At 45.7% G+C, this 144179-nt stretch overlaps 2 protein-coding genes and 3 pseudogenes across 4 annotated transcripts; 4 read left to right on the plus strand and 1 right to left on the minus strand.

The window, feature by feature from the left end:
- The first annotated feature begins 9799 nt into the window (after positions 1-9799).
- On the plus strand, positions 9800-22514 carry TMEM128 (transmembrane protein 128). 3 transcript variants are annotated; one of them, XR_002005697.4, is made up of 6 exons: positions 9800-9944; positions 11715-11856; positions 17573-17731; positions 17996-18139; positions 20119-20227; positions 21800-22514. XR_002005697.4 is itself a non-coding variant. In XM_063705192.1 (5 exons), the coding sequence occupies exons 1-4, from the start codon at positions 9848-9850 to the stop codon at positions 20216-20218; spliced, it is 498 nt and encodes a 165-aa protein (XP_063561262.1). In that variant the 5' UTR covers positions 9800-9847; the 3' UTR covers positions 20219-20227; positions 21800-22514. The 3 variants fall into 3 exon arrangements, 2 of the variants coding, with proteins under 2 accessions (XP_063561262.1, XP_055241828.1); XM_063705192.1 differs by lacking the exon at positions 17996-18139; XM_055385853.2 differs by lacking the exons at positions 17996-18139; positions 20119-20227.
- Positions 22515-31123: 8609 nt separating this feature from the next.
- Positions 31124-70445, plus strand: OTOP1 (otopetrin 1). The gene is made up of 6 exons (XM_055385854.2): positions 31124-31591; positions 45006-45142; positions 51884-51942; positions 55415-55545; positions 59914-60851; positions 69087-70445. The coding sequence occupies exons 1-6, from the start codon at positions 31189-31191 to the stop codon at positions 69255-69257; spliced, it is 1839 nt and encodes a 612-aa protein (XP_055241829.2). The 5' UTR covers positions 31124-31188; the 3' UTR covers positions 69258-70445.
- Positions 70446-82703: 12258 nt separating this feature from the next.
- LOC101130473 (olfactory receptor 7E24-like) lies at positions 82704-83746 on the plus strand (annotated as a pseudogene).
- A 10638-nt stretch (positions 83747-94384) lies between these two features.
- Positions 94385-95548, plus strand: LOC115932929 (putative gustatory receptor clone PTE01; annotated as a pseudogene).
- Positions 95549-134875: 39327 nt separating this feature from the next.
- LOC115934315 (small ribosomal subunit protein eS24-like) lies at positions 134876-135288 on the minus strand (annotated as a pseudogene).
- Between the last annotated feature and the right edge of the window lie 8891 nt (positions 135289-144179).

The following is a 144179-nucleotide window of genomic DNA, read 5'->3' on the forward strand; positions in this document are numbered from 1 at the left end:
CTCCAATAGGCCCCAGTGTGTGTTGTTCCCCTCTCTGTGTCCATGTGTTCTCATTGTTCAGCTCCCACTTATAAGTGAGAACATGTGGTGTTTGGTTTTCTGTTTCTGCATTAGTTTGCTGAGGATAATGGCTTTCAGCTTCATCCATGTCCCTGCAGAGGGTATTCTCTTGTTCCTTTTGATGGCTGCATGGTATTCCATGGTGTATATGTACCACATTTTCTTTTTCCAGTCTATCATTGATGGGCATTTGGGTTGATTCCATGTCTTTGCTATTTTGAATAATGCTGCAATGAACATATGTGTGCATGTATCTTTATAATAGAATGATTTATATTCCTGAGTATATACCCAGTAATGGGATTGCTGGGTCAAATGGTATGATTTTCCTTTTTACATTAAAAAAAATTTCTTTCATTCCTTTCTCGTTTGTGAGAAATCATACCTGGATGTGATTTTCACTACTTCTTGATGAGGAGGTGTGGAGTCTCTCAAGGGGATGACATGCAGATTCTTACTGGCATAAAAGTGACCCTCAGTTGGCGAATACCTTATTGAATTTCTGTACTATTATTGGGCATGTCCTAAGCCCTCAAGCAAGGGATGGCAAATAGATTCTATCTGACACTACAACTAACTCTAGTCAACTGGCAGTGATTTTCCGGTGCTCTTCAGGATTCTGAGGCTTCCACCTGGCTGTCAAAGGGAAATAAATGCTGCATTTGATCAGCAACATCTGCCACGGGTCTGGGTGGGAAGGGGGCACCCAGGTTGCCACATCTTCCCTCCTGGCTTCTCATCTATGGAGATGGCCAGCACCATGGAGCCAGCATTCAGCAAGAATGACCCCAGGGAAGGGAAAAGGAAATGGCTGCGCTGCCATCAAGAGTAGGCCGAGGTAAATATCCGGTGCAGCATGACGCAGTGGGATTGGAGTGCAGGTGCACAATCCCGTGCAGCATATAATCAGTTATGTAACTATGTTACGTGTGGGCTCGTCCCCTGGCTCTGAGCCGCTATTGTCTGTGAAGTGCATAAATGTATCACAAACACTGTGAGAAGGCATGCATAATGGAGTTGGCTGCCTTGCAGGTGGGGGTGGGTGGGTGGAGCCAGGAAATGGTGAGCACACTGGGGAGTGCAGCTGCAGACTGTGGAGCTGGCAGTGAGTGGGGTTGCTGAGCAGGCAGCCAAGACAAAGGCTGACACAGAGAAAAAAGCCATATCCCACCTGCATAAGATCCCTCGAGTGTTCTTTCAGCTACCCACCACCTGTCCACCTACTCCCCTCGGACCCCAGCTTGGGCTGGAAGCTGACGCTGACTTTCTTTCTTTTCTGTGAGGTGGAGTCTAGCTCTGTTGCCCAGGCTGGAGTGCAGTGGTGCGATCTTGGCTCACTGCAACCTCCGCTTCCCGGGTTCAAGCGATTCTCCTGCCTCAGCCTCCAGAGTAGCTGGGACTACAGGTGTGCACCAGCACACCTGGCTAATTTTTGTATTTTTAGTAGAGATGGGGTTTCACCATGTTGGCCAGGCTGGTCTCAAACTCCTGAACTCAGGTGATCTGCCCACCTCGGCCTCCCAGAGTGCCGTGATAACAGGTGTGAGCCACCGCACCCGGCTTCTGACACTGACAAATAGCTTATGTCCTGAGGTGCTTTGAGTCATGAGACGCAGTTTAGCCTGGCAGCCGAAAGCTTGGGTTAGTATCCTAGCTCCCCCACTTTCCTAGCTTTGAGACTATGGAGCAAAGACCTGAGGGATGACTGACTTTTGAACTCCGACAAAGTAGGTATTTTCTCAGTAATTGTAATTAAACTACCAAAGGGAGAGTTTAATCATTTATAGCAAAGGAATACTTGAAAGAATCTCCTTTGAATCTCATAACAAAAAAGCCTGGTGCCTCCATTTTCTCATGTATGAAATAGGAATTATAACAGTAACTGCCTCATCCAGCTGCTGTGAGGATGGCATAGTCAACACGTGAGGGGCATGGTAAATGATGGCCACTTTGCACCACAGTCATCCTTTCTTCCACTGCTTCCTGCCCTCTTTCTCCTGGCATGGCCACCAGCCTCACCGCTTCAAGGCCGCATTGCAATGACCTGCTGCTGCTTCCCTGGGAGTGACCATGAGGCCTTCGTGGGCAGCCTTTCCCCACTGCCTGGATTCCACTTTAATATGAATTGTTCCCTTTCATGGGTACTTCCTATATGCCAGGCATAGTGATAAGCCCTTTACATGTATCATTAAGCCTTTCAAAATCTCTAGGAGGGAGGCGTTATTGCTCCCCCTTCACAGATGAGCAGGTGCCGAGAGCTTACGTGACTTGTCCCAGGCCACATGGTAAGTAGCAGAATCAGGACTTATTTGAACTCAGGTGCTGTATGGTAAATGCATCTGATAGCAATAACTTAAGCAGACCCTGGGAATGACCTGTATGGCAGATGCACCTGAATGTGTGTTCCAGATTAGGGAATCCGGGAGTGGCCAACCAGAGATTCTTTCCTTGTCATCTGAGCCCCTGTCCTGTCCTGTCCTATGAAACACGAGCTGTACAGGGGATATTGAAGCCCTGAGTTTTGGGTTGCATGAAGGTTGCTAGGGATAGCGTGGAGGTTGTTAGGGGTGGGTGTTAAAAGAAGATGCTATATAAGCTGCATGCCTTTCGAAAGCAGTTGCAGTTATCCAGGCCAGCCCTCCGCCAGTAGACTCTCTCTTGTATGTAACACTCCATGTCTCGTTTGCTCTGGCTCTGGGTCTCTTCTTTAGCTTGTTGAACCTGGCGGTATCTACATTGGAGTCAATAGGGTTTTGGCACAACAGGTGTCTCCTTGATTTCTTTGTATTCTCCTGGCCAGCATTTTCCGTTGGTCAGGACGCCCTTCTTGTTTCCCCCTTCCCTTTCTCAGTACTGATTAGATCACTATTATAAAGATCTTGCAGGTAGGGTTTTAATCAAAAACAACAGGGTTTTCTAAGCGGGTTCCATGATGGGCCATGTGATCAGAAAGTCTTTATCATGGTTTTATGGATGTTAATATCAGGCACGGCCATCATTCAAATATACAGGGTTTTTTTTTGAAAGAGAAAAAAATGAGTCTGCTTTATTTGATCATCTGCAAACCAGTAACAGACCAAGTTCCAGGCACCGAACAATCAGCCAGTGACAAGACTGACAAGGCTGCAGGGTTCGCCTGGGAAGGGCAGTCGGCCAGGACCCACCTCCATTCTCCTCTAGGTTTGCCAGCCTGGTAGTGGCCCTCAACCTGAATGGCAGCAATTTAATAAAAGAAATTGTCCTCCCACAGAACTGGAACCCAAATGTTGCCGCACAGCCAGAAATTTCAGGAGTGCTTGGGGACACTTACATAGTCAAGGGTCCTGCCCACCAATCAAGGCCAGCTCCCTCCTACCCCTCCCCTCTTCTTTCTGGTTATAGGAACTGTCCTTTTCCCTGTTTCTGATATTTTGGTTGAGACCAGCATCTCTATTCTCTGTTCTTCTCCCCAACATCCTATTTCAGAAAACAACACACTGTCTGTCCTTAGAGGCTCACTCGCGGCCCTTTTCTGCCAGTGCAGCAGACAGCTGTTGTGCTCACGTTGACTTCGCTTCTGTGAGAAACCCCTCCATCTCGCTGCTTAAATAGAATGCATCCAGAGAAAACCCCAGGCAAAGCGGCGCAGGTGCTGAGAGTCAGAAGTAGGGCTGGCAGGCACTGAAGTGGTGAGTTCCACAGGGATGATGGCAGGCACACCATATGTGACAGATGCACAGTGTCCTCAAAGCTGCATCATGAGCTTCCTGGGCTTCACGCTCACTCAGGCTTGATGGAAATCCTGTTTTTCTTTCAATCTTATGAAACAGTTCAGAGGAATTCTAATAGGTTTCTTTCTAAAAAACTGTACATGTATTTTATGATGATAATGATTATTACTGTCATTATTATTATTATTATAGATAGAGACAAGGTCTTATTATATTGCCCAGGCTGGTGTCCAACTCCTGGGCTCAAGCGATCCTCCCGCCTCAGCCTCCTGAAGTGTTGGTATTACAGGTGTGAGCCACTGTGCACAGCCCATTATTACTGTTGTCATTACTGTTACTATTTTGCTTAGGCTGTGTATTAGAGTTCTCTAGAGGGACAGAACTAACAGGATATATATATATATATACACACACATATATACAAATAAAGGAGAGTTTATTATTAATTCACACGATCACAAGGTTACACAATAGGCCATCTGCAGGCTGAGGAGCAAGGAGAGCCAGTCCGAGTCCCAAAACTAAAGAATTTGAGTCCGATGTTCAAGGGCAGGAAGCATCCTGCACAGGGGAAAGATGTAGGCTGGGAGGCTAAGCCAGTCTAGCCTTTTCACATTTTTCTGCCTGCTTTATATTCTAGCTGCGCTGGCAGCTGATTAGATGGTGCCCACCCAGATTGAGGGTGGGTCTGCCTTTCCCAGCCCACTGGCTCAAATGTTAATCTCCTTTGGCCACACCCTCGCAGACACACCCAGGATTAATGCTTTGCATCCTTCAATCCCATCAAGTTGACACTCGATATTAACCATCACAGGCTGGTTAAAGTTGGTTTCTGTCGTGGGTAGAACCTCTCACAGTACAGCTAGTTTGAGTGATGAATGGGTGAGGAATAACTAGGCTCACTTGAAGATGATTCAAGTGATTTTTACCACATAGTATGTCCCCTAAGTGAAAGACACTAACGTCGACTGAACACTTTCCATGAAACATGCTTTTCCATTTAGATCCTACAGGGCAAGCCTATTCCAACTCTCTTCATCACATGGTATGAGAAGTAAGAAACAAAACATAGGTATGAACGTATATTGAACATGATCAAACTTAAAAGGTAAACAAATTGGAAAAAAAGTAGACTTGCCACATATTTGAGGTTCAAAGACAGACAGCCTTGATCTATCAAAATATGCAAAAATGAAAATTCCAAAAGGAAAAAGACATATGCATAGTCGATTAACATAAAAAAATCTGTTAGCAAAGAAAAGCAAATTAAAATGGCAGTTCGCCCCGGCCAACAACTGTCACTTGGGAAAAATTTATCAAAATGATAAAGCTCACTGCTGGTGCAAACATTGAAGATGGCCTCTCCTGCCCTCTGCTGGTGGGAATTTAAACTACAGTAGTATGGTAAGTCCTTTCTGGACCTTCTTTGAAAATATCAATCAAAAGTCTTTAAAATGGCCAGGCGCCGTGGTTCACTCCTGTAATCCCAGCACTTTGGGAGGCCGAGGCGGGCGGATCACGAGGTCAGGAGATGGAGATCATCCTGGCTAACATGGTGAAACCCCGTCTCTACTAAAAATGTAAAAAATTAGCCGGGCGTGGTGGCGGGCGCCTGTAGTCCCAGCTACTCAGGAGGCTGAGGCAGGAGAATGGCGTGAACTCGGGAGGCGGAGCTTGCAGTGAGCAGAGATCGCGCCACTGCACTCCAGCCTGGGCAACAGAGCGAGACTCCGTCTCCAAAAAAAAAAAAAAATCCCGTCTCTACTAAAAATACAAAAATTAGCCGAAATTAGCCGGGCATGGTGGCATGCGCCTGTAGTCCCAGCTACTCGGCAGGCTGAGGTAGGAGAATTGCTTGAACCCAGGAGACAGAGGTTGCAGTGAGCTGAGATCATGCCACTGCACTCCAGCCTGGTGACAGAGCAAGACTCCAGCTAAAAAAAAAAAAAAAAAAAAAAGTCTTTAAAACGTTTGTATCTTTTGATCTAGGGATTCCAATGCTATAGCTTTTACAGGGGAATAATCACAGCTGTGTAGAAATAGGCACACATTTTATTGTGTTTTTATACAATCAATGGAAGAACTTTTTAAAACTAGCTTTCTTCTTGGAATGAAGAACAGTATCCTAAAATGATAGATATTAACATTCACTGAGCACTTTCCATATGCCACGTACTTTTCTAAGAGCTTTACCTGTATTCTCATTCCTGGAGGCGCTCACAGAATACCTGGGGACCAACGGGGCAGCTACACAGCACAGTGAGAGAACAGAGTGGTACTGGTCTGGCCTCAGAGTTTCAAGTAACACAAAACAACTGAAATTAAAATTAATTTTAAAAAAGGGAAAATTTAACCATCTGTAAAGTCTCAGCAATGGATAATAACAGCTAAGATTTACTGAGAGTTTTCTATGGGCTGCTCTAAAGACTTTGCATGTATTAATACTTTTAATCTTTACCCAATCCTGTGAGGTGGGTATTATTCTTAACCCCATTTTGTAAGTGAGGAAACTAAGGCAAAGAATGGATAACATGCTTTCTCAAGGTTCAAAGAGTCAGTAATGACAGGACCGGCAATGACAGCCAGGCAGGCAGCTAGCTCCAGAGCTCAGTTCCTTAACAGGGTTAACTAAGGCTTGGCTAGATCTGGGAGGTGGCACAATGCTACCAAGACCTCTTAGCTTGCCTCTCAGTGCTTCCTTCCCACGTGGGCTCCCATTTCCAGAACAGCAGCCCCAAGCCCAAACTGACCTCACAGCTCACCATATCAAAGCAACCGTGAACATCTTCCTAGCCTAAGACGTGGAGGATGAGAGGTCTGTTTTGGGTCTTGTGCCCTCCCCTAGGACGGGGTCAGTCTCTGGGATCTGAGCAGGACCACTATAGAAAGCAGCAGTGGTTTCTCAGAGGTAGGCAGACACATGTATGTCCGTATTGAAGACCAGTTAGCTGTGCTCAAGGACCAAAGTAAGCACGGGTAATGGAGTTCCTGCCGTGTGCTCGGTGTTTGCAAGGTACTGGGGGATACCAAGACATGGTTGTTTCTCCCAATCAACTGGGGGAAACACAGGCAAAAGGAAAAAAATAACAATAAAGCTTGGTAATTCTTGGAAGAGAGACATGAATAAAGAGTCACTGGAACCCAGGGACAAGGGAACACTGATCAATGGGCGAACAGGTGCCGGATCTTGAAGTCCTGGCAAGCCAAATTACTAAGAATAGTAACTACTGCTGTTTGGAGGCAAACTATATATGCCAGGCACTAAGCTAAACAATCTGTATACATGTATCTTCACTCCAATACCCGATGTTTCACAGATGAGCAAACTGATACTTAGAACAATAAAATAACTTGCCCAAAGACCCACAGTGATGGAGGCAGGATTTGACAGTCTATACACACCTTGGATTTAACTATGTTGCTGAGTGGGGGGCCAGTAAAGGTCACAATGAAATTCATTTGTTCCCCACAAGTAATCCACATTGAAAATGAAAATTTCTTAATTGGTAGCAAATCTGGTATCACATATCTATCTATAATTAGGGTGCCATAGTACACACATTGAAGGGTTTGTTTTCTTTTCTTTCTTTTTTTTTGAGACAGAGTTTCACTCTTGCTGCCCAGGCTGGAGTGCAATGGGTGGTCTTGGCTTACTGCAACCTCCACCTCCTGGGTTCAAGCCATTCTCTTGCCTCAGCCTCCCAGGCAGCTGGGATTACAGGCGCTTGCTACCATGCCCAGCTAATTTTTTTTTTTTTTTTTTGTAATTTTAGTAGAGACGGGGTTTCACCTTGTTGGCCAGGCTGGTCTCAAACTGTTGAGCTGAGGTGATCCACCTGCCTCAGCCTCCCAAAGTGCTGGGATTATAGGCATGAGCCACTGCACCTGCCCAAAGGGCTTCTTTAATGGACCTCAGAAATGAAGATGTGGTCATTAAATACTGGAATTTTTCCAACCTGCTTTTAAGTATCATCAATATGCTGTGCAAGTAGTGCCATTTAAAATTGCAGAGAAAAATACTCTGGAAGGATTTCAGATCCAAATTCAAAGGCCCCGAAACCACAAAAGGAGAAACCTGATCTGACCTGAACATACCATGTATGGGAACCTGGGATAGCGGCGATGCTCTTGGGAGTATTCAGTTACCACGGAGGCCCTGCACTGACCCTTTTTCGAGGAGAAAATCAACAGAAGATTGTATTTGATGGGACAAATTCACTTCCTGTTAACAAGGCTTCTAACCCTGTACGAGAGAGAAGAAGAGAGGGCAAAGACTTCAGCTGGCTTTGAATAAATGAATCCAGTTCTTTAGGAATCTTGAAAGAAAAAAAAAAAAAGAAAAAAAAAACAGGATAAAGGAGGTATTGTTTAGAAAGGCCATATGATCCACTCAGCTGTTAAATCCTGTGCTCCGAAGGGGGAAGAAAGGCTGAAGAAATGATAAATCAGTAGAGATTTGGTATTTCTCTTTTTTTAAAAAAATTTTATTTTTATTTTTGACAGGGAATCTCACTCTGTTGCCCAAGCTGGAGTGCAGTGGCAGGATCACTGCAGCCTCCTTCTCCCAGGTTCAAGTGATTGTCTTGCCTCAGCCTCCAGAGTAGCTGGGATTACAGGTGCCGGCCACCATTCCCGGCTAACTTTTGTATTTTTAGTAGAGACAGGGTTTCGCCATGTTGGCCAGGCTGGTCTGGAACGCCTGACCTTGTGATCCGCCCGCCTCGGCCTCCCAAAGTGTTGGGATTACAGGCGTGAGCCATCGCGCGCGGCTGGCACTCTTTTCTTGAGTATTTATTACATTCCTTTTACAAACACCCCAACACATCGAAGATATTAAACAGTGCCTACTAATTCAAATTTTACTTCCTATGTAGCTGGCTCTCCACCCCTGTATTCAACTCACCTGAAACCACTCTCCCTGCTCTCCCACAATGCAGCAGAATAAACTGCCCTTTATATGTACAGTGTTTCTATTATGCCCCATGTACAGTGTTTTTATTATGTCACTGTATTGAAGCTGCTTCCTCTACTAGATTCTTCTGTCCTCACCATTTTATCACATGCAGCTGCTCAGAAAATGTTGGCTGCATTGATGAAATGCTTTCATACATTTACAAATAGAGTTTTCTTGTAATATACCTCTGTGGTTTTCTTTGGACAAGGAGCTCCTCACGTGCAAGGCCATGTCTTACTCATCTTTATCTCCACTGCTAGCATGGTGCCTAACAGCTCCTACCAAACAGTAGATGCTCAGTAAACGTTTGCGTCGCTAAGCCCACCATTTTTCAGCACATGACTCGCTGGGAAACGGCTGGGAGAGTAATACGCGGGATTACTGACGAAGAAAAAGTTGTGAACTCCTAACACACAGTTTGTGGGCGTGAGCAGTGTGGAAAACAGCAGTTTGCTGGGAAAGCAATTTAGTTCCCTCGGTTCAGGCTGGGAGGATTTTTCACAAGTGGCGAGGAGGAGGCTCACATGAACCACATACAGGTACTTCTCACTGAAACGCAAAACAAATCTAGAGCCAAGTGTAATAACGAAACGGGCCCCAAGAAGTTTATTTAATGCCCAGGGGCCCCCAAGTGGTCACTGCCAGGCTCTAGCAACCTGTCCAGCAGGCCTTTCTCCTCCTTTCAAGTCTTGCTGGACGACTCCCGAAAAGCAAAAGTAGGAAAAAAACTGGCGGCTGAGAGTGGAGGGCTGGACAGAGGGTATGTCTCCTGCTCTAGCACCCGGAAGCCTGCGAGGGCTTCGGAAGCGCAGCGTCTCACGGTCGCGCATCCCGGCCCTGGACGCATCCAGCGGAAGCGGTAATCCTGGTCCTCCTGGGCTTCCGTAGGTCGGAATAAACTTAGGAACTCTTCCACCGGGAAAGCTCAGTGTTTTAAAATTCAAATCACACTTGCCGACATGAGAGCGGAACCTTTGAGGCCGACTCCACCCTAGCTGCTCGCTAACTAAACAGCGAAGAGAACACAGTCTCCAATCCAAACGCCAGGAGGTCCAGACCAGGAGCCGACGCCGGAAGCGCTGTGTCTGACGTCACTTCCGTCGCATTTCGGGGCGGTACCAAGATGGACTCTTCGCGGGCCCGGCAGCAGCTCCGACGGCGATTCCTCCTCCTGCCGGACGCCGAGGCCCAGCTGGACCGCGAGGGTGACACCGGGCCGGGTGAGGCGCGCACCAAGCCGCCCCGAGGTTCTCAGAGGCGAGGCGTCGGAAAACGGCCGGCCTCCGGCAGCCCTGGCCCAGTCTGGAAGGACTGAGTTTCGGCTTTGCAAGTCGAATATTTAATGTCAGGGAAGATCCTTAGAATCGCGTAGTGCTGTGCATGGTCATCTCAGCTGCGCTTCAGAATTCTCTGGAGAGCTGATTTGACACCTGTTTGGAAATAGCGATTAAAATTAAAAATACCCACCAGTTTTAAGTCTTAAGGATTTACCAGAGACATGCCTGTACCGCAGTGTACAATGATGTGCGCAGTGTTTCACTTCAGGATTGCTTGTAATAGCGAATTACTAGAAATATCTGTCTTGCCCGTCAGCAGAAAGCGGTTAAGTAAATTTGGGTATATGTATACCTGACACGCCAGGTCGACTCGTATGTACGAATGGGGATGATTTTCAAAGGGAAGTGTGGAACACTATGGTATGCCGCCATTTGGGTACAAAACAGGTAACTTGTGATGTATGTTCACCTGTGGATGCATAGAATATGGAAGAATTCAGTAGAAATTGTAAGTGGTGGTTGCTTCTGGGGATTAGATCTGAGGTTAAGGATAGGAGACAGATACTTCATTTTGGATATTTTTTATCTCATATGTTTTAAAACCGTGTCCATTTATTACCTTTTCAAAATAAACACGAATAACCTCATGCCCAGGCATGATGATGTATACATTTTGAGGATATCCCAGAATATTATGAACATGCTTCCCAGGGTTTCCGATGGTCATCTAAAGGCCCAAAACCTCAGATGTGGACTATTGATTCTCACGTGAACGTAGAGGGCATGTCAGAATCCCCGGAAAACTTAATAGAAATCATCCATCTGACCCAACCCCCATCCACCCGTTCTTTCAGATTGCGTTCCAGACAGGAAAAATGTCTTTTCCATCACCTGTCTAGACAGTGCTGTGCTGGAACTAGAGCTCTGGTGTGCCGTTTCCACTTTTGAGCTGTGTTTAAAGTAACTAAAATATTTAGTTATAGGCTGGGCAGGGTAGCTCACGCCTGTAATCCCAGCACTTTGAGAGGCTGAGGCGGGCTGATCACGAGGTCAGGAGTTCGAGACCAACCTGGCCAAATAGACCAGCCTGGCCAAGATGGTGAAACCCCGTCTCTACTAAAAATACAAAAATTAGCCCGGCGTGGTGGCAGGCGCCTGTAATCCCAGGTACTCGGGAGGCTGAGGCAGGAGAATTGCTTGAACCCGGGAGGCGGTGGTTGCAGTGAGCCGAGATCAAACCATTCCACTCCAACCCGGGCGACAGAGGAAGACTCCGACTCAAAAAAAAAAAAAAAATTTTTTTTAGTTATAAAAGTGTTCTTGGAAGACCACAAGTCCAGTTCATGCGCTAATGTTTGCCTTTGGCATTTTTCCTAATTAACAAGACTAATTACTTTCCTAGAAGAAATGTGAAACAGAATATTAAAATTCTTACATTTCCAGGTGACATTGTTATTTCCAAAAGACGGTGAAAGTGTAAATTTGATGTCACAATGTATTTAGAGGAAATAAATTGACTGTATTGACCGTATTTTATAGTGGGCTCTTATTTTTTGTAAATATAAACCTATCTCAAGGGTTTTACAGAAGGATTTGTTATCATGGGAGAGACTCTGTTTCTTAGCTCTAGGAAATGATTTTATTTGGCTTAAGTGTAATTTTTCCTCGCAAAATTGTGGTAACTTAATAAGTTGAAATCTCCCTTATTTGCAGAAACCTCTGGAGCTGTTGAGAAAAAGGAGAAACCTCTTCCAAGACTTAATATCCATTCTGGATTCTGGATTTTGGCATCCATTGTTGTGACCTATTATGTTGACTTCTTTAAAACCCTTAAAGAAAACTTCCACACTAGCAGGTAAGAAAATTTTATTGCTTTTTAAATTAAACCCAAGTCTGATTTTTCGTGTTTTATTTTGTTAGTTGAATTCTTCAAACAGTAAGCACCTACTACTCTCTGCCAGGCCCTGTGTTGGAGGTGCTGGTGATATGAAGATGAATATGAGATGGGGGTCAAAGGGTACATATTTTTAGTTATAAGATGAATAAGGTCTGGAGATCTAATGTACATACAGTATAGTGACTATAGTTAGTAATGCTGTATTGTATACTTGAAATTTTCTAAGAGTAGGTCTTGTGTCCTCCCCCTGTTCCCCTACCAGTGGTAACTATGTGAGGTGATGAGTGTGATAATTAACTTGATTGTGGTAATCCTTTCACAATGTGTGTGTGTGTGTGTATACACGTATATATATATTCATATATATGTATATATTCACGTGTGTGTGTATATATATATATCAAGTCATCACACTGTATACCTTGAGTATATAAAATTTTAATTTGTCAATTATACTTCAATAAAGCTGGAAAAAATAAAACCAATGAGAGGGTGTGTGCTCTGGGCATATACAGTAGAGTGGAATAGAACTGGAAGTTATTTGTGTGCAAATAAATGTGTTGTAGGATGAGGAAGGTAGTAAATTTAAGAAGAACCTAATCCATTTGGGGAAAAGAGGGAGAAAGACTGACTGAAGGTCTTCAAAGACCAAGTACAAGAGTACTGGGAGGAAGAGTCGAGAACTGTGGCCAGTGGGAATTGGGTCTCAGGGTTGGTTTCAGAGGGTAGTTACAGCTGACAAGGTAACTACAGGGTGTGACTGCGTTAGAGTGGAGGTGAAGGTCCACAGTGGGAGGAGTGAGAGCTTTGTGGCCAGACCAGATGTCCAGTAGTTCCTCATTCACAGGGACTGAGATCCTTTCAGTATAGTCTCCAGAGTTGACATGGAGGACAGGGTTGGAATCATATCCTAGGGTCCTTACCGCACATTGGAGAGTGATGTGGAGACCCTTGGATAATAAATGGAAGGGAGAGGTATGTTGGTGAGCATCATGGCATTGGGAGGGCTGGTGTGCTTAGGGTCAAGAGTAATAATTTGGAAGTACCAGTGGGGGTAGGAAGATGCAGACAGGACTGTGGTCACCTCGTATCATGGCAGGACACGTAATTTCTCCTCAAGGGCCTTCAGGAGGAGCAGTGACTTCTGGCGGAGGAGACTGTCGAGCCACAAGGAAAAAGCCCACAGGGGAAAGTAGGCAGAGGGGAGTTTATTTAAACTGTCCTCTACTTTCTAGGGGAGAAACTTTCCCTAAACACTCCCATCTTCTGCCCTTCCATGTCACTCACTCCTTTGTGGGAGGTGGCGTGACTGATTGAGTGTGTGATGAAGAACTGGACGAAGGTAGCTCAGCACCTTCTGCTGCTGCAAGTCGGCTGCCCATAGGAAGCGCAGAGTCTGGTCTGCCTTCCCATGGTGTCATTCCACGGGGGCAGTCCCCACAGGAAAAGGTCTCTAGGTTTTCATTTTGACCTGGAACCCAGTGGGTAAGGCTGTTTCTGGGTGTCAGAGACCCAGTATTAGGAAGTGCTTTGTCATCACTCACCAAAGCCATATTCTTCCCACGGCTGCATCAGTATAACAGACATTTAATCTTCATCAGCTTGACTCAGTCATCTCTCTTAGAACTTGGGCTGGGAAAAGAGGGATGGATACTTTATTTTTATTTTTATTTTGAGACAGGGTCTCGCTGCACTCTGTCACCCAGGCTGGAGTGTAGTGGTGCGATCATGGCTTGCTGCCTTGACTTCCCAGGCTCAAGTGATCCTCCCATCTCAGCCTCCCAAGTAGCTAGGACTATAGGCGCACACCACCATGCCTGGCTAATTTGGTTTATTTTTTGTAGAGACGAGGTCTCTTCATGTTGCCCAGGCTGGTCTCAAACTTCTGGGCTGGAGTGATCCTCCCACCTTGACTTCCTAAAGTACTGCGATTACAGGTGTGAGCCACTGCACCTGGCTGGAGGGGATGGGTACTTTAACCACCACCAATAGCAGCTGCTCTTTCCTTCATCAGATACTTTATGGAGGCTGAGATGTGTTTGGCTGTCGGTGCCAAACACGTGGAAGGTGCATTTCTAGCTCTCCAACAGCTCATTCTAGGCTGCAGCAGACAAGTTACCAGGCCGCGTGGTATGTGCTCTGTAAGTGTAGGCGCAGGGTATTATGGGAGCATCTAGGAGGGATATCTAGTCCAGGTCAACCTCAGGACTGAGACCTTTTTGAGGTTTTAGGAGATGTGAGAGAACTTATCTATTTGTGTCCTTATATTGGGTATTTTTAGTAGTTTAAAGAAATGGCAGAGTAAGAAATGATCACACATAAGATATTTGGGGGCAACTGCAGTGAAGTGGAGTGCCCAGGACCACGTAGCTGCTGTGTGACAAAGCCGGGACGCAGACACTGGGACCAGGGCTGTGGGGGTTGGAAAGAAAGTAGAAGTCATAGATCTGTCCTCAACAAGGTGTCATCTTAGAGAGAAAAAGGCAGAAATGCATTCTCAAAGGCTGAGGATTTTGAGTCGCATTGTTTTCTTGGGAAGGACTCATTAAGGGGGGTTGGGGGGTGTTGAACAGCCATGAAATGAGAGGGCTGCACAAAAGACACTGCCGGCTGAGTTCTGCTTTTGGAAAATGGCTAAAATGGCTCGTTCTTCTGATGCCTGAGGTGATTTCTTTTTCCTCTGGCTCTAGCCTAAGTTTAGAAGCTTGAGGCCTTAAGGTTCTTTATATTGTTCAAAGATGGGAGAGCAGGTCCATATTAAAAACAAAACAGGCCAGGCGCGGTGGCTCACGCCTGTAATCACAGCGCTTTGGGAGGCCGAGGCGGGCGGATCACGAGGTCAGGAGATCGAGACCATCCTGGCTAACACGGTGAAACCCCGTCTCTACTAAAAATACAAAAAACAATTAGCTGGGCATGGTGGCGGGCGCCTGTAGTCCCAGCTACTTGGGAGGCTGAGGCAGAAGAATGGCGTGAACCCAGCAGGCGGAGCTTGCAGTGAGCCGAGATCGCGCCACTGCACTCCAGCCTGGGCGACAGAGCAAGACTCCATCTCAAAAAAATTAAATAAGTAAATAAATAATAACAAAACAACACTGTGATGCTTTAGAAATCACAGTTTAAAATACTCGGCTTGTGTGCATCAAAATCAACAGTGGAGTTAAAGACAGAAAGTAAAATTAAAATCCTAGATGCTCAGGCCCAGAATTTTGGAAACTGGGGACTAGGTAGTTTCTCTTAGAAAGGTGCAAGGTGACTGTGATATAAAGCCAGGGCCGAGGACCACTGACTGGTAGTATTATATTTTGTTCAGGCAGTTTAAAAAATTTTCTTAGGCCGGGCATGGTGGCTCATGCCTGTAATCCGAGCACTTTGGGAGGCCAAGGTGGATGGATCACCTGAGGTTAGGAGTTCAAGACCATCCTGGCCAACATGGTGAGACCCCATCTCTACTAAAAATACAAAAATTAGCTGGGTGTGGTGTTGGGCACCTGTAATATCAGCTACTCAGGAGGCTGAGGCAGGAGGATAGCTTGAACCTGGGAGGTGGAGGTTGCAGTGAGCCGAGATCGTGCCACTGCACTCCAGCCTGGGCAACAACAGCGAGACTCTGTCTCAAAAAAAAAAAAATTTTTTTTTTTCTTATATCCATATGTTGGCAAAGGAAAAAATGTCTAAAAAGACTCCTTAGGGGTAATGATAAAAGGCCTTTTTAGACATTTTTTTCCTAATCATTCCTGTGGAATGTGGAATTAGATAAACTATATATTCAGTTATATACTGCATGCATATCTATGCTTTATACATAGAATTAGAGCCAGATTTTTTTCTTCACTTTGGGGGCGATACTCCCCCCAGTGAGATTGCATGCTCTAGCAGAAGAGAGGTCTTTGAAGACTCCTAAAGATGAACATGGAAATTTTTTCCTCATGGATATAACTTGAGTGATATCTGCACACGGCGGCTGACCCCTGTAATCCCAGCACTTTGGAAGGCTGAGACAGGTGGATCACTTGAGGTCAGGAATTCGAGACCAGCCTGGCCAACATGGACATGGTGAAACCCCATCTCTACTAAAAATACAAAAATTAGCTGGGCATGGTGGCCGGTGCCTGTAATTCCAGCTACTCGGGAGGCTGAGGCAGGAGAATTGGTGAACCTGGGAGGCGGAGGTTGCAGTGAGCTGAGATTGCAGCACTGCACTCCAGTCTCGACAGAGCAAGACTCCGGCTCAAAAATAAATAAATGAAAATAAAAATAACTTGAGTGGAATAATAATGATTATGATTGAGAGTCAGCTGTGAGGAGCACTTTGCTGACCGCTTGATTTAATTCTCACAGCTATTCTGAGTTAAGTACTGTCAATATTTCTGAAACACACGGAGGTTAGGTAATTTGCCTAGAGTCACAAAACTAGTCTTGCTCAAGTTAAGATTCAAACCCATACAGACAGATTTCAGAGGCTGTGCTCTTAACCCCTTCCCTCTACAGCCTCTCATGACTCCGAATCTCAGAATTGCATCATCGTAAAAAGCCTTCATGGAATCCGGAACCTTGCCATTATTGGAAGTTCACTTTGTGCCTTTGTAACTTATCTGTTGTAGCCATCTGTTCTCCCTCTCTCTTCCACATGGATTGTCAGGCTTTTCCCATAGAGAAGCAGATGATGATGGGATATTGGATTGAGTTGGGAGAATGGGAAAGGGACTTCAGTCCCCAAGTCCAGCTGGGGTGGAGGGAAGGGATTGTGCAGGTTGCCTCACACTTGCTGAATCAGGTCACAGGTGGAATTGGAAGGGAGTAAAAAGGCATTGGCATTGAGGGTGAGGTGGTGAGTAGAAGATATTTTGAAAATGGGAAGATTTCATTTAGAAATCTTTTATGAGAGAAAATTTGAATTATTGATCTTCCTAATTGTCTTTCAGTATTCCAAGAAAGTCCACTTAACTTGGAGGAATGAAGTTTCCCACTGATAAACTTCTTTAATCCTGTCACACTCAAAACTTCAGAAACAACCAGAAAGCCACTATCTTCCTTGTATTTTTGTTTTTATTTATTTTATTTTTTGAGACAGAGTTTCACTCTTGTTGCCCAGGCACTCCAGGCTGGAGTGCAATGGCGCCATCTCAGCTCATTGCAACCTCTGCCTCCTGGGTTCAGGCAATTCTCCTGCCTCATTCTCCCAAGAAGGTGGGATTACAGGTGTGCGCCACCACGCCTGGCTAATTTTGTATTTTTAGTAGAGACAGGGTTTCTCTGTGTTGGTCAGGCTGGTCTCGAACTCCTGACCTCAGGTGATCCACCTGCCTCGGCTTTCCAAAGTGTTGGGATTATAGGCGTGAGCCACTGCGCCCGGCCTCTTCCTTGTATTTTTAAAGAAAATGCATTGTCATGACCAGAATTTTCCCTTGGTTGGTTGGCTGATGAGAGTGTGTATATAAATGCATGTATTTCAAGTCTTACTTTTCATTCTTTCCTGAGTTGTGTATCTCTTTTTCTCACCCCCATCTCCCATAGATTGAGACTTTCTGAAAGCATGGATTGTTTAAGTATGGCTCCCTCTGCAACACTTGATATTCTTAGAAGCAGATTTTTAAGCTATCAGTAAAAACTTTTAAGATATCTGATGATTCATTAAGTGCTGTCAGACCTCTTACTGTTTTTATCTCCACAGCTGGTTTCTCTGTGGCAGTGCCTTGTTGCTTGTCAGTTTATCAATTGCATTTTACTGCATAGTCTACCTGGAATGGTATTGTGGAATTGGAGAATATGATGTCAAGTATCCAGCCTTGATACCCATTACCACTGCCTCCTTTATTGCAGCAGGAATTTGGTAAGTTAACTTTGAAATGACTAACAGGAATGAACAACAAATTTTTTTTTTTTGATCAGATAGTGATATGCTTGGTCCAAACTTCGAAAGAAAAAAAGTTAAAACAGAAAAATAGTCTCCTGGTCATTCATGCTCTCTGGTTCCCTTTTGATTAGTATCTCTTTCTCCTTCTATTTATGGATCTAGTTATTTAAAGCACAGATGGTGACATTCTGTACATATTCTGCATTTTGCTTTTTAAATCTATTTTATTATGACATACAGTACATATAGAAAAGTGGAAAAAACTGAAATGAATGAATTGGTGAATGAATTCTCATGAAGTGAGCATTGGTGTAAGCTGAGCCAGCACACTGGGAACCCCCTTCATTCTCCCTCCCAGTTACTACACCTTCCCTCCTGCCACAGGTAAATACTGCCCTGACCTTCATGGTAACTACTTGCTTTGCTTCCATTAGATATTCTATTTTTGTTTCAGCTACGCTTTTGAACTTTATAGAAATGGATTTGTACAGGGTGTATTCCTTCACGTTGAGCTGGCTGTGTGCAGCATTGTGTGCAGTTCTTTCATATTGTCGCCAGGAACAGTGACTCATCTTCATTGCTCTTTAGCATTCCATTGTTTAATTGAATCCCAGTTTTCTTTTCCCTTGTTGATTGTGTTTAGATTTTTTTCAGTTTGGGGTTACTATGAAGGATGCTATAAAGAGCATTCTTGTACATGGCTCTTGTAGCACAGTGAACACATTTCTGTTGGGTGTAGAGATGTGTGTATATATGTATATATATGTACCCCAAGGGATAAAATTGTTGGATGTACGTACCTTTGACTTCAGTAAATCATGCCAAACTGCTTTCCAAAGTGGTTGTTTGTCCTTTTTTCCTTTTGTTTTTCCGTGGATCCTTATAGTTTGGGATTCTTCCATAATGGTACATATAGATGTGTCTCATTTTTTTAAACAGTTGCATAGTTTTCACAGCATGGACATAACATGATTTATTTAACCTGTCTTCTGTTGTTGGACTTCGTTATATTTACACCCAAACAATGCCACAATGAATAACCTTCTTCATAAGTTAATTAAATACTCAATGAAAAATACAGGGTTTTTTGGGTTTATAAAAGTAATACTTGCTCACTGAGGAAAAAAAAACTGTAAATTACATAAAAACACAAAGGAAATATATCCTATGATGCAACCAGAAAGAAAACTACTTTTCCTATGTTGTGTGTAGCTCTCTAGTTTTTTCTTTCTTTCTATCAATTGGATTTTTTTTTCTTTTTGGAGATAGGGTCTCACTGTGTCACCCAAGCCGGAGTGCAGTGGCATGATCACAGCTCACTGCAGCCTCGACTTCGCAGGCTTAAGTGATCCTCCTCCCTCACTCAGCCTCCCGAGTAGTTGGGACCACAGGCATGTGCCACCACATCTGGCTATTTTTTGTATTTTTTGTAGAGATGGGGTTTTGCTGTGCTGCTCAGGCAGGTCTCAAACTCCTGGCCTCAAGCCATCTGCTTGTGTTGGCCTCCCAAAGTGCTGGATTACAGGCGTGCACCACCACCTCCGGCCTAATTGAATTTTTATTTTGGAAGAACCATATACCTTTATACATATTCTTTCTATGACTTATTTTCTGTAGTTGAAGTTTAAGGTTGTTTGACAGTGTGATGTGGTTATTGTTAACCTGTATGTGGGGGCATGCAGATATGTTGTTTTACTTTTTCCCATGAGGCTAAGATCATGTCCAGAAATGTTAATTTTTTAGACAGTGTGATCTGTGATTATAGTTATTTAATACTCATACTTATCAAACTATTATATATTAAAACCAATAACCATCTGAACTTATTTGAATATAGTTTTCCCTATTCTGTTCTTAGAAATTTCAGTCATTAAAAATCTTTATACTTAGTGTTTTAATTTTACTTTGATGACAGGAATAGTGTTTTTCTCAATGAAAGATATAATAGCAGCTTATAAGTGATAACTGTTTTCATTCTGTTTTTAAGAGACAATACTTTGGTCTTTTTTACCATGATAGTTTAGTGTGTGATGTCATAAAAATGGGCTGTAGCCATTTAAATTCTTGTTCAAGTGCAGAAACTAAGAGACTTCAGTTTCTATTAAGCCATGTCAACTCCTATTAGGAGACCTTTAGTGGTTCCAGTTCCAGGGCCTTCTTGAAGAAATTGTGATACTTGTTTAAGTATATCTAGAGTTTTCCTTTCCAGCATTGGCTAAGTCACATACCTGAGAAATATGATACATAGAGAAAGTTGCTGACTGGATGAACTTTTCTACATTGAATTCTTTAAATCTAGATTCTAGAATAAAATTATTGATGCATATTGGAGTTGTCAACTGTTTATGTCTTGTTGTTTTCAGCTTCAACATTGCTTTATGGCATGTGTGGTCGTTTTTCACTCCATTGTTGTTGTTTACCCAGTTTATGGGGGTTGTCATGTTTATCACACTCCTTGGATGATTTCCGAAGGTAAGATATCTGGAGTGGTTTTTCTAAAAATGAACTCGTTTGAAAAATGTCTTTTATGACAATCTTCAGTGGATGGAGCTGTAACAGACTATTTGTGAATTATTTTCAGTCATGTTTACACCAGAGTTGTCCACACTAGAATTATCCATTCATTGAACTCTGAGATAGACTCCTTTTTGTTTTGAGACAGCGTCTCACTCTGTTGTCCAGGCTGGAGTACGGTGGCATGATCACAGCTCACTGCAGCCTTGACCACCTGGGGGCTCAAGCAATCCTCCCACCTCAGTTTCCCAGGTAGCTGGTATTATAAACATGTGCTACCATGCTTGGCTAATTTTTAAAAATTTTTTTGTAGAAACAGAGTCTCCTTATGTTGCCCAGGCTGGCGGGGGTTGGGGGCTGAGACTCTTTCTTTTGTAAAAGTTGGTTCTAAGTGACTACTGTTTAGAGAAGGTACCCTGCCTTTCAAAGACCTCATAAAGACAGGATTTGTACCTTCCAATATAGTTAAATTCACACATTAGACCATTTTATGTTGAAATTATATTAATTTGTGTCAGCTTATATTCAATGACTGTTGGCTAGATCATTCTTAAGAAATGGGAATACAGGAAGAATGAACAATTTTACCCAATTGGGAAAAAAAATTCTGCCATCTTCTAATTATTCTGACTTCCTCATAAAAATGTGTTGGATGACACAATCAGCTTTTGTTTGGTGTTATTTATAGAATTTCTGCCTCCCTACAGATCACCCCATCCTGAGATCTGCTGCCTTACACAGTGGAGGCTGTTTTCTGAGTGTCGGATAACTCTGTTATTAAATAAGTGTATATTGAGAATACTCACTCCAGATGCTTAGGGGCATGGTGAGAAGGACAAAGATAGTGCCTCCTGTCAGGTCACTTACATCAGAACTTGCAGGAAACCTGCTTTATACAGCAGTTGACAGGTGTGGAAACTGAAGCTCATGGAAATAAAAGTTAATACGCTAAATTTTCAAGGAGTTAATGAAAACTGACATTTCTGCTAAAAACAGCATGTTCTCCCTGTGGGATTTTAAAGGAAGGTCAGTGGTAACTGTGTAAAGAAGAAATGGACATACTCTCATTGTTAGCAGTCTGAAAATAGTTGCTAGCACCTCCATGCCCACGCCAATGTCTCTAGCCTCCTTCAGGCACCTTGCTGTGTCTTGGGACCACTGGGAGCCCTCACAGGAGGCCCTTCATTCCTGTACACATGTGGTGCCACAAGCAGCTTTGGGCCCGGAGGAATCCTACACATCTCAGAACACTTCCTCACCTGACCCTGTCACCCACCTCCCCTTCTCATGTTCTCAGCCCCTTCTTTGACTCTTGAATTTTGAGTTTTTACAGATGTTTGGGAGCTCTTACTCTGACATGAAGTTATAATTGGTAATGGAGACACAGACAATGTTGTAGATTACAGAGTGAACTATGCTTTTTGGTGTTAAATGCAATAGCTTGAGATAGAATGTTTTACTTGGTACATAAATGCTGGTTTTCTTTCAGATTTAAGGACATATACTTTTTTTTTTTTTTTTTTTTTTAAGAGACAGGGTCTTCTATGTTGCCCAGGCTGTCTTTGAACTCCTGGGATCAAGTGATCCTCCTGCCTCAGCCTTCGAAGTAGTTGGGACTACAGGCCCACGCCACCGTGCCTGGCTGGACATGTAAATTTGAAGTGAGTGGTTAAACATCCAGGTAGCTGAAAGCATGGCAGACCCTAACAGAAAAGCTACAGTGTGTTTTTGCAACTACGAAGTGAATGGTTTCCTGGGAAAAATTGTGACTTTGTATAACTGTTGTTGAAACCAGAATAAATTATATTTCACTTGCATATGCTTAAATTATTAAAATTATCAGAAGTCAGTGATACAGAAATACTATTTTGCAATGTTAATCTGTTTGAGTCTTTGGAGAAAGTGGTTTCATTATAGGTACATAGTGCACTGTTAATATTTTAAACAAATAGTTCACTCTTCCATTTAAGGGATAGCAGTTCCTTGTATAAAATGACTTGATGTGTATAAAGGAATTATGTTGTCATGTGCCTTTAACCAGCTTTAGTAGTTACTATAATCTCATATTTATGATAGTTTTGTTAGGTGACAGGACCAAATGAAAATATTTTATGTTTTCTCATCACTTTAGATTTTATCATTATGTACATTCCTGGGTTTTTAGCATTTCCTAATGTGAAGTTTTAATCACTTTTAAGCATACATTTTTTTCTGTATCATTTAAATAAAATATTTTTATAACTTTCTTGTGAGTTTTGTTCATGCAAACTTTGGAATAACTTCTGGTTTTTAGCTATTAGCACTTTGAATTAACTGTAGCAATAACAAGGGCTAACTCTGTTCTTCAAAGACTTTATAAAGACAGTATTTGCACTTTCAAATGCCAATATGTCTGCATTAAATCTAAGCAGCATAAGCATTGTGACAGAATGTATCTCATGTTGATTGTTTTCTCTGTAAGGTGACTTCTAATAATGACCTGACTTAATCACCACTTGTGTCTGGTTCAGATCATACCCTGCCATTTACTAGCTGCAAGACCTTCAGTAGTACAGGTTTAGTATCCCTAATTTCAAAATCTGAAACTTTTTGATTACTGACGTGACACTCAAAGGAAATGCTCATTGGAGCATTTTGGGTTTTGGAATATACTGCAAATATTCCAAAATCCAAAACACTTCTGGTCCCAAGCATTTCAGAGAAGGGGTAGTCAGACTGTAATCTTTTTTCAGCTGTGAAGTGGGAACAATATCTGTCTTGTAGGGTTGTGCGTAATAGTAATAATGTTTGTAAAACACCAATTACAGTGCCTGACACAGTAGGTGTCCACTCAATAAATGGTAATGGAGAGGGAAAGAAAGGGAAAGCAGAATCTAGGATCAGGAATATCACATCCGGTCATGATGTCTGCAAAGGGGAAAGTCAGGCATGATGAGTAGACAGAAGCAAACCCAGTTTGTGGTCATGGGTATGTGAAGGTGTGGCGAGAGTGTCATTTAAAATAGGGAGCAAGGCCAGGCAAAGGCCACAATCAGGCAGCCGAGTCAGGCAGTGATTAATCAGGCAGTGATGTGAGGGTCTGGTACAACTGAGGCTGCAGCCCGGGAAGGGAGGGCATTTGGATCAGACTCCCTGGAGGGAGCTTGGGTGGAGAGTGCCCCAGTGTCAGCCTTCACACATTTTATATCTTTTTTTTTTTTCTTGAAGAGTATGTTTACAACATGGATACAAATCTAAGGCTGGGATGTGTTTAAAACAATTAGTTAAAACCCAGTTTCCCAAGAGCTAATAACTGGCCAATTAGGATGGTATGAAGATTATCCTATTACTTAAAAAAAGACTTTGAGACAGAGTCTTTAACTTGTCATACCATGTCTGAACAGGATCTAGTTTGAGACACTAAGAAGGATAAGACATCAGTTTGAAAAGAGACCACATCAGTGCAACATGAATTCTGCTAAAATCGAAGCAAGAACAAACATCAATTTATTGTGAAGCTTGGGTGAAAAAATGGTGAAATCACTAATGCTTCATGAAAAGTTTATAGGAACAATGCCCCAAAGAAATCAACAGCTTACAAATGAATAACTTGTTTTGAGAAGGTATGAGATGATGTTGAAGAGGAAGCCCTCAGTGAGAGACCCTACACATGAATCTTTGAGGAAAAAATTAATCTTGTTTATGCCCTAACCAAAGAGGACTGATGATTAACAGCAGTTAGCAATAGCAGAAACAATAGACAGTGTCAGAGACGTCTCAATTGGTTCAGGTTACACAATTCTGACTGAAAGCAAACTTTCCACTTGACGGGCGCCAAAACTGTTGTGCCCAGATCAGTTGCAAACAACAGCAGGGCTTTCAATGGAAATTTAAACAAGTGGGATCAAGATCCTGAAGCATTTGTTCAAAAAGTTGCAACAAGATACGAAACATGGATTTCCTAGTACTATCCTGAAGACAAAGCACAATCAAAGTAATGGCTACCAAGAAGTGGAAGTGGGTCAGTCAAAGCAAAAGGAGACCAGTCAAGAGCACAGGTCATGGCAACAGTATTTTGGGGCTCAAGGCACTTTGCTTGTTGACTTTCAGGAGGACCAAAGAATGGTAACATCTGCTTATTATGAGAGGGTTTTGAGAAAGCCAAAGCTTTAGCAAAAAATTCTTGGGAAAGCTTCAGGAGAGTCCTCCACCATGACAAGGCTTCTGCTTATTCCTCTCATCAAGGGCAATTTTGGGAGAATTTTGATGGGAAATCATTACAGTCCTGATTTGGCTCCTCCTAACTTCTTTTTGTTTCCTAATTTTAAAAAGATCTATAGAGGGTACCCTTTTATCTTCAGTTAATGTGCAAAAGACTGCATTGATATGGTTAAATTCTCAGGACCTTCAGTTCCTTAGGGGTGGGCTCAATGGCTGTAGCATGACTTATAGAAGTGTCTTGAACTTGATGGAGCTTATGTTGAGACATAAAGTTTATATTTGCCATTCATTTTTTCCAAGTTTTGAAGTCCAAGGGTACATGTGGAATGGCTAGATTGAGTTCATTAATCAATGCATTACTTTGCATACTTATTTTTTGTGGTGAGATTTCTTAAAATCTATTCTTCACAATTTTCAAAATGCTATAAATCGTTATTAACTATAGTTACTGTGCTGTACAATAGATCTCTTGAACATACCCTTCTTACTTAATTGAAATTTTGTACCCTTTGACCAACATCTCCCAACCCTCCAATTCCCCCTGCTGCCCAGCCCCTGGTAGCCACTATTCTACTCTCTACCTATATGACTTCAGCTTTTTTAGATCTACATGTAAATGAGATCATGTGGCATTTGTCTTTCTGTGCTTGGCTTATGTCACTTAACATAGTATCTTCCAGGTTCATATCCATATTTTTGCAAATGTCAGGATTTCCTTTTTTTTTTCTTTTTTTTCTTTTTTGAGACAGGGTCTGGCTCGGTCACCGAGGCTGGAGTGCAGTGGCACAATCTCAGCTCGCTGAAACCTGGACCTCCCAGGCTCAAATGATCCTCCTACCTCAGCCTCCCAAGTAGCTGGGACTACAGGTGCGCCCCACTGGGTCTGGCTAATTTTTTTTTTTGGAGACAGAGTTTCACTCTTGTTGCCCAGGCTGGAGTGCAATGGCGCGATCTTGGCTCACCCACAACCTCTGCCTCCTGGGTTCAAGTGATTATCCTGCCTCAGCCTCCTGAGTAGTTGGGATTACAGGCATTTTTAATAGAGACGGGGTTTCTGCATGTTGGTCAGGCTGGTCTCGAACTCCTGACCTCAGGTGATCCACCCGCCTCAGCCTCCCACAGTGCTGGGATTACAGGCTTGAGCCACCGCACTCCGCATTTTTTTTTTTTTTTTTTTTTTTTTTTGTAGAGTTGAAGTTTTGCCATGTTGCCCAGCTAGTCTTGAACTCCTGGGCTCAAGCGGTCCACCCACCGTGGCCTCCCAAGGTGTTGGGTTTACAAGCATGAGCCATTGTGCCTGGCCATTTCCTTCTTTTTAAGGCTGAATAGTATTCTGTTGTGTATGTATACAATGTGTATACATACACACATTTTCTTTGTCCATTCATCCATTGATGGATGCATAGGTTAATTCCATATCTTGACTATCATTTGTGTGTTATGGATTTAATTTTTGCTCACCAGAAGATCTGTTGAAATCCTAACCCCTGGTACCTCTGATTGTGGACCTATTTGGAAATGCAGTGTTTGTAGATTTAATTAAGATGTAAATTACAGTGAAGTCATACTGGAGTAGGTTGGGCCCTTAACCCATTATGACTGTTGTCTTTATAAGAAGAGGAAAAGAGGCACAGATGCAGAGGAAAGATGGTCAAGTGACAACAGAGGCAAATATTGGAGTGATATAGCCACAAGCCAAGGAATGCTAAGGGTTGCCAGCAACAAGCAGAAACTGGAAGAGGCTGGCGAGGACCCCCCGTTGGAGCCTTCAGAGGGAACTTGGCTCTTCGGACATCTAGATTTTGGACTTCTGGCCTCCCAAACTGTGACAGAATAAATTTTCATTGTTTTAAAGCCACCCAGTTAGTGGGACTTTGTTACACCCATCCTAAGAAATGAATACACTTGGCTGTGCACAGTGACTCACACCTGTAATCCCAGCACTTTGGGAGGCTGAGGTGGGTGGATCACAAGGTCAGGAGTTCGAGACCAGCCTGGCCAGCATGGTGAAACCCCATCTCTACTAAAAATACAAAAAATTAGCCAGGCATGCTGGTGTGCACCTGTAATCCCAGCTACTCGGGAGGCTGAGTCAGGAGAATCACTTGAACCCAGGAGGCAAAGGTTGCAGTGAGCCAAGATCAGGCCACTGCATTCCATCCTAGGCGATAGAGTGAGACTCTGTCTCAAAAAAGGAAAAGAACAGAAACAAATACACTAACTCTTTTGTTCTTAAAAATACTGGGATTACATAGCTACCACCAAAGGTGACTGGGAGCAAAATGTTCTAATTGTCCCTTGGGACCTTCTATTGTCTCCGGTAGTTGAGTGTGCCAGTGGGCCTCTGGCGTTGTGAAATCCCATTATCTTCACTGGAAGAAGGGAGCCCATGCGATCATTAAAAAGGAAACAACAGGCGCTGGAGAGGATGTGGAGAAATAAGAACACTTTTACCCTGTTGGTGGGAGTGTAAACTAGTTCAACCATTGTGGAAGACAGTGTGGCGATTCCTCAAACATCTAGAACTAGAAATTCCATTTGACCTGGCGATTTCATTACTGGGTATACCCAAAGGATTATAAATCATGCTACTATAAAGACACCTGCACATGTATGATTATTGCAGCACTATTCACAATAGCAAAGACTTGGAACCAACCCAAATGTCCATCAATGATAGACTAGATTAAGAAAATATGGCACATATACTCCATGGAATACTATGCAGCCATAAAAAAGGATGAGTTCATGTCCTTTGTAGGGACATGGATGAAGCTGGAAACCATCATTCTGAGCAAACTATCACAAGGACAAAAAACCAAACACCGCATGTTCTCACTCATAGGTGGGAATTGAACAATGAGAACACTTGGACACAGGAAGGGGAACATCACACACTGGGGCCTCTCGTGGGGTGGGGTGGGGAGGGATAGCATTAGGAGAAATACCTAATGTAGACGACGAGTTAATGGGTGCAGCACACCAACATGGCACATGTATACATATGTAACTAACCTGCACGTTGTGCACATGTACCCTAGAACTTAAAGTATTAAAAAGAAAAAAAGAAAAAAAGGAAGGGAGCCCGTGTCCGAGGGCAGCATGCCTCCCCGTCCATCTGCGTGGTACTGAATCATCACTGGGAGGCAGCTGCCTGGTCAGGACGTTTCCAGCTTTTACACTGATTGAGCCATGCCACACAGCTCTCAGGACACAGTGTGGGCAGTGGTAAGATGCGCCAAATGTGGTGAAAACAGCAGGCCTGGATGCCACCAGAGCATCGTTTCTGACCCCTTGTATCTGCCCACCACGGAGCAGGGGTCAGTCGTAAGAAACTGGGGGCCCCGTGTAGCTCAGCCTTTTGAAAAAAATCTCACCGGTGGAAGGTAGAACACAGTGTGGGTAAATCTCTCAGTTTTATTTTATGTATTTATTGAGATGGAGTCTCACTCTTGTCATCCAGGCTGGAGTCCAGTGGCACAATCTTGGCTCACTGCAACCTCTGCCTCTGCCTCTGCCTCCTGGGTTCGAGAGATTCTCCTGCCTCAGCCTCTCAAGTAGCCGGGATTACAGGTGCGCACCACCACGCTGGCTAATTTTTGTATTTTTAGTAGAGACGGTGTTTCACCATGTTGGCCAGGCTAGTCTCGAACTCCTGACCTCAAGTGATCTGCCTCGACCTCCCAAAGTGCCGGGATTACAGGCTCTCAGTGAGTTTTAACATTGTCTTGAGATTACAATAAAGGGGGCTGACTTTAGCCTCCAGAAACTTTCATTTCATTGCTTCTTAAAAAAATGCCCGCCAGGTGGGGTGGCTTATGCCGGTAATCCCAGCACTTTGGGAGGCCAAGGGGTGGATCACGAGGTCAGGAGTTAAGACCAGGCTAGCCAGGGTGGTGAAACCACACCTCTACTAAAAATACAGAAATTAGCCAGGCATGGTGGCAGGCGCCTCTAATCCCAGCTACTCGGGAGGCTGAGGCAGGAGAATCGCTTGAACTCAGGAGGCAGAGGTTGCAGTGAGCTGAGATGATTGTGCCACTGCACTCCAGCTTGGGTAACAGAGTGAGACTCCATCTCAAAAAACAAACAAACAAGCAAACAAAAAAAAAAAGTGCAGGTAGCCCAGAGACAGGCATTCCACTTGATTTTCAGATGGTGACTGAGCTTTATTTATCTTTGTACTCAATGGGTTAAGGTACTTCTAGCTGCTGTAACATGTCAGACTTTGGTGGCTTAGCACAATGGAAGTTTATTTCTCACTGATGTAAGGTCCAGCTTCGGGAGGAAAAGCCGCCTCACCAGTCACTGGGGAGACACGCAGGCAGGCTCTTCTATCTTCAGCTCAGGCTCCCAGGTTGCTCTGGCTGTTGGTAGGAAGAGGAGGGGAGAAGGTGGAGGGTCCCTAGTAGGTTTGCTCGATCTTCTCTCTGGATTGCCTTTCCAGACCCCTGCTCCCTTCCGCCTGACCATCCACTCCTAAGCCTCAAGAATGTGCAGGAGGCTGGACGTGGTAGCTGGAGCCTGTAATCCCAGTGCTTTGGGAGGCTGAGGTAGGAGGATGGCTTGAGCCCAGGAGTTTGAGATCAACCTGAGCAACATAGCGAGACCCTTGTCTCTACAAAAAACAATTTTAAAAAAATGAGCCAGGCGTGGTAGCACACACCTGTAGTCCCAGCTATTCGGGAGGCTGAGGCGGGAGGAGCACTTGAGCCCCAGAATTCGAGGCTGTAGTGAGCCATAATCACACCACTTCATTCCAGCCTGGGAGACATAGGGAGACCCTGTCCTTATTAAAAGATAAAAATAAAAGAAAGAAAGAAAGAAAGAAGACTGTGCAGGTGTTGCCTCCTCCCTGAACCTCTCAGCCTTCCTGCAGACCTGGGCTCCTCCCAGGCCCCTGGTTGTAGCCCTGCTCAAGGGTGCTGTGCTGCTTACTCTGTCCCCACTCCCAAGCTCTTAGAAGTTGAGGGCTAAGTCTCACAGGTCATGATCCCCAGCTTCCCAGTGAGAGCTCATTAGCTGTTTGTTTATTGCTGTTTCTCTACCTGAACATCAGCTCCACCTGAGCAGAGCCTTTCATAGCTGAAAACCCAGCGCCTAGAACAGAGAGCAGCAAATGATTCATAGGTCAACACATACATATGTGTTGATCAAATGAATGAATGCGTGAATTGGAAGAATGATGGTGGCAAGGTAAGGTCCCCCAGGTTGACTCCTTGCTAGCCCAGGACTCCCCACCCCTCCTTTACTAGTCAGGACCTGCTATTGCAATTTGCTGCGCTTAGCGCAAAACAAAAACGTGGGCCCTCTTGTTCAATAATTAAGAATTTCAAGACGGCAAGAACCTTAAACCAAGAGGGAGAGGGTGTCTTCCGGGCCCAGCCCTGGGCTGCTGCACGGTGGGATGCGGGCTTGCCCCAGGCTCGCTCCCAACTCCCCTCTCCAACCTGCGGCTGGGGGGCTGGGTCCAGCGCCTCCTGTCAGCCACGCCAGACCCGTAGAACGCTTTTCTGCAGAAACTTCCCAGACCTCCACTTAGCGGCACCCGAGCGGGGCGCCCTGGCAGACTCAGTCCCCTTCCGGGAGCAGGCGGGTGCCAGGCGGGCACCGGGGCTTTGGAAGGGGCTAGTGAAGACGCTTGGGCGCCGGTAGCAACAGGGCAGACCCCGGGGCGTCCCTCATTCCAGCTCCTCTGGGTCCAGAACGGTTGCCGCTCCTTTGGGGGAGGGTGCGGGATGGTCTCTTTTCTTAGAAAGTGGCTCAGGTCTTATTCTGCGCCTGGGCATCTCGCAGCCGACACACAGGCACACCAGAGGGACAAACAGAAAAACCCACAGAAGGCAGCCCCTCCCCCAATTCAGAGAGCCAGTGACGGGCGCTCCTCCACCCCTAACCAGACACACCCGATAACAGACGGCCAGACACAGAGTGACCCGCACAGAAAAGAGAATACAGAAATACGCAGGGACGAGGACAGACCGTCGGACGCTCGGACACGGACCCAGGCAGGATCACCTGGACCTCTGGGTTCCCCAACGGAGACCCTCGGGGAAGGCCCGGAGCATCGCACGCCCCTGTGGAGCCCCGGGCGCCCCACTTGGCAGCAGCCACGCCCCCCGCGCACACCCCCCTCGGGCTGGCTCCGGGAGACCCCCTCTCCCCAGCCCCGCAACCCCGGGACCCCAGGAGGCACTTCTTGTCACCCAGCGTTTCCGGGGCGCCCGGACAGGGGCTGGGTGGGCGGGTGTCGGCGCAGGGGTGAGGGCTGCAGACGGCGGGCGGGGGCCGGGCGCGCGGGCGGAGGTGCGGGAGGAAGCGCTAGTGTCGCGGCAGGGCTGGCCAGTGTCCCAGGGATCAGGAGCGGGGAGCTGTCCGCGTGGGTCCCGGAGGGGACAGATGGCTGCCCCGGGCGTTGCCCAGTGAGGGGCAGTGGGCAAGGGATCTCGTAGAATCCCAGGTCAGCGGGGTGGGGCGCTGGGTAAGTGGACAAGGTGGTACCTTGACGGAGGACGAAGGGGCAGAAGAGGGGAGGGCGGGCGTCGGGAGGTGACAGGAGAGGGGGCAGGTTGGCAGGGGCGTGGGGTAGGAATCGGAAGGGAGTTGAAAAGGGAGGTGCTGGTTGGCAGAGGCGTCGGGGCAAGGACAGGAGCCAGGAGCGCAGGCGGGGCCCGACGGCAGCCACCCGCGGGACCAGACTTGGCGCGGGTGTCTCGAAGATGCTCGAGGGCCTGGGGTCGCCCGCCTCGCTCCGGGCAGCTGCAAGCGCCTCGGTCGCAGGGTCGTCGGGGCCAGCGGCCTGCTCGCCTCCCTCGTCCTCGGCCCCGAGGTCCCCGGAATCCCCGGCCCCCCGGCGGGGCGGTGTGCGCGCCAGCGTCCCACAGAAACTGGCCGAGATGCTGAGCAGCCAGTATGGGCTGATCGTGTTCGTGGCGGGGCTGCTGCTGCTGCTGGCCTGGGCCGTGCACGCCGCGGGCGTGAGCAAGAGCGACCTGCTGTGCTTCCTGACGGCGCTCATGCTGCTGCAGCTGCTGTGGATGCTGTGGTACGTGGGCCGCAGCTCCGCGCACCGCCGCCTCTTCCGCCTCAAGGACACGCACGCCGGTGCCGGCTGGCTGCGCGGTGAGTCCAGGCGCCGGGCGAGCGGGTCTCCGCCTCCTCGCCCGCTGGCTGCATCCTGAGGCGGCTCTGCGCCCTTCCTACCGCTGCCGTCTTCCCTTCAGCCTTTTCTGCCTTGGTCTCTCTGTGCATCTTTCCTAGCTTTCCTGTCTGCCCTTCCTTCTTTCCTCTCTCTCTCTCTGAAGCCTGGGTCGCCGCAGGAGCCTCCTCTCCGCCTCCAGACGCTTCCATCATTACAGCCACAGTTACAGAAACCTCTCTTGTCCTTCCCTGACTTAAAGCCATGCAGTGGCCCTACTGACCCCATGATGGAGGCCACACTCCCTCTCCTGACACTCAGAGCCTTCTAGCACGCGGCCCCCGAGGGCCTGTTTCCTTTGATCCCCTCCTTTGTTCTCATCCTGTGCTGGAGTCATTCTCGAGGACTTTCTCTCCCATCGCAGGATCTCTGCCTCTGCACATTCGGCACCTTCGGTTCCCTCCTCCAGGAATGTCTTTTCCACTTTCCCACCTGCCCCTCTGCTTTCCGAGACAGGGCTCAGGCCTCACCCCATTCTCCCCGAGAAGCTTCTCCGACCCCCTTCTCCTCCCGGCTTTGCAGGTCTGACCACATGCCCCCAGCCCGCACTGGGCTCCAGTGTTCTTGTCAACATGTCTGTACCCTCCACTCCACTGGGGAGCTCTGTGATCCCTGTCTCTCGGTCCTAGAGCCACCTCAGGGCCTGGCACGAAGTGGGTGTTGAGAAAATGAGGGGGGATGAATGAAATAATGAATGCGTGGATGCAGGGTGGGGCAAAGAGGGATAGAGGCTCCTGCTGGTACTCACAGGCATTGGCTGAAATTGTCAAGATAGGAGCTCTTTCTTCCTCAAGGGGCTGCCACATTTTTTTTTTTGAGACAGTGTTGCTCTATCTCCCAGGCTGGAGTGCAGTGGCACAATCACAGCTCACTACAGCCTCTTCCTCCTGGGCTCAAGCAATCCTCCCACTTCAGCCTCCTGAATAGCTGGAACTATAGACACACATGGCCTTGCCCAGCTAAGTTTTGTTATATTTTGTACAGATAGGGCCTCGTTGTGTTGTCTCCTGTTCTCGAACTCCTGGCCTCAAGGGATCCTCCTGCCTTGGCCCCCCAAAATGCTGGGATCACATGCATGAGCCACTGTGCCTGGCTGGGGCTGCCAGTCTTGAATGGGAGACAGACATGGTGCAGGTGAAAGGGAGGAGGCCGTGGGGAGCATGCTTGTGAAGAAAGCTTTTGTCTGAGTAACCTTCCCAGGAGAGGCCAAGTGCATTTCACACCACGTGGTCCAGGCACATCACACATTGCCACTTGGACTCTTATATTAGACCTGAATTTAAATCGCCATTGGAGTGGGGCTTCCGTGTTCCTTGCATGCATGACTTCGGGCAAGTTACCTGATTGCCTTCCTTACCCTGAACCCTGGTTTCAGCATCTGTAGAATGGGGATCTCAAACTGGATAGGATCCAGTGACTGATGAGGTGGCTGCCCAGCACACACTAGGCCTCCTTTCCACATTTCTTTCAAAGGTCCTGGCCAGATGCCAACTTCTTTACAAATGCCTGGCAGGAATTACTCCTCACTTCTATGGGCCACCATGGCCCCCCTTCTGTAAAGCTCTTTTGGTCCTTGTCCGTTTCTGCCTTGTATTATGACTGTTGGATATTAGCCTTATCATCCAGAAGAGATTTTAGACTTCTTAGGCTCAGGGACTGGATCTAGTTCATCTTGCTTTTGGGGAAATTTGACACCATTGCAACGTGGCCCAAATTCCTGTTCTGAAAATGGTTGTTTTAGGGAAGTTAATGGTTTTGTGACTCTGTGAATGGCAGTGAATCTGGTGCTATTTAAAACAAGGCACAAAGTGTTATTTTAGGATATTGACTTACACAGGCTAAAAGGTATTATACACATGAGCCTTTACCTGTGTTTTCCTACAGTCAAAGCCCCTTTTTTGTTCCTTACTTCTTTTTCTGCTCCATCCTGTTTTCTCCCTTCTTCCTTCCCTCCTTCTCCTTTCCTTTCTTCCTCCTCCCTCCCTCCCTATTCCCTCCCCTTCCCTCATCTCTGCCTTTCCTTCTTTTTTTTTTTTTTGAGATGGAGTCTTGCCCTGTCACCCAGGCTGGAGTGCAATGGTGCAATCTCGGCTCACTGCAACCTCCACCTCCCGGGTTCAAACGATTCTCCTGCCTCAGCCTCCCAAGTAGCTGGGATTATAGGCGCCTGCAACTATGCCCAGCTATTTTTTGTATTTTTAGTAGAGACGGGGTTTCATCATGTTGGCCAGGCTGGTCTCAAACTCCTGACCTCGTGATCTGCCTGCCTCAGCCTCCCAAAGTGCTGGGATTACAGGTGTGAGCCACCATGCCTGGCCTCCCTTTCCTTATTTTTTTCCTCATTTTCTTTCTCTCTTCTCCTTGTTCATCCTTCCTTCCTCTCTTCCTTCCTCCATCCTTCTCTCCACTATCCCTCTTCCCTCTCTCTCTCCTCTCTTTCTCTTCCTTCCTCTCTTCCTCTCTCCCCTGCTGTTTCTGTTTTTGTTTTTGAGATGGAATCTCGCTCAGTTGCCAAGGCTGGAGTCATGGGTCACTGCGACCTCCACTTCCTGGGTTCAAGTGATTCTCCTGCCTCAACCTCCTGAGTAGCTGGGACTACAGGTGCACATGCCACCACACCCAGCTAATTTTTGTATTTTTTAGTAGAGACAATGTTTCACCATGTTGGCCAGGTTGCTCTCAAACTCCTGAGCTCAGGTTATCTGCCTGCCTTTGCCTCCCAAAGTGCTGAGATTACAGGCATGAGCCACCACGCCCGGCCTGGTGCATTTAGAATGTTCCTCCTTCTCCTTCTCCTTCTCCTCCTCCTCCTTCTTCTTCTTTTTTTCTACTCAGTCTGTGCTTATCCAAGAAATGCTCTTCTTTATATTGAAGTGCAGTTAACTTCCTAGAACCATCATCCTCTTCCCCAGAGCTTCTATCATCATTCACTTATTCATCCACCATCCATCCATCCATCCATCCGTCCGTCCATCCATCCATCCATGTTTTTTTGTTCTTCCTCTCTCTCTGCCTCCTTTCAGGTTGACTCCGAGCATTGGCACCTGAGTCTATGGGTGAATGGTTGCACCATTTCCCAAGATTGGGAAGCCAAAGGGAAGACCAGGGTGGGGACACAAAACCAATGACATGTTACATTTCTCCTATGGACATGCTATGTTTGAGGTGTCTTTGGGACACTAAGTAGAGAGGGAATAAATGGGCGAGGTAGAGACAGCACGTGATAGGTGTTCAGTAGATTACAGCTGTTTAGATATTCAGTGAGTTGCCCCATAATAATGTAATTCAAATGAGGTGTGTGTATCATGGAAATGGTGTTGGCTCTGGAAGGTTTGGCTTGAGGTCTCAGCTCTATCACCTTTCTGAGTCCTGCTTTCCTCATCAGTAAGATAAGAATCCCAGCTGCCTCTCTGGGAGGAGCTGGGGGATGTTGAGAGAAGCAGTTTGCAAGCCCTGGCCATTCCTGTGGGTTCCTCAAAGAAGCAAGAAGCTAATTATTAGTGTTGGGAGGCCCTGGTGCCAAAAGGAAGCACCTTCAGCCCCAACAGGGACTGGGGTTTCCTCTGGAATTCTAGCTAGAAAGACAGGTTTGACTCAGGAACTCAGCTCTGCCCTGGTGTTGGTGACAATCTTAGATCAATAGGCAGAGGGCAAGTCCCTCAGGAAAAAGAGCAGTGATCCCCAAGATCCATTCTGGGGCCACTATGAGGGTCTTGCTTAACTCCATGCATTTTCTTACATATTTGTTTTCTTAGATGATATTTCTGGTCCAGTGGAAAATATAGACATAGTGTCATGATTTCAACACAAACAAGTGAATGTGGCTGCCAAAAAATCAGATGCAGGCTTGGCTTTCATTAGAAAGGAAATCAGACTGTGTGTGGAGGGTCTCATCCTCCTTGAGCATTTCACAGGCCACTGGAAAGAGTGGCGGCAGGAGGAGCAAAAGGAGGGTCAGTCCAGAAGAGAGAAGGATGCGGAGGTCACAGGGTAGAAAGTGCTGCTGCCTTGCACCTGTCAGCTCCAGGCCATCCTCTGTCTTTCAGCAAGCAAGAGTCATTTCCTCTGGGAAGCCTCTCCCGATAGTTTCAGACCAGGGGCAGCCCCCAGGTTGTATGGTCTCACAGCACTCTTCATTTTCTTTCTAGCACTAATCAAGCAGGAGATTGTATTATTCAGTGACTGTTGGGGTAGCCAGACTGAGCCCCTAAAGGCAGAGACCCTGTCTGTGCTTACCATTGTATCCCGAGCTCCTGGTACAGGGCCTAACATGTAGTAAATGCCAATTCGTATCTACTGAATAATTGAATATTGAATGATTGGATGGATGGATGGATGACTAGATGGGTGGACGAATAAGTGAATGATGATAGAAGCTCCAGGGAAGAGGATGATGGTTCTGGGAAGTCAACTGCACTTCAATATAAAGAAAAGCATTCTACAGTAAGCACCAGGCCAGGCGTGGTGGCTCACGCCTGTAGTCCCAGCACTTTGGGAGGCTGAGGAGGGCAGATCACCTGGGGTCAGGAGTTTGAGACCAGCCTGGCCAACATGGTGAAACCCCGTCTCTACTAAAAATACAAAAAGCTGGGTGTGGTGGGACACAGCAAATTATGAATCATTTGCTGCTCTCTGTTTTGGGCACTGGGATTTCAGCTATGAAAGGCTCTGCTCAGGTGGAGCTGATGTTCAGGCAGAGAAACAGCAATAAACAAACAGCTAATGAGCCCTCACTGGGAAGCTGGGGAGCATGACCTGTGAGACTTAGCCCTCAACTTCTAGGAGCTTGGGGGTGGGGACAGAGTAATCCGCACAGCATCCTTGAGCAGGGCTGCAACCAGGGACCTGGGAGGAGCCCAGGTCTGCAGGAAGGCTGAGAGGTTCAGGGAGGAGGCAACACCTGCACAGTCTTCTTTCTTTCTTTCTTTATTTTATTTTTATTTTTTAATAAGGACAGGGTCTCCCTATGTCTCCCAGGCTGGAATGAGGTGGTGTGATTATAGCTCACTACAGCCTCAAATTCTGGGGCTCAAGTGCTCCTCCCACCTCAGCCACCCGAATAGCTGGGACTACAGGTGTGTGCTACTTCGCCTGGCTCATTTTTTTAAAATTGTTTTTTGTAGAGACAGGGGTCTCGCTATGTGGAGTGCCTATAATCCCAGCTACTCAGGAGGCTGAGGCAGGAGAATTGCTTGAACCCGGGAGGCAGAGTTTGCAGTGAGCCAAGATCATGCCACTGCACTCCAGCCTGGACAACAGAGTGAGATTCCATCTCAATAAAATAAAATAAAATAAAATAAAATAAAATAGAATAAAATAATATATAAAGAAAGTAAGTACCAGCTGGTGATGGTAGGGTACACTTTGAGAGATGTTGAGCCTCCTAGCCCTGAGCTTGTCCAAGTAGAGGTCAGATGTCTGCCGGTCATGATGCATTGGAAAGCATTCTTGCATGGGATAGAATGTAGACTAACTCTGTGGGACTTTCCACCTCTAAGAGGGGGGTTCAAGATTCTAGACTCCTAGGAGGGATTTGGGTGCCTAACAAAGAGGAGGGGGTTCCCTCTGCCATCACTGGATGGGTACCCTAGGTAGTCTTTGGATTATTCTCAAGTATTGTAGCTGGTAAACTTTCTAATTGGTTCTAATGCATCAACTTTTTCTTGGCGATTGAGTGATGATAATAACATCCCTCTTATAGAACTTTCTAGGTAAGGAACACTGTTCTAGGTGACTTCCATGTAATGACTCACTTAATCTCCTCAGTACCCCTATGAGATAGGTGTTATTACTGTCATTACATCTTAGAGATGGGGAAACTGAGGCAAAGGTAAGTTAAGTAATTGCCCAAGGTCATCAACTAATAAGTGGTAGGAAATGGGCAGCTGGCCTCAGCCACTCTATGTTCTACTGTCTTTTAGAGCATATTTTTTGTCAATATTCCACAGACATCCAACATTGTATACTCTGTTTTGAGGTATGCAAGATTTTATATACATATCAAAGCAAGTTCATTGATTGTATGATTCAATTCGTCTATGTCTTATATTTTGTCTACTTGATCTATGTAGTTCTGAAATTTTCCGTTCTGTTTTTTTATTACCAGCAGTTAATTATATAAAGCAGGGAGGCTGAGGCAGGAGAATCCCTTAAATCTGGAAGGTGGAGGTCGCAGTGGGCAGAGCTTGCACCATTGCACTCCAGCCTGGCTGACAAGAGCGAAACTCCATTTCAAAAAAAAAAAAAAATATATATATATATGTATACATATATATGTATATACACGTATACATATATGTATATACACGTATATATGTATATATGTGTATATATGTGTACATGTATACGTATATATACACGTATATGTATATACATATACGTGTATATATACATATACGTATACATATACACGTATATGTATATACATATATGTATATATACATATATGTATACATATATACGTATATGTATATATACATATATGTATACATATATACACGTATATATATGTATACATATATATGTGCATATATATAAAGCAAAAACTGTTTTATTTGGGCACACATGTGGCTGTTATATCTTCCTCATACAGTATGTCTTTTTTTTTTTTTTGAGACAGAGTCTCGCTCTGTCGCCCAGGCTGGAGTGCAGTGGCATGATCTTGGCTGACTGTAAGCTCTGCCTCCTGGATTCACGCCATTCTCCTGCTTCAGCCTACCGAGTAGCTGAGACTACAGGCACCCGCCACCATGCCCGGCTAATTTTTTTGTATTTTTAGTAGAGACGGGGTTTCACCGTGTTAGCCAGGATGGTCTTGATCTCCCGACCTCGTGATCTGCCCGCCTTGGCCTCCCAAAGTGCTGGGATTACAGGCGTGAGCCACTATGCCCGGCAATCTGTCTTTTATCATATGTAGTGATAAAGGAGGAAGGATTCTTTATCCTACTTATTACATTAACTTTAAATCCCATATGGTCTGATATTAATATTGCCATTCTGACTTTCTTTTTGTTTGCATTCCTCTTTGTCCACTATTTTATTTTAAACCTTTATTACTTTGTTAAAAGTGCAATTTGTGTAAAGATCATGTAACTAGGTTTTGTTTTTAATTCAATCTTCCTATTCTTGCTTACTACTTAGTGGGATGATTTAGATCATTCTAATTTATAGTAATAATTTATATAGTTGGCTTTTTTGTTTCCATTTTTCTTTACGATGTTTATGATGATATATTTTACATTCCTATTTCTTCCTTTTCCTTTTCCACGTTTGCCTTTTTTGAGCATTTGAAAAATTTATTGTGTTTTTTTATTCCATTAATGGCCATTTTTTTCTTCCCTCACTCTCATAATCAGATGCATATTACTTCATTTTTTTTTTTTGAGACGGAGTCTCGCTCTGTCACCCAGGCTGGAGTGCAGTGGCACGATCTCGGCTCACTGCAATCTCCGCCTCCCAGGTTCAAGCGATTCTCCTGCCTCAGCCTCCTAAGTAGCTGGGACTACAGGTGCCCATCACCACACTGGGCAAATTTTTTGTGTTTTTGGTAGAGACGGGGTTTCACCATGTTGGCCCGGCTGGTCTCGAACTCCTGACCTCAAGTGTTCCACCCATCTTGGCCTCCCAAAGTGCCGGGATTATAGGTGTGAGTCACCGCGCTCAGCTGCCTATTACTGCATTCTTATTTGAAAACAAAATATTGAACATTTCCCTCAGTGAGCCACACTGTGTCCCACGCCAAGATGTTTGCTGCTCCCACTTCCTCTCTACCTAATGGGATGAGACCTTTAGGGTACGTTTGCCTCCCTATTCCTTTCCCTTCTTCCCTCTCCTTTTCCATTTATTTACCATGAGGGCTTTCAAAGGTTTTTCTTTGTTCCCTATCCAGTCCTTTTCCAACTTAGGTTTTTGTTTTGTTTTGTTTTGTTTTGTTTTGTTTTTTTTTTTGAGTTGGAGTCTCTCTCTGTCGCCCATGCTGGAGTGCAATGGCGCAATCTTGGTTCACTGCAACCTCTGCCTCCCGGGTTCACATCATTCTCCTGCCTCAGCCTCCCAAGTAGCTGGGACTACAGGTGCTTGCCACCACACCTGACTAATTTTTGTATTTTTAGTAAAGATGGGGTTTCACCATGTTGGCCAGGCTCATCTTGAACTCCTGACCTAAGGTGATCCATCTGCCTCCGCCTCCCAAAGCGCTGGGATTACAGATGTGAGCCACTGTGCTCGGCCGAACTTAGGGGTTTTGTAGAGATAGTTAATAGAATTTCACCTCAAAATGTCTATTCTGTATCACAAGTCTTTATAGGGCATGTAAATTACACATCTCAGGCAGTTTATCCGTTTGAATTTAAGTTCTTTTCTTCTTTTCTCTCCTATTAATCTAATTATCTATCTCCATCTGTCTCTCCATCCATTATACTTCCACCCTCCTCCAGCTTTCCACAAAGTTGATTGGTCACTATAATTTGCTCTCCTCTTCATCTTCCCCTCTTTTGGGGACTCTCTTCCAGTTCACAAGCTGCTTGATTAAAGTCCTTTGTCAGACAAGTTATGTGGATGACAGTTTTCTCTCACCCTCTGTTCTCTGTTCAACAATCACCTCCTTTCCTGCCCATGTACCTTCAACCTCAGTCCCCTTTTCTGCTTTACTTTTCTTCATGCACTTAGCACTTCCTGACATTCTTTATATGTTTACTATTTACTGGTTTATTTTTTGCCTTCCCCACTGGATGTGAAACTCCTCAAGGGCGGATACTCTATTTTATTGACCTTTATATCTTCAATGCCTGGGACAATGCCTGGCCCATGGTTGCTGCTCAATAAATAGTTGTTGAAAAAATTACATTTTGTGTATCTTCAAACATCATTCTGCCTTTTGCCCTGACACGTGGGCGACATCTTAGCTGGGAATAAGGTTTTTGAGGTGCAGTCCTTTCCTTGCAGCACATTCCTCCCTCCAGTGTCTTCTGGTTTCCCAGGCTGCACAGAAAAAGTCTGTTGCCAGCTCATCTCTCTGATATTTTGTGCACACCCCAATTTATGCAATATTATACTTGTATATTTTTGTTTCTACAGCAATCTCATATGTCTGTCTTTGAGCCCTTGACACAATGCCTCATGCATAGTAGGAGTCCCCAAGATATTTGTTGTATAAATAACTGGGTGAATGAATCCATGGATGAATGGATGAACACAGGAAGAAAGGGAGAACTTAAAGAGTATAAGAAAATATGTAAAGTATTTATTACTGAACCCTTGACAAGTCAACCACAGAGATGGTCTAGACCAGTAGTTTTCAAAGTGGGGCCTAGATCAACAGTGGCAGCCCCACTTGAAAATTTGTTAGAGATGCAAATTTTGGGGCCCCGCCCAGACCTGCTGAATCAGAAACTCTAGAGGCGGAGCCCAGGAATTTGTGTTTTAACAAGCCCTGCAGCTGATTCTGATGCAGTCTCCAGTTTGAGAACCACTGCTGTAGACCATCCTCATTTTCTGTATGGGAATCCTGAGGCTGGGAGCAGGAAGTGACTCATGTATTCTGTGAGTGTCCAGGTCTCTACAGTTTCAGGCCTGTGCTCTTGCCACTCAACCACACTGCCTCGCCTCATCTTGCTATGTTTTTTTGTAATTAAAACCAACCACGTATTTGTCAAAACATTTCAAAGCACTGGGATCGAATCTCCACTCTTACAAAGTTTCTGATTTCATTGGGGTGTTTCCAGGATTAAAAAATAAATGTGAGTTAGACTTGTTTCTATAAGGCTTTGAGCAGTGGAAAAGCGCCAGGCGATTGCATTACTTTTCAGAGGAGGCTTCTCAGGCTGGAGATGTAACGTTATAGCCCAATGTTATGGCTCATGCCCTCCTCTCTGCTCAGTGCCTTAATGCACGTCATACACGATCCAGTTTCCTCCTGTCGGTAGGAGCAAATGTATAAATGGCGGTCAATGCTAGCCCAGGAGAGAGATGAGGAACTCTGACTTGACCAAGCGCTCATGATCACTGCCTTTTTCTCACTAATTTCTTCATTTGTCACCAAGTGTCTTTTTAATGTATTTTGTATATTCCTTTCCAGTCTTTTTTATATGCAAATTTTTTATTAGTTTGTTTTTATATTTTGGGCAAAACCATGCTCATTATATTATCAAAGATTGCTTCCTTTCTTCAGTACACCTAGCACAGGCCCTTCCTCAGCTACTATTATAGAGCCCTTACCCATCTATTTTTTTTTTAATATACTTTCAGCCGGGCTCAGTGACTCATGCCTGTAATCCCAGCACTTTGGGAGGCTGAGGCAGGCTGACCACTTGAGGCCAGGAGTTTAAGACCAGCCTGGCCAGCATAGCAAAAACCTATCTCTACTAAAAATACAAAAAATTAGCTGGGCGTGGTGGTGCACACCTGTAATCCCAGGTACTTGGGATTGAGGTTGAGGCACAAGAATCACTTGAACCCAGGAGGTGGAAGTTGCAGCGAGCCAAGATCGTGCCACTGCACTCCAGCCTGGGTGACAGAACAAGACCCTGTCTCAAATAAATAAATAAATAAACTTTCTATTTTAGAAAAGCTTTAGATTTATGGAAAAGTTGCAAAGACAGTTCAGAGAATTCCTGTATACCTGTATGACCTGCACACTCTGTACTCTTCTTATTATTTCATATTAATATATATATTTTTTGAGACAGAGTTTCACTCTTGTTGCCCTGGCTGGAGTGCAATCATGCAATCTCGGCTCACTGCAACCTCCACCTCCTGGGTTCAAGTGATTCTCCTGCCTCAGCCTCCCGTGTAGCAGGATTACAGGTGTGTACCACCACGCCCACTAATTTTGTATTTTTTAGTAGAGATGGGGTTTCTCCATGTTGGTCAGGCTGCTCTCGAACTCCCAACCTCAGGTGATCCACCCGCCTCGGCCTCCCAAAGTGCTGGGATTACAGGTGTGAGCCACTGCACCCGGCCAGCTGCACTCTTATTCTTTAGAGAACAGGATTTTAGGATTAGAGAACTGAGATTTTTGAGTAAAGCAGTGACATTCTTAAATTGCTCCTTTTTGAAAAAGCTTCTAGAAGCCTTCTGTTGATTGGACCAGGCTTTGTTGATTGTGTATCATTTGTCAGACTCTGGGCTATGGGGTGAGTACAATGATGAACAGGACACAGCACCTGCCTTCTAGTTTTACCTTCGCAGCTCAACAGTAAAATTCATTTATTAATTTAGAAATAATTTTTATGTTATTTTTGGGTACAGATGGGGTTGCTTAGGCTCTTGGCCTCAAGTGATCCTCCCACCTTGGACTCCCAAAGTGCTGGGATTACAGGCATGAGCCACCATTCCTGGGCTAGAATTTATTTTATTAATATATTTTTAATTGCGGTAAAACATGCATTTATATATATATAATTTACCAACTTACCAGTTTTTAAGTGTACAGCTCAGTGGTGTTAAGTACGTATACACTTTTGTGCAACCAACCTCCAGAACTTTTTCGTCTTGCAAAACTGAAACTCTGTCCTCATTAAACACTAACTCCTCATTCTTTCCTCCCTCTAGCACCTGGCAACCACCCTTCTACTTCTGTCTATGAATTTGCTTACATTTGATACCTCATACAATGAAATCCTACAGTATTGTCCTTTTGTGGTTGAGTTTATTTTACTTAGCATAATGTCCTCATGGCTCATCCATACTGTATCGTGTGTCAGAATTTCCTTCCTTTTTAAACGGAATAATATTTTGTTGTATGTCTATACCTCATTGTGTTTACCCATCCATCTGTTGATGGATGCTGGGTCACTTCCACCTTTTGGATACTGAAAATAATGCTGCTATGAACAGGAGAATACAGATATCCCCTAGGGTCCCTGCTTTCAATTCTTTTGGGTATATACTCAGAAGTGAAAATGCCAGATCATGCCATAATAGTATTTTGAATTTTTTGAAGGCCTTCCCTACTGTTTTCAATAGTAGCTGTACAATTTTACATTCCTACCAACAGAGCACTATTTCTCTATTCCTCACCAATGCTTGTTATTTTCTATTATTTTCTTTCTTTTTTTTTGATAGTAGCCATCCTGATAGTGTGATGGTATTTTGTAGTTTTGATTTGCACCTCTCTAATAATTAGTGATGGTGAGCATCTTTTCATGTACTTGCTGGCCGTCTTTATGTCTTCTTTGGAGATATGTTTATTCATGTCCTTTGCCAATTTTTAAACTGGCTTTTGTCATTGTTGATTGATTGATTTTTGGAGACAGAGTTTCGCTCTTGTTGCCCAGGCTGGAATGCAATGGCATGATCTCAGCTCACTGCAACCTCTGCCTCCCTGGTTCAAGGGATTCTCCTGCCTCAGCATCCCAAGTAGCTGGGATTATAGGCATGCACCACCATACCAAGGCTAATTTTTGTATTATTAGTAGAGACGGGTTTCACCACGTTGGCCGGGCTGGTCTCCAACTTCTGACCTCAAGTTATTCACCCTCCTCGGCCTCCCAAAGTGCTGAGATTACAGGTATGAGCCACTGTGCCCAGCCTATTGTTGTTAATATATAAGAATTCTCTATAAATTCTCTCATAGCAGCATTATTTTCAGTATCCAAAAGGTGGAAGCGACCCAGCATCCATCAACAGATAGATGGATAAACACAGTGAGGTATAGACATACAACAAAATATTATTCGGCTTAAAAAGGAAGGGAATTCTGACACACGATACAGTACGGATGAGCCATGACGACATTATGCTAAGTAAAATAAACTCAACCACCAAAGGACAGTACTGTACGATTTCATTATATGAGGTATTTAATGTAAACAAATCTGTATGTTGTGGATATTAATGACTTATTAGATATATAATTTGCTAATGTTTTCTCCAGTTCTGTGGGCTGTCTTTCCACTTCATTGGTAGTGTCCTGTGATGTGCAAAAATTTTTCATTTTCATGTAGTTCTTCTTATTTAATTTAATTTTTGTTGCTTGCATTTTTGGTGTCATAGCCAAGAAATTATTGCCAAAGCCAATGTCATGAAGCTTTCTCCCATGTCTTCTTTTACAAGGTTTATACTTTTATATTTAGATCTTTTATCTGTTTTGAGTTAATTTTTGTATATGGTGTAAGGTGAGGGTCCAAATTCATTCGTTTACATGTGGACATCCAGTTTTCCCACCACATTTGTTGAAAAGACTGCCCTTTTCCCATTGAATGGTCTCGGCACCCTTGTGAAAAATCATTTGACCATATACATAAGGGTTTAATACACAATATAATTTATTTTGAAATGACATCAATGTATGTTAATGCAATGTGTGTGTTTCCACTTCCCCCTTCATCCCACATTTAGGTAGTATCACATTGTTTGCAGTCATTACCGTCATCCTGGGATGCCTTAAAATTGGATACTTCATTGGATTTTCAGAATGTTTATCAGCCACTGAAGGAGTTTTCCCAGTCACCCATTCAGTGCATACTTTGTTGCAGGTAAACCACTGATGTTTATTTATATTGTCTCATTCCTGTGAAGTGTATCCCAGGTTGTGTAGAAACTTGTAACATCAAGACGTATGGCAAGTGGAGCCAGTGTGAGCAGCTGTGAACTGCAGTGAACTGAAGTGAACTGAAATCTGTCTTTGAGGCTTAGTTCTTCAGCTGCTCCATTGCAAAATAAAACTCTGTGTCCTCATGGCCGTTTTTGCAGGGATCCTATGAGGCAGAACTTCTAATGATGAAGAGTCAGGAAATTCTGCCAAGCCAAAGTCTACAGTAAAGGCTTGAGGGAATTTTATTTTCTGGGTATGTGACAGGTTTATTGAGAGAATTCACATGGCGTATAATTCACCCATTTAACGTGTGCAATTCAGTGGTTCAGTCTGTTCATAGAGTTATGCAACCATTGCCAAAATCAATTTTATTTTTCTAAAAAATTTAATATTCTTCCTACATAGAAACGTTGTGCCATTGCAGTGCCTCCTCTGGGTCGGGGAAACACTTTTGTTTTCTCGTTTGGGGATTAAAATCCTTTAGAAATGTATGAGGATTGTTTCCCACAGCACTGGTAAACTTGGTGTGGCTCAGAAGTAAGGATTTGATAAATATAATTTAAATACACAGCTTAGGGTCAGAAAAATCTCATGGTTGAAAAGAATGTTAGATGGGCCTTCAGGGTAGTGTTCGCCTTTGGCAGAAATCCGTGGTAATGTTATCAGAGTCAGGATCTGAACTGTTGAATTGTCAGCCTCATTTTTTTTCTTTTTTATGTATATGTTTAAGGTATACAACATGATTCTTTGATATTCCTATCCATAGTGAAGTGATTACTACAGTCAAGCATATTTATGTCTGTCATCTCACATAGTTGCCTTTCTTTTTTTGAGTATGGTAAGGCACCTAAAATCTATTCTCTTAGCAGATTTCCAGTATACAATACAATATTATTAACTATAGTCTTCACGTTGTGCATTACATCTCTAGAATTATTCATCTTGCATATTTGCAACTTTGTACCCTTTGACCAAAATCTTCTAATTTTCCCCCTCCAACCACCATTCTACTCTTTAGGTTATTTTGTTTTTATTTATTAATTTAATTTAATTTTAGAGACGGGGTCTTACTCTGTTGCCCAGGGTGGAGTGCAGTGGTGCCATCACAGATCACTGCAGCCTTGAATTCAGCTCAAGTGATCCTCCTGCCTCAGTCTCCCTAGTAGGTAGGACTACAGGCCCACATCACCATGCCCAGCTTCTACCGTCTGTTTTTGTGCATTCGATTAGAAACGTTTTTCTAAATACCACATATAAGTGAGATTATGCAGTATTTTTCTTTCTGTGTCTGCCTTATTCCACTGAGCACAACGTCCTCCAGATTTGCCCATGTTGTTGCAAATGGCAGGCTCTGCCCTCATTTTTTTCTAACGAAGAAGTTGGAGCTCAGAGAAGACAAGTGAGTTGCTCAGAGTCACTGCAGAGACACAATGATTATTTTCTTCCTGACAAGTCACCCTGGAAGACCATGAACTTGTTCTAGTGATACTGCCATTGCTGGAAATATTTTTGGATTTCCAGTTTGAGAAGGTTCTTTGGAAAGTTTTCTACCTCTAGAAAACCAGGGATGACATTTTTAAAACTTCATCTTTTATCCAAAGTGACCTTCAGCTTGTACGCCCAGCTGACTTAGCAGACAGCACTGGATGACCTTAGAGTGTTTCTCTAGATCAAACACATTCTCAAACAGTGAAGCTAACAGACAGAACATGCCCAGTGAGCCTGGAAACAGTTTAGCTCCATGGTGGCATGGTGGGATCACTGGGGAGCTTGCTGAGGGGCTCATTTGGAGGGGCTGCCTTGCACTTGAAAGCTGTTATGGACTGAGTTGTATCCCCTGTGAAATTCATATGCCGAAACCCTCATTCTCAGTACCTGAGCATGTGACTATATTTGGAGATGGGGTCGTTTAGAGGAAATTGAGGTTAAATAAGATCATTAGGGTGGCCCAAATTCAATATGCCTGGTGTCTTTGTTTTTTATTTTTTTGAGACAGAATTTTGCTTGTCGCCCAGGCTGCAGTGTAATGGCGTAATCTCGGCTCACTGCAACTTCCGTCTCCTGGGTTGAAGCAATTCTCCTGCCTCAGTCTCCCAAGTAGCTCCAATGACAGGCACCTGCCACCATGCCCAGCTAATTTTTGTATTTTTAGTAAAGATGAGGTTTCACCATGTTGGCCAGGCTGGTCTCGAACTCCTGACCTCAGGCAATCCACCTGCCTTGGCCTCCCAAAGTATTGGGATTACAGGCCTGAGGCACCGTGCCTGGCCCTGGTGTCTTTATAAGAAGAGGAGAGAAGGACACAGACACACACAGAGAGACAGCCATGTGAAGACACGGGAGGAAACTGACCATCTACAAGCCAAAGAGAGAGGCCTCAAAAGGAACCAACACCTTGATCTTGGATTTCTAGCCTCAGGACGCTGAGAAGAGAAATTCCTGTTATTGAAGCTGATGGTCTGTGGTCCTTTGTTACGGCAGCCCAAGCTGATCAAAGATAACTGGCTGCTCATTCCAGGGGAGACAAATCCCATGAAGACAGAGCCTTTTAGTGATACAGTGACAATGTGGAAAGCTTTAATGAGGCCAGAATGAACTGCGTTCGTTCATTCATTCATTTTTCTTGCAGTTCATCTTTAAATACTGGACGAACATTGTTCTCAGCATGGGGAATACAAGGCTGCAAAGTCTGTGGCACACACCATAGGGGTGTCAGTTAGGTGAGAGACAGTCCCCAAAACAGTGACAACGCTGGGCTCAGTGCTTCAACCAGAGTGTCCCAGAGCAATGAGGCAGCACAAAGGAGGGCATTTCGGCAGCTTGGGGTGAGGGTCGATTTCTGCCAGGGAAGGTCCCAGAACCGTTTGTGAGAGAGGGAGGAGCACAGGGGTAGTGAGTCAGAGACCACTGGAAGAGGGTGTCTTTGGGATGTGCAGTCTTTCCTCACAGTGGGGTAGGGTAGGGGGGCGATGTGTGGGCACAGGCTGGATCCCTGTTTGGTGTAGGGCTTGTAAGCTTGCACTCTGGTCAGATTACATGACTCTGGCTCCGACCACAGTTGTGTGACTTCAGGCAAATTACTTCACTTCTCTGGGCCGCGTGGGTCTTACTTGCAAGGTGGGGACAATCACAGTACCTATTTCATAGGCTCGTTGTAGAGATTAAAGGCACAGATGTATGAAAAGCACTTGGCACAGGGCTAGGTGTGCAGCAAATTCTTGGTCAAGGCTGACCACCACCTAGGGGCTTGGGCTTCACCTCGAGGGCAGTGGGGAGCCACTGAAGGCTTTAGGCAGAAGAATGACTGGGACAGATGTGAATTTTCAAAATATCCTTCTTAGTTGGTGAGTTGGAGATCCTAGCTTTCTAATTTAAGGCATTTTATTGGCCAGGCAAGTCAATGAATTAATCATTCTATACCTGTTGGACACTTACCATGTGCTTTTGCTACATTAGATGACCGGAGAATGGAAAAAAGTATATATATGTGTATATATATAACAATTAGGCACTGTTCTAAAAAACACAGCATTTATTTTAAAATTGTGGCAAATACTGCCAAACCTGTAGATATCAGGATGAAATTGCTTTTGTCAGACCCAGGCAAAATAGACCTGGGAAAGCACCAAGGAGAGGGGACTCCTGCCTATGTGTCTGAGATACAAAGTGTTTCCAAGGACTTTCTAAAAACCCTTCATGCATCTCCTGCTTTGATGAGGCTAGACATTACTAGACATTCTTTAGGACTGCAGTAAAGCAGGTAAGATGCTCTTGGAAGAACACTTGCCCAGCACTGGCATCTCCACCAATGAACTGATGACAACTCTGGCTTTGAGCCTCTAGAACCGATGAACTCTTTTTCTCAGTGGATTATGTAAATTTCTCTTTTCTAATAACAGCTCCTCCTTACCCTTCCCTCACCGAATACGCTGGTGGCTTGCCATTCCATGCATTCTGGGTTGTAATTCCTATTTCTATTTCCCAGTAAATCCAACATATTTAGCAATAATTTTTTCTAGTGTCTTTTTTTTTTTAGGTTGACAATCACATAACATTTACCATCTTAGTCATTTTAAGCGTACGTTTCAGTAATGTTAAGTACATTCACTTGTTGTACAACCAATCTGAGGACCTTTCTCATCTTGCAAAACTGAAACTCTGAGCCCACTAAACAACTCTCTATTTCCTCCTCCTCCGGCTTTTGGCAAACTGTGTTCTACTTTCTGTCTTTATGAGTTTGAATATTCTAGATGCCTCATACAAATTGAATCATACAGTATTGGTCTTCTTGTGTCTGGCTTATTTCTCACAGCATAACGTTCTCAAGGGTCATCCATGATGTAGCATGTATCAGAATTTTCTTCCTTTTTAAGGTTGAGTAAAATTCCATTGTATGTCTATACCACTGTGAAAGGAAAATAAATCTTGGGGCCCCAAAATCACTAAGCCAGAGGGAAAAGTCAAGCTGGGAACTGCGTCAGGCAAACCTGCCTCCCATTCTATTCCTAAAAAAGATTGCTACAAAGATTTTAAAGATTTTAAAAAGCTACAAACCTCCCTCACAATTTGTCCACTAGGAAATTCCTTGTGGGCTCCAAGATCTTTACCCTAAAATAGCTGTGTTAAATTTCACCCTCACAATGTAAATGGATAGCTGATCCTCACAGGTACAGGATAAAGGACAGAGCTCAAAGTCATCCCTCTGCTCACCTGAGACAAATGCATACCTGATGTCTTCCTGTGCCCGACGTTTTTTGATCTTAGTAGAAATGCGGATTCGCTGAGCTAGACGGATGCATAAGCAACTATTCCTCTACCCCCTCTCACGTGTGAACCGCTGATCAAAGACTCAAAAGAATGCAACCATTTGCCTCTTATCTACCCATACCTTTATAAAAAAATTTCTTCCTTGTTTCCCAGTATTTGCCCTTTCTCTTTAAAATATTGAAGCCCTCAAAATCATCTGTAATGAAAGGCACAGACCAGTCTCCCCGGTGCGTGTCCTTAATCTTGGCAAAATAAACTTCTAAATTGATTGAGACCTGTCTCAGGTACTTTTTGGTTTATATTACATTTTGATCATCCACTCATCCATCAGTGGGCACTTCAGTTGCTTCTACCTCTTGGCTATTGTGAATAATGCTGCTATGAACATGGGTGGACAAATATCTTTGTGAGAACTTGCTTTCACTTCTTTCGGATATATAAATATATACCCAGAAGTGGTATTGCTGGACCGTATGGTAATTCTAAAAAAAAAGCAAAAAGCATTTATTTAAAAAATATAATGTAACATTACTGAGAAAAAATGGGAAAGATAATAAAAATGCACCTGTAAGGAAATCAACTGAAACCAGCATTTGCTATTGTTTTTATGTATTTCCTCCATTCCTTGTACTTAAAGTGTACAGTCTTCTCAAAGTTTGTGGGTATAGAATTTTCTATTACAAGTTTTTCACTAAAAAAAGTTTTCAATGTTGGTAGGTAGTTTTTATAAAAAGCATCAATTAAATGGCTGTCTAATTTCAAATCATTGATAATTGCTGATTTACTTAACTGTTTCCCTATTATTGGGCTGAATCTTTTAACAAGGAGTCACTGCTGTCTGTTTTTATTATTGGTTGTTTCAAGACAGTTAATGCCCTGAATGTGTATTCCTGAGTAAGACAGTAAATCTTAGGTAAAAGAATGTGAAAGAGGTTATATGTGTAAGTGTATTTTATTTTGTACTGTCTGATTTTATTTTTATAACTCTTAACTAGAGAATAAACATAAAATGAGACAAATTTATAAAATGCCTGCCAGTGTTTGGCATGCTATAGGTGCTCAATATGTGTTTATCTCTAAAATGAAGCCCAAAACATTTTAGAAGCCCAAATAATGCCTGGTATATAGGAGGAGCTCAGACAATTTCAGTGAATTAGTGAGTTAACAGTGGAGAATATTTATTGAAAACATACATGCTTCTTCAGGTGCTAGTCTAAGTGATTGACATGGATCATTTCATTTAATTGCTCACAACACCCTCTAGGGTAAGTTCCTGTGGGAAAACAGATTCAGCAAGGTTCCCTGACTTGCCCAAGGCGATGGGCTATTCAGTGAGGAAGTCAGGATTTTCACAGGTCTGATACTATATAGCATCCATGATTTCAGTCCCTTCCCCATATGCTGCTAGTAACTGCATAACCAGGGGACTGCCTAGCATATGTAATAGAGTGAAACAAAAGACCAGCCCAAATCAGTTTCATTATTTATTTAAAGCTCTCAACATTTCCTTTCTGGCCACTGGCACAGAGTAACTGTACAGTGAATATTTCTTAGATGAAAACTAACATGTGATATAAACCAGTTATAGGATTAATGTCAAGCAGGCTACTACTTCCATACCCTGTCCCACAGCAGACATCCTCAATCAATCATCCCTATATCACAGAAGACATCCTTAATCAGTTGCAGCACCATTTCTTCCTGAACCAAGAGGCCTCACTTTATTTTTCTGCACAGTACTCCTGGATCATTGTCCCCACTGAGGAGTGGCACTGCCACCTAAGATGGAGTAGGAGGTCAATGATGTCCCAGCATTTTCTCATACGTTTTCTTTGAGTTTTATAGCTTCTCAAGTTTGCAAGTGTGAAGATGAGTGTCTCACCAATTTTTCTTTTCTTTCTTTATTTCCATCTAGGTATATTTTCTTTGGGGGCATGCAAAGGATATTATCCAGTCTTTCAAAACACTGGAAAGGTAAAAATTGTGGGTAATTGCTTTATATGTTGAATTTGGCATTCATTTAGAATTATCAAAACTCATCACTGCCATCTTGCTTTGGTTATAAAAACAGACCATCTCTCCACTCAGTCCTGAAAGCTAAGCTCTCACTTGTGGCTGAGAGAAGAGGGTCGCTGCTTTTGGCTTCTCCATGGGACAGGTCCAGAAGTAGCATGGGGTGGGCTTGAATTTTGAGGCTGAATCTGTACCTTAGACACTTTTCCCTTATGACCCTCAGTTTCCTCATCTATAAAATGGAGATGAAGGGAAGAAAATGTAATTTCTTTTTTTAACCCTCATAAGTTCTCAGTTGAGGTGCTGTCCTGAAAACAAAGGTCAGATTAACAAAAGAAAAACTAGCAGGAGTTTATTGACACTTGCTGTGTGCCCATCATGTGGGAGGGACTTCAGTTCTAACATATTTCTCTTAAGGCGGTGGTTTAGGGGCCTTGCTTAGACAGTATTTTAACAAAGAGCCATAAATCCTATAAGGACAAAACAAAGCTAAGTTTGCTCCCAGATTCTCTTATCTCTGCTGGCCTCCTTTCTGAGCTGGTAAGAGCCCAGAGCTGTCCCCAGTAAGAACAAAACTCACATCTCTTTCTGTATGCAGGAAAGGAAGGGGAGGTAGCAAGATCTTTTGTTTTTGTGAATCGCCATCCTGCCTTCAGGCAGGCGCAGGGAGAGGCAATGTCCCCTGCATTTTTAACCTTCTGCCGCTTGATAATCTTCAGTATTGTAGAGAAGAATCTATTGGTTTCTTTCAGAGAAAATAACATAGCCTGCCTCAAGGACTGAATGAAGGAATTGATGTAAAGCACCATGTAACAGGCACTCAGCAAGTGTAGGATCTGTTACTAGGTCCACCCACCACCCTCCCAGGGGATGGTGAGGATAGAAGGAAAGAATCGACAGGGTAATGGAGTGAATCTCCTAACTGCAAGGTGTTGTTACCATGTAAGAAAGCACCATGTAGGACTGGGCGCGGTGGCTCACGCCTGTAATCCCAGCACTTTGGGAGGCCCAGGTGGGCGGATCACGAGGTCAGGAGTTTGAGACCAGCCTGGCCAATGTGGTGAAACCCTGTCTCTACTAAAAATACAAAAAAAATTAGCTGTGTGTGGTGGTGCGCGCCTGTAGTCCCAGCTACTCTGGAGGCTCAGGCAGAAGAATCCTTGAACCTGGGAGGCAGAGGTTGCAGTGAGCTGAGATCGCGCCACTGCACTCCAGCCTGGGCAACAGAGTGAGATTCCATCTCAAAAAGAAAAAAAATAGAAAGAAAGCACCATGCACACACACACACACACACACACAGATGAAGGAAACATACACTGAGATTAGAAATGGCTCATGAGAGCCTTCCCTTTATTGTAGTCTGGGATTGTCAAATCCAGTGATGAGAAAGGCAGCCTGGCATGAGAAAATGACGTCTGCCCTTGGTTTGTGGACCATTTCCACATCAAGCCAACAGGAGGCTGCCAGCTTGCAGGGAGCTTGTGTGGCAGAACAGTTTACAGTCATGCATGGCAACAGTGCTACCTCCTTGAGGTCAGTGGGCCTGGGAATGGACAGTGCCATTTGGACCAGGAAAAATGAGAGAAGAAAGGGGAGCTGTGTGCATTATGAGTAAAAGAAAAGCCAGCCAGTATGAGGCAAACGGCATTGTCTGTGTTTGTCAAAGGCTCTATGTAATGCTTCCCAGACGCCTCGGGGAAGGCTGGCCATGATCTACAGCAACTGGGCAAGCGCAAGGGGCAAACAGATGGGCAAACACCTGACTCAGACACCCTGGGATTCTGTTTCCTTCTCCAATTGTGCTTGGACATTATGCCAAAGGAAGCCAGGATTCAAATGAGGCAAGGTTTTGCCTGCAGTTTCCCGAGAGAGACCCAGAGAGATCAGCTGAGGTTAAAACTGAGAGGAGAGGCAGGGTCAAGGTTGAGGATGCGGTTGCACCATTTTCCCCGTGGGCAGATCATGGACGAGGGTTCTCTGGTTGTCTGCTTTTAATAAATTTTCATCCCTCTAGCTCTGCTTCCAAGACCCAGCTTCTTTGATGTCCTATAGGCATTGAGTTGAGTACTGGCAAGTTCAAGACTAAGGCTGAATGCCAAGATTCTGTGGTTTTGGAAGGTTCCATGGATCTGCCCCTCCCAGCCAGGCAGGGGACCCACCCAGAGCCTGAGCTGCCAGGTGAAACCAGAATCATGCTTCTTGTGGGCCTCTGCTCTCCAATTTAGGAGTGATCAATTCCACAGAAAGTTTTAAAGAATACCTCTCTAAAATCACCAGTGTTTGCTGCACCTGCTACCTGTGAGGCACATTGCTAAGTACCCTGAAAGCTACCAATGTGAATACATCTTAAGCCTGCAGGTGTAGGAAGACTTTGGAGTATTTGAAGAAATCAGTGACCCTATGGGGACCGCATTCCCCTTGGATCTCTCGCCTGCTACCCAGAGTCCAGTGTCTACCTTCCACTTAGTTCTCTTTTCTATCTTCTGCCTTAGGAGGCAGCATGGCAAAGAGCCAAGGGCAGGGCTCTGGAGTCAGACTGGAAGACCTCCGCTCCTTACCGACTCTGCAAACCCCCATGTGGCTGCTTACTCCATGTATGACCATGGGCTCATTCTTGAGTCTATCTGGATCTCCCACAGCTCAACAATGTCACTACCGAGCAGGCCTTTTCTAGATTTCCACTCTGCCATCCTCAGTGGGCTGCAGCTTTAGCCCAAGCTGGCTGTCTCATGGTCATAAGATGGCCACCACAACTCCAGCCTTCATGTCCACATTCAAGGCTAGATAAAAAGGAGAAAGGGACCATAGCAGACTTTTCTTATTCTTGTTTTTTTTGTCAGGAAAGCAAAAACTTTTCTGTAGTACCCAGTAGACTAAAGCTCACATCTCACTGGCCAGAATGGCCATGCCTAGCTGCCAAGGAGTCTCTGGCTTGTTTCAGTGTCCTTAGAAGTAGGTGGCATGGCAGAGGGTGTGGATGATGGTTGGGGTTGGCCAATCAGCAGTAAGGGTGGACCTGCTCTCCAGATTTCCAGTGGTACTCTTTCATCTTTCCCTCATTGTTCTCTCCTCTCCTCTTCCTTTCTGGGAAAAAGATTTGGGGTGTGGTGGGGTGGGTTGTCTGCTTTTAGTAAATTTTCATCCCTCTAGCTCTGCTTCCAAGACCCAGCTTCTTTGATGTCCTATAGGCATTGAGTTGAGTACTGGCAAGTTCAAGACTAAGGCTGAATGCCAAGATTCTGTGGTTTTGGAAGGTTCCATGGATCTGCCCCACCCAGCCAGGCAGGGGGCCCACCCAGAGCCTGAACTGCCAGGTGAAACCAGAATCATGGCTGAGAAGGAGCCATGTATTTGTGTGCACACGTCTGTCTCACCCCATGGTGCCTGAGGCTCTCCCAGGGCTGCTTGAGAACTGAGTCCTTGTGTTTTTCAGGTTTGGGGTGATCCACTCGGTGTTCACCAACCTGCTTCTGTGGGCCAACGGCGTCCTCAATGAGTCAAAGCACCAACTCAATGAGCACAAGGAACGGCTCATCACTCTGGGTTTTGGGAACATAACAACAGGTGAGTGGTGAGAGAGGTGAGTGGCCCTTCTGCCATGTTGGAATGTCTTGGAAACCTGCAGAGTCCACAGTGTTCAGAGATGGAGTGCAGGTTCCAGAGAACTGCAGGGCCACCCAACTCAGCATCAGCCAGACAGCCCCCTGTTGTTGAAAATCTTCCAAAACCTGAATCTCTCATAAGTGATGTGTACTGAGCATAATTAAAGGTTTCTTCCATGACTCAGGGACTTGTAAGACCCACGGTGATTATTCTGATGGCCATTTCTCATGGTCCAGTTTGCTGCAGAAATAAATGTCTTTGTTTTCAACTACAGAAGATTGATGGTTGCCTCTGCTTGTGTTTTTAATTAAACCTCTATTACCAGTTCTTTCTAGTAAAAGTATGGCTTTTAAAAATTCATAGAAGTCTAATGGTAGGTTGTGGTTAATAGGCTGTAGTTCATTTAAAGTTTTAATTTAACTGTATTGACTTATAATTCTAGCTCATGTCTGTTCCACCTTGTTCCTATTTGAAAGCCTGTTGGGTTAATCTTTATATTTTCATCTAAAATCCTTTAGCATTTACAATATGTCACTTCTATATGAGAACATTCAGGCTGAGGGGAATGTGGGGCAGGGAACTGGGTGTCTCAGTTTTGTTCCCATCATGTACAAGCTGTGTGACCTTTAGAAGACATTTAATCTCTCTGAGCCTCCCTTTTCTCATTTGTAAAGTGAGGGTATCCAAATCATGCACTTGCAAAGATCCTTCCGGCTTTAACATGCAGCAAGTCTATGCCAGTTGTGTAAATCCAGGCTGTCCTGGAGAGCCACTTTGAACCTGTTTTGTCATCAGTGGGGTGGAGACAATGAAGTCACCACCCCCAACCAGCAGCCACTCTTGGTGTTTGGGCCTCATGTCCTCCTTGGTATCAATCTCTCTGGTAGGCTATATATGTGTGTGTGTGTGTGTGTGTGTGTATATATATATATATATATATTTATTTATTCTATTTTATTTATTTTTTTTGAGACAGAGTCTCACTCTGTCACCTAAGCTGGAGTACAGTGGCGTGACCTCGGCTCACTGCAACCTCTGCCTCCCAGGTTCAAGTGATTCTGCTGCCTCAGCTTCCTGAGTAGCTGGGACTACAGGCGCGTGCCACCACACCTGGCTAATTTTTGTATTTTTAGTAGAGACGGGGTTTCACTATGTTGGCCAGGCTGGTCTCGAACTCTTGGCCTTGTGATCCACCCGCCTTGGCCTCCCAAAGTGTTGGGATTACAGGCATGAGCCACTGCATCTGGCCTCAGGTAGACAATATTAACCTCATTATATGGATGAAGGCATCAAGCCACAGAGAAGTTAGCCCAGGGTAACACAGTGAACACGTGATCGAGCCATGATTTGAATCCTAACAATCTGGCTTCAAGGCCCTCTGTGAAAGATGAGGTTGGATTAATTTTCTAAAAAAGGACTCTGTCAGCTCTAACATTCTGTTACTCTGAACTTTTCCTCCTGATTTCTTCCCTTGTCTTCTGCATAACACCATATTGAATTGTAAGTGCTAGGGAAGCCCTGCATGAATTGAAGATTATTATCAGGGGCAGTGACTCAAGCCTGTAATCTGAGCACTTTGTAATCCCAAGGCTGGAGCATTGCTTCAGCCTAGGAATTTGAGACCAGCCTGGGCAACAAAGGGAGACCCCAGCTCTGAAAAAAAAAAAAAAAAAAAGCCAGGCATGCTGGTATGGGCTTGTTGTCCCAGCTATAGCTACATGGGAGGCTGATGCAGGAGGATCACTTGAGCCCAAGAAGTCAAGGCTGCAGTGAGCTGTGTTTGTGCCACTGCACTCCAGCCTGGGCAACAGAGGGAGACCCTATATAAAAAAGAAAAAAAAAGAAAAAGAAAATTTCATAGTGTTCTGTGACAGTAAAATTAATGCTACGATATAGTTTTTCTCAGATTTTTTTTTTTTTTCAGACGGAGTCTCGTTTGTCGCCCAGGCTGGAGTGCAGTGGCATGGTCTCGGCTCACTGCAAGCTCTGCCTCCCGGGGGTCACACTATTCTCCTGCATCAGCCTCCTGAGTAGCTGGGACTACAGGCACCTGCCACCACACCCTGCTAATTTTTTGTATTTTTAGTAGAGACAGGGTTTTACCGTGTTAGCCAGGATGGTCTCAATCTCCTGACCTTGCGATCCGCCTGCCTCGGCCTTCCAAAATGCTGGGATTACAGGCGTGAGCCACCACGCCCAGCTGCTTTTCTCAGATTTTATAAGTAATATATACATATCATAAACTAAAACAATGACAAAGTGTGAAGCAAAAAAATCCACAACACTTACCCAGAAATGCAGTAAATGCTGTGAACGTTTGTTATTTTTTTGTAGTGTGCCATTTACTTATAGTTGATTTTATACTATATATTTGATCTTTTTTTATTGCAACCTTCAATAGGAGACAGATTTTACATTGTAATCCAAACATGCATGTACCTATGTGTGTATGCTTGATGAAATAATACTTAGTTTTACTATATCAGAGATGCTTCCAAATTTTATCATAGTTGATTCCACTCCATTCTATCCTATTCTAGTCCACTGAAAATTATTTCTGCTACAAAAAAGTTGGTTGCTACCTGATTTTACAGCCTGGTACTGGGTCATGACTTGCATTAAAAAATAGATATACAGTTTGTTCTTACTTTTTTCCATTTTCCTTGAAACGAGATTACTTTCTTAATATTAAAACACATCCTGGCCGGGTGTGGTGGCTCATGCCTTTAATCCCAGAACTTTGGGAGGCTGAGGCAGGCGGATCGCATGAGCTCAGGAGTTCAAGACCAGCCTAGCCAACGTGGCGGAACCCTGTCTCTACAAAAAATGTAAAAATTAGCCGGGCGTGGTGGCACGGGCCTGTGGTCCCAGCTACTCAGCAGACTGAAGTAGGAGGATGCTTGAGCACAGAAGGCTGAGGTTGCAGTGAGCCAAGATTGTGCCACAGCACTCCAACCTGGGCAACAGAAGGAGGCTCTGTCTCAAAACAAACAAAACACAAAACAAAAAAACCCCCAAAATATCCCAAACCATAAAGCACATCTTAATTATAATGTGCAGTGGCTGTTTACTATCTCGTTGTTGGGATACACTAAAATTTACTTAACAATTTCTAAACTGTTGGACATTGAGCTGTTCCTCTCTCTCTTTCTCTCTCTCTGTCTCTCTGTCTCTCTCTCTGTCTCACACACACATACACACACACACACACACAATTTTACCTGACTTTTTTTTAAATTATATTTTGAGACTGAGTCTCACTCTGTCGCCTAGGCTGGAGTGCAGTGGCACGATCTCAGCTCACTGCAACCTCTGCCTCCTAGGTTCAAGCGATTCTCCTGCCTCAGCCTCCCAAGCAGCTGGTATTACAGGCTTGCCACCATACCTGGCTAATTTTTGTAGTTTTAATAGAGACGAGGTTTAGCCATGTTGGCCAGGCTGGTCTCGAACTCCTGACCTCAAGTGATCCGCCTGCCTTGGCCTCCCAAAGTGCTGGGATTACAGGGTTGAGTCACCGCTCCTGGCCTTACCTGACTCTTTGATTATGTTTTTTTATTTGTCCCTTTGAGTAGAAGGGTAGAATGGAAAGAACGGAATTATGGGTCAGAGACTGCATCGCCTTTAGGGCTTTGGTGACCTGTTTCATCATTTACTTGCAGCATCTGCCCTCCTGTGATGAGAGGGCCCTTCATACCGCAGCCAGCTTCTCTTCCAGAAGGTGGTGCCCATTTACTTTCCCCGCACCGATATCGGACGGCGCCTGTCTCCTGCATGCTTGCTTGCACTGGAGTCTTAAGAGGCATATCTTTTGCTAATTAAAAGGGGCATTTTCTCCAGAAAGTATTTTTTAAAAATAATGTTGAAAAATCACACATGTAAATCATCTTCACAGAGAAAAGTTAGAAAATACAGGGAAGCAAAATCTAGAAGAGATCAAAAATCATGTGTTATTTCTTCACCCAGAGATAACCATTGTTGACTTTTTAGTTTGTGTCCTTCCAGATTTTTTCCGTCTGTCTGTGTGTGTGTATCCATCTATCTATCTATCATCTGCATATCTATTTTTTACAACACTAGAGTCATCTTCTCTATCCTTTTTGGCAACTCACCAAATAAATGTGATTTAGGTAATGAATATGCTTTGGGGATACTCAGGGCTATCAACTTAGCCATGATATTAAACGTGATAATAAGCTATGACATGATAAAGCTCGTAATCCAGTGGGAAGACCCAAGCCTGAATCCATGGTGGAAACAGTTTTCTGTGCTTTTCTGTTCCCCCTTGCACCTGCTAATCACCCTCCTGTGTGATCTACCTGTCTCCCCTAGTTTTAGATGACCACACACCACAATGTAACTGCACGCCCCCAACTCTCTGTACTGCCATCTCCCACGGGATCTACTATCTGTACCCCTTCAACATAGAGTATCAGATCCTGGCCTCCACAATGCTCTACGTCCTGTGGAAGAACATCGGGCGCAAAGTTGACAGCCATCAGCACCAGAAGATGCAGTTCAAGTCTGATGGGGTCATGGTGGGCGCAGTCCTGGGCCTGACCGTGCTGGCCGCCACCATTGCTGTGGTGGTGGTGTACCTGATTCATATTGGGCGCTCCAAGACCAAGAGCGAGTCGGCACTCATCATGTTCTACCTGTACGCCATCACCCTGCTGATGCTTATGGGGGCTGCGGGGCTGGCTGGAATCCGGATTTACAGGATAGACGAGAAGTCACTGGACGAGTCCAAAAATCCGGCCCGCAAACTGGACTCGGACCTCTTGGTGGGCACTGCCTCGGGCTCCTGGCTTATCTCCTGGGGCTCAATCTTGGCCATCCTCTGTGCTGAGGACCACCCCCGCTACACCTGGTACAACCTGCCCTACTCCATCCTGGCGATCGTGGAGAAGTACATCCAGAACCTCTTCATCTTTGAATCCATTCACCGAGAGCCTGAAAAACTCTCTGAGGACATCCAAACCCTTCGGGTGGTCACAGTCTGCAATGGCAACACCATGCCCCTTGCTTCTTCCTGCCTCAAGAGTGGAGGTGTGGCCGGAGACGTGGCTCCCCGGGGCAAGGACATGCCACCAGCAGCCAATGGAAATGTGTGCATGAGAGAAAGCCGTGACAAGGAGGAGGAGAAGCAGGAGGAGAGCAGCTGGGGAGGGAGCCCAAGCCCAGTCCGCCTTCCCCGTTTCTTACAGGGCAACGCCAAGAGAAAAGTCCTGAGGAATATTGTAGCCTTCTTGTTCCTCTGCAATATTTCGGTAATCTGCACCAAGTTATTCTTATTCTTTTAATTTTACTTTAAACTTTCATTTTCGGTTCAAGGGGTACACATGCAGATTCGTTACATGGGTAAATTGCGTGTTGCTGAGGTTTGGTGCACAAATGATCCCATCACGCAGGTAATGAGCATAGTACCCGATAGGTAGTTTTTCAACCTGCACCCCGCTTCCGACCTCTCCCCCTAGTAGTCCCTGGTAGTGTCTGTTGTTCATATATTTGTGTTCATGAGTACCCAATGTTAAGCTCCCACTTATAAGAGAGGACATGTGGTATTAGGTTTTCTGTTCGTGTGTTAATTCACTTAGGATAAGGCCTCCAGTTCTATCCAGGTTGCTGCAAATAATGTGATTTCATTCTTTTTTAAGGCTGCATAATATTCCATGGTGTAGAGCTGCACATTTTCTATTTATTTATTTTTTGAGACAGGGTTGCGCCCTGTTGCCCAGGCTGGAGTGCAGTGGCATGATCACAGCTCACTGCAGCTTTGACCTCCTGGGCTCAAGCAATCCTCCCGTCTCAGCCTCCTGAGTACCTGGGACCACAGGCATGTGCCACCACACCTGGCTAATTTAAAAAACTTTTTTTTTTTTGAGACAGAGTTTCAGTCTTGTTGCCTAGGCTACGGTGCAATGGTGCGATCTTGGCTCACTGCAACCTCTGCCTCCCGAGTTGAAGTGATTCTCCTGCCTCAGCCTCCAGAGTAGCTGGGATTACAGGCACCTGCCACCACACTTGGCTAATTTTTGAAAATATTTTTAGTAGAGATGGGGGTTTCACCATGTTGGCCAGGCTGGTTTCGAACTCCTGACCTCAAGTGATCCACCTACCTTGGCCTCCCAAAATGCTAGGATTACAGGTGTGAGCTACCACACCTGGCCAAAATTTTTTTTTTTTTTTTTTTTTTTTTTTGTAGAGATAGGTCCTCACTGGCTGCCTAGGCTTGTCTTGAACTCCTGGGCTCAAACAATCCTCCTGCCTGAGCCTCCCAAAGTGCTGGGATTACAGATATGAACCACTGTACCCAGCCATAATACATTTTCTTTATCCAGTCCATTATTGATGGACATCTAGGTTTCTCTTGCCTTTTTAAAATAAGGAATGGAGGCAGCTTGTAATAAAAATACTGTAAGTACAAAATTACAATATAAGGCTGGAAAGTAGACCTATATTCTACAAATCTACCTATTGAAGACTTGCTGTGTGCTAGGGGCTGGGCAGGGTACTAAAGATTAAAGTGGAAAGACTCAGTCTCTTTCCTCTAAAAGGTCTCAGTATAATGGGGGAGGGAGACAATGAGAAAACCTAATACAGTGAGCAGGACAAGTGCTGAGATGGGTTTGTGCAATGTGTACTAGGAGCAGGGATCCAGAAGGACTTCAGTGAGTAGTGGGTGCTTGATGTGAGGCCCAGTGTCAATCAGGAGTGCTTTTCGTTGCAAGTGATAGGCAATTTGATTCACAGTGTCTTCAGTCTTAACAATGTTTAATTATCTCATGAAAATTCCAGAGGTTGGCTGCTTGGGGTTGGCCTGGCAGCTGAACCATGTCATCAGGCATCCAGGCACTGTTCATCTTGTCACTTGGGTGGTGTGGTGCTTGTTGCCGCATGGTCATGAGATGGCTGCAGCTGCACCAGGCATCACATCTGGGTTCAAGACAGAAAGCAGTGGGGAAGGGCTGGTGCCAGGCAGTGTCTCTCACGTGGGCACCCCTCACTGCAAAGGAGGCTGGGGAACTGGATGGTTTGCTTTCCAGCCTCTCTGATGGAAGGTAGCAAGGGAGAGGAAGGTGTACAGTCACTCACCTATCTGTCCGCATCAGCAAGGAATGACTGGAAGTTCACCAGGTTATCAAGGCAGGGAAAAGCATTTCAGGCAGAGGTACACAATATGTGAAGACACAGAGGCAAAAGACACCATGGCATATTTTGGGAGCACCAAGTAGTTTGGCATAAATTCCACGTGTGTTAAGCAGAGTAGCAGAATGGGAAATAGGAGAGAAGGCCCAGCTAGGTGGACTCTGGCTTGAGCAGGGCTTCCTAGGCCTGGCTAGAGTCTAGTCTTTATGTTGAGGGCAAGGGAGGGACTCTCTCAGATTTGTGTTTTTGAATGATCCTCCCAGTAGCTGTGTGTAGCAAGGATGGAGACAGATAGGGCCAGAAGCAGAAAGACTGGGAGAGGAAGCCCTGCAACAGACCAGGCAGGAAGGGGAGGAGCTTGAACCAGGGCCGTGATGGAGGGATGGAGAGAAGAAAAAGGAATAAGAAGCGTTGTGTGCAGTTGGGATTTTTTTAAAGACACATAAAGGAAGGATGGTGGAGGTTGGTGAGGAGGGGTAAGCAGCCTTTGCCACCGCATGAGTCTCTGCAGTGATGGTGACTGGTGGCTGGAGGGGAGTGCCCCAGTCCACAGAGGTGCCTGCCCATCATTCTGGGTGAAGTCAGCTCTCTGCTACCAGCCTCCGTTATCAAGCCTGCTCTCTGTTGCCCTAGCAGCTCAGAGGCTTTTGAGCTTCCTCCCCTGAATTTCAGATGGTGCATACAGGGCCTGCAGCTTTTGATATCACCCTAAGAACGCAAAGTTGGGAAGGTCCCTTCTGAAATCAGAATGGCTGTGTGTCTGCCAAGCAAACCTGGTCCACTCTAACCTTGGATCACCCGGCTTCCTTCAGTTTGCTAGGCAGTGAGGAGGGGCGCTTAAGGGGGAAGGCCCAGAAGAGTTTGGCTGCAGGCAGACCCTCTTCTCCATCTAACAGACATTTGCCAGGCACCTGCTGTATGCCAGGGGCTATGTCAGGGGCACAGCAGTGAACCAAGAATTGAAAGAGTTAACAAGAGAGATAGATACTAGTCGGCTGCATTTTTTTGAGGTGCATGTTCCAAAACACAAATTCTTATAAAGTCAGAGCTAGTTCTAGAATCTTCCTCAAGCATATGCTTTTTGTACATATCCTGTGATTAATATTAATATACATATATTATGAGATGGAGTCTTGCTCTGTTGCCCAGGCTGTAGTGCAATGGCATGATCTTGGCTCACTGCAACCTCCGCCTCCCAGGTTCAAGTGATTCTCCTGCCTCAGCCTCCTGAGGAGGTGGGACTACAGGCATGCAACCACCATGCCCAGCTAATTTTTCTATTTTTAGTAGAGACAGGGTTTCACTAGGTTGGTCAGGGTGGTCTCGAACTCCTGACCTCAGGTGAGCTGCCTGCCTAGGCCTCCCGAAGTGCTGGGATTACAGGTGTGAGCCACCGCTCCTGGCCTAATATATCTTTTTAAAACTAAGTTCTGAAAAGTTGTTTTTCCCTGGTTGCCTTTTTGGTTGACCACTGGGTGAAATACTTGGCTTGAATTTTTGGACTCACTTGAAGAAAGATAGCACTGTCTGAAATACCAGAATCAAGTGGCAACCGATGGTCTGTCAGGACCCGCAAGCCAGACCCAGGGCCCAGTCCAAGGAGACGGGTGGGCTTCATCTCTTCCTCCCTGTGCTTGGCCTATGATGCCCCCAGGCACTGGTTGGGTTCTGGGGGATTGAACCAGAGGATGGAAATCATTGCAGGGTGGAGTCTTAGGATACCCGTGCTGGCTCATGGGGTGGCACTTTGAAACCTTGTGGTTGACCCCAGGTGGTGCCAAAGGCATCTGGCAGAGAGCAAGAGCTGTCTTCTCCAGCATCGGGAGCCAGTCCAGAGGCCCCAGCTGCAGGTGCTGATGTGCATGTCCAGGTGGAGTGGGCTCCACTTCAGAGACGGACATGGAAATGTTAGTTGAATTTCCAGGAGCTGTGGCACTGGAGACAACAGAGGGTGGTTGTGGTGACAGGGAAGGGCAGGGTGCTGTGGGAGATGGGTCAGGGAAGGCCTCTTCTAAGGAAGGGTGTGGATGGGGCTGGGATGAGAGACTATTAGGGCAGAGCTGCAGGTGTGGGGAAGGGATGGATGCAAGGCAAGGCAGGGCTCACTGGACATGACCTGGGAGCACGGAGCAGAGGGCAGATGGGAGACCACACAGGGCCTGCGAGCCAAGACTCGATCCTAAACGCAACAGAAAACCATGGAAGGGTCTACACTGAGAGTGACAGGATCTGACACATGCTTATTTTATTATATTTTTAATTGTGGCAAAAAACACATCACATAAACTTTCCCATTGCACCCACTTTCAAGTGTGTAGTGAAGTAAAGTACGTCCACATAGTGCAAACAACACACCATCCATTTCCAGGTTATTCTCATCTGGCAAAACTGAAACCCTGCCCTCATTAAATATGAACTCCCCATTCTCCCCAGCCCCTGACAACCACCGTTCTTTCAGTCTCTAGGAATTTGACTCCTAGACTCCTCATATAAGTGAATTTGTGGATTATTAGTCCTCTTGTGACTGGGTTATTTCACTCATCATAACACCCTCCAGGGTCTCCAGGTTGCAACTCATGAAGGGTGACAGATGCCAAGTGTCCCCCCTGCCTTCACACTTGAGTTCCTGGGGAGATGGTGATACTATGTTGGAGATGGAGGACCCTGGAGGAGGGGCAACCTTGGGAGCGGTGGGTGGAGGTCAGTGTGGAAGGAAGGACCAGAGTTAAGTAATGGACGTGTTCTGTTTCAGGTGCCTCTGTGGCATCCAAATGGACGAACCCAGTAGGCAGATATTTTGGTTTTCTATTGCCATGCAATGAACTACCCCAAATGTATGACAAAAGCAACATGCATGACTGTTTTTGTCTCATGGGATTTATTGTGACTCATGGCTTTGTGGGTTAGAAATTCTGGCAGGGCTTGGATAGGCAGTTCTGTTCCTCACAGCATCAGGTGAAGTTGGTGAAGCCTTGGGCAGAAGTTCCGTGATCTGGTGCCTTGGTTGGGGGTGGCTGGGAGACTGGGCTCAGCTGGGACTCTTGACTGGGGCACCCACAGGTGGGTCTCCAGCATGATGTCTCAGGGTGGTCAGACTCCGTACTTGGTGGTTCAGGGCCCCAGAGCCAACCCTCCAAAAGATTGAACTGGAAGCTGCCTGTCTCCTAAGGCCTGGGCTTGGAAACTGCATGGTGTCATTTCTGCCATATTTTATTAGTCACGTAGTCACAGAGTCCATCTAGATTCAAGGGAAGAGTTCATAGGCCACTTCTCAATAGGATAAGTAACAAGAATTTATAGCCAACTGAACAGCAGACATAAAGAGGTGGATTTCAGAAGAGGTCCCATTTTCCTGCCTTCCTTTCTTCTCCTTTTTCCTCCCTGTCTCCCTCTCCCTTCCTCTCTCCCTTCTTTTAGAAGGTGTTCCTTGAGTACCTACAGAGGTTCAGGGACTGCTATGCATGGTGAGGGTACAGCAATGACCAAGATCTCTGCTCTTCCTCTTATGGGGCTTACAAACCAGGCAACAGCAGGCAAAACCATCAGCTGAGCAAGAAAGACACCTTATAGTGTACCTGTGTTAAGCAGAGAAGTGGAAAAGGAGGATGTGGGAAATAGCTCTTGGGCGGCCATTGTAGATCAGAGGGACCAGCTTAGCGGGAAGGCCTCGCTGAAGGGTGAGGTGAGACAGGGAGGGGCTGGTCACGCATGTTCAGGGCAGAGGGAACAATGGCTAGTATAAAACCCCCAGTGGGAGTGAGCGGTTCTGGTTTGAGAAACAGGAAGAAGGGCTGCGTGCCATGTGGGTGGGGTGAGTGGGGAGAAGCGTGGGTGGTTAGAAATCAGCTAACAGAGTGCTTTATCACCCCATGCGGGAGTGTAGATTTTATTTTAAATATTTTGGGAAGACTTTGGGGTTTTGATCAAGGTAGGGACAGGATCTGATTTCCATGAAATGTAAATCTGGTGGCCAAGTGGAGCCCTAGTGCAAGCTGGGAGACCAGGCAGGGGGCCACCGCCATGGTCCAGGTGAGAAAGTCTGGCTGGACAGGTGGAGAGAGAGAGCCACAGGTGGGCTGAAGATACTGCTTTGGAGGCGCAGAGTGGAGATGCGCTGATGGACTGGATTGGCGGGGGGCATGGTTATGAGAGTAGGAGGGAGATAAGGATGACACCTGGAGCCTCGATGGACCACCTGGGAGGACGATGTAGCTGAGCAGATGGAGAAATGGGGAAGGTGGGTCGAGTTTGAGGTGTGTTTTAGACACTCAAGTTGCTACCGGAAACTATGAGCCTGGGGTTCTTGGAAGTGGTCCAGGCTGGAGATTGAGACTAGGAAGTCATAGGCCTATAGCTGGTATTTACAACCAGGGACTGGTTTTTACAACCAGGGCTGGTATTTACAACCAGGGCTCATGTGTAGAGAGAATAGAAAGGGACCCAGGAAAGATCCCTGGACACTGGCCAACATTAAGAGGCAGAGCAAAGGATGAAACGGCAAAGGAGACTGGGAGGGACCCGCCAAACAGGTAGGAGAGCCCCTAAGAGTCATAGCAGCCAGTAAGCAAAGTAAAAGAGAGGGGTCTTGGTTCCAGGGCCCCCGTCGTGGATGCCAAATGCACAGATGCTCAAGTCCTCTATATAAAATGGGGTAATATTTGCATGTAACCTACCCATCCTCCCATACACTTTAAGACATCTCTAGATTACTTAGAATACCTAATACAATTTAAATGCTATGTAAATAGTTGTTATACTGTATTGTTTAGAGAATAATGACAAGAAGAAAGTTTGTACATATTCAGTACAGACACAACCAACCATTTTATTTTTTGAATTTATTTATTTTTATTTTTTGAGACAGAGCCTCACTGTTTGCCCAGGCTGGAGTGCAGTGGCATGATCTTGGCTTACTGCAAGCTTCACCTCCCGGGTTCAAGGGATTCTCCTGCCTCAGCCCCCTGAGTAGCTGGGCTTACAGGCACATGCCACCATACCTGGCTAATTTTTTGTATTTTTAGTAGAGATGGGGTTTCACCATGTTGGCCAGGCTGGTCTTGATCTCCTCACCTCAGGTGATCCACCTGTCTTGGCCTCCCAAAGTTCTGGGATTATAGGTGTGAGCCACTGTGCCCAGCCTACTTTTTGAATATTTTTGATCTGTGGTTGGTTTAATCCACAGACGCAGGTCCCTGGATACAGAGGTCGGCTGTATATACCAGTGAGTGTTCTGTATGGGATACTAATGAAGGCTATGTGTCTCAGTTACCTATTGCTATGGAAGAGACCACCACAATACTCAGCATCTTAAAACAATGTACATTTATGATTTCATAGTTTCTCTGACTTATGAATCCAACTACAGTTTTAGCTGAGTGTCTCTGCACAGGGCCATTCCCAGGCTGAAACTGTTGGCTGGGGCTGCATTCATTTCAAGGCTTGACTTTGCGAGAGGTGGCAGAGGATTTGTTTCCAAATCTACTCATGTGACTGTTGGCAGGATTCAGCTGTGGCTTGTTGGACTGAGGGTCTGAGTTCCTTGCTGGCTGTTGACGGGAGTACTCCCTGGGCCCCTTGCCGCATAGGGTGCTTCACAGCATGGCAGCTCTGCCACCTGTCTTACAGGAGAAGATGAGCAAGAGGGATAGCAGGTCCTTTTGCAACCTAATTTCAGAAGTGACTTCCTGTGTCTTTTGCCAAATTTTGTGAGTTGGAAGTGAGTCGTTAGGTGCATCCCACACTCAAGGGGTGGGGACTCCACAAGGGGGTGACTGCAGGAGCTGGGGATCATTGGGGGTCATCCTAGAGGCTGCCTGCCACAGCCAGGGAGTGGAGGAAGCTGAAGAAGGGTGCAGCCTGAAGCGGGAGTGAGGAGCCTGACAACTCAAGAGGTGGCACAGGGGGAGAGAACTGGGACACAAAAGAGTCTGAGAAGCAGGGAACAGTGTGTAGGTTCCGTGAGCAACACAAACAAAAGTCATTGCTTTCAGTTTTGCAAACTTAATTCTCATCTAAGCCCTCTCAGACACGTGTTAGAATTCCCATCTTTCAAATGAGGAAACCGAGGCTGGGCGAGGGCTGTAGGGATGGAGAGAGTTGGATGGGTTCAAAAAGCGCTCATTCAGGATGGATTGCAGGGAAGGGTGGTTGAGGAAGTGAGCAGGATCATGGCAGACATGGATTTGGTGGTTTCTGTGGAGATGGGAAATGCCGTGAGGTCTCCTTATTGTTCTGTCAGGGGTGACTCAGTCCCTGTGCATCAGGGTCAGCTCCCATGAGGCCTGGGACTTGAGTGGGGCCTCCGTGGTGGCTTGGAAGCTGCTCCCCACCACATGCCATTTTCTCTTCTCTTGCAGCTTTGGATACCTCCCGCCTTTGGCTGTCGACCTGAGTATGACAACGGATTGGAGGAGATTGTCTTTGGCTTTGAACCCTGGATAATTGTGGTCAACCTGGCCATGCCTTTTTCTATTTTCTATCGAATGCACGCAGCTGCCTCCCTCTTTGAGGTCTATTGTAAGATATAGTCTGGGTCCACAAGAGACCTAGGAGTGAGCTAACAAGAGTTCATTGGAGCCAACTAGGAGTGGCCAGGTTGGACAAATATTGCCTGACAAATATGAGAAGGGCCACCTTTTGTCTGCAAAGATTGTGCTTCCTGTGGGCTGGAACTGCCCATCAACCCTGATGAATGTAAACAAGTTAGATCAAAATCCATGAGGTGGCTGGAATCTGTCCTTGGTTAATTAAATGCTAATCAAGCCCAAATTATTTTATTTCCTTCTAAATGATTTAGAAGAATGTGATTCTGGCTTGGGAAAAAATCTATCCAGTTTGTTTTTCATAAAAAGCATTTTCTTTGTGTCATTTATCACATGACTCCATACAACCTTTTCCTGACCACCTGCATAGTAATTTACACTTTAAAAATTTATCCTTCTCAAAGCCTATGAATTTAGACACAATCACAATGAGTTTATATTGTTTCTGAATAGGTTTAATTTCTTGAAGTTATTTTTATCATCTGGATAGAAATTTGTGTACAGACCAATATAAAAACATATTTCTTATCTGAAATGTTGACACATTTTTGTGATCATTTTCAAGTATTTTTAAAAAGAAATTTCACTGTTCTTTCACTTTAAATACTTACATGTTTATTGTAAAAAATTTGGATATTTCAGAAAAGTAGAGAGAAAAAGTCACCTATGATGCCATTGTTCAATTAACAATTACTTTTAATATCTTGGTGTATTTCTTCCAACCATGTTGATGAGATTCTTTTTATTGTCATTATTATACCTTTGAATGATGATGCAACATATTTGATTTTGTATTCAGTTATTTTGCCACTTAACAATATGGCATAAACCTTGCCCCCATATTGTTATAAATTCTTTATAAATATTTTAATGCTGTAAGATAGTCTATCAAGTGAATGTACGTTAATTAACATAGTTTCCTATGGTTGGTTTTACAGTGTTTATAACTTTTTGCTTTTATAAGTAACTCTGAAAAATCAACCATATTTGTGAAGCATTTCCTATATTTAGAATTGCTTCTTTAAGATATGAAATTACAATTAGGATGCCTAGCCCAAAGATTAAGATTATAAATATTTCAAAGGTGCCTAAGGAATATTGACATTTGGGAGGACTTTGTATAGTTTTTCCATAGCTATTTTAAAATAATAATAAAATTAATTTTCTTACTGTAAGTATTAATGTGAATATGTTTTCATTTGAGTGTATTTTTTTCAGACAGTGCAGGCAATGGGACAGTAATAAATACAAAGTTTTTTTTTTAATATGACTAAAGTACACTTATTTTAGAAAAAACTAAAAAATAGGCATATATACTAAAAAACAAAGGAAAACATCATCTATACATGTCCCATCTAGAGAATCGGTTCTCAACCTGGGGATCTTGTTCCTTGAGGGGACATTTAGCAATATCTGAGGACACTTTTTTAATATTTATTTTTTGTTAAAATTAAAATAAATCTAAATTATACATAATATTTGTGCATACTTATAGGGTACATGTGATATTTTGATATAAACATATAATAAGTAATAATCAAATCAGGGTGACTGAGATATTCATACCCTAAAGTATATATCTTTTTTTGTGTTAGGAACATCCTAATTTCACTATGTTTGTTACTCTAAAATATACAATAAATTATTGTTAGCTATAGTTGCGCTTTCGTGCTACCAAACACATTTTTTATTGTTACACTACTGCACCCATGGATACGGCTAACACCCTACAACATACAGGACAGCCCTACCACAAAGAGTCTTTGGGCTGATTGTCAATGGTGCTGAGGTAACCTAGAGGTAACTGCTGTTAAGTTTTGTTATCTAGGTAGCTATTAGTACATGCACACAGGCTGGGCGTGGTGGCTCACACCTGTAATCCCAACACTTTGGGAGGCTGACACGGAAGGATCGCTTGAGGCCAAGAGTTTAAGACCAGCCAGGGAACACAAACATAGTGAGACCCTGTCTGTACAAAAAACAAAACAAAACAAAAAACCCATTTGCGGTGGAGTATGCCTGTAGTCCCAGCTACTCATGAGGCTGAGTGGAGAGGATCACTTGAGCCCAGGAGTTTGAGATTGGGTAGTGAGCCAAGATCGTGCCACTGCATTCTAGCTTGGGTGACACAGCAGGACCCCATCTCTAAAAAATAAAAATTAAAAAAATTATATATATATATATATTTATTTTTATTTTTTTGAGATGGACTTTCACTCTTGTCGCCCAGGCTGGAGTGCAATGGCACGATCTTGGCTCACTGCAACCACCGCCTCCTGGGTTCAAGCGATTCTCCTGCCTCAGCGTCCAGAGTAACTGGGATTACAGATGCCTGCCACCACGCCCAGCTAATTTTTGTATTTTCAGTACAGACAGGGTTTCACCATGTTGGCCAGGCTGGCCTCGAACTCCTGACCTCAGGTGATCCACCCACCTTGGCTTCCCAAAGTGCTGGGATTACAGACATGAGCCACTGCACCCAGCCGATAATTTTTTTTTTTTCAAAAGTACGCATACACCCACACCCACATGAAGGGGGTGGTTTTTATATATACTGCGTTTGTATGTAACTTGCTTTTTTCCTCTTGATACACCAGAGTGCTTGTTCCCTGTTTTGGGTCCCAGGCATCGACGCTCTGGCTTTAGTGTGCCTGAAACTCATCTGGGGAACTTGGTAGGATTCCTGCCCTCCAATATGGAAGCGCAGATTCAGTCTGGAGGGGGACCCGGAAGTCTGCACTTTCATGAGTATCTCAGGGGATGCCAATTCCCTTTGATAAGCATCTCCTTGGGAGTCCATGGACCCCAAGCTAGGACTCCTGAGCAAGTTTCCTTGACATTGTATATCCATGTGCAGTATGATTTTGGGTGGCTTTAAAGTACATTCCATGGAAGGATGTAGCATTCCTTATTTTTTCAAACCGTGATGTTGGACATTTAGAGATATTTAGGTGGTTCCTTTTTTTTGGTGCTACTGTAAACAATGCTATGGTGATCATCTCTGTAATTGAGTCTTTGAGGTCAGTGACAAACTGTCCTCTGGAGTGATTTATGCTGACTCAGCAGTGACTGAGTGGGAATACCGGTTTCCTCATTTTGGTTGGCATTACCTTTACCCCCATTCTAAGCACATTAGAACAGCCCTGAGGCCTCAGCTGTGGGTTTTGGGCTCTGCCAAGGAGACAAAAAGGAGCCATCATTATGCTGGGAATGATGGATCCAGGTTGTGGGGATGCTATTGTGGACACATGGCAGCATCAGAGCTTGGAAAAGCCTGCATGGCTGGCTGGGCTCAGCGTTTCCAAGAAAGGTTTTAAACATGGATGAAGCATCTCTTATCCTCAGCAGGCAGCCTCAGGGATGGCTATTTCAGCCAGGTGCTTTTTACCTCCAAGTAATTAAGCATCCTGATTCAACCAGCATAGGTGGCAAGGAAAATTTACTATCTTAATGCCAAGGCAATTTGCCAAAGAGGAACCAGAATGTGCAATACACAAGTTTTAAGGTCTCAGGGATTAATACAGGGAATACAAATTGAAATAATAATGAGTTACCACTTCCCATTCATTAGACTGGCAAGAGTTGGCAAGAAGTGAAAGAAAGATTCATATATACTGCTAGTGGGAGTGTAAATGAATAAAATCAGATTGGACAGCAATTGGCAATATTGACTAAGGCTGGAGGTACACATTCCTTATGACCTAAGAATTCTGTTCCTTGGCATGTGCTCCAGAGACAGCCTCACACCTGTGTTCAGGAATGTTCACTCAGCATCACTTGTAATTAGGAAAATGGAAAACAGTCTAAATGCCTGTCAATTAGGAGTGCAGATAGGCACACTAGGGACTATTTCCATGATGAACTATTTCACAAAAGGAAAAAATGAACACAAGAGAATTCATGTATCAACATGGATAGTCCCCCAAAACAATGTTGAATGAAACATTAAGTAGCGTAGGGGTATAATTGGTATGATATCATTAATATGATGTCTAGGAACAAGCAAAACAATCCCTGATATTGCTGGGGGATATGTCCATATGTAGTAAGATTACAAACACACCTGAAGAAAGAATGCACGCCAAGTTCAGTGTAGTGAGAAGGGAAAGGGCTTGGAACCAGCAACTCAGTTCATGCTGTGTCCGAAATATTTTTTCTTAAGCAAAGAGCTATTCATTATGTTTTCTCTGCACTCTTAAAACGTACTCTTTAAATATACTTTTAATGTATTTTAAAGAAATTTTAAATGAGATATTTCATAATAGAAGTATTTGAGAGCAAGAAAAAAAGAAAGTCCATACAAGGAAGATGAACTTAGACAGAGCTACCCAAGCAGGTAAATTTCCAGCATTCATCCATCACTGTTGAGAGATGGGTGTCAAAGCCAGTGGTGTTCTGTTCTCCTTGGCAGGTAGATCCCCAAGGTGGGGTAGCTCAATGCAATTAGCTGGTAAGATCACTGGACTCACTCTTCCAGGGATGACTCTATGCACATTAGGAAACCTGACATTGGTTTGCCTTCCAATGTCACTGTTTGCTGTGGGGACAATGCCCCGGGCACACAAATTATCAGGACAATCTGCAATGGACTGGATGTTTGTTTCCGCCTTAAATTCATATATTGAAGCTTAATGGCAATGTGGTGGTATTTGGAGGTGGGGTCTTTGGGAGGTAATGAGGTCATGATGGTAGGACCCTTGTGAATGGGATTAGCACCTGTAAGAGGGGACCAGAGAGCTTTTGCACTTCTTTTCTGTCATATGAGGATGCAATGAGAAGACAGCTGTCTGTGACCCGGAAGAGGGTCCTCACCAGAACCCGACCATGCCAGCACTGACACCCTGATCTTGGGCTTCCGGCCTCCAGACCTGTGAGAAATAAATGCCTGTTGTTGATTAGCCACTCAGCTTGTGCTATTTTGTTGTAGCAGCTTGCACTGAGTAAGTTATTCCCTTACCTGTTGTAACCGTATACAGGAGAGGCCTGTGCATTTGGTAGCTTGGGTTCTTCCCTAAGCCTGTGAAACTCAGATTTGAACTCATGTATTTTGGGTGCCATGACTCTTGTCGAGGCAGAGTGGAAGGGCACGGGCACGGAGCCAGATATCCAGGGTGACAACAGGCTCCCATGGTGCCTGAGTGTGCATTAAAAAAAGCACCCCTTCCACAAGACATTCTCCAAACTGTCAAACCAAACCCACCAGCATCTTCCTACCTGCCCATGCGCAGGGGCCAAATTAGACCTGTTTGTCTCCCCACCACAAATGTCGGCCAAAAGTTCCAACTGGAAAATGCTTGCTATTACCTTCCAGTTGCACGACCCTCTCAGCTAACGAAGCCCTTCTCGCATCCATCTCCCTCCACGCCTGCCTGTGAAGTCCCAGCTCACAGATGACCTGGTTAGGTAAGCACTGTTATTTTGTTTGAACAGAGGGAAACTTTGGATCACATGTACATAGCTAGTCAGTGGCAGCATTTGGTTCCTCATGCCGGTTTTAAAAACTCCATTGCCTTTTCTTTTCATTAGTCATATCATCTTATGAAGAAAGTCAACTCAGTAAAAATATCCTTCAAACAATAGCTCAGGGATATGCTTACAGAACAATCTAGTCAGCTGACAGAATATCTGGCTTTTCACACAGTTATAAAATGCTGCACTTTGCTTAACATGGTGAAGAGTGAAAGCTGCTAACAGCTGGTTTCTTTCTCCCAAAATGTGAGCCCTGCTATGGGAGAGCGCAACCAGCAGGGGGCGCCAGCGCCTTTCCCTGAACTTCAGGGCAAGCTTGAGACGGGGTACCTGGAGGGTGGGCAGTGGCCTCAAGGTACCAAACGAATGGGTGGGCGCAAGGTGTGCTGATTGGACTCCATTGGCTGCGCTGGGTTCCCGTAGCGTTATGTGAGAGATACCTGTCACCACTTACTGGCTAAGACCCAGCCAGTTTCAGCAAGGATGTTCCCTCCACCGGACCCACCAGGACCCACTCCCTGCAGGGCACTCTGGTCCCTCTCAAGAGGCTTTGGAGGAACTTGGGGGTTACCGGGTGTTCCCCTGATGGGAGAGTCCCTGGCATGCTGGGTGTGAGTGGGACTGAGTTGGGTGGGGGAGGCTGGGGCAGCTGGCTGGGAGGGCATTGTGCTGGGTGTGATGGGGGAATGTAGGCTATGTTAGTTCCTCCTAAGAGTAGCCACCAAGAGGACTCTGGGGAGGGAGAGATGGGCGCAGTGTTTTAACCCACAAATGGGAGGGTAATTCTGGCATGATGGTTTCAGCAATGTTAGTAACACATGGACCACCATAACCATGATAATGAAGCTACATGTCTAAAAAATGTAAATCAAATCAGGTCACCTGCTAAAAACGTTTCACTATACAGAATTTTGCTGAAAGGTGGTTTCCAAGAGACTTTCAAAGATGTTAAGTGAGGACATACTGTACATCAAATTCATATCCTCTCCCAGAGTTCACGTGGAATTTCTTTATAAACTGCTTCTAGAGAATCTGTTTGGGCAGGTTGTGTGTAGAGATCCGAGTCACCCGTCCTCAATCTTGGCTTTGAATGAAATCACCTGGGGAGCTTACAAACGATGAGGCCTGGGTCTCATTACATGAAATTCTGATTTCCTTGCACGTGTGTATGTGGGTTTTTTTTTTTTTTAAGCACTAGAGGTGGTTCCAATGATGAAGTTTTTAGAGGAATCAAGCTCCAATGAGTAAGAACAGAAGTTAATAGTAATATGATATCTTCAAATATGATCTTCAAGTGCATTGTCCATCAACGCCATACAAACTTTTATTATGCTGTTTTTTCTTACCATTTAGCATTTTCTATTTTTTCTTTTTCTTTTCTTTTTTTTTTTGTGTGTGTGTTGAGGCAGAGTTTCACTCTTGTTGCCCAGGCTGGAGTGCAATGGCATGATCTCGGCTCACTGCAACCTCTGCCTCCCATATTCAAGTGACTCTCCTGTGTCAGCCTTCCAAGTAGCTGGGATTACAGGCATGGGCTACCACGCCCGACTAATTTTTTTTTTTTTGTATCTTTACTAGAGACAGTGTTTCTCCATATTGGTCAGGCTGGTCTTGAACTCCTGGCCTCAGGTGATCTGCCCACTTCCACCTCCCAATGTGGTGGGATTACAGGCATGAGAGACCGCGCCCAGCCACCACTTAGCATTTTCATTTTACGTTTGTCGAAGTTATACATTTAGACACACATTGATTGCTGCTTTGTTTTACACTTGCATATACATAAAATGGGAAATAGAAAAGAGTAAAATGGGCACAGTATCCCTGAAGTTTCACATTCCGGGACATTTTAAAAATATTTGCTTTTTAGAAATTGGTTTCAATTAAGAAACTGTGGTATACACACACAATGAAGTATTATTTAGCCTAAAAACGATTAAAATCCTCTCCACTGCAGACAAAATGGATGAGATTGCAGGTGTGTATTGTAAGTGAAACAAGCCAGATACAGAATGACAAATATTTCATGTTCTCACTTATATGTAGGAACAAACAAGAAAATCTTGGCCAGGTGTGGTGGCTCAGGCCTGTAATCCCAGCACTTTGGGAGGCCGAGTCACATGGATCACTTGAGGCCAGGAGTTCGAGACCCACCTGGCCAACATGGTGAAACCCTGTCTCTCCTGAAAACACAATTAACCCGGCGTGGTGACGCGTGCCTGTAGTCTCAGCTACTCAGAGGGCTGAGGCCCAAGAAGTGCTTGAACTCGGAAGGTGGAAGTGGCAGTGAGCCCGGATTGTGCCTGTATACTCCCACCTGGGCAACAGAAAGAGACTCCATCACACACCTACACACAGAAGGAATCTCAGGAAGGTGGAAAGTATGAAGGTGGTTAGCAGACACTAGGAAGAAAACGGGTGGGATGGGGAATGAAGAGAAGTGGATAATTGGGTCCCAAAATACAGAAAGATGGAATAAGTGAGTTCTAGTGTTTGATAGTAAAGTATGAAAATTTTAGTTCACAAGAATTTCTTGCATATTTCCAGATGCTTTGGTAAGAAGCTTCCTAACTTTCTCATTATGCTCGTTTTTAAGCTATTCTCTTTCTGTTCTTGAAATCGTGCTGCTTTCTTTGTTTTTTTTTTTTTTGCTTTTTTTGTTTTTGTTTTTGTTTTTTGTTTTGAGATGGAGTTTCACTCCTGTTGCCCAGGCTGTAGTGTCATGGTGCAATCTTGGCTGACCGCAACCTCTGCCTCCTGGGTTCAAGCGATTCTCCTGCCTCCACCTCCCGAGCAGCTGGGATTACAGGCATGCCCCAGCAAACCCAGCTAATGTTGTATTTGTAGTAGAGATGGGGGTTTCGCCCTGTCGGTCAGGCTGGTCTTCAACTCCTGACCTCAGGTGATCCACCCGCCTCGGCCTCCCAAAGTGCTGGGATTACAGGCGTGAGCAACTGTGCCCGGCCCATGCTGTATCCTTATCTGTCGTCTGTCATTGTTTGCTTGTTTTGGAGCCCAGAAATAACTTCTCACCTATATGTTCAAATGACTTTTAACCTGAGTGCTAAGAAAGTTCATTGGTGGAAAAGCAGCCTTTTCAAGAAATGGTGTTGGAGAAACTTGATTTCCACATGCAGAAGAATGAAGGTGGACCCTATGTCACACCAGGTGCAAAAATTAACACAAACTGGATCAAAGACCTAACCCCAAGTGCTAAAAGTATACTATGCCTAAAAGAAAACATTGGCCACACTTTCATGACATCAGATTGGGCAATGCTTTCTGGGATCTGACACCAAAAGCACAGGCAACAAGAGAAAATTAGATTCCTTGGATTACATCTAAATGACAGGAACTTTTGTGCATCAAAAAACACTGTGAATTGATTGAAAAGATAACCCACGGATTAGGAAAAGTATTTGCAAATCATCTATCTGGAAAGAGGCTGATATCCATCATATGTAAAGAACAGCTAGAACTAAACAACAAGAAACCCAAAGCATCCCATTAACCATGGTCAGAAGATTCGAGTAACTGTGTCCCTAAAGAAGATATAGCAATGGCCAATAAGCATCTAAAATGATGTTCAAAATCACTCATCATAGGGAAGCACAAATCAAACCAATAATGTGATACCACAAGTTAGGATGGATATGATAAACAAACAAGCATTGGTGAAACTAGAGGGAAGTAGGAATGCTCGAATATGATCGGAGGGAATGCAAAATCGTGAAGGAACAGGGAAAAGAGTATGGCGTGTACTGGAAAAAGTAGAAACAGAATTATCAGATGTTCTCACAGATGCACTTGTGGGTACTTACCAAAAAGAATTAGAAGCCAGGAGTGGAAGAGATATCTGTACAGCCATATTCATAGCAGCATTAATCACAACAGCCAAAATGTGGAAGCAACCCAAGGGTTCGTGGACAGATGAATGAAAAAGCACACTGCAGTTCCTTCAGACAATGGAAGACTATTCGGCCTTCAAAAGGCAGGCACTTCTGGCCAGTGCGGTGGCTCACGCCTGGAATCCCAGCACCTTGGAAGACCGAGGTGGGTGGATCACCTGAGGTCAGGAATTCAAGACCAGCCTGGCCATCTTGGTGAAACCCTGTCTCTACTGAAAACGCATAAAATTAGACAAGCGTGGTGGCATATGCCTATAGTCCCTGCTACTTGGAAGGCTGAGTCACAAGAATCGCTTGAACCCGGGAGGCGGAGGTTGCAGTGAGCCCAGATTGTGCCACTGCACTCCAGCCTGTGCGACAGAGTGAGAATCCATGTAAGCACAAAACAAAACAAAACAAAACAAAACAAAAAACCCCAAAAAACCAGACAGGCACTTCTGACACAGGCTGCAACACGGATGAACTTTGAAGACATTATCGTCAGTGAAATAAATAAATCCCAAAAGGATAAACACAGCCAGGCTCTGTGGCTCGCACCTGTAACCCCAGCACTTTGGGAGGCTGAGGCAGGCGCATCACTTAAGGTCAGGAGTTCGAGACCAGCCTGGCCAATATGGGGAAAGCTCAACTCTATTAAAAATACAAAAATTAGCTGGGCGTGGTGGCGCACGCCTGTAATCCCAGCTACTCAGGAGACTGAGACACAAGAATCACCTGAACCCACGATGTGGAGGTTGCAGTGAGCCGAGACCACGCCACTGCACTCCAGCCTGGGTGACAGAGAACGACTCTGTCTCCAAAACAACAGCAACAACAAAAAAATTAAACACAGTATAATTCCGCTTATATCAAGGGTCTAGAGTAGTTAAACTCATAGAGTTGCTAAATAGAATGGTGGCCCCCAGGGGTGGGCGAGAGAGAGGAACGGAGAGTTTGGTTAATGGGTGTAATTTCCATTTTGAAAGATGACACTGTTCTGGAGATGATGGCGGTGATGGTTGCTAAACAATGTGAATGTACTTAATGTGATTAAACTGTAAACTGAGAAGTAGTGGAAATTGTCAATGTTGATACTGGCCATTCTATATGAAATAAAATATATTTATAATTTTTAATATTTATACGTGGTATATTTTCCCATCATAAAAGCTGAAAATGAAAGCAGTTGGATCTTTAAAAAGAAAAGAAGGAAGCGAATAATCCACACAAGCTTTCTCCTGATGAGAGGAAGAACCCCAAAGCTTCTATGGACACTCACTTTTCTCTTCTTCTTCATGCAATACTGAGGAAATCCTTAGAGGTTGGGGAATGTGGGTGACTTTGGCTAATGAGGAGCTCTGTGCCTTGAGCCCCCCAGGCCACAGAATAGTAAATACTCAGTCTGTGCCTCCAGCCCTGCAGGGTGAGGTTCCAGTCCTGTGGGCTCCACACCCATCACCTGTATCAGGAGGCTCATGTCTCACCCTGTCTTCTTGCCAGCCTTGAGGATGGACTCTGAGCCTGCAACGTGCACCCCGTAGGGAGGACAGTGGACCTGTTCTCCGTGATCATGGCCTAGCCGAGGGGAAGGGCGGTTCAGTGAGTGCTGAGGGATGGTCGGGAGCCTTGTTTGGTTTCCTCCTCCTCAGGACAAACAGGAGAGTGCAGTGGGCAGATGGGAGGAGACCAATGTGCAAACAGTTAGCTCAGCAGAGTGTGGAGATTCTGTTCTTGGTTGTGGTGGGGGGGTCTCTCTCAGAAATCTTCTTTAAAATTTTGCTTTCCTCTACCACTGTTGTCCTTTTCATAGACATCTCACCCATGATAGCAGGGAATGAGTCCCTCTAAACTGTTCCCTCAGAACAACAAAAAGATGGTGAAGGTGATGATGAGGATAAAGAGGATCATGACCGACACGATGGCATCATGAAGCCTTAACTGAGGGCTTCCTAAAGGACAGGCTCTGAGCTCTGTGCTCTATGCAGCTTGTTTCATTTCATCTGCGTAGTCTCCCAGTTATGAGTGCACATTTCATGATGATTTTACAGACAAGAAAAGGAGCAACGCATTTTCATAGAACTTGCACCAGATCATGAAGTCAAAAAGGGTGAAGTCCAACTTGAATCAGGCAGTCTAAGGCCAGACACATGGCATTTGGCCAGTCCTCTCCCTGCATTCAACCTGCCCTCTCAAATCCTTGTCACTCAAGATGATGCCCCTGCTCACTGTGCCCTTCCCTTTGGGGGTTCCTTGGAGACCACAGCTAGACCAGTGGGTGCCACAATCACTGTGTCAAAGATTCCAGAAAGAATTGGCACAGGATCATTCCGGACGCATCTCTCCCTTGCCCCTGTTCCTGGCTTTCCTTACAGCTCTCAACTTCCTCAAAGGAGTCATCAATTCGGAGTTTGGCTTCCATTCCTATTGAGGAAGCTGGAAACCGGTTCAAAAATGCTCCTCCGATGTGGCTGTGGTTAAGACCTCTGAGCTCGGCTTAAAACATTTTGAAGCTGGGCGTGGTGGCTCACGCCTGTAATCCCAGCACTTTGGGAGGCTGAGGCAGGCAAATCACAAGGTCAGGTGTTCAAGACAAGCCTGGCCAACATAGTGAAACCCCGTCTCTACTAAAAACAGAAAAAAATGAGCTGGGTGTAGTGACGGGCGCCTGTAATCTCAGCTACTGGGCAGGCTGAGGCAAGAGAATAGCTTGAACCTGGGATGCGGAGGATGCAGTGAGCCTAGATCACTGCACTGCACTCCAGCCTGGACTCAGCACTCTCATCTGAGTTGATTTCTAGTTGATCCAATGGAAGCGAGCGATGATTAAACAGATCGTGGGTGCCCGCTGCGTGATCTCTATGTGATGGATGCATAAAGTCAAGGCAAAGTGAATTTTAGATATATTCGTTAATATTTTAAGCTTCAATTCCATACAATTCAACAGAAATATCTCCTGAGCCAAAATTCTGGTTTCCGTGCATTCCAGAGAGGACATTTTATTTTGTCCTTATCTCAGTAAGTACTGAGTATTGTGAGGAACAAGTGAGTCTCTTTTGTTTCTGATTCCCCAGAGCCGATATCTTGCTTGGCACATAGGAGATAGCAAAAGTAACAATCGATGTGAATTATTGAATTGACGCTTCCTTGGTTCACAAAAATTGGTTGTCATCAGTGTGACTTCGACTTACTTGATTCTTTTTGTTGTATGTTTTTTGAGACGGAGTTTTGCTCTTGTTGCCCAGGCTGGAGTGCAGTGGTGTGATGTCGGCTCACTGTAGCCTCTGCCTCCCAGGTTCAAGCCATTCTCTTGCCTCAGCCTCCTAAGTAGCTGGGACTACAGGCGCACGCCACCATACCGGGTGACGTTTTGGTATTTTTAATAGAGGCGGGGTTTCACCATGTTGGCCAGGATGGTCTTGATCTCCTGACCACGTGATCTGCCCTCTTCCGCCTCCCAAAGTGCTGGGATCACAGGCGTGAGCCACGGCGTGCGGCCAAACTTTCTGATGAGAACTCTAAGTCCACCTAAGCTAAGGACAGGAGTTAGAGCTTACATGAATTTTAAAACAAGACCCACAGATTGGAGGAAGCAATTACTCTCTTGAAAGAGAAAAGTCAGAAAACGTAATGACGAAATCACTAGGACCTAACTGGCATGTGGAACTATTTTCTGCTTAGGAACTATCAACTTTCATTTCATTTCCAGATGGCATGGTCTCAGCCGTTATACAGTGTTTATAAATGTTCTACATCAAGGGAATTTGTATCAATCTTTTCGAATCAAATAAAATATTTGAGTTCTTAATTTCCTTTAATTAGGATAACCATTTTCTTAAAGTGAAGAGAATGGTTTCATTACATATTTTTCTTCGGAAAAGATAGGTTGTATTTTCTAGCAATTACGAATTTGTTAGATATGATGATCTGGTTATTGGAACATTCTTGAATCTAGTGTCTCTAAGGCAGGTGTGTACAGCAAGTGAATAACACAGAAATCAATGAAGAAAGCATGAGAAGACAACTGAGTTTGTCAGAACTGCAAAATATTGCTGAGTGGATTGCTCTGAAATCTGAAAACATGACTTGTGAATTGCTTCTATCCAAAATGCAGACACAATGCTGGGTGTTGGTTTACTTGTTTCCGATTTTTCAACCCTCTTTTCTAGGCAAAAGGTGTCCAAACTCTACAGACCCACAGAATGTAACGGATGTCTCTCGATTCCTCCTCCTCAAACTCTCAGAGGATCCAGAACTGCAGCCGGTCCTTGATGGGCTGTTCCTGTCCATGTGCCTGATCACGGTGCTGGGGAACCTGCTCATCATCCTGGCCGTCAGCCCTGACTCCCACCTCCCCTCTTCCATGTACTTCTTCCTCTCCAACCTGTCCTTGCCTGACATCGGTTTCACCTCCACCACGGTCCCCAAGATGATTGTGGACATCCAATCTCACAGCAGAGTCATCTCCTATGCAGGCTGCCTGACTCAGATGTCTCTCTTTGCCATTTTTGGAGGCATGGAAGAGACACATGCTCCTGAATGTGATGGCCTATGTCCGGTTTGTAGCCATCTGTCACCCTCTATATCATTCAGCCATCATGAACCCGTGTTTCTGTGGCTTCTTACTTTTGTTGTCTTTTTTTTCTCCGTCTTTTAGATGCCCAGCTGCACAACATCATTGCCTTACAAATGACCTGCTTCAAGGATGTGGAAATTCCTAATTTCTTCTGTGATCCTTCTCAACTCCCCCATCTTGCATGTTGTGACACCTTCACCAATAACATCATCATGTATTTCCCTGCTGCCATATTTGGTTTCCTTCCCATCTCAGGGACCCTTTTCTCTTACTCTAAAATTGTTTCCTCCATCCTGAGGGTTTCATCATCAGGTGGGAAGTATAAGGCCTTCTCCACCTGTGGGTCTCACCTGTCAGTTTTTTGCTGATTTTATGGAACAGGCGTTGGAGGGTACCTCAGTTCAGATGTGTCATCTTCCCTGAGAAAGGCTGCAGTGGCCTCAGTGATGTACAAGATGGTCACTCCCGTGCTGAACCCCTTCATCTACAGCCTGAGAAACAGGGATATTAAAAGTGTCCTGCGGCAGCCGCACGGCAGCACGGTCTAATCTCAATATCTTCTTATCTGTTCCATTCCTTTTGTAGGGTGGGTTAAAAAAGGCAGCAAGGTCAAATAAGAATGATATCACAGGGTGAACACCCACTGTGACATTACGAGTAATACCTCCCTAGGATATAGAATAAACTGTCACAGAGTATACACACGTGGGGTACACCCACTGTGATATTAGAAGCAATATCTCCCTAAAGTGGGATTAAAAATATCACAGGGTGTGCACACTGTGTGATATGAGGAGTAATATTTACCCTGGATATTACGACTCATATCAAGGGTGTACACACATGGGGTACACGCACTGTGATATCAGGAGTTGTGTCTCCCTAGTATATTATGAATACTATCACAGGGTATACACTATGTGTGAACATCCACTGTGAAATTTGAAGTCATATCGCTCTATGAGATTATAAATAACATCAAAGCATGTACACCCCTGTGACATATTATGAGTAACATCCTTCTAGGGTATTACAGATAACGTCACAACGTGTACACCTCCTGTGACATTTTGTACACTCTTTGTGACATTAAAAGAAACATCCCCCTAGGATATTATGAATAATAACAAAGAAGGGGTACACACATGGTTTACACCACCTGTGTCATCAGGAGTCACATTCCCCTAGGATATTATGAATAATATCACAGCAGGTGTACACACATGGTGTACACCCCATGTGACATTCGGAAGAGCATGCCACTAGGATATTAGGAATAGTATCACAGGGGTTGAATACACATTCTTAACGCATAATGTCACCCCCGGTGACATTAAAAATAACATCCCCCTTGGATATTACGAATAATATGACAGGGAGTACACCCCGTGTGACATTAGGAGTAACATCCCCCGAGGATATAACGAATAACATCAGAGGGTGCACATGCATTGTGACCTTAGTAGTAACATCTCTTTGGGATATTACAAATAATATCACAGGGTGTACAGGTATTGGGACATCAGTAGTAACATCCCGCTGGGATATGACGAGTCATATCACAGGGTGTAAACCCCCGTGACAATAGTAGCAACATTTCCCTAGAATATTATGAATAATATCACAGGAGGTACAGCCCCTGTGATTTACGAGTAACATGTCTATAGAATATTACAACTCATATCACCGTGTGACTCTGTGTACACCCCGTGTGACTTTAGGAGTAACATCCCACAAAACTATGATGAAAAATATCACAGGGTGAACACCCCCTGTGACCTGAGGAATAGCGTAGTTTTAGGATATTGTGAATGATGTGACAAGATGTACACACCCTGTGACGTTAGGAGCAATATCCGTCTAGGATGTTAGGAAGAATATCACACAGAACACACCCCCTGTGACATTAGGATATGACAGATAATATCACAAGGTGTACACGCATCGTGACATTAGTGCTAATATGACTCTGGTACACTATGAATAATATCACAGGGTGTACATCCCTGTGACATTAGGAGTAACATCCCCCTAGAATGGTAAGAATAATAACACGGGGTGTACACCCCCCGTGACATGAGGAGTATCATCTCGCTAGAATATTACAAATAATGTCACAGGCTGTTATCGTCTGTTCCAATAGGAGAATAGACCCCTGGGAAATTATGAATACTATCACAGGGTATACAGCCCTGTAACATTAGGAGTAACATCTTTCTAGAATATCACAAATAACATCACAATGTGTACACCCCCTGTGTCATTAAAAGTAAAATTGCCCTAGGATATTACCAAATAGAACACAGGGAGTACACCTCATGTGACATTGGAAGTAACATCCCCCGAGGATATAACGAATAAGACCAGAGAATGTACCTGCATTGGGACATCAATGCAGGATAATACGAATAATATCAAAGGGTGTACTCGCATTGTGAAATAAGCAGTGAAATCCCGCTAGGATATTAGGAATTTTAGGACAGGGTCTACACGCCCTGTGACATTAGCAGTAATGTTTCCCTAGATGAATACAAAGAATATTAAAGGGTGTACAGGAACTGTGAATTATGAGCAACATTTCCATAGCATATTGCACGTAACATCACTGTGTGTACACTCCGTGTGACTTTCGGGGTAACACCTCACAAAATTATAACGAATAATTTCACAGGGGGTGCACCCTCTGTGACATTAAAAGTAACATTCCCCTAGAATATGACGACAATATCACAGAGTGTACACCCTCTGTGATATGAGGAGTGACATCTTATGAGGATAATATGAGTAATTTGACAAGGTGTACAAACCCTGTCACATAAGGGGTGACATCCATCTAGGACATTATGATTAATATCAAAAGGAATATACCCCGTGTGACAATAAAAGCAACCTCCACTTAGGAGAATAAGAATACCACCACCAGGTGTCCACACAAAGTGACATTATTATGAAGCTAAAGCTAGGGTATTGGGGATAACATCACAGTGTACAGAGTCCTGTGACATCAGGTTGAACATTCCCCTGCAAAATTACGAATAATATTGAAGGGTGTATACCCTCTGCGACTTTACCAGCTGCTTCTTGCTAGAATATGGAAGATAGTGTCCCAGGGTGTGAACCGAGGGTGGCAGTATAGAAAGGATCCTAGAAAAAATCGGGGAGTAATAACACCCCCCTCTCGCCCCCTGGATATGACGATGCAAATCGCAGGGGGGTGAGGCAGCCCCCGCGATGCGGGGAGTAAGAGCCAGCCCCTCTTGCCCCCCTGGTTTTTAGGATCCGCGGTGGACTTACAGCCTGTTTACCTTATTGTGAGTAATATCATCTACCCCTCTGGAGATTATGAACTGTTTCACAGATGGGTGTACACCCTCGGTGTACAGAGGGTGTACACCCGTCTGTATTGGATGTAGTATCTTCCTCTTCCTCCCTTAATATTAAGAACTGTATCACAGGGGTGTTTCTACTCCCTGGGATATCGCGTGTCATATCCTCCTCTCCCACGTTGCAAGCAGAAACAATATCAGTCGGGGCTTGTCCACATTCTGTGATATTGAAAGTAATATTATCCTCTTCCCTCCAGGATCATGGGAACAATATCCCTGGGGGGTGTCCATTTTCTGCCATATATGTAGTCATATGACCCCCTACGCCTTGGAATATTATGAAGGACCATCTCATATGGGGATGTACACTTCCTGCGATATTGGGAGTAACATCAGACACTTCTTCCGTGAATATTAGGAGCAATATCACCGGGTAGATGCACACCCAGTGCTATATTGGGAGTAACGTCATACTCCACCCCCTGGAGATTATATTCGGATCAATATCACCGGCTGGGTGTACACCTACTGCGATATTGAACGTAATATCATGCTCTTTCCCTCCCTGGACATTAGGAGCAATAGCACAGGTGGGTGTACCCCCACTGAGGTATTAGGCCTAATATTAGTATGAATTATTCCTCATTTGTTATTATCATGAATATGAATGATGGGTATTAATATTAAGAAATAATTGCTAATAAAATATTTTCAGATTATTAATATTAATATTAATTATTTGTAGCTAATATGACTGTTTTCTAATGAATAAGATCAATATCAGTTATTAATATGAGGCATCATTAATCATTAATATTAATCATTTACTGTTGTCGTTAGCATTACTAATATTAATTATGCTTATTATCGGTATTGATTTTAAAAATTATATTATCAGTTATTAATAAGGATAATTAGTGTCAATTAATAATTGAGATTATTAATTGTGGTAAGTCGCTTTGCGCCATTCCACCCCTCCCTCGGCAGCTAGTTTACGACCCAAAACCGGGACACAAATGCCCCTAAGAGAGCAGCGGTAGACTGGGATAGATGAGGATGGTCACGTGGTGGAGAGGCGTGCTTTTGGCTACCAGCCCTTCACCTGCGTCGACCTTCTCTACTGGAAAAACAATACACAGCCCTATACCGAAAGCCACAAGCCCTAATTGATTTGCTGCAAGCTGTTATCCAGACCCACAACCCCACCTGGGCTGATTGGCACCAGTTGCTCATGTTCCTCTTTAACAGCGAAGAAAGGCGGAGAGTCCTCCAAGCAGCAACTAAGTGGCTACAGGAACATGCACCAGCTGATTATCAAAACCACCAAGAGTATGGAAGGACCCAGTTGCCAGGAACCGACCCCCAGTTGGACCCACATGAAAGAGAGGAGATGCAAAGGATAAACAGAGACAGGGAAGCTCTCTTGGAAGGATTAATGAGGGGAGCTCAGAAGGCCACAAACTTTAACAAGCTCTCTGAGGTCATTCAGGGAAAAGAGGAAAGTCCAGCACAATTCTACGAGAGACTGTGTGAGGCCTATCGTATGTATACTCCCTTTGATCCCGATAGCCCTGAAAATCAGCGCATGATTCACATGGCTTTTGTCCATCAAACTGCAGAAGACATGAGAAGAAAACTGCAGAAACAGGCTGGGCTTGCAGGGATGAATCCATCACAATTACTAGAAATAGCTAGCCAGGTGTTTATAAACAGGGATGCAGTAAGCCCTAAGGAAAATGGCAAAGAGAATGGAAGTCAGGCCCGGTGACACGCTGACCTGTTTGTCAGCTGCAGCAATCAGAGGGGCCCCCCCAAAGAGGCAAGGGAAGGGGGGCCCTGGGAAAGAAACTCAGCTTGGCTGTCAGAGTTTGCAGCATAACCAGTGTGCTTATTGTAAAGAAATAGGACAGTGGAAGAACAAATGCCCTCAGCTCAAAAGAAAACAAGGTGACTCAGAGCAGGAGGCCCCAGAAAGGAGGAAGGGGCCCGGCTCAACCTGACAGAAGGGTTATTGGACTGAGGGAGACCGGGCTCAAGTGTCCCCAAAGAGCCTCTGGTCAGAATGACAGTCGGGCGTAGAGACATTGATTTTCTTGTAGATACCGGTGCTGAACATTCGCTAGTAACCGCCCCGTCACCCCCTTATGCAGAAAGACTCTTGACGTCATCGGAGCCACGGGGGTTTCAGGAAAGCAAGCTTTCTGCTTGCCTCGAACTTGTACTGTAGGAGGACATAGAGTTATTCAAAAGTTTTGGTACATGCCTGACTGTCCCTTGCCCTTTTTAGGAAGGGACTTGCTCAGCAAGCTGAGAGCCACTATCTCTTTGACAGAGCACGGCTCTTTGCTGCTCAAGTTACCCGGAACAGGAATCATTGTGACCCTTATGGTCCCCCGAGAGGAGGAATGGAGACTTTTCTTAACTGAGCCGGACCAAGAGAGAAGACCAGCTCTGGCTAAGCGGTGGCCAAGAGTACGGGCAGAAGACAACCCTCCGGGATTGGCCAGTTAAGACTGGGGCCTAGCCGGTGAGGCAAAAACAGGACCCGGTCCCCAGAGAAGCCCTTCAAGGTATCCAGGTCCGTCTCAAGCACCTAAGAACTTTTGGAATGATTGTTCCTTGTCAGTCTCCATGCAACACTCCCCTCCTGCCTGTTCCCAAGCCACCGAACAAGGACTACCGTCCGGTACAGGATTTGCGCTTGCTTCATCAAGCTACACTGACTTTACATCCAACAGTACCTAACCTGTCCACATTGTTGGGGTTGCTGCCAGCTGAGGACAACTGGTTCACCTGCTTGGACCCGAAAGATGCTTTCTTTCCTATCAGATTAGCCCCTGAGAGGCAGAAGCTGTTTGCCTTTCAGTGGGCAGATCCGGAGTCAGGTGTCACTACTCAGTACACTTGGACCGGGCTTCCCCAAGGGTTCAGGAACTCCCCCACCATCTTCGGGGAGGTGTGGGCTCGAGACCTCCAGAAGTTTCCCAGCAGAGACCTAGGCTGCGTGTTGCTCCAGTAGGTTGATGACCTTCTGCTGGGACACCCCACGGCAGTCGGGTGTGCCAAGGGAACAGATGCCCTACACTGGCACCTGGAGGACTGTGGGTATCAAGTGTCCAAGAAGAAAGCTCATATCTGCTGACAGCAGGTACGTTACTTGGGATTCACTATCCGACAGGGGTGGGAACGCAGCCCGGGATCAGAATGAAAGCAGGTCATTTGCAATCTAGCGGAGCCTAAGAGCAGAAGGCAGGTGAGAGAATTCTTAGGAGCTGTGGGGTTTTGTAAACTGTGGATCCCAAACTTTGCAGTATTAGCCAAGCCTTTGTATGAGGTCACCAAGGGGGTGGGGACCGGGAACATTTGGAATGTGGACCCCAACAACAGCAAGTCTTTCATGAGTTAAAGGAAAAACTTCTGGCAGCCCCAGCCCTGGGGCTACCCGATCTGACAAAGCCTTCTCCATTGTGTGCATCAGAGAGAAAAGATGGCTGCTGGACTTGGAACCCAAACTGTGGGGCCCTGGCCGAGGCCGCTGGCCTACATCTCTCAACAACTAAACGGGGTTTCTAAAGGATGGTCCCCCTGTTGGAGAGCCTTGGCAGCAACTGCCCTGCGAGTACAAGAAGCAAATAAGCTGACTCTTGGGCAAAACCTGAACATAAAGGCCTCCCGTGTTGTGGTGTCTTTAATGAATACTAAAGGACATCATTGGCTAATGAATGCCACACTCACCAAGTAGCAAACTTGGCTCTGTGAAAATCCCTGTATAACCATTGAAGTTTGTAACAGCCTACACCCCGCCACCTTGCTCCCGGTATCAGAGAGCCCTGTCGAGCCCGGTTGTGTAGAAGTGTTGGACACAGTTGACTCTAGCAGACCTGACCTCCGGGGTCAGCCTTGGGCATCAGTAGACTGGGAACTATACGTGGATGGGAGCAGCTTCTTCAACACCCAAGGAGAGAGAGGTGCAGGGTATGCAGTGATAACCCTGGACACTGTTGTTGAAGCCAGATCGTTGCCCCAGGCCACTTCAGCCCAGAAAGCTGAACTCATTGCTTTCATTCGGGCCTTAGAACTCAGTGAGGGTGAGACTGTCAACATTTACACTGATTCTCGGTATGTCTTTTGAACCCTTCAAGTGCATGGAGCCTGATAGAAAGAAAAGGGCCTATTGAACTCTGGGGGAAAAGACAGAAAATATCAACAAGAAATCTTGCAATGATTAGAAGCAGTGTGGAAACCCCACAAGGTGGCAGTTATGCATTGCAGAGGACACCAGCGAGCTTCCACCTTGCTGGGTTTGGGGAATTCCCACGCTGACTCAGAGGCTCTAAAAGCAGCATCTGCCCCCTTCTGGGCATCAGCGCTCCCTCAAGCACCTGATCTTGGACCTACTTCTTCTAAAGAAGAAAAGGACTTTCTCCAGGTAAAGGGAAGGACAAGTGATGGAGGTAGGATGGATTCGGTTACCAGATGGGAGAGTAGCTGTGCCACAGCTGCTAGGAGCTGCAGTTGTACTGGCTGTGCAAGAATCCACCCATCGAGGTCAGGAGTCACTGGAAAAGTTGTTAGGCCGGTATTTCTACATCTCACTTTTGTCAGCCCTTGCCAAAACGGTGAGTCAGCGGTGTGTTGCCTGCTGACTGCATGATGCGAGGCAAGGTCCAGCCATTCCGCCCTGCATACGAGCTTATGGAGCAGCCCCCTTTGAAGGTCTCCAAGTGGACTTCACAGAGATGCCAAAGTGTGGAGGTAACAAGCATGTACTAGTTCTTGGGCGTACCTACTCTGGGTGGGTGGAGGTCTGGGTCGTCCTCCCCAAACCTGGATGTTAGCAACGAGATCACAGAGGGGGTGTACACACCCTGTGACATGGGAAGTAATATGATCCTCTCCCCACCTGGATACTGGGAAAGATACCACAGCGCGGGTATACGTTTCCTACGCTTTTGGGAGTAATATCATTCTTTTCCTTTCTGGATATTAGGGAGAATATCACAGGGGTGCTGTACAATTACTTCGACATTGGGAGTAACATCATCCTCTATTTTCCTGGATATTGGGCACAAAAACACAAAAGTTGAACAACCCCTGCGATATTTGGAGTAATATTATCCTCTCCCCTCACGATTATTAAGAACAATATCGTAGTGGTGGGGGAATGTATACCCCCTTTCATGTTTGATATCATCCTCTTTCCCCCTGGATATTAGGAACAATATCAGGAAGGGATGTACAGACCCTGAGACCTTTGCTGTCATATGATTGTCTCTCCCTTAGATACTGGGAAAAAATGTCACTGGGGATGTGAACAGCTCTGCGATATTGACAGTAGTATCATCCTCTCCCCCCTTGCATATTGGGAACAACATCACAGGTGGGGTGTACTGCCTCTGTGATATTGGGAGTGAAATTTTCCTCTCTTCCCCTGGACATTAGGAAGGGTATCGGAGGGGGAGGGTGTACATTCCCTGCGATATTCAACGTAACATTATCCTCTCCCTCCGAGGGTATTCAGAACAATATTACAGGAGGGGTGTACACCCTCTGCGATATTCAGAGTCATATCATCCTCTTTCGCTCTGGATGTTAGGAACAATATCACAGGGTTGTGTACCCCCCCTGCGATATTGGGAGTCATATCATCCTCTCTCCCTGTGGATATTAGGAAGAGTAACACAGGGCTGTGGAAACCCCCTGCGGTCCTGGGAGTAATATCATCCTCTCTCCCTCTGAATATAGGAAGATTTTCACAGGGGTATGTACACCCCCTGCGATATTGGCAGTAAGATCATCCTCTCCACCCAGGAAATGACTAACAAGGTCACGGGGGGGTGTACTCCCTCTGCGATATTGGGAGAAATGTCGTCCTCCCCAAACCTGGATGTTAGCAACGAGATCACAGAGGGGGTGTACACACCCTTCGACATTGGAAGTAATATGATCCTCTCCCCACCTGGACACTGAGAAATATACCACAGCGCGGGTATACGTTTCCTACGCTGTTGGGAGTAATATCATTCTTTTCCTTTCTGGATATTAGGGAGAATATCACAGGGGTGCTGTACAATTACTTCAACATTGGGAGTAACATCATCCTCTATTTTCCTGGATAATGGGCACAAAATCACAAAAGGGTGTACAACCCCTGCCATATTGGGAGTAATAGCATACTCTCCTTCCCTGGATGTTAGAAAACAATATCATCAGGGCTGAACACCCCCCGCGATAATGGGAATCATGTTTACTCTTTCACAGGCCATTTGGAACAATATCACAGGGGGTGTTTACAAACAGGGGTGGTGTACATCCCCTGTGATATTGGGAGTAACATCATTCTCTCCACCTCCAGATATTAACAACAATATCCCGGTGGGAGTTGGTATACCCCCAGTGATATTGCGAATAATGTCATCCTCTCCTTCCCTGGATATTAGGAACAATATCACAGGGGGGTGTACACCTTCTGTGATATTGGAAGCAATATCATCCTCTCCCCCGCTGGATATTAGAAAAAAATATCACTCACGTTGTACACCCACTGTGATATGAGGAGTAATATCTTCCTAGGGTGTTATGAATAATTTCACAGTCTGTACACACATGGTGTACACTCACTGTGATATTAGGAGTAATATCTACCTAGTAGATAACAAATAACATCGCAGGGTGTACACCCAATTTGATATTAGCTGTAATATTTTTCTAAGTTTTTACAAATAAGATCACAGAGTGTACAAACATGGTGTACACTCACTGTGATATCAGGAGTCGTATCTCTGTAATATATTATGAATAATATCACAGGGTGTACACCCACTGTATTATTTGGAGTAATATCTCTGTAGGATATTACAATTAAGATCACAGGGTGTTCAGCCACTGTGATATTAGGAGCAATATCTTTCTAGGATATTACAAATAATATCACAGGGTGTACGCCCACTCTGCTGTCAGGAGCACTCTCTCCCTAGGATATCAAAAATCCTATCACAGGGTGCCCAATCTCTGCCTTCCAGGTTCTAAGGGATTCTCCTGCTTCAGCCTCCCGAGTAGCAAGGTTTACCCGCCACCACGCCCGGCTAAGATTTTTTTATTTTCACTGGAGACGGGGTTTCACCACGTTGGCCAGGCTGGTCTGGAACTCCTGACCTCAGGTGATCCATCAGTCTCGGCCTCCCGAAGTGCTGGGATTACAGGTGTGAGCCATGGTGCTGGGCCAAGAGTTATAGATTCAATTCATTTGGAAACACAGCTCCCATCTTTGAGTGTGCATGTACTTTTATGAAGAAATGATGTCAGAAAACCGAAGGATGATAATAAATATGAAAAGTAACAGGCATGTGAAAAGGTCTTCTGATTGAGAACTATAAGGTTTGCTTTCGTTTTCAGATAATTGGGTCCTAGCCTTGTGTCATCCTTTTACATATTCTACATCAATGGAAGTTGTAGCACGGTGTCAGAATAAAGTAGAGTGTATTTCACGGCTTCTTAATTTCTTTCAATTAGACTGAGATCTTTTTCTTCAAGAGAGGACATTGTCATTGTATTGTATTTTTTCTGAAAAGGGTAGGCCGTATTCTACTGAGATCATGGATTTGTTATATATGACGTTTTGGTCTTCTAATATTCTTCAGTGGATTTTCTCTAAAGTAGTATGTACAGAAAGACTTGTATAGCACAAAAAGTAAGTCACGTAATAATTCTGAGATGTTTTGGAATTGTCACAACTGAGAAACATTGCTGGCGGTGTATGGTCCGTAAGTGTGAAAATGTTCCTTGTGAATTGCTTGCATCCAGCACTAAGGGCTGGTTTTTATCTTTTATTTTTCCAATCCTCTTTCCTTCTCAAGGTGTCCAAGACACTCAGAGCCACGGAATCTCACAGGTGTCTGAGAATTCCTCCTCCTGGGACTCTCAGAAGATTCAGAACTGCAGACGGTCCTTGCTTTGCTCTCCCTGTCCCTGTCCATGTATCTGGTCACGGTGCTGAGGAACCTGCTCAGCATCCTGGCCGTCAGCTCTGTCCCTCCCCTCCACACCCCCATGTACTTCTTCCTCTCCAACCTGTGCTGGGCTGACATCAGTTTCACCTCAGCCATGGTTCCCAAGATGATTGTGGACATGCAGTCGCATAGCAGAGTCATCTCTCATGCATGCTGTCTGATGCAGATGTCTTTCTTGGTCTTTTTTGCATGTATAGAAGGCATGCTCCTGACTGTGATGGCCTATGACTGCTTTGTAGCCATCTGTCGCCCTCTGCATTACCCAGTCATCGTGAATCCTGACCTCTGTGTCTTCTTCGTTTTGGTGTCCTTTTTCCTTAGCCTGTTGGATTCCCAGCTGCACAGTTGGATTGTGTTACAATTCACCATCATCAAGAATGTGGAAATCTCTCATTTTGTCTGTGACCCCTCTCAACTTCTCAAACTTGCCTGTTCTGACAGCGTCATCAATAGCATATTCATATATTTCGATAGTACTATGTTTGGTTTTCTTCCCATTTCAGGGATCCTTTTGTCTTACTATAAAATCGTCCCCTCCATTCTCAGGATTTCATCGTCAGATGGGAAGTATAAAGCCTTCTCCACCTGTGGCTGTCACCTGGCAGTTGTTTGTTGATTTGATGGAACAGGCATTGGCATGTACCTGACTTCAGCTGTGTCACCACCCCCCAGGAATGGTGAGGTGGCGTCAGTGTTGTACGCTGTGGTCACCCCCATGCTGAACCTTTTCTTCTCCAGCCTGAGAAACAGGGACATTCAAAGTGCCCTGCGGAGGCTGCTCAGCAGAACAGTCGAATCTCATGATCTGTTCCATCCTTTTTCTTGTGTGGGTGAGAAAGGGCAACCACGTTAAATCTCTACATCTGCAAATCCTGCCCCTTATTCACATTATTGTTGTGGCTTGATGGCTTTTATTCCTTTCCGCATTTCCTTTGTGAATATTGCTTTCTTCGTTATGCCTTTAACTGGAATGGGTGAGGATTCTGGGATCCTTTGTTTAGCAGAAACCTCATGACAGAATCCTCTATACCTAGGCGGCCTTTTAGTTTCTGAGCAATAACCCTGTCATCCAGGTGGAATCCCAACCATCTTTTTTATATACACGAAGTCCTCCCTTCGTTTTGGAATTTCCTGAAAACTGACTTTATGGAAACAAGGTACAGGAGGTCCTCCAACACCATTGGTTGTTCAAAGTTGTGTAGTTATACTGTTGATGAAAAATAAGTGGTTTCACTATACATAATTTTGCTTCAAGGTGAAGTTTCCAAGAGACTTTCAAAGATGTTAAGTGAGGACATACTGTACATCAAATTCATATCCTCTTCCACAGTTCATGTGGAATTTCTTTATAAACTGCTTCTAGAGAATCTATTTAGGCAGGTTCTGCGTAGAGATCCATGTCGACATTCCTCAATCTTGGCTTTGAGTCAAATCACCTGGGGAGCTTACAAATGATGAGGCCTGGGTCTCAATACCTGAGATTCTGATTTCCTTGCACCTCTGTGAGTATGTGGATTTTTTTTTTCTTTTAAATCACCAGAGGTGGTTCCAATGACGAAGTTTTTAGAGGCATCAAGCTCCAATGAGTTAGAACAGAAATTAATTGTAATATGATTTCTTCAAATATTATCTTCAAATGCATTGCCCATCAACACCATACAAATGTTTATTATGCTGTTTTTTCTTACCATTTCGCATTTTCTATTTCTTTCTTTTCCTTATTTTTTCAGGCAGAGTTTCACTCTTGTTGCCCAGGCTGGAGTTCAATGGCACGTTCTCGGCTCACTGCAACCTCTGCCTCCCTTATTCAAGCAATTCTCCTGTCTCAGCCTTCCAAGTAGCTGGGATTACAGGCATGCGCTAACATGCCTGGATGATTTTTTTTTTTGTTTTGTATTGTTAATAGAGACAGTGTTTCTCCATTTTGGTCAAGCTGGTCCTGAACTCCCGAAATCGGGTGATCCGCCTGCTTCCGCCTCCCAAAGTGCTGGGATTACAGGCATGAGCGACCGCACCCAGCCACCACTTAGCATTTACATTTTACATTTGTTGAAGTTGTAGATTTATACACACATTGCTGCTTTGTTATACACTTGCATATACATAAGATGGGAAATAGAAAAGAATAAAATGGGCACAGTGTTCCTGAAGTTTCACATTCCGAATCACTTTAAAAATATTTGCTCTTCAGAAATTTGTTTCAATGAAGAAACTGTGGTATACACACCCAATGAAGTATTATTCAGCCAAAAAGGAAGAAACTCCTCTCCGCTGCAGACAAAATGGATGAGATTGCAGCACTCTGGGAGGCCGAGTCACACGGATCACTTGAGTCCAGGAGTTCGAGACCCGCCTGGCCAACATGGTGAAACCCCATCTCTACGGAAAACACAAACATTGAGCCGGGCATGGTGACGCGTGCCTGTAGTCTCAGCTACTCAGAGGGCTGAGGCCCAAGAAGCGCTTGAACTCAGGGGGCGGAGCTTGCAGTGAGCCCAGATTGTGCCTGTGTACTCCAACCTGGGCAACAGAAAGAGACTCCATCACACACCTACACACAAAAGGAATCTCAGGAAGGTGGAAAGTATAAAGGTGATTAACAGATGCTAGGAAGAAAAGGGGTGGGATAGGGAATGAGGACAAGTGGATAATTGGGTCCCAAAATACAGAAAGATGGAATAAGTGAGTTCTAGTGTTTGATAGTACAGTATGAAAATTTTAGTTCACAAGAATTGCTTGCATATTTCCAGAGGCTTTGGTAAGAAGCTTCCTAACTTTCTCATTATGCTGGTTTTTAAGCTCTTCTCTCTCAGCTCTTGAAATCGTGCTGGTTTTTTGTTTTTTGTTTTGAAATGGAATTTCACTCTTGTTGCCCGGGCTGGAGTGTCATGGTTCAATCTTGGCTCACCGCAACCTCTGCCTCCTGGGTTCAAGCGATTCTCCTGCCTCCACCTCCCGAGTAGCTGGGATTACAGGCATGCGCCAGCATGCCCAGCTAATGTTGTATTTCTAGTAGAGACGGGGGTTTCTCCCTGTCAGTCAGGCTGGTCTTCAACTCCTGACCTCAGGTGATCCACCCACCTCGGCCTCCCAAAGTGCTGGGATTACAGGCCTGAGCGACCGCGCCCGGCCCATGCTGTATCCTTATCTGTTGTCTGTTGTTGTTTGTTTGTTTTGGAGCCCAGAAATAACTTCTCACCTACATGTTCAAATGATTTTTCACATGAGTGCTAAGAAAGCTCATTGGTGGAAAAGCAGCCTTTTCAAGAAATGGTGTTGGAGAAACTTGATTTCCACATGCAGAAGAATGAAGGTGGTCCCTATGTCACACCAGGTGAAAAATTAACACAAACTGGCTCAAAGACCTCACCGCAAGCTCTAAAAGTATCACATGCCTAAAAGAAAACATTGGCCACGCTTTCATGACATCAGATTGGGCAATGTTCTCTGGGATATGACACCAAAAGCATAGGCAACAAAAGAAAATTAGATTCCTTGGATTACATCTAAATGACAGACACTTTTGTGCAGCAAAAAACACTGCGAACTGAGTGAAAAGATAACCCATGGATTAGGAAAAATATTTGCAAAGCATATATCTGAAAAGAGGCTGATATCCATCATATGTAAAGAACAGCTAGAACTAAACACCAAGAAACCCAAAGCATCCCATCAACAATGGTCAGAAGACTCGAGTAGACGTGTTCCTAAAGAAGATATAGCAATGGCCAATAAGCATCTAAAGTGATGTTCAAAATCACTCATCATAGGGAAGCACTAATCAAACCAACAATGTCATGCCACACATTAGGATGGATGTGATAAACAAACAAGCATTGGTGAGACTAGAGGGAAGTAGGAATGCTCGAATATGATCGGAGGGAATGTAAAACCGTGAAGGAACGGGGAAAATAGTATGGCGTGTACTGGAAAAATTAGAAACAGAATGATCAGATGTTCCCGCAGTTGCATTTGTGGGTACCTACCGAAAAGAATTAGAAGCCAGGAGTGGAAGACAGATTTGTGTACACCCATATTCATAGCAGCATTATTCACAACAGCCAAAATGTGGAAGCAACCCAAGGGTTCTTGGACAGATGAATGAAAAAGCACACTGCAGTTCCTTCAGACAATGGAAGACTATTCAGCCTTCAAAAGGCAGGCACTTCTGGCCAGTGCGGTGGCTCACGCCTGTAATCGCAGCGTCTTGGAAGACCGAGGTGGGCGGATCACCTGAGGTCAGGAATTCAAGATCAGCCTGGCCATCTTGGTGAAACCCTGTCTCTACTGAAAATGCAAAAAATGAGACGAGCGTGGTGGCGTGTGCCTATAGTCCCAAGTACTCGGGAGGCTGAGGCACAAGAATTGCTGGAACCCGGGAGGCGGAGGTTGCAGTGAGCCCAGACTGTTGCGCTGCACTCCAGCCTGTGCGGCAGAGTGAAACTCCAAGGAAACACGAAACAAAACAAAGTCAAACGAACAAACAAGAAACAAAAAAGCCAAAAAAAACAGAGAGGCACTTCTGACGCAGGCCGCAACATGGATGAACCTTGCAAACATTATCGTCAGTGAAATAAATGAATCCCAAAAGGATAAACACACCCAGGCTCAGTGGCTCGCACCTGTAACCCCAGCACTCTGGGAGGCTGAGCCAGGCGGATCACTTCAGGTGAGGAGTTCGAGACCAGCCTGGCCAATATGGTCTCTATTTAAAATACAAAAATTAGCTGGGCCTGCTTGCTCACGCCTGTAATCCCAGCTACTCCGGAGACTGAGACAGAAGAATCGCTTGAACCCACGATGTGGAGGTTGCAGTGACCCGAGATCATGCCACTGCACTCCAGCCTGCGTGACAGAGAAAGACTCTGTCTCCAAAACAAGAAAATTAAACACGGTATGATTCCACTTATCTATCAAGCGTCTAGAGTAGTTAAACTCATAGAGTTGCAAACTAGAAAGATGGCCCCCAGGGGTGGGGGAGAGAGAGGAGTGGAGAGCTTGGTGAATGGGTGCAATTTGCATTTTGAAAGATAAAACTGTTCCGGAGACCAGGATGGTGATGGTTGCTAAACAATGTGAACATACTTAATGTCATGAAACTGTAAACTGAAAAAGAGTGGAAATTGTAAATGTTTATACTGGCCATTCTATATGAACGAATATATATTTATAATTTTTAATATTTATACGTGGTATATTTTCCTATAATAAAATATGGAAATTAAAGCAGTTGGATGTTTAAAAAGAAAAGAAGTGAAGAATACACACCAGCATTCTCCTGATTAGAGGAAGAGCCCCAAAGCTTCTATGGACACTCACTTTTCTCTTCTTCTTGCATGATGATGAGGAAATCCTTAGAGGTTGGGGAACTTGGGCGACTTTGGCTAATAAGGAGCTCTGTGCCTTGAGCCCCCAAGCCACAGAATAGTAAATAGTCAGTCTGTGCCTCCAGCCCTGCAGTGTGAGGTTGCAGTCCTGTGGGCTCCACAGACATCTCCTGTATCAGGAGACTCATGTCTTACCCTGTCTTCTTGCCAGCCTCGAGGATGGAGTCTGAGCCTCCATGGTGCACCACGCAGGGAGGACAGTGGACCTGTTCTCCGTGGTCACGGCCCAGCAGAGGGGAAGGGCAATTCAGTGAGTGTAGGCAAAAGAAAGAGCGATCAGACTCTTACTGTATCTATGTAGAAAGGAAAGACATGAGACTCCATTTTGAAAAAGTCCTGTACTTTCAACAATTGCTTTGCTGAGATATTGTTAATCTGTAGCTTTGCCCCAGTCACTTTGACCCAACCACTTTGACCCAGCCTGAAGCTCACAAAAGCATGTGTTGTATGAAATCAAGGTTTAAGGGATGTAGGGCTGTGCGGGACGTGCCTTATTAACAAGATGTTTCCAAGCAGTATACTTGGTAAAAGTCATCGCCATTCTCTAGTCTCAATAAACCAGGGGCACAATACACTGTGGAAAGCCTCACGGAGCTCTGCCCTTGAAAGCGCCCTATTGTCCAAGGTTTCTCCCCCTGTGATAGTCTGAAAAGTGGCCTCGTGGGAGGAGAAAGACCTGACCATCCCCGAGCCCGACACCAGTAAAGGGTCTGTGCTGAGGTGGACTAGTCAAAGAGGAAAGCCTCTTGCAGTTGAGAGAGAGGAAGGCCGCTGTCTCCTGCCTGCCCCTGGGAACTGAATGTCTCGGTATAAAACCCGATTGTACATTTGTTCAATTCTGAGATGGGGGAAAAACCGCCCCATGGTGGGAGGTGAGACATGTTTGCAGCCATGCTGCCTTGTTATTCTTTACTCCACTGAGATGTTTGGGTGGAGAGAAACATAAATCTGGCTTAGATACACGTCCAGTCATAGTACCTTCCCTTGAACTTCCTTCCGACTTACAATGTTGTCACATGTTCGTTGCTGACCTTCTCCTTATTATCACCCTGCCCTCCTACTACATTGCTTTTTGCTAAAATAATAAAAATAATAATCAATAAAAACTGAGGGAACTCAGAGTCCTGTGATGGTTCAGATCCTTGGTATGCTGAGCGCCGGTCCCCTAGGCCCACTGTTGTTTCTCTATACTTTGTCTCTGTGTCTTATTTCTTTTCTCAGTCTCTCGTCCCACCCGACTAGAAATACCCACAGGTGTGGAGGGGCAGGCCACCCCTTCAAGTGAGTGCTGAGGGAGGGTCGGGGGCCTTGTTTGTTTCCTCCTCCTCAGGACAAACAGGAGAGTGCGGTGGGCAGATGTGAAGAGACCAATATGCAAACTCTGTGCTCAGCAGACTGTGGAGTTTCTGTTGTTGGTTGTGCTAGGGGGTCTCAGAAATCTTATTCAAAATTTTTCTTTCCTCTCCCACTGGTTGTCCTTTTCATAGACATCTCACCCATGATAGCAGGGAATCAGTCCCTCTAAACTATTCCCTAAGAACAACAAAGAGATTATGAAGGTGATGATGAGGATAAAGAGGATGACGACAGACACCATGGCATCATGAACCCTTACTGAGGGCTTCCAAAAGGACAGGCTCTGAGCTCTGTGCTCTATGCAGCTTGGTTCATTTCATCTGCATAGTCTCCACGTTACTAGTGCGCATTTCATGATGAGTTTACAGACTAGAAAAGGCGCAACGGATTTTCATGTAGCTTGTACCAGATCACAAAGTCAAAAAGGGTGAAGTCCAATTTGAACCAGGCAGTCTAAGTCCAGACACATGGCATTTGGCCAGTCCTCTCCCTGCAACAAACCTGCCCTCTCAAATCCTCGTCACTCAGGCCGATGCCCCTGTTCACTGTGCTTCCCTGTACTTCCCTGTACTTCCCTTTGGGGGTTCCTTGTAGACCACAGCTAGACCAGTGGGTGTCACAATCACTGTGTCATGTATAGAAAGGGCAGCTGAGATCACATCAAGGATTCCAGAAAGAATTGGCACAGGATCATTCGGGACGCATCTCTCCCTTGCCCCTGTTCCTGGCTTTCCTTACAGCTCTCGACTTCCTCAAAGGAGTCATCAATTCAGAGTTTGGCTTCCATTCCTACTGAGGAAGCTGGAAAGCGTTTCAAAAATGCTCCTCTGATGTGCCTGTGGTTGAGACCTCTGAGCTCTGCTTAAAACTTTTGGAAGCTGGGCGCGGTGGCTCACGCGTGTAATCCCAGACCTTTGGGAGGCTGAGGCAGGTGAATCACAAGGTCAGGAGTTCGAGACCAGCCTGGCCAACATGGTGAAACCCTGTCTCTAATAAAAATACAAAAAAAAAAAAGTTAGCCAGGCATGGTGGCGTATGCCTGTAATCCCAGCTACTGGGGAGGCTGAGGCAGGAGACTCCTTTGAAGCAGGGAGACAGAGGTTGCAGTGAACCTACATCATGCCACTGCACTCCAGCCTGGGCAACAGAGCAAGACTCTGTCTTAAATAAATAAATAAATAAAAATTATGAAAAAATGTGCTTGGATGGGCTTGGCAAACTTTAGCCATTAGCTCACGTACCACTTTGGAAAGGCACACCTTCAGTCACTTCACCCTTTAATCCCTTTGCTCAAGACTAAAGTTCTGAGAGGAAGTCTAATCGGCTGAGTTGTGTCCATGTGGGCAGTGCAGGAAAGGGTGCAGCGGGAGGCGGCTCCAGGGACGTCTTTGGCTTCCGTCATGGGGGAGCAGGCGCCTGGATTATCCGCCCTAACAAATCTGGACAAAGGAAAACGAGGTTCTCTGAGGAAGGAGACATAGAGCCCGAGGAGCTAACCAAGAGACAAATAGTCATCCTGTCTTGTCATTTTCTTTTACACATGTGTGTACATTATCTTACACTTATCACTTTGTTTTCTTTCTCTCCTTTAATTGCACCCTGTTGCCAAAAGTTAAAATAAAATGAAAGTATTGAGATAGCTCAGTAACTGACTTTTGGTCAATTGCCTTTTCATATAGTGAACAGCTGCCCAAACTATTGTCTCTGTCACTGTGCAAATTTGCATGCGTTTGCATGATCACTCCCAATCCCGCAACACAGGGCTGTGTTACAGCACAATTTAGTTCAGTGTTTTGCTGTCTGCAACAGGGAGGTTCTCATCCATTACAGGTTGCAGTAAAGACAGGGGTACCATAAGCAACCACCTGTTTCCTCAACGATGTGATGGAAGCAAAAGCCAAGTAGCCCCATGTATCCAACTTAAAAATATAAAAAGTTACGCCCGTGGGCTGCCGTTGGAGCTATGGCGGCGGCAGCTGTCACTGGGCCTAGCCCGCGGTGTGGATCTGGGGACTCCCCAGAAGGGCCCGATGGGGAGGCTCACGGAGCGTCGGCGGAAGGCGCACAGGATGCTAAAGCTTTACAACGGCCTCTCGGAAGGGGAAGCGGTGGGACTCCCCGAGAGGCCCGACCCCCTGGACCCCACTGATCTGAACGGGGCGCACTTCGACCTGGAAGTTTACCTAGAGAAGCTGCCTAGAGAGTGTCCTCTGGCCCAGCTGATGGACAGTGAGACGGACATGGTGCTGCAGATCCGGGCTCTAGACAGTGACATGCAAACCCTGGTCTATGAGAACTACGATAAGTTCATCCCAGCCACAGAAATTAACAAACAGCATAAAACTGTATGAGGAATTGTAGGAGACCCAGAATTTCCCAAATAACCTTGTAAAAGAAGAACAAAGTTGGAAGACTCACACACAAAAAACATATATATATATATATAAAGTTGTGTTTTCGTTCAGTTGTAAATGTTTAGTAATTTCTATTGTCATTTTTCATTTAACTCATGAAAGGATATTTTTAATTTTCCAAATGTATGCTTGTGTTTAGCTATCTTCTTGCTGTTGACTTCTAATTTTGTTGCATTATGGTCAGGAAAATGTGGTCTGGACAATGTCAATCGTATAGTGGATTTTGTTGAGACTTCTTTATGGCCTAATATGTGGTCATTTTTTTTTTTTTGCAAATTTACCACATGTTGTTAAAAGGAATATGGATTATTTGTTTTTTTAGGAGAGTTTTTATTTTTAAATAGATAAGTTTCTCAGTGTAATTGAAATCTAGCTTCAATTAACAATATGCTAGATCTCTCAAACCTTAGGATGTTAGTCAGTGTAACAATAGACTGCTGCTGAGATGAATAAACCCTGCACTCTCAGTGGGTTGGCACCCATAGCATAGTCTGGTGCAGGGCAGGGGTTCTCCTTGGGGGCCCTTATCCAACAGTGATTCAGAGATTCTGGAGGTTTCCATCTTTTAATTCTGCCATCTCAGAGTTTTTCCCTTGTAGCCATATGGATAGGAAGAGAGGGAACATAGCTCACACTTGCCTTTGATGACCTTGGCCTGAAGGGATTTCTTGCATTCCTATTGGTGGAAATGCAGTCACATGGTTCCAAACTAACTGCAAGTAAGGCTGGGAAATGTAGTCTTTCTGCATGTCCAGGAAGAGGAATGGTGTGAACACAGCATTGTCTTTGACACACTAAGCATGTGCTGAAGAGTTCTTACTCTTACAGGAGGTTTGTCTGTCCTGTGTAACTTTCTCAGTTTTTGCTTAGATAGTTTCAGACAATGTTGTTTGGTGCATTCAGCTTGATGATTATTATGTCCTCTTGGCAAAGTAGTCAAGATTCCCATCAGTTTGAATGAAAGTGTTTTACAGATAGGTCAGGAAATGTTAATACTTTAAAACGCCCTTCCGTTCCTCCACTCTACAGATAAGAACAACAGAGTCCTAGAGAGAGGAGGTCATGGTTCTCACTCATGAGTGGCAGAATTGAAACCAACGTGGCAGTAACTTTGCCTTTCCCCCATCATGTTGTTCTCCCTCTGTCTTCACTCTGCTGATTTCTTCACTTGCTCCATACAGACCTCCCAGTGCCAAGTGTATAAGTGTGTCTGGAATTGGTGGGTTCTTGGTCTCACTCACTTCAAGAATGAAGCTGCAGACCCACCTGGTGAGTGTTACAGTTCTTAAAGGTGACATGTCTGGAGTTTGTTCCTTCTGATGTTCGGATGCGTTTGAAGCTTCTTCCTTCTGGTGGGTTTCGTGGTCTCGCTGGCTCAGGAGTGAAGCTACAGACCTTCATGGTGAGTGTTACAGCTCTTAAGGCTGCACGTCTGGAGTTGTTCATTTCTCCCAGTGGGTTCGTGGTCTCGCTGGCTTCAGGAGTGAAGCTGCAGACCTTCTCGGTGAGTGTTACAGCTCATAAAGGCAGTGTGGACCCAAACAGTGAGCAGCAACAAGATTTATTGCAAAGAGTGAAAGAACAAAGCTTCCACAGTGTGGAAGGGGACCCCAGTGGGTTGCCACTGCTGGCTCAGGCAGTCTGCTTTTATTCTCTTACCTGGCCCCACCCACATCCTGCTGATTGGTCCATTTTACAGAGAGCCTGAGTGGTCTGTTTTGACAGGGCACTGATTGGTGCGTTTACAATCCCTGAGCTAGACACAAAGCTCCCCATTTCCCCACTAGATTAGCTAGGTACAGAGTGTCCACACAAAGGTTCTCCAAGTCCCCACCATAGTAGCTAGAAACAGAGTGTCAATTGGTGCATTCACAAACCCTGAGCTAGACACAGGGTGCTGATTGGTGTGTTTACAAACCTTGAGCTAGATACAGAGTGTGGACTGGTGTACTTACAATCCCTTAGCTAGACATAAAGGTTCTCCAAGTCCCCACCAGACTCAGGAGCCCAGCTGGCTTCACCTGGTGGATCCCGTACAGGAGCTGCAGGTGGAGCTGCCTGTCAGTCCCTCTCCATGCGCCCACACTCCTCAGCCCTTGGGTGGTTGATGGGACTGGGCGCCGTGGAGCAGGGGGCGGTGCTTGTCGGAGAGGCTCGGGCCGCACAGGAGCCCATGGAGGGGGGAGGCTAAGGAATGGCGGGCTGCAGGTCCTGAGCCCTGCCCCACAGGGAGGCAGTTAAGGCCCGGCGAGAAGTTGAGCACAGCAGCTGCTGGCCCAGGTGTTAAGCCCCTCACTGCCCGGGGCCGCTCCTAGTGCGGGGCCATGAAGCCCACGCCCACTCAGAACTCCAGCCGGCAGGCAAGCAGCACGTGTAGCCCCGGTTCCAGCTCATGCCTCTCCCTCCACACCTCCCTGCAAGCTGAGGGAGCCAGCTCCGACCTTGGCCAGCCCAGATAGGGGCTCCCACCATGCAGCTGCGGGCTGAAGGGCTCCTCAAGTGCTGCCAAAGTGGGAGCCCAGGCAAAGGAGGCGCTGAGAGCGAGCAAGGGCTGTGAGGGCTGCCAGCATGCTGTCACCTCTCATAAGGAGTGATTAATCTGAGCTTCTCCAGAAAGTCCATTCCTGGTAGGCACTGGGAATAAGAAATCTCAGAGTATAAAAAACATCAAGTGGTAGCACTTTTGTGAATGGCTCCCAAATTAGATCCTTTACCTTTTTTTTTTCATGAAGCACAGTTGCACAAAACACGCTTAGCCTGAGATGAAGCACATATTATAGAAAGGTTCTCTCTATAGCATTATGTATTACTCGAATGAGCATTAAAAAGAGGAGATGGGACATGCTCTCTCTGACTATTATTACCTCCACTATACAGTTGACATACACAAGCTCATTATTGCATTATGCGTTATTCAACAAAATAACTTTAATGTTGAAGCTTAAATTGAATTCGTTAAAACATCTTTGTCTCCAGCATAATGTGCCTCAAGTGTTTCTTGGTGCCTGAATTTTCTCCAGAATTATAGTGCTGAAGCTATGGAAATGGTGAAATTATATGCAATCTGCAAAACAATGTGGCTATAACGTGGTAATTGGCCTTCCACATAATTAAAGGAACATTTCCTCATCAGAGCTGTTCCATCGGAGACCCAAAGGCTATTGTTGTACTAATCACCCACTTAGGAAAACATTTATTCCTAGTAGCCTATAAAAATCTGGTTATGCAAACAGATTTGCTTACTCAGTAACATTAATGGCTTCTCATAGTTAAAAAGTCATCAATGTGATTGACCTATATTCTGTTTCCTCTGTGACCAAGTGTCATTTTTATTTTGACATTTAGGAGCCTTTTGACTCTTTCACAGCTGGCATGAAGGCACAGGGAGGGAAATCTCAAAAACCAACAACCTGTGTATTCCCAGCCTATTAATCAATAGAAAATCACTCAACTGGATTAGGGTCTTGTACCTGGCAGAAAGGCTCTTATGTACATTGGAATTGGATTTTTACACTTGATATGACACCTCCTTGAGTCAGATCAGATTCGTGTTTGATAGACTCTTGCCGAAAAATTGCTCCAGAGTCTGTGCGGTAGCTAAAGCCTTTTTGTTGCTGTTGTTGTTTTAAAAGCAGCATTAAATGTTTTCATGAAGACCTTCCCAGCAGTGATGTTATTGGGAATATGGTCTTTAGCTCTGGTCCTGAATAACTCACACTGAGGAAACCTCTAACAAGTGTTGTATTGGAAGATGTCTGATGAATGGTTGGTTTTAATAACAAATCTCTTCCCTTTTTCTGTCCCCTGTGTTCTATTCTCCTTTCTCTACACATTATTCTGGGAGGATTCACCTATTCCTAAAGTCCTTTCCTCTTTATTTCCATTCCAGAGCTCTCTGTATAACTCCAGGCTGATGAATCCAACTGCCCAATTGTTATCTCCACTTGGCTGTCTGTCTTGCATTGACCTCCTCTTACCTTTCCTCTGCTGATTTCCTCTTCTACCTGGGCTCACCATGTCAGATTCACACCACCATCCACCCAGCTTCCAAAACACCTGGGCCTCATCCTGCATTCCTCTCTCTTTCTCAGTCAAGTTAGTCTACTGTTTCCTCTCCATCCTCACTGCCACAGCCTTGGTCCAGCCAACCATCCTGTCTCACTTGGTGTATTGCAGCCTCCTACCTGGTCTACTCACCTCCCACTCTCCTCCAGCCAGACTGCTGTTTTTATAGCACAAAGTGGATCATTACTCCCCTGCCTAAAAACATCTACTGTCTCCCTTTGTCTACAGGATAAACACGACAAAGAGCCTTTAAGATTTGGCTCCAACTTACCTCTACATTCGTCACTTTTTACAATTATATGAACATCTCTCAGCTCCTCACCCTCTCACGTATCGATTTTTGCACATGCTCTTCCCTCTGCTGGGAATGATCTTCCACACCTCTCCTATCGACCTGGCTAGTTCCTACCATTTTCTAGTCTTCAACTTAGGAGTCCTGTGATGGAGAAGGATTTCTGACCACCTGATATAGATTGCACGCCCACCCACCTCTGGGTTTTTTTTTTTTTTTTTGACGGAGTCTCGCTGTGGCCATCCATGCTGGAGTGTAGTGGCGCGATCTTGGCTCACTGCAATCTCCACCTCCCGGGTTCAAGCAATTCTCCCACCTCAGCCTTCTGAGTATCTGGAATTACAGGTGCCTGCCACCACATCTGGCTAATTTTTTTGTATTTTTAGTAAAGACAGGATTTCACCATGTTGGCCAGGCTGTTTTTGAACTCCTGGCCCCTAGTGATCCACCCATCTTGGCCTCCCAAAATGCTGGGATTACAGGCATGAATAACTGCACCTAGTCGATTGGGTGCCCCTTCTATGTGCTCTCATTGCCCTATGCATGCTGTCACCATAACTCTTACCATTCTGAGTTGAAAATGATTTTTTTTTGTTTTGCTTTTCATTTCTCTCATTAAATGCAAAGCTCATTGAAAAGAGGGCGGTGGTTGTTCACTGTTGTACTCCTAACCTTTGACTCAGTGCCCTGAGGTCGGCTGTAGAGCTGTGCACACATGTTCAGACATTGGAGCACATCTTGTCTAGCGCCTCTTTTGAGGTGGCTTGGAGAAAAGTCAGTAGGTACTTCCCCAAGGATGAAACAGAAGCTTCACCTAAATCAGGAGTTCTTCAACTTCAGCCTGCATTGGAATCCTCTGAGAGCTTGTTAAAAATACAGTCTCCTAGAGCCTACTCCTCGAGAGTCAGTGAGTTGCTTCATCATCAAAATATATACAGAATCCAGCCGGTCTTCAGCGCCAGCCTGGTCTGAGCCACTGTGGACTCCAACCTGCAGAATCTCCCTGCTGGTCTCCTTCCTTCTGCTCTTACCTTCTTACCACCCATTCAGGTAGCCAGGGTGATCCTTTTTAAAAATTTTTTAAAATTTTTTTGAGATGAAGTCTCACTCTGTTGCCCAGGCTGGAGTGCAGTGGTGCTATCTTGGCTCACTGCAGCCTCTACCTCCTGGGCTCAAGCCATTCTCCCACCTCAGCCAATGTTTCCCACACAGGCAAACACCACCACACCCTGCTGATTTTTGTATTTTTTGTAAAGACAGGGTCTTGCTGTGTTGCCCACGCTAGTCTTGAACTTCTGTGTGAGCCCACCTCAGCCTCCTGCATTTTTAGGAAGCCCCTCTTGTAGGGATTTTGATGCAGAGGCCTGGGTTCCTCATGCCCCTTCCATCTCTCTCTGTCTTTCTGTCTCTGTCTCTCTCTCTGTCTCTGCCTCTCTCTCTCTCTCTCTCTCTCTCTCTCTCTCTCTCTCTCTCTTTCTCTTTGCCTCATAGCTGCCCTGGGGACTAGACTGTGCCTTAGGCATCCCTCTGACTCCTGTTTGCTTTTACACTGAGGCTGCTTTAAGTCGCACCTTGATCTGAAGCCTTGGGCTTCTGTTCCTATTGCTTGCTTTTGTTGGAAGGGCCCTGCAGCTTCTTGACAAATTGCAAAGGAGCCCACGAGTTTCCAAGTCCCCTAGAACCAAACCAGATGACAAACAAGGATGCAGCCCACAGCTGGGGAGACAGATTTCATGTCCACACAGAGACTCCAAGATGCTTAACGGAAATCCACCCCGAAACCTGTTTTCTCTCTCATTTAAGTTCAATGTCACCTGGGGGCTTGCAGGGCAGGGCTGGTGACCATTCACAGGGCAAAGATGCTTTCAAATGTCAACTGAGAATGGTGTGGTGGTTGACAGATGGCACGTCAGAGCATAGATTAACATGGAAAGAGAAACTCATCCCTTGGGGGGAGTGTGTGAGGTTGGCAGCCACACAGAGGGCTTTTCCTGCGAGCTCTCGCATAGATGCAAACAGCCAGGAGGTTTTGCTTTCTGAGCCTGAGTGGAACCGTGTTCCTCCCTGCACATTGCCGCTCTGCAGCAAATGTTTATTCCTGTTGCATTGATTAAAAGTGCTTACCAGGCCAGGCACGGTGGCTCACGCGTGTAATCCCAGCACTTTGGGAGGCCGAGGCGGGCGGATCACAAGGTCAGGAGATTGAGACCACCCTGGCTAACACGGTGAAACCGCGTCTCTACTAAAAATACAAAAAATTAGCCGGGCATTGTGGCGGGCGCCTGTAGTCCCAGCTACTTGGGAGGCTGAGGCAGGAGAACGGCATGAGCCCGGGAGGCAGAGCTTGCAGTGAGCTGAGATTGTGCCACTGCACTCCAGCCTGGATGACAGAGCAAGACTCCATCTCAAAAAAAAAAAAAAGTGCTTACTGAAAGGGTTTGAGGGGAGTGGTGACAGTGTGAGTTATGGCTCTGCCGGCTGCCAGTGGAGCCAGCCGCTCTGCACAGCTGTGCAAGAGTGTTTTGAAAAGTGGCTCAGCTGGCCAGGAGTGACAGGGTGTAAATGTTGCTGCCACAACATCTTGTAGCCTGATTGGGGCCGTGTTTGCAGAACCCCTAAACCACTACACTTGTTCAGGCTTAAAAATAAGCTTCCTTTTTTTCTTTGTTTGTTTTGTTTTATTCTATGAGATGGAGTCTTGTTCTGTCGCCGGGTTGGAATGCAGTGGCATGATCTCGGCCCACTGCAACCTCTGCCTGAGTTCAAGTGATTCTCCTGCCTCAGGCTCCCGAGTAGCTGGGGCTACAGGCGTGTGCCATCATGACCAGCTAAGTTTTGAATTTTTAGTAGAGACGAGGCTTCACCATGTTGGCCAGGATGGTCTGATCTCTTGACCTCCTGATCTGCCTGCCTCGGCCTCCGTAAGTGCTAGTATTACAGGCGTGAGCCACCGTGCCTGGTCAAACATAAACTTACTTTCTTACCTCTTCTGCTGAACTCTATTTGCTTCTTTTCCCAAACGTCTTTATCCAGAAGAGCTTTTAGCAACAAAGTTACCCAACGCCCTTCCCTAGTCTCTCCTTGCAAATGGCTCTCAGCGGGGGAGAGGGTTAGGAGGAAATCCTTGACAGAACCAATTTACATGACTGTTTGGAGGACTCTCGCTAGCCCTAGGAGTTGTTTGCATTTTTAAATTGGTTACTAGTGTCAGAATGTTTCATGAGTAAGAGCACAGCCTCTAAGTTGGATGCCCTGAATTTGAATCTCAGCATGGCCACTTTGTACATAACCAGAGGATGGATTTGGGAACCCAATGGATCTACCATGACATGAACTTGCACCAACATTCACCTGACCTCCAAAATGCCTATTCTGACTGGTAGACGCTAGTCTCCCCCTAGTGCCAGTTCAGAGCCTGTGTCCAGTGATCCTGCACAGGTTCCATTAGTCTCTCTTCCCCTGTTCAGTCATCCCGGTAAAAGGCTGTGTATTCCCTTGGGGGCAGGCTGGGAGAAAGATTGACAGTATAAATTTTTGGCAGTGGAGCCGAGTCCTTTCTGGAGGGGACCTGGATTCCCATTCAGACAAGGGACTCCCGGTCTGTGAACTGGCTTATGTCTGGGAATTGACTGGAGACTGTGACTCTGTTTTTATGATTCAGATTAGACTTCTGCTCACCTGACCTAGAACACTTCTGCAAACACAGATCAAGTAAAAATGTGGCAGGCTTCTTACCTATTTCACTTCTAGGAATGCCACGATCAGCTGGCACCATAGGTCTCTGCGAGTCAGGCTATTCTGGTTGCAGCTTTGACTCTGCTGTCTTTTATGGTAACTGCGTCCACCTTGCCTTTGGGGATTGAGTGCTCTGATCACTTGGAGCCAGCCCCTGTGTTATGCCTATGTCACTTACCCTCTTTATACCTCAGTCTCCTCCTCTATAAAATGGGCATCCTCATAGCACCCACCCCCAGGTCTGCTGTGAAGTATAGATGGATTAGCATATGGAAAGTAATAGAAGAGGGTCTCAAAGCCCATGTGTCGTTATCAGAATTATTTCATAACAGGGTAGAGCTGGAGGAGAGAGGAAGGTGCTGAGCAGACCCATGTGCTCTCCTACCAGTGTTTCCTGAGCACCTACTCTGTGCTGCCCACTGTGAGAGCTGTTAGGGTTGAAATAGGGAGCACAGAAGGGTAGGGGCCGCCATCAGGGGCTTAGTGGGGAGACCATTGTGCAACATGGTTCCAGCGCTTGGGGTGGGGAAGCTCAGGGAGTACAGGGGCCTAGGATCCCGGGCAGAATCATGGAAAGGACACAGCCTCCCCAGCCTCTCCTGCCTCCACTGCCTCCCTGGCCTCCTCTGCTTCCCTGGCCTCTCCTGCCTTCCTGGCTTCCACTTCCTCCCCGGCCTCCCCAGTCTCCCCTGTCTCTCCTGCTTTTGAGGTAGGCGAGGAGCTGCTGGTGCTCACTTAGCCTGTCCTGGAATCTTGGTGTAGCACCTCCATGTCCACAAAATACCCCTGGGTTCAGCTCACCACACAGCCAAAGAAGGAGCTCCACACTGACACTAAGGGTGCATCCTGGGCTCATTCATCAGGGCATGCCTCCAAAATATTTCTCCACATCTCCTCTCTTTGCCCACCTGCATTAACTCTGTGCCTGAGCCCTGGCTGGGGGCCTGCAAGGATCCCCTATCTCCTCTGTCCCTGCACGGCTGGGTCCCAGGCAATCTGTCTGCCCACCACACCTCTCTCCCCTCGCCCTCCACGCTCCAGCCCCACAGTCCTCTTTCTGCTTCTTTCCCAGCCTCTGGGCTTTTGCACACGCTGTTCCCTCTGCCTGAACACCCTCCACTGGGCTGAGAACAACTCTCTGAGACGTCTCTCAGCTGTTGCTTCCTTTGGAACAGCCGCTGCTGCTCTCCCTCTCCCAGCTCCAAGACCTGCTGAGCCTCCTGTCTTTTTCAGTTCCCATGCCCCCAGCACTTCTCCTTGGCCTCGTTTTGCTCAATTGACAATGTCCATTCTCAATGCCTTCTCACCCAGCGCTGAGCCCCACTGTGTGAAGGCCATGCCTGTCATGTTCACGACAATATCCCCTCCCCCATCACCACGCCTGGTCCACAGAGATGCTCAAAAAAGATCTGTTGGTAGGCAATGCGAAGGTGCATTCATGTCATCCTGCAGGCGGAATTCTCCACGAGTTTTGAGCAGCCTCGGTTTTCCCACCACCTCCAAATCATGCAAGACACAGGGTAAGAGCAAAGACAAGGTGGCTGTGGCCGATGTCCACCCTCTCGGGGCGTTCCTTCTCTTCTTTCCTCCTTGGGCAGGGAGACCATCGGGGTGCAACCTGGCTGAGGCGGGGAGGAGGTGCAGAGCCTGGCCGGAGCTGGCCTGACCAAGGGCGGGGGACAGCGACCGCCTAGGCCGGGGCAGGTAAGCGCGGCGCAGGCCCCGGCCCGGCTTGTCCGCGGTGCGCGCGAACGGCCAGCAGAGGGCGCCAAAGAGCCAGGAGCGGCCCGCGGAGGAGCCCGCCCCGGCCCCGATGCCCAGCTCCGCGCCGCGCGGACCCACCGAGACCGCGCTCAGACGCCCCAGCTCCGCCGAGAGGCCGCTCGCGCCGGGTCCTTCCTCTTCCCCAAGTGCAGGCAGAGCCCCTGGAGCCACGGCCAGCCCTTCCGGCAGCTCCGAAGCCACTGGCAAGCCCCGAGGCAGGGATGGCCGGCCCAGGAGGGAGGAGGACGACGTCCCTCCCGAGGAGAAGAGGCTGTGGCTGTTGCTGGAGGGGGGAAGCGCACAGCCCGAGGACTGCGAGGACGGGGAGGACGCGCCGCGGCCGGGCAGGGAGGAGACCGGCACCCAGACAGGTGGCGACGGCAGAGGAGTAAGTGACGCGGGCGCGGGGGTCCGGGGGTGCCGGGGACGCGGGGTAGGGGCGGCGGGAGGCTCCGTGGCCGGCCCCGGGTTGAAGTTGGTAACTGAGCGGCAACTCCGGCGGGCGCGGAGTGACGGCTCGTGACGGCCTCCGAGACACCAGCTGCCCCTTCTCGGCTGTGTGGCTTCGAATTCCTGATTCTCCCACGACGTCCCTCGACTGGAGACCCGCTGGACTCTGCGGCTAGCCAAAAGGGGAGGGGGAGCCCCGCGTCCTGGGGGCCCCCAGCAGGGGAAGGGGCGGGGGTCGCGCCAGGAATCCTGTCTGGGGCATCTGTCTGGGACTCTGCCTGTGCCTCTCACCTGGCGAGGGGCTTGTGGCGGGGGTAGGGGGGAAGTCCCTGGCGCCAGGGTTGGCCAAGCCCTGCTCTGCTGGGCTGCGGGCTGGCGGCACTCACCCAGCTCCTCACCTGCCCCGCATCTTCCTGTTTTTCTTCCCTTTCTGGTTGGGCAGCGAGAGTTGAGAGGAGGCAGATGGCTTCCATCCCAGAAATCGCTCTCCTTTTTCCATCCCTATAGAGAGGGACAGAGAGGGAAAGTTCCTTGCATCCCCCGGGGCGCTTTCCCTGTGAGATCCCGGTGTCCTGCACACGTGGAACCCTGAGTAACCCGGCCTGTGTGTGTGCGATGGGGCTCCGTGGCCAGCCTGACCTCCTGGGGTTCACTTTCTGCTTTCCTACCCCAACTCTTCCTGTGTGGCTTTGCTGGCCTTCCACTGGGGAGGCATGTGGGTTTGGAGGGCAGATGAGGGCCCACTGGAGAGCTGTACCCCTCAGTGAGGGCCGCCACCTTGATGGTTTTTGATGGATAATGGGGTTGACCTCTTTTTCCTTCCACATGTTTTTATGTTTGACCATTTGCTCAGCTGAGCTTGTCTTAATCATTTGATTCGTGGTGAATGAGCCCCACATGGGAGAGACGGCGGCCTTCTTTCTGAACCCATTTAGGCAGCATGGGCAGCCCTCCTCGCCGTGGGCTGCATCAGAGCCCCCCTGCCCAGTCTTGGGGTTGCTCCCGGATGCTGTCTGGGAGGCTTGCTCATGGTGACATCCTCATCTCCCCATGCACTTTACTGCATTCAGAGCTTGGGTCACCTTGACACTGAAATCAGGTGAATTTTCTCTGAGATCCCGGGAGAAGGAGGACAGTTCTCTGGAAGGTTTTCCAGGGCCGATCACGGAAAGGATGGGAAGGGAGAGGTCCTGGTCGGGGACACGATTACGGTGGCAGTGTAACGCGGGGAAACTTGATTGCGTGAAGTCCCTTTCACTCCCTCTACCTCCCTCTTTTACGTGGACTCTGACAAAGACCAGGATACCAGAATGCAGTGGAGTTACCAAGTGTAGTGGGACCTTGGGAACGCGAGTCTGGAGCCAGGCGTCTCGGGTTCGCATCCTGGTTCTGCCCCTCCTTAGCTGGCTGACATGGCACAAGCCACTTACCCTCTCTGAGCCTTAATGTCTTCAGTGGCAAATGGATCGGTCAACAGGCCCCATTGCCTGGGGTTGTTACTGCTGAGATCAAGGGAAGCTCGTCCATAGAAGCACTTAGCGTTGTGCCTGGCACATAGTGTATGGTGGATAAATGGGAATTAGGACTGAAACTCATGCCTTGGTGTGTTTTTGCAGTGAGTGATGTTTTGTTCTGGGGTGCATCACAAGAGACAAGGTTCTTGGCCGGGCGTGGTGGCTCAAACCAATAATCCCAGCACTTTGAAAGGCCAAAGGGGGAGGATCGCTTGAGCCCAGGAGTTTAAGACCAGCCTGGGCAACGTGGTGAAGCCTCATATCTACCAAAAAAAAAAAGAAAGAAAGAAAGAAAAAAAAAGCCAGGTATGGTGGTGTGTGCCTGTAGTCCCAAGTACTTGGGAGGCTGAGGTGGGAGGATTGCTAGAGCCTGGAAGGTCCGGCTGCAGTGAGCTGTGATCATGCCACTGCACTCCAGCCCAGGTGACAAAGTGAGACCCTGTTTCAAGGAAAAGAGAGAGAGAGACAGACAGACCCACAAGAGTCTTAAGCCAGAATCTCCATGTTAAAATGCTTTCTGGAGGCTAAAAGGATGATATATTGATAATGAAATATTTAAAAGGCAGAAACCCCACTGAATTGTTTGGTCCACAGAGGGAAATGGGAATCGCATGACCTGAAGGATGATGCAGGAACTGAACAGAAACCATGCTTGTTTCCTGAATCTGAATATGACACCCTCTTTTCACAGTGTCTGTATCTGCTCAGTCCGGCAGCCCCTCGAAAAGAGGGAATCTTGATTTTCAAACTTAAAATTTGGCCCAAAGCCCACTGCTGCCCACAATGTCCGCCAGACACATTCCTCTTCCCTTTTAGTTTCTATGGGAATGCTCTCTTTGAAGAACCCATGAAGCAGTGTCAGGCTGGTGTGAGGATCAGCAGCGATTTGTTTGAGGAGGAGAGCCCGTTTCTTCACTCACAGGCCATGTCTGAGTGGATCAAGAAGAACAGAGTGCCCTTTTATGAGATTTTGTCTGCGTAGACCATTAGCTTGGCAAAAATGTCAAAACCATCCTTTTTATTTAATAGCAGATTATTTTGGACTTTTCTCTGTAAGAAGCAGCATGGGCATTCAGATGCTTTTAAGGATAAAATGTTCTTTCTCATCACCAGGCCTGGTGCTCTGGATGGCTGAGGTTTTAATGTGACTTGGTGTTCCTTGGGGTGGCTCCCAGGCTGTGCTTCTGTGGTTGGGTGGCAAGGGGTTGCTTTATTCGGTGGTGGCTAGAGGATGTTTTAGCAGGTAAATTGGGCCCCCAGGAGCCACTGAGTGGCAAGTCCTGCTGCAGGGCATGTGTTTATGGTGGGGAGGTGGGGGGGTGGAGGGTGGAGGGTGGGGGCGTTGATTTCCTGCCAATATCAGAAGTTTCACAGGCTTCTAGTGTATCCACAAACACCCACCCCATTGAGAAGGCCTAGAAAACCTGGCCCTCCCCAAGCCTTTATTGACCGCTTGTGAGTAATCCCAGGGTGTGTCTGACCCACAGCTCCTCCTGGAGGGAGAGGAAAGTCTCTCCTAGGTATTTGGTTATCAACCTCAACCACTTGCTGAGCCTTCCCCAAGACCAGGCACCTCGGCAGAGATTGGGTTTTCAGGCGGAACCGAGCATTCAAGGGTAATAACTCACTGGAGTCCCTGAAATCCCTGATGGATGCACCAGATGAAAGCATCCAGGGTTGAAACCAGATGAGGAAGGTTATTGTCAGCCTGGGGCTCCTGTAGAGGCACATCCACGTTGCAGGGATTTTCCTTCTTGCTGAGGAGAAACCTGGGTTTCTCAGCTTTGGCACAGTCACAACATTTGGGGTGAGACCATTCGTGGTGCTGGTGGTGGGGGGGGGGTGGGGCGTCCCGTGTATTGTAGGATGGTTAGCAGCACCTCTGGTCTCCATCCTCTAGGTGCCATTCTACCCTCCCAGCTATGGCTACCCCAGATGTCTCCAGACGGTTTCAAATGCCATGGAGCAAGGGAGTGTTACGTGAGCAAAACCACCCCAGTTGAGAGCCATTGGTCTACACTTGTGGAAATGTTTGAGGGTGAGAGTGTCAAGCTTAGGTCCCTGCTGTACCCTTTATGAGCAATGCAGTCTTGGAAAATTAATACGACTCCAGGGGCCTCAGGTTTCACATCTATGAAATGGAGATAAATGAGATACACTTTCATAGGAAGGTTACATGGGATTTACTGAGATAATAAGACAGTACATGGAAAATGCATGGGCATAGCATTTATTTATTTTTAATTTTTTTTTAAGATGGAGTATTACTCTGTTGCCCAGGCTGGAGTGCAGTGGCATGATCTCCACTCACTGCAACCTCCACCTCCTGGGCTCAAGTGATTCTCCTGCCTCAGCCTCTCAAGTAGCTGGGAGTACAGGTGCCCACCACCGCACCTGGCTAATTTTTGTATTTTTAGTAGAGATGGGGTTTCACCATGTTGGCCAGGTTGGTCTCAAACTCCTGACCTAAGGTGATCTGCCCACCTCGGCCTCCCAAGGTGCTGAGATCACAGGTGTGAGCCACCACACTGGGCTGGGCATAGCATTGTAACACAGACAAAACACAAAATACTTGGGCAATATCTTTCTACATTTGGGTTGTCTAGACTCCATCCTCCATCCCCTCATGTACTGGTGTGGTGCAGAGCAGAATATCACCCACCTAGACTGCAGAGTGGATTTCGGTGGCATCTTGGCTTTCTGCACAAGACTTGCCTGTTCCCCACCACATCCCCCTGGTTCTCAGGGTCCAGGATTCCAGGAAGCAGGGATGTGGGCAGGCAGGGCAGGTGGCCCACCCAGTTCACTCCCACGCTGGGGACCTGCAGAGCCGGCTCCCTGAGACAGGGTGTTTGGACCAATATCTGGGTTTCTGGATTTCCCTTTGAGCACAGCTGGACTACAGAGGCTGAAGCTCTCTCTGCCAAGATATAGATATTTCCCTGGTGACGATCTTTGAAGCTGACATGAAGACATGGCCACCTGCTGGAAAGTGGTGTGTCTGCCGTGGCGCTCTTGTAATTTGTGAGGCAGGCTCCTGAGGAATGCAGTGCGTAAGTGGGAAATGGTGGGAAGTTCTCGCATCCTCCCCTGGCCAAAAGTGCTGCCTGCACAGGTTGGTGGATGGTCCTTCGAGCAGGAAGAAGACATGAAGCACATTCCTGATAGCTATGACAGAGAGGGGCAGGGTATACACTGGACATTTCGAGCCCCTCCAGAGAAGCAAGTCTTACTATGCTGGGAATACTTTGGAGTGGGGGCTGTGTTGCCCTGGGCTTTAATTATTTCAGGAACATTTAACCTCAGGGCTGGCAGGCTGGATCTTGATATGTGTTTCTCAGTTGGAAAGACTTTGGACCATAGGGAGGTGTCTTCTCAATACTTTTAATTTCATTAAGGTGGTGATTTTTCTTCTTGTGGCCTCTGGAATGTGACACAGAACTCAAGGGACAGGAAGGAGATGAGCTGGAGGCTGGGACAGGGGTCCCTGCCAGGGATGCTGGTGACTCACATGACGGTGTTGATGTGTGGAGTCCGGTGCCTGGTTTGGGGAATGTTTGTGGGATATGTTCCAAAGGACTGACGGACCTATCAGGTACTGGAGGTGAATGGTCAGGTCTGATCTCAGGGCTGACAGTGTCAGGCAAGGAGAGGAAGTTGAGGTTGGACTCATTGGCTGAGGTTGCTTGGGACCCAGGGGGCAATGTGTGCCAGGACAAATGGGTCTGGGGCTAGGAAGGCAGGTTTGGGCTGGAGACTCATGTTTGGGAGGCATCCCAGGTAGATAGTGGTTGAGGCTGTGGAAATGACTGCGATTGCCTGGGATGAGAGTGGAGACAGACAAGATGGGGGTTTTGCTCTGAGCCTGGGGAACCCACCTCCCAGGTTCAAGGGATTCTCCTGCCTCAGCCTCCCAAGTAGCTGGGAATGCAGGTGCATGCCACCATGCCCAACTAACTTTTGTATTTTTAGTAGAGATGAGGTTTGGCCAGGCTGGTCTCAAACTTCTGACTTCAAGTGATCGGCCCACCTTGGCCTCCCAACGTATTGGGATTACAGGCATGAGCCACCATGCCTGACCATTTTTAAATATTATTTTTTATGAAATATTTTCAAGCACATTTTACTATACATTGGAAAAGTCAATCATGATTTGAAAACTTTATCAAAATCCAATCAAATGTCAATTAACCATTTAATTGTGGATAGGTAAGGAGAGTATTTTGACCATAACATATTAAAACAATTACGACTTATAGAAATAATCTATGTTTTAATGTTTTAGTTGAATTAAACCATCTTTTATGTTCTGGCCAGGTACAGTGGCTTACACTTGTAATCCCAGCACTTTGGGAGGCCGAGGCTGGCGGATCACCTAAGGTCAGTAATTCGAGAGCAGCCTGGTCAACATGGCGAAACTGTGTCTACTAAAAATACAGAAATTAGCCAGGTGTGATGGCACACACCTGTAATCCCAGCTACTTGGGAAGCTGAGCTAGGAGAATCATTTGAATCTGGGAGACAGAGGTTGCAGTCAGCCGAGATCGCACCACTGCACTTCAGCCAGCCTGGGTGACAGAGCGAGACTCTGTTTCAAAAATAAATAAATACAATAGAATTCTGAATTTTATTTTTAATAATTATTTTTGTAAAGAGAATGTCTTGTTTTTTGGAGTTGTTGAATTTATTGAATTGGCAAAAATTATGTACAAGAGGGTATACAACATGATTAGGTTGAAGTATGTACACATTATGAAATGGCTAAATCAAGGTAAATTACATATCACCTCCCAGACTTATTTTTTTGTGGTGAGAACACTTAAAACATCTACTCTCTTAGTGATTTCCAAGTGTATGATATGTTGTTATTAACTATAGGTACCATGTTTTCCCATGGATCTCCTGAACTTATTCTTCTTCTCTAAAAGTGACATTGTGTCCTTTGGCATCTGCCCACTTCCCCACCCTGGCAACCATCATTCTACTCCACTTCTATGAATTCAACTTTTTTCTTTTCTTTTTTTTTGAGACAATCTCCTATTGCCCAGGCTGTAGTGCAGGGGTGTGATCTTGGCTCACTGCAGCCTTGACGTCCCAAGTTCAATCAATCCTCCCACCTCAGCCTCCTGAGTATCTGGGAGTACAGGCATGCACTAACACGCTTCACTAATTTTTGTATTTTTTGTAGAGATGGGGTATTGCTATGTTATGCAGGCTGGTCTCGAACTCCTGGGCTCAAGCAATCTGCTGGCCTCAACCTCCCAAAGTGCTGGGATTACAGGCATGAGCCACCATGCCTGGCTGAGTTCAACTTTTTTAGATTTTACATATAAGTGAGATCATGTGGTATTTGTCGTTCTGTGCCTGGCTTATTTCACTTAACATAATATCCTCCAGGCTCATCGATGTTGTCTCAAATGGCAGGATTTCCTTCTTTTTGAAGGCTGAATAGTACTCCACTGTGTACATACAACACATTGCTGCTGGAGGTGTAATGGAGGCCAGTTGGGGGAGGAGGGGGAAAAGATTCACTCTAAGTCTAGATGCTCCAGCACCCACCCAGGATGTGTGCAAGGAAGTGCAGGATGCTCCTGGTCCTGCAAACTGTGGTTTGTGGGACTCCAAAGCCCCTATCCTTCCATGATGCTTTCTGTCCTGTTATCACATTTCCTTGGAGGAGAACCCAGCCTTGGTGGAGAGCCCTGCTCTGGCTTTGTCCCTCGACATGAGATGGTAAAGGATGGTGCTGCTGGGAGACCCTCAAGTCTGCACACTGGGGGCTGCTTGCCTTCTCCATTCCTCCTTCAAGTATCTGAGCAGCTCCTGTGTGCTAGCTGCTGGTCTACAAGATGGATCGGTCCTTGGAGATCACGCTGTAGCAGAGGAGGCAGGCTGTAGCCCACAGGCCAAAACCAGCCCCCTGCCTGTTCATACAAATAGTTTTATTGGAACACAGCCACACCCATTTCAGTGCATATTGTCTGTGGCTGCTTTCCTGCTACAACGGAGAGTTGAATAGTTGGGACAGAGACCCATGGCCTGCAATGCTGAACTATTTACCATCTGGCCCTCAAGAGAAAGGAAAAAAAATGCTGATCCTTGTACCCTGACAGTCTTAGGTTAAGAGGACTTTGTACCACCCTGACGTCCCAGGCGGCCATGAGTCCAGCCGCCCTTGAAATGTACACAAGTCTGGGCTAGGGTTGCAGCAGGTGAGTCCCAGTTTTGCAGGTCTTTGGTATCAGGGGCACAACCCAGGATTTTGAGTGGGGTTTCCTCACCACTGTGGCTGGGCACTGGGCTAGGGTGCTTTCTGATTTTTGTTTGGGGAAGAGAAAGGAGGGAGGAAATGGCAACTTGTTACCCTCTTCTAACATTTTCCTAAGATGGGTCTCCAGGCAAGGGCTTGGGATCTCACCTTGCACAGCTTACAAAACCCAGTGAGGCCAGCTGTCTTGGCGCTGCCACTCTGAGGGATGGAGCCCCCAACTTACCAGAAAGGGAGATAAAAGAATTGTTTCTGCCAGCACGAGAACCGGCTTTATTGAAATTAACATTTCCCCCAAGTTTTATAATGTCTAGGCATGTATATTTCAGTGTCTGTCTCAAAAGCTCTTGCTAATAACCAGATGGTGCATTTAATTTCCTTTTTTTGTTCTCTGAGCAACATGCAGCTTCCTGCACAGCCCTCCTTGCAGGCAAATGCACTGAGGTGACAGTACTCCTGACTGGCAGCACAGATCCCCAGGGCCTCTGAGAGCCGTGTATTCTGGGGGCAGCCTTTCCCTCTTCTATTTGGCCCCAGCTGGAAGGGGGCAGGTTACCCACAGGGCTCCTGCCTTAGCTTAGCTAAGCTCCTGCCTAAGCACAGGGCTCCTGCCTTAGCTTCCCTAGGGAGTCTGGCTCCCTCTGACCCTCTAGACCTCACCAGCTGAGGATCAGAGCCCCGGGGCAGCAGCCAGGGCCAGGGGGCATTGGGGGGTGGTTTGAGAGTGCAGCTCTGGAGGGGGGCAGGGCGGGCCCAGGAAAAGCTGCTCAGGGGAGACTGCAAAGAGATGGCAGTTAGGACAAGACGGCTAGGCATGGTGGCTCACACCTGTAATCCCAGCACTTTGGGAGGCCGAGGTGGGTGGATCAACTGAGACCAGGAGTTTGAGACTAGCCTGGCCAACATGGTGAAAACCTGTCTCTACTAAAAATACAATAATTAGCTGGACATGGTGACACCTATAATCCCAGCTACTTGAGAAGCTGAGCCACGAGAATTGCTTGAACCCGGAAGGTGGAGGTTGCAGTGAGCTGAGATTGTGCCACTGTACTCCAGCCTGGGCAACAGAGCAAGATTTCATCTTAAAAGAAAAAAAAAAAAAAAAAGAAAAAGTCAGGACAAGAGGAGGAGGGAAGAGAGGGAGCTGTGGGGCAGCAGCCAGGACCTTAAAGGCACAGAAGAGGAAGCTTGGATTTCCAATTCTAAAGGACATGAAGACAAAGTCACACTCCTTTATTTAACCTGCTCCAGGTGAGGCTGGGCTTTGTGCATTTTCCTTATTTTCCTTTTCCTTGTGTTCAGGCTGTTGTAGAAACAGGTACACAGGGTCTTTGTGTAGCGTCCTGTTCTGGTGGCCTTCAGGAAGCATGAGGTGCCCTGGTTTCCTTGGCTTTGTGTCCCCCTTTCCTCCTGCCACCCGTGACTGTACCCCCCACCTTATCCCTCAGACCATCCTCCTGGAGGGGCCTGGCCAGGGCTTGTGTCCTTGCTAGTCTCTGGGGAGGAAGACTCTGTGGTTTGAAAAACTGTCGGCTGAAGTTGCAAGGTGTAGGTGCCTGGGAGGGCACCTGCACGGCCCTCTTGACGGATCCATTCATGTTTTCTTTTTTGACTCTGTTCTATTTTGTCCTGATGGAGGGGTAAGTCCCTGCCTTCTTCTTTTCCTGCCTTGGACTCTTGCAATTGGGCCAAATGAGAGGGTCTATGTTGTCTGAGAATTCAAGCAATGCAGGCCATGCGTGGTGGCTCACACCTGTAATCCCAGCACTTTTGGAGGCCAAGGCGGGTGGGTCAGAAGTTCGAGACCAGCTTGGCCAAAATAGTGAAACCCTGTCTCTACAAAAATATAAAAGTTAGCCGGGCTTGGTGGTGCGTGCCTGTAATCCTAGTTATTTGGGAGGCTGGGGCAAGAAAATCACTGGAACCCAGAAAGAGCAGGTTGCAGTGAGGAGCAAGTTGCAGTGAGGAGGAGGTTGCAGTGAGCCGAGATTGTGTCCCCGGACTCCAGCCTGCAAAGTAGAGCGAGACTATGTTTCAAAAAAAAAAAAAAATATTTAGAAAACAAAACACAAAACTTCCTCTTGATTTGCTTTTCTTGATCTTGCTTCTGAGAGGTAACACTGGGGAGGGTTGGGGTATACCGCTCCACATCTTTTTCTTTTCTTTTTATTTTTTAAGTTCTGGGATACATGTGCAGAATGTGCAGGTTTGTTACATAGATATACATGTGCCATGGTGGTTTGCTGCACCTGTCAACCCGTCATCTAGGTTTTAAGCCCCGCATGCATTAGGTATTTGTCCTAAAGCTCTCCCTCCCCTTGTCCCCCACCCCCGACGAGCCCTGGTATATGTTGTTCCCCTCCCTGTGTCCATGTGTTCTCATTGTTGAACTCCCACTTATGCGTGAGAACACGCAGAGTTTGGTTTTCTGTTGCTGTCCACACCTTTTTCCTCTGTGCACGCAAGCACACGTATTTGCACGTAAGTGTTTATTGTAAGCTTTTTTAAAAAAAATGGAATAATGCTATATTTATTCTTTGGAAAGCCTGCTTTTCAGGCAGCATGTCTTTGACATTGTCTCACATTGAAATCTGGGTACCACCTTCTTCTCCCAGCAGTTATTCTGACGTGTGGATGCACCATGCTTCGTTTAACCAGCCCTGCACCGATACGTCTTTGGATGGTTTCTGCCTTTTCCCAATCACAGACGGTGTTCTGATGAATTTCCTCGCACGCATCACTTGGTGCTCTGTGCCTGCATTTCTGTGAGATGTTCCTGGAGGTGGGCTCTCTAGGTCAGAGGGGGATCTGTGCTTAATTTGCATCCTGTGCAAAATTCCATCCAGTCATCCGGCTCCCCAAGGGCTCACATGGTACTGTCCTCTGTAGACATCATCTTCTGCAGATGATGGCACGACCGCCTCTCTTTCTTTCACTCACACCAGTCTGCACCCTGGTGTCCTGGGGCGGGTCCAGCCCCTATCCGCTTCTCTGCCCCTAGTCCCCCCAGGCCCTGCTAACAGGGACTCTGGCTTCTGAGCTCTGGCAGACTGCTTCACTCTGGAGAAGTTTGCTTTCTCGAACATTCCTGGCAATGTTACTGTAAATTCCGAGGCCTGTGTTTGCCTTCTTCAGGCCTCAGTTTTCTCATAAGTAAAATGGGGATAATCTGATGCTACTGTCTGCATCTTAGAGCTGCCATGAGGGTTCAGTGAGATCACTGTTGAGAGCACGTTCACAGCGCCGGCCTTGTGTGCAGTCAGCACGTGTGGGGCAGGGCTGTTGCTGATACGTGGTTGACTGTCATTGCTAGACTGTGGCTTGACCAGGGGCATTGTCTTTAGAGCCGAGCCCAGAGCCACCCCTAGTATCTGCTGTGTTTATAGAGTGATTGAGTGTCAGGGTCAGAGACTGGGGCAATGGCAGCAGAAACAGAGGAAAGAAGTGGGGCTTCTAATAGTTCCTGAACCAGTGGCTCTTGAGATGAAGCCTTCTTGCCAAGGTCTGGGGCTGTGCTGTGTGTTCTAGGACCGAGACTGGAAGCTAGGCCTGGCTGCAGCCCCCGCTGAGCTGGGGAAGTGCAGGTCAGCATCCTGCTTCATTAGGACACCTCTAAGCCCAGCTTAGACGTGGATGCCAGGTGACCCTCTGTTTACTCTGAGCCCAGAGGACAGGGAAGTGTGCAAGGGTGGGGACCCTCATCACAGCCCTTGACTCTGTAAGGCATATGGGTTTGTGCAGGTGTGTGAGCACAGCCGTGGCTTCTCTGAGTTTCAAGCTCGAGGTTGTGTTTATGCAGGCTTAGGCTTCCCAGGTAAAATACAGGAGGTCCAATTAAACCTGAATTTCTCTTTAACCATTTTTTTTTTGGTGCAAATATATCCCATGCAATATTTGGGACCTGCTTACCCTAAAAAATGATTTGTTGTTTATCTGAAATTCAAGTTTAACTGGCATCCTGTCTTTTCACTTGCTACGTATGAGAGTTCCGTGTGGGGGTTATCAGTGTGCATTTGTGAGTTCCCATGTGGAGAACTCTCTCCAAGTGTCTGTAGGTGCCAGGATGCAGATGGACAGAAAAGATCCTCTTGGGCTGCTTTAGTGGTACCTAGAGGCTGTGGGGTTGGACACTTCAGCCCCAGGGGCCTGGGCAGCACTGTCCAGCACCTGCCTGCTCCTGTCTTCTTCACGGGGGCTGACTTCCCTGCCATCTTTCTCCAAATACAGTGGCAAGAGCTATCCCATCCGCCCCCAGCTGGAGCTTGGCTGCCCAGCCAGACAAGATGGCAAACAGTGTGCAGATGGCTGCAAAGCTTTCCCCAGCTCCTTCCGCAAGGGGCCTGCAGATGAAATGGAAGCCCTCATCCTCACCGCCTCCCCCTTCCAGAAAACCCAGGCAACAGCCACCTCTGAATGCTGCTTTAGAAGCTTCTCCCTCCGGGTGATTAAACCACTCCAGACAAATAAAGCACTGCATTTCCACCATAGGCTTGTTCACATGCATGCAGCCAATTGTCTTGGATCCGGCTGTGTGCCTGATTCATCAGGGGGAGGGGTTCTCCTCTGAGGTGCTTGCAAAGAGCTGCTTGCAAAGAGCTGCTTAATTTTCATCTGAAAGACTCTCTGTAGAAACCAGACCCAGCTTTGGAAGGAAGCCCTTTCTCCCCCTTTAGCAAATTCTGTGTCATTCTTTTTTTGTTTCTTTCTTTTTTGAGACAGAGTTTCACTTTTGTTGCCCAGGCTGGAGTGCAATGGTGCAATCTCGGTTCACTGCAGTCTCTGCCTCCCGGGTTCAAGCAATTCTCCTGCCTCAGCCTCCTGAGTAGCTGGGACTATCGGCACCCACAACCATACCCGGCTAATTTTTTTGTATTTTTAGTAGAGAGGGAGTTTCACCATGTTGGCCAGGCTGGTCTCGAACTCCTGACCTCAGATGATCCACCTCGGCCTCCCAAAGTGCTGGGATTACAGGTGTGAGTCACCATGCCTGGCTGGTATTCTGTGTCTTTCTGGATACTTATCACGACTTCAAGCATCCAGGACTCTGTCCTGGGTATCCTGAGCCTGAGGGTGTATGTGTGTCCAGCTGGCTTGGAGGTTGTCTACAGGCAGGTTGAACTTGGCCTCTGAGTCCGTGGCATCCTCACATGGTAATTACAACCAAGGAGCCTCATGCTGTGCTTTTAGGAGATAGTTTCTATTTAGTCATTGCTGAATCTGTTACAGACAGGGTCTCAATTTCTTGCAAGTCCTGTATGAGGCGGGTTCTGTGATTATCCACATGTTCACTTGTTCTCTCTGGCCTCTTTCAGGATCTTGAACTTCCTTTGCTCTTTTCCTGCCACAGGGCCTTTGCACATCCTGCTCTTTCTGCATGGAAAGATTTTCCCTCTTCCTGCCTCTTCACCTGGTCACAGTCTCATCTGACAGTGGAGTCACTACATCCTCAGGGACACCTGGCCACACTGAGTCAGTCACAGCAACCCCCTGTTACCTGCTTTCATGACACCAGGTGCCTCTCTGTGGTAGACACTAGCTCAGCTACGGCTTCCTATTTCTGAGCATGTCATGCTTCCCCTTCAAGACTGTGGTCACCATGAGGGCCAGGGCCATGCCTTTTCCTGATTCTCATTTGTGTCTCTGGTGTTTAGTATATGCTCACCTAGAGTTTGATTAATGAATGACAGAATACCCATTTTACAGATGAGAAAGTTGAGGCTCGGGAACATTATGTAACTTGCTCAGTATTAGGTGGTGATGGTTTGAAGCCATCTGACTGGTCGCTGGGTGGACACTCTTAACCACTTCACTATGGTTCTTCTCTCATGGTAGCTCTCCAACAGCAGGAGTGAGAGATAAATTTAGGACAGGTGTAACCAGAATCCCAGGGGTTATCCTAGAAGGTGGTGTCAGGAACATGCTTGCCTATGGGCCTTCTTACTGTATTGCATAAAATACCCCGTTTTTCTGACTCGCCTTTAGTAAAGACTTTAGCAATATTTGAAGCACAGTTGTCAATAGGAAAGGGTGGGTGTTTACACTTTTTTAAAAAGGAGTCTATATCATATTTATCTTGTGGTCTGCCATGCCCCCCGATCATCTTCAGCTTCAGTTATGCAAAATTAACACCTCTTCTCTTGACTGCCTCTCTCTTACCTGTTCAGTTTCTTTTCTGTGTTCGAGATTGCTTAGAATTTTTCCCCATTACTACAGCCTGCTTCCCACCTGCATCCCCCACCCAGCTTGTTCTGGATTTTGTCAACAACAGTTCCAGCATTTAGTGAGGGCTGGACTGAAGGAAAGCCTTGGAAAAGGCTGTGTGATGAAAGGTGAAGACACCTAATGGGCAGGCAGTCATGACCTGGAGGACTGGAAATGTCTTTGAGCTGAAGGTCATGTGCAGGTGGAGCGAAGAGGGTGAGCCTTTTGGGGTGAACTGCAAGTATTTGATAAGATCCCTGTCCTCATGGTTGGGGAAGTCTTGATAAGCATCCTTAATGTGATGCAGGGATTAAGGAACCCATGGCTTTACCTGCCCAGCATGGCAGTAACATGACACAGCCAAATTATTAATTATTGGCTGCCCAGCTATCATCAGATCAACATTTCTGTTAGTTATAGCTGTAATTTGCATTAGTTATCAATGCCAGTTTTGACTTTCCTAGTCAATAAAGTGTTCTGAGAGTGGTGACTAACGCTGAGCACTACCCATTATCATGAGTATTACAGAGGCAAGCCCCCTTGCCCACCTACCTGCAGGTGATGAGACACCCTAGGGAAATCACTCAATTCTTTGGAGGACCCTGAATAAATGCTCAAGTCCATCTGTTCATCTGTCCATCCATCCGTCCACCCTTCCTTCCATCCATCCATCCATCTATCCATCCATCCATCCATCCATCCATCCATCCATCCATCCAGAAATGCATCCATCCATCCACCCACCTACCCATCTATCCACCCACCCACCCATCTATCCATCCAACCCACTCTCTTATGCACCCAGCTATCATCCACCTACCCACCTACCAACCCATCTATCCATCCACTCACCCATGCATCTATCCACCCATTCACTCATCTACCCATCTATCCACCCACCTGTCCATCCATTTATCTATCCCTCCACCCATGCACCCACTCATCCATTTCTCCACCCACTCAGCCATCCCTTCACCGACTCAACCATCCATTCATTCGTCCACTTCCCTGCCCACCCATCTTTCCATCCACCCATCTATCCACCCACACACCTATGTATCCATCCATCTGCTTGTCCTTCTGTTCATTTATTCCACAAAGACTCATTAACCACCTACTAGATTCTGGGGAGGTATCTGCTTTAGTAATTGAGAACACGGTCTCTGGAATGTGATTCCCTGGGCTCAAACTGAGCTGCCTCCTAGCTAGCTGCTAGGGTAAGTTATAGAAACTGTGCTTTGATTCTCTTATCTGAAAATTGGCTATTAATAGCTTCTACTCTTGCAGATATAGTGAGGATTAAGTAAGATGTCACATTAAAAGTGCATCATCGACACTCAATAGAGATTAGGTTTTACCATTCATCATTATTCTTGGCAGATGCTGCAGATAACGTGGAGATCATACGAAAGACACATGTTTGAACCAATAGTGACATACAGGTGCTAAGTTCTGCAGTAGGGGAAGGGTAGAGAGCCATGGAGAGGGTCTGGCCCAATCCTGGAGCCTCAGAAAAAAGTTCCCCATTGAATTGTTGTTTTAGCTGAGACTTCTGGGATGGGTAGTAGTTGGAGATCCCAGGCAGGAGGTGACCGAGTTAGCCAGGGAAAAATTGGGTCCTGGCACCCATGGCAGAGTTGAGTGGTCCAGTCCTTCTCTCTCCTCTGGCTGGAAGTCCACCAGATCTGGGAATGTCCAGTTGGGGGAGGGGGCTGACAATGATCATGACCTTCACCTGTCCTCACATGTCCTCGGTGTGTCTGCAAAGCCTCTGCCTCAGTCTCGTCTTCTGGAAAGTGGGATTGGAAACCACATCTGCTTCTCTCCCAGGACTGCTAGGAAGACAAGATTAGATGACAGGTGAGAGCTCTTTGAAAAGAAAACATTCTGCTATTTGAATGCAAAGTGTTCTTCTTTGCCTGTGATGCTTCCTAATCTGTGAACTCATACTGGACCTCGAAGCTGTCTATTAACAAAAATAGCAAAGTGGCTGGGCATGGTGGCTCATGCCTGTAGTCCTAGCACTTTGAGAAGCTGAGGGGGGGGGGTGGATCACTTGAGGCCAGGAGTTCGATACCAGCCAGGCCAATATGTGAAACCCCATCTCTACTAAAAATACAAAAATTAGCCAGGTGTGGTGGCGTCTGCCTGTAGTCCCAGCTACTTGGGAGGCTGAGGCACAAGAATCATTTGCGCTCAGGAGGCAGAGGTTGCAGTGAGCTGAGATGGCGCCACTGCACTCCAGCCTGGGTGACAGAGCGAGGCTCTGTCTGAAAAAAGAAAAAAAAAAAAAGCAAAGTTAACACTTCCTCCATCTCTCCCCTGGGTGAGGCAATTTGTCAAAGATTGTTGTTGGATTTTACACACAGGGAAATCTAAGGAAGGTGTGGAAACCAGACCAGGACTCCAGACTCTGGTCTCCCTGTTTACAGGGTCTTAAAAGGGGGAGCTACTTTGGGTTCTTTCCACAAGATTGCTTTGTAAAAAAAACAAGAAACAAACAAACAAAAAACTCAAAAAACCAGCCCTGACCTAAATATTCACAGGGGACCTTAGGCAATATCTGCAAACAAAAGTGAGTGATGAGTGGAATCTGTCATCTTTACAACTAAGACAGCTCCAGAGTTGAAGCAAGTGGAAATATCTCTAGAGACAGAGATTTGGGCGGGTTTTGCCAGTTACAAACTATGAGAACCTGGGCAGGTTTACCTCCCTGAGCTTCTGTGACCTTGTAAAATAGGCTGCATTGCGCCAAACGTGCAGGAGGAATCCCAGCATCCTCCTGTGCACAAGGCTGGTTTCTTCCCATCCTTTTCCTTGTTCTACCTCTCTCCTCCTCTCCAAGAGATGAATACATGTGGACCCAGTAGAGGCCTATGTTTGCAAAAGCTCGCAGGTGATTCTCATGCAGCCAGCCTGGCTCTGGCACTGAGTTCTTGGACACTTCTGGAGGCGCATTTACTAGTGAGGAAAGTCACTGTGTGTGAAAGGCATGACTCATCTTCCATTCCTTTCTTCCATGAAGCAAGGTGCATGGGTCGACTGAGCTGGGAGAGTCCACAGTGTCAGCCTCCCCCACGCTTCCCTCCCTCCTTATTCCTTGTGTGCTGTACTTTGTCTTGATTTCCTGTACTCTGCACCAAGCCAGGAGATGGTAAGATCTCAAAAAAATCATTTTTTTGGGAAATGGGATCAAGAGGGTTTTGTTTGCTTGTTTGTTTGTTTGAGACAGGGTCTGTCTCCCAGGCTGGAGTGCAGTGGCATGACCTTGGCTCACTGTAGCCTTGACTTTCTGGGCTCAGGTGATCCTCCCACCTCAGCCTCCTGACTAGCTGGGACTGCAGGTGCACACCACCATGCCTGACTAATTTGTCTGTTTTTTGTAGAGATGAGGTTTCACCATGTTGCCTAGGCTGGTCTCAAACTCCTGGGCACAAGCAGTCCTCCATCCACCTCGGCCTCCCAAAGTGCTGGAATTACAGGCATGAGCTGCTGTGCCTGGCCAAGGTTTATTATTATTATTATGAAAAATTTTCAATAGACATAAAAGTAGAAAGACTAGTTTAATGAGCTATCATATACCCATCACATAGGTTTAAAAACTATTAACGTTTGCAATATTTACTCCATTTGTTTTTCTGAAGTATTTAAAAAATAGTTTACAGTAGTTATGTAATTGCATCCTGATATTCACCCCTATGTAATTTACTTTCCCTCTAAAAACATGAGGGCATTTTTTATATGATCATTGTCATACCTAATCAATTACCAGTAATTCCTTAACATCCTCTAAGATCAAGTTTACATTCAGATGTCTTGTCCTCAAAATGTCAATTGTGATTTTTTTTTCTTTGAGCAAAGATAATAAGATCTCAAGATTTAATGACAGAGATTCCGTGTTAGCCCTGATGTCTAAGCTCTGTGGTCCATTGTGGCTTTACTTGAAAGTCTCAGGCTAGGCGTGGTGTCTCACACCTGTAATCCCAGCACTCTGGGAAGCCAAGGTAGGTGGATCATGAGGTCAAGAGATCAAGACCATCCTGACCAACATGGTGAATCCCTGTCTCTATTAAAAATACAAAAATTAGCCAGGCGTGGTGGTGGGCGCCTATAGTCGCAGCTACTCGGGAGGCTGAGGCAGGAGAATTGCTTGAACCCGGGAGGCGGAAGTTGCAGTGAGCTGAGACTGCACCACTGCATGCCAGCCTGGGTGGCAAGAACGAGACTCAGGAAAAAAAAAAAAATCTCTCACCGTGGTCTCATAATAAAAGGACACTCCGTTTCCCATCTGGCCCCTGCTCCTTAATGTTAACCCCCTCCTGTGGGGAGGAGGGGGTGACCTTCAGCGCAGGTTCAAGCATTCCCAGGGCTGGCTCTCTTCCCGATAAAGCCCATCGTCATGAATGAGTGCTTCCCTTGCAGGTTATTCTAAGTATTGTAAATAGTGCACGTGGAGCATCCTCATGATAACTGGGATGGTAGTGAATATTTATACGTTTCTTTTAGTGCCTTTTTTTAGTGTTTTCCATAGCCATGTTTCTACAACCCATAGGAACATCAGAATCATGTGTGTGTGGGTGCTTATTAAATACACCAATTCCTGGGCTCACTCCCAGTGACTCCCAGTCTGATGATTGGGGCTCAGCTAGGACCTATGTTTGCAAAAGCTCCCAGGTGATCTCAAGCAGCCAGCCTGGCTCTGGCTCTGGCTCTGACTCTGGGAGCTGGGTTGGGAACTAGTCTTTGGTGCTATTCTGCTGAAACTTCAAGTTGGGCTTTTTGACTCCATCTTGTATTGTCATCACTTGTATTCAGGTCTGTTCTTCCTCTGGATTCCAAACTCCTTGATGTCTGGATTATCTCAGTTCATGAGCTGAGCTTTCAGTGGGTGCCCAGTGGAACAGGTGCTGGATGGAGTCAGGCTCTAGGGAGGCCAGAGTGTGTTGGTAAGTGAGAGACAAAAATCATTTTAAAAAGAATCTTTTTGTCCTTCAGTTGTGTTTGCCATGAGTTAACGTGATTTACTCTAGGGGAAGCCAGTGAAGCTTAAGTGGATGTCTTGCCCTGAAATGGAACCAGATTATGGATCAGCAGAGCTGCCAAAAGCATTTTGGGGGAAATGTTTCTCTGTCACCCTCAGTTGATTGAACTCAAGTTTTCACTCCCTTTTAACACCACGTGGTGGCCATTCTGACTTCTGCGGAGTGGGTATGATCAGATCTTCTGTAAAAGTGTAAGTGAGGAGCCTGGGCGCAGTGGCTCATGCCTGTAATCTTAGCACTTGGAAGGCTGAGGTGGTCAGATCACTTGAGGACAGGAGTTTGAGACCAGCCTGGCCAACGTAGTGAAACCCTGTCTGTACTAAAAATACAAAAATTAGCCAGGCATGATGGTGCATGCCTGTAGTCCCAGCTACTCAGGAGGCTGAGGCAGGAGAATCACTTGAACCTGGGAGGTGGAGGTTGCAGTGAGCTGAGGTTGCACCATTGCACTGCACTCCAGCCTGGGTGACAGAGCGTGACTCTGTCTCAAAAAAAAAAAAAAAAGTGTATGTGAGGAAACTGGGATAGAGCTGGGGGATGTTGGGGGATGGAGGTACTTCATCTACTGAACAAGAAAAACCATGGGATACCAATGCTAGAAGAAGAGGCATCATCCTCAGTTTCTACTAACTCAACCACGCATGAGATGGGGACTTGGTGTCCAAGAGAAGAGCCTCTTTTTAGGTCTTCAGCCTTGATCAAACCATTTCTGAATTCCTCATACACATATAATCAGGTGCTATGAGTGGTACCGATTGGATAATCTTTCTGTCTTTTCCTGTGCTAGGAAGGAAAATACATGTACAGCTAACTTCCTTGAGGGTTCATTCTTTTGCATCAGAGTGTCTCAAACTCCTGCCTTTAAAACACCTGTAAGAGAATCATCCAGGCGGCTTGCTCACTCTGCATGCAGGCCCTTTAGAATCAGAGTCAGAGTCCCTGGGGCTGGAGCCACAAAATGAAATGACATTTCAACAAGTTTGTCATCACATAAGAGAGAATAGGTGAGTATTTGGATACCTATAATACAAAGTAGATTCAAAAGGAATGACTTGATTACTTTAAATGTTGTGTTTTAAAAATTTTAATACAGACAAGGCTGGGCACGGTGGCTCACGCCTGCAATCCTAGCACTTTGGGAGGCCAAGGCGGGTGGATCATTTGAGGTCAGGAGTTCAAGACCAGCCTGGCCAACAAGGTGAAACCCCATCTCTACTAACAATATAAAAATTAGCCAGGCGGTAGTGGTGCGCACCTGTAATCCCAGCTACAGGGGAAGCTGAGGCAGGAGAATAGCTTAAGCCTGGGAGGCGGAGGTTTGGTGAGCTGAGATCGTACCACTGCACTCCAATGTGGGTGACGATTGTTTAACCACCACCAAAATGGGTTCGGAGTCCAAATATTAATATGAAGGACATTGGTGACATTGTCTCAAAAAAATTAATGAATACAGAAAAGTACAAAAAGGGAGAGAAATCACCCCAAATCTCATGACCCCAAGAAATAAACCTCCTAATATTAAGTGAACAGCATTCTTTGCTATGCACAAAGATGGCTAGAGACATGAACAGACACTTCTGATCACACAAAATGAGATTTTAAAAACAAGAAGTAGCAAATTGAATGCTGTGTAAATTTATCAGAAGAAAAAGAAATGGAAGTGAAACTGAAGGAGCTGGTCAACTCAGATAAATGTAGTTTTTCCTCACTAAAAATCAGTTTCTAGAACATCTAAGAAATCAAAGGTGATGAAAAATATTAAGATGTTTTATATATATGTAGAAGTCCTTACAGTTGACTGATCATCTCATGAAAATTTGTACAGTCACTGCAAATAAAGTCATTGCAAAATCTTTACTCCTTTTGCTTTTTGCCAGCACTGACATTGGCCTTTGCAGTCTCTTGACTTCATCTGCTCTTGCATTCCTTTGCTGTTTTTTTGAGGTCATCTTCTTCTCATGCCAGCCGTGTCTTGCAAGTCTATGTTTGAGTTCATTTTTCTTTGCATAATTCAAAGAACCAGATAGCATGCCAAAGCCCATTGTTTAACCACCACCAAAATGGGTTCTGAGTCCAACTATTAATATGAAGATGACATCCATTGTGGTCTTGTACATTTTGTTGCCTTCCCGGGGTGAAGGACATTGGTGACCATTTGTTTCCTCTGGAGTGGTCGATTGGTCATGAACTTCCAGGTCCAGATAGTTACTGTGTCATTCATCATGGTGGTTGATCCTCAGGTAGTTAGGGAGGAAAATAAACAAGAAGTTATATATTTAAAACCACTTTTCAATTTTAGACCTGATTAATTGACTTAATAAAGGGCATTAGCACTTCTACTTCCTACAGTCCCTCCCTTTACCTCTGGAAACTAGTTGTTTCTAGGTTGCTTTATGTCGTTGAGGTTGACCACCTTTTCTTTCTGTTCTGCAATCATAGTCCTATTTTTAAATGGATTCACCTCTCATCACTAGCCTTTTGTCATGGTCATTCAATTCACAAGTTGCTTATTTTTTAATTTCTTGGCTGACTAAATTTTATTATGAAGACTTTTTTTTTAAAGAGCTCAGAAATACTGTATTCTTTAAGTTCTTGAACATGTGATAGTGTCTTTTGCCTGCTTTGATTGAGCAATAATTTAGCTGGCTATAAAATTCTTGGATTATACTCTATTTCCCTTAGAAATTATAGGCACCCATCCACTGACATTTCATTCTGCTTTCTTTCTTTTTTTTTTTTTTGAAATGGAGTCTTGCTCTGTCACCCAGGCTTGAGTGCAGTGGTGTGATCTCAGCCCACTGCAAGCTCTGCCTCCCGGGTTCACACCATTCTCCTGCCTCAGCCTCCTGAGTAACTGGGACTACAGTTGCCCACCTCCATGCCTGGCTAACTTTTTTGTATTTTTAGTAGAGACGGGGTTTCACCGTGTTAGCCAGGATGGTCTCAATCTCCTGACCTCGTGATCCGCTGGCCTTGGCCTCCCAAAGTGCTGGGATTACAGGTGTGAGCCACTGTATGAGCCCAGCCTCATTGTGCTTTGTACTAACCCCCTTTCCCTGTCCTCTTCCAGCTTGTCTTCTTCTCTCCCAGTAGTTTCTTCATGAAGAGGCCATGTGCTATATTCCATGAGATATTTCACACTCAAAGAAGACTTCTTTTGTACTCTTTTGATAATTTGTCTGGGAATCACTCTCTTGATTTATAAGGCAGTTTGTAGTAAATACAGTAAAAGAGAAACACACAACGTATTTTGAGACATCAGAGAAGGGAGAAACCAATTCTATTAATATTTGGGGTTAGCAGGGAAGGCTTAGTTAAGAGGTAACATTTGAACTAAGCCTTGAAATAAGGGAAGGATTTGGCCATGCAGTAATGGGGAGAGAGTAGAAGAAAGACATGATGGTTAGTGTTATGTATCAATTTGACTGGGTTGTGGGGTGCCCAGATATTTGGCTACACATTATTCTGGGTGTGTCTCTGAGGTATTCTGGATGAGGATAACACTTAATTGCTAGACTGAATAAAGCAGATTGTCCTCCCCAATGTGGGTGAGCCTCATCCAATCCACTGAAGGCCTGAACAAAACAAAAAGGTAGAGTCACAGAGAATTTGCTCTTTTTACCTGATTATATTTGAGCTAGGACATCAATCTCCTCCTGACTTTAGATGTGGACTCGAGTTGGAACTATATCATTGGCCGTCCTGGGTCTCCAGCTTGCTGGCTGCAGACTCCAGGACTCCTTAGCCTCCATAACCATGTGAGCCATCCCTTACAACTAATCAATCTGTCTCTCTCTATGTGTATAGCTCTACCTCTATCTCTCTGCTCTTTCTCTGCAGAACCTAGAGTAATACACAAGGTTATATTAGAGAAGAGGATGACCCAAGGAAAAGCATGGAGGCAGAAAAGTGCAAAGAGGGTTTGGGAAGATTGGGGTCCTGATGGGGAGTTTGGATTTCACTGTGTGTAGCATGGAGAATCCTTGAAAATACTCAAGAGGTGAAAATTGTATTTGTGGAAGAACACCAGGAGTATGTGAAAGAAAAACACTCACACAATTTTAACTCCACTGAAGGGGACATCAAGGGGATGCACTGGACATGGGTTGGAGGATAGTTGAGGCCATATCTGGAGGCTCTTTACTTCTAGGCTGAGTCTGAAGTTATCTTTCTGGGGAGTGGGAGATTACAAATCTTTGAGCTCCACTCAAGAGATGGTTTTGCTAACAATGGCAGGGTGACGGTGGTGGTGGTGGTGGTGGTGGTGGGAAACTGGTAGCATGAATTCTAATTGGGCTTTTGTTATTCTAGCGGAGAAAGTTGGGGAATGGACTTTCACTAGAATAATACAGATCTGGGAATCAACTGCAGGGAGGAGGTAGTTATAGCTGATGAGATGGCTCAGGGACAAAGTTTGGTAGAAGGAGAAAAGATACTAGGCTGGTACAAAAAAATTGCTATTTTTGCCATTACTTTTAATGGCAAAATCCGCAGTTACTTTTGCGCCAACCTAATAGGATGCAAACTTTGGAGCCATCTGCATCAGAGGGATTGATGAAGATCAGCAAAGTTTGGGAACACAGGAAAGGAGCGGCGAGGGTAAAGAATTGAGGGCATAGGAGGGATAATCAAGGTTTTTCTTGTTAGCATTTGGAGACTTAAGCGTGATTATATGTTAAACGCCTGGCACATACATGGTGCAAAATATTTATGAGTGAAATGACAAGTGAAGGTGGTGAGTCATGGGAGTTCCAAGGGAATGGGTGATAAAGGGAGGTCTCAAATGAGGTACAAGTGGAGAAGGTAGCTTGGGAAAGGAGAAGGGTGCTTCTCCTTATAAGATAGGAAAGGCAGAGGAAGAGGGTCAAGATACAGTGATCTAGGGGTGAGATCGAAGTGAGTTGAGAGAACTCAACTCTGGGCTCTGAAACCCCTAGGTTTGGGGGGCTTTGAGATGCGGAAGAGGTTTAAAGTCAGTTGTTCTAGCAAATATGGTTTGGAATTTATTTGTGATTCTTAAAAATATTGCTGAACAGAAGTGAAGTCTACCCTAGAGTTGGACGGTGAGATTATTTAGCGGAACTGCCACATCCATGTTGTGATTCTCTCCAGTATCATTCAGCAGCCCTTGGGCAGTTGCAAGGCAAGTCATCAATGGGGTATGGAGATTTTCCAGGTGGGTGTGGTTGAAGGCAGGGAAGAATGAGTTTAGGAGCACATTACAAGAAGAAGGTGACTGCAAGGTCCAGGCTGAGCAGGAGGGTAAAGCAAGAAGGAAACATGAGGTTGTGAAGAGAAGTTTAGAGGGATGAGGAGGCAGGAGAGGTGAACAGTTGCAGGATGTAGCTAGAGTGGCGATGTTAGATCTTGGGGCCAGAGAGCTTTACAGTGATGATGAAGATCAAGGGGCATTAGAATCAAGCTATAAAGAGCCACTGTTTGATGTTGGGATGTGAGGATGCTGCAGGTAGATGTCTGCACATTGATGGTGAGAACATGGTCACCCTGGCCCTGCTGGGTCTTTGCTAAAGAGACTGTGCTCTGTTCTTGGGGCCGTTTTCATCACCTGATTAGAGCAGTGGTCCCCACATGATGTCCTTTGGACCATCTGTATAAAATGTTCATGGGTCAAGGATAAAATGGAAAAACAGAGAAAATGTCACAGAAATGTGCCCATTGTTGAAAGACCACCAGCTGTCCTTTTTGGAGGATTGTTCTTTATTCTAAAAATGTATATATTCCATTCTATTAAAACATTTTTGTATTTGCATTTTTTTCTCTTTTATGAAATGCCATGGGGTAGAAATTTGTAATGTATCCAATTCTCCTGTCTTCATGCATTGCCCTGTGGTGAGGGAGGGGATGTGGCTAGTACTGGCCAAGAGGCTGGGGGCAGAGGTGCAGTGTCAGACTTCTAGCCTAGAGCATTTAATTCTTAGTACAGGTCTCTCTAGCATTCTTCTCCCTCTGTTCCCTGCTTGGTGATACTCGAGGTATTGCAACCCCCATTAACCTTAGTCTTAGGGCAAGTTTGATGGAAAACAGAGCACCCCACACCTCCCTGCAGATGTAGCATGGGTGAGAAAAACAACTTCTGATGTTTGAAGTTACCAAGATTTAGGAGTTGTTTGTTATTACAGCAAAACCTCACCTATTCTGACCAATCATGGTAGAATTTCTGTGTGTGTGTGTGTGTGTGTGTGTGTGTGTGTGTGTGTGGGTGTGAAACTGGTAGTTTAAAAAAGTTTCTTCTTACCCAAAAGAAAAAAAGATAGCAACCTTATGTTGGTTCTCAAATTAAAAAAATATTTTTACTGGTTTATAAAATAGAAAAATCTGAGAATCTGTAGCTTAGAGAACTACAGTGTGGGAAGTCTATAAAGACCAGGTTATTGTATCAGCTCCTAACACCCCTTAATAGAAGCTTAGAAAAGACTTGCACTATTTCAGTCTTTCCCATTCCACATTCCATGGACTCTTGAAGAGACATTGATGAAACGGTGCAGCCATGAACCACCCTAACTCAATCCTAGTGGCAGAATCCCCCTTTTACTGCAGAATGAGCTTCTTGCTACAGTGATACTGCAACCCCTTAGATATATCCTGTACTAATTATATTAAAACACGACCAATGCTTTTGCTTTGTTGTCCACCAAATTAAACACATTAATCATGAGAACCCAGAGAATTGGATTTAGTGTAACTGATTCCAAACTGTCAGTAAGAACATAATTAGGTTATATTTTTCTCCAATTCAAATAAAAGAAAATTGACAATAAAATGCTGATCAATATGTGTAGCTCAGGAGGTAGAGCCTGCTTTGAGATGCAGAAGAGGTTGCTTTTTTTAGATCTATATTCTTGAGTAAAGAAAAAATCCATCTCTCTTTCCTAGAGGGGAAGACTTTCAGAACCGGGCTTGGCAATAGCCTATCAGAGGCTGAATTAAACAAATAGGTACCTCCCTGGAGTGAATGGTGCGTTTCTCCTGTTCGGGGAACCGTGCTTTTATGGTGGAGTTTGCTTTCTGTCTTGGTCTCCGGATGTGTGTATCTGTAGGTGGATGTCTGCATGTAAATGGCAGTGTATACCTGTGTGGGTGTGTACAAGATTCCCATGTGAATCTCAGCTTTGTGGGGATCTCCGGTTCTTGAGCCCAGTAGATGCCATTTGAAGAAAAAATCACTTGAAAATGAGACAGAAAGAATGGAAACTAAATCCTAGCTCTAAAGGCACCAGGCTGATTAAAAAAAAAAAAAACAACTCTGGATCTTCTTTGTTTTGGACTCTACCTACCTCTAAATGACATTTCTGTGTCCTATGAGATGATTAGAATGAAAAAGATCCTGAGCACGAAAGAGCAGATACTGTGTGATTCTGTGTATGTCAGGGTGTCAGCTGTGACGCTGCTGACATTTTGGCTCAGCAATTTCTCTGTTGTACGTGTGGGGGTTCCCTGTGCATTTTAGGATGTTGAGCAGCATTCCTGGATCCCTGGACTCACTGGATGCAGTAACACAACTCCCCCCAAGTAGACACAACCCCCAATGTCTCCAGATACTGCCTAATGTCCCCAGGGGGCAAAATAGCCCCATCTGAGAACTGCTGCTTTCATAAAGTACAATGTCAGGTGAAATAGGTGGAGGCTGTTTGTAGTCAGGGGTTAGTAGAGATGGAAGAGACCCCAGGAATATCATGGAAGGGTCTGTAATATTTTGTTTCTTGAATTGGGTGTCAGTAATATGGAGATGTTCAGGTTTTTTTTTTTTTGTTATTGTTTTTTTGAGGCAGGATCTTGCTGTGTCACCCAGGCTGAAGCACAGTGGCACCGTCACAGCTCACTTCAGCCTCTGCCTCCTGGGCTCCAGCAGTCCTCTCACCTCAGCCCTCCCGAGTAGCTGGGACTACAGGTATGTGCCACCACTGTTGCCTAATTATTTATTTATTTATTTATTGTAGAGAGGAGTGTCTCACTATGTTGCCCAGGCTGGTCTCAAGCTCCTGGGCTCAAGCAGTCTGCTCATCTCGGCCTCCCAAAGAGCTGGGATGACAGGCATGAGCCCCTGCGTCTGGCCAGTATGTGCAGTTTGTAAGAAAAGTACTGTGTTGACCTCTTCTATGTGCACATTTCTTTAAGTAATAATTCAATAAAGCCTTTAGAAAAATTGGTCATAATAGGAGTGATCTGTAGAGTGATTGGCATGAAAGCTGATCACCTTAATTTGAACTACTCTGAAATGAGCACCAGGGCCACCAAGAGGACCCTTTCAAGGTGTCATAGCCAAGGAGAGGAGTGTGTTGTGTACATCTCTGCATAAGGGATTTGCTGGTTACATGGAAGGATGAAGCCTCCTTCTGAGGACAGAAGCAGCAAAGCAAGTGGAAGCCCAAAGCATTGAGCTTTCCAAATGGACTTTGCTAAAATCTTGTGGATGACTCATGCTCTTAACATACACCCATGTACATATTGTCCATATACACATTAATTCTGTAACAAGGCCCACACTTAAGGTTTTTTTTTTCTTTTGAGACAGTCTTGCTTTATTGCCTAGGCTAGAGTACAGTGGCATAATAGTGACTCACTGCAACCTCCGCCTCCTGGGTTCAAGCAATGCTTGTGCCTCAGCCACCTGAGTAGCTGGGACTACAGGTCACAACACCATGCCTGGCTAATTTTTGTATTTTTAGTAGAGACGGGGTTTCACCATGTTGGCCAGGCTGGTCTCAAACTCCTGGCCTCAAGTGATCTGCCCACCTCAGCCTGCTAAAGTGTTGGGATTACAGGTGTGAGCCACTGCGCCTGGGCCCATACATAATGTTTGAGATGACATAGAGAAACTCTGGCAGGACTGAGGAATTGGGCCATAGTATCTGGGAAATATGCACAATTTCTGGAATCTTCTCTACTTCCAGAGTTCCCACTTTCTGTCTCCTGTTTATTCAACAAACTTGTATGGAACCACAGTGTGTCTAGAACTTGCCAGGTGTGGAGGATGAAAAGATGACTGAGATCGGACATGGTGGCTGATACCTGTAATCCCAGCACTTTGGGAGGCCAAGGCAGGCGGATCACTTGAGGGCAGGAGTTTGAGCACAGCCTGGACAACATGATGAAACGTCTCTACTAAAAATACAAAAATTAGCCAGGCATGGTGGCATGCACATGTAGTCCTATCTACTTGGGAAGCTGAGGCAGGAGAATCGCTTGAACCCAGGAGGCAGATGTTGCAGTGAGCTGAGACCACACCGCTGCATTCCAGCCTGGGAGACAGAGCGAGATTCCATGTCAAAAAAAAAGATGACTGAGATACAGACTACCTCAGAGTTGACTCTAACAAAAATTACGTAAGAGCGCAAGGTCTAGCTGGGCCGGCACCTTGGTCGGCCTCATCCTGCAGCGTCTACTAGAATGAAGAACACTTTTTTCTTTACCCATGAAAATGTTTTGTGCTTCATACCCACAAGTGCAATTTGTGTTAATTCTGCAAAATTTGCCGCATAACTCTGCCTGTATTCTTAGCATTTTTCCTTTGAGAGATTTCTCAGCACATCATCTTTGGACAATGTGGAATTGGAAATTTACTTAGAGTCAACAACAAGTACAGGAAAGTCAGTTCTTAAGAGTTAGGTTTTCAAAGACAGTGGATAAAATAAAAAATCTAGTACAGTCAAGATTATACGTGCAAATCCCCTCATCATTCGTAAAGTTTAGCAGTCAGTCTTACCGTGGCTCACCAGGTCCAATCCATACTTCTTCCTCCACGATTGGAGCAGAGGGTGATTTTTTTCTGAGCAACTGATGAAGTCATTTAGAGACCATTTGCAGTAGGAGCCCTGTGTACTAGAGACCAATCAGTGTGCCCTCATGGCAGCATTTCTGCCTCTCTCCCTCTTTGTTCTTGCCAAGTACCCACAGTTCATTTTCCATAGATTGAAAGAGCCCAAGTTGGGCCTATATCTAGGAGTACAATTGCTGGGTCATTTGGTAACTCTATGTAGAATTGTTTGGGAAGTTGTTAAACTGTTTCTCACAGTGGCTGCACCATTTTAATTCCCACCAGCAGTGTATGAAGGTTCTAATTACTCTGCATCCTCACCAACATTTGTTATTTTGTTTTTTTTTTGTTTTTGTTTTTGAGACAAAGTCTTGCTCTGTCGCCCAGGCTGGAGTGCAGTGGCACAATCTCAGCTCACTGCAACCTCTGCCTCCAGATTCAAGTTACTCTTCTGCCTCAGCCTCCCGAGTAGCTAGGATTATAGGCACCTGCCACCATGCCTGGCTAATTTTTGTATTTTTTTAGTACAGACAGGGTTTCACCATGTTGGCCAGGCTGGTCTCAAATTCCTGGCCTCAGGTGACCCAACTGCCTCTGTCTCCCAAAGTGCTGGGATTACAGGCATGAGCCACTGCACCAGACCAATTTTCTCTATCTTCGATTCTAGCCATGCTTGTGGGTATGAAGTGGTATCTCATTGTGTTTTGATTTCTGTTTCCCTGATGATGAATTTCATTGAGCATCTTTTCATGTGCTTATTGACCACTTGTATGTCTTCCTTGGAGATGCGCAATATTTTCATATTCAAAAATGAAAGCACAGGTCTACACAAAATTTTTTACATTAATAATTACAGTAGCATCACTCCTAATAACCCAAAGAGAGAATTAATCCAAATGCCCATCACCAGATGAAGAGATACACCTATTGTTGTCTACCCACATGGTGGAATATTATTTGATCACAAAAAGGAGCAAAGCACATACGCTACAGCGTGGATGAGCCTTCAAAACAGATGAAAGATCACATTCTACATGATTTCGTTCAGATGGAAATCTATAGAAATAGGAAGTCGATTAGTGGTTGCTTAGGGCTGGTAGGGGCATGGGAGGATGAGGGTGTTAGCTAAAGGGTATGAGGTTTCTTTTTGAGGTCATGAAATGTTCTAAAATTGACTGGTAATATTTGTGTATATCTCTGAATATATTAAAAACCATTGAAATGTAAAAAATGCAAAGAAAAAACAGCCCAAGTTGCAATTTTATTCAGCACTTGATTGGCTTTAAAAATAGGTTCCAGGCTGGGCATGGTGGCTCACACCTGAAATCCCAGTGCTTTGGGAGGCTGTGGTGGGAGGATTGCTTGAGGCCAGGAGTTCCAGGC

The sequence above is a fragment of the Gorilla gorilla genome, chromosome 3 (genome assembly GCF_029281585.2).
Source record: "Gorilla gorilla gorilla isolate KB3781 chromosome 3, NHGRI_mGorGor1-v2.1_pri, whole genome shotgun sequence".
NCBI lineage: Eukaryota > Metazoa > Chordata > Mammalia > Primates > Hominidae > Gorilla > Gorilla gorilla.

Coding starts and splice junctions, on each gene's coding strand:
- TMEM128 (XM_063705192.1), top strand. CDS start 9,848: ATGGACTCTTCGCGGGCCCGGCAGCAGCTCCGACGGCGATTCCTCCTC. Junction 11,857..17,572: donor GAAAACTTCCACACTAGCAG/GTAAGAAAATTT, acceptor TTATCTCCACAG/CTGGTTTCTCTGTGGCAGTG. Junction 17,732..20,118: donor TTTATTGCAGCAGGAATTTG/GTAAGTTAACTT, acceptor TGTTGTTTTCAG/CTTCAACATTGCTTTATGGC.
- OTOP1 (XM_055385854.2), top strand. CDS start 31,189: ATGCTCGAGGGCCTGGGGTCGCCCGCCTCGCTCCGGGCAGCTGCAAGC. Junction 31,592..45,005: donor CGGTGCCGGCTGGCTGCGCG/GTGAGTCCAGGC, acceptor TCCCACATTTAG/GTAGTATCACATTGTTTGCA. Junction 55,546..59,913: donor TTTTGGGAACATAACAACAG/GTGAGTGGTGAG, acceptor TGTCTCCCCTAG/TTTTAGATGACCACACACCA.